Source organism: Camarhynchus parvulus, chromosome 4, assembly GCF_901933205.1.
Source record: "Camarhynchus parvulus chromosome 4, STF_HiC, whole genome shotgun sequence".
Classification (NCBI taxonomy): domain Eukaryota; kingdom Metazoa; phylum Chordata; class Aves; order Passeriformes; family Thraupidae; genus Camarhynchus; species Camarhynchus parvulus.
In genome coordinates, this window is record NC_044574.1 from 69966749 (window position 1) to 70110927 (window position 144179).

The following is a 144179-nucleotide window of genomic DNA, read 5'->3' on the forward strand; positions in this document are numbered from 1 at the left end:
TTCTCCCGGTACTGTTGGCCACAGAAGGCACTGTCCTGATCCATGCACTGCCAATGGGAAATGGGGAGTATTTGCCTCATATGAGAGGAAGATGTAAACCCTCAGGTGGGATAAGATCCTGTTTCTATTCCACACCTCCAGGAGCTATTTGTGTTTTCACAAGTGGAAGGCAGACCAAAAACCACTGGCAGATACACTGGAGAAAGGGGGATTTCTCACAGTCCTTCCTTCCCTATTCCCTTCAACTTATGGGCATTGCCTAAAAGACCTGAAAAAATCCTAGAATAGTTTCATTTGGAAGGGAACTTCAAAGATCATCTAGTCCAACTCCTCTACAATGAACAGGGACATCTTTAATTACATCAGATTGCAAAGAGCCCTGTCCATCAGGCCTTGAATGTTTCCAGGGTTGGGGCATCTTGCATCTCTCTGGAAACTTGTTTTACCACTCTTAGTGTAAAAGTTTTCTTCCTTATATCCAGTCTAAACAGAACATGTTTTAACTTAAAACCATTACTCCTTGCCCTGTTGCTATAGGCCCTACTAAAATGTATCATGATGTAAATCAAAAACATTGTTTTGAAAAATAAAAATTTCCTGTGACCAATCAACTAAATTGTGGCCATAGGTAATGCCCTTATTTATGGATAGAACTAATCAAACCTTCTTGAGAGCAGCAGTTCTCCTCATTCTGGAGAAAGTCTTCAAAGTCTGTCCCGTCTTTCTTACAAGTTCCTTGTAAATACTGAAATGCCACAATCAGGTTTCTCAAGAGCTTTCTCTTGTGCTGAACAATCTGATTTGGTTTATCCTCCCAGCAGAGATGCTACATCCCTCTGACTATTTTTTTGCAGAGAAGAGCAAAGAAACCTCCTCCCTGAGTTATTGCAGTTGATATTTATCCAGGGTCTAGACCTCACACCTGTCTCCTTCTTCAGCACCCTTGGTCTTCTTTTGGATAGAGAGCCTTTCCCTTGTACAGCACTTTCTGACTTGAAGATGGAACTTTGACTGCAGCTGAACTGAGAAAAGTCTCTGTTGCCCATCGAATTGCTCGAATACTGCAGTTCAGACACCAGAGTGTGACCCAAATGCACCATCAGGAACTGAGGAACCAAGAGGGTTCAATCCCAAAGCAGCACACAGGCACCTCTGCTACACAGATAGCACAGATACGCACATGTGAGAGAGTGCATGCATCCCCCGACTGCTGAGTTACACTTTTTTCATAACTTCAGTCTGAGACAAATGAAATTGCCCCCCAAAAAATGAGGAAAGTCAAAATGATGGTCTAAGTGGAGTAAAACAGGCTTAACTGAAATAGATAGGGGAGTTTATCAGAGCTGATGTAGTAAAACACTAATAAGATCACTTCCAATTCATACATATAAGACTAAATTTTCAGCACGGATTGATCATATTGCTAGGGATTAATGGGAATTTTGAGTAACAGGTTAGGGCTGCAAAGCTTTTTTTTCTAAGAAATAGTAGATTTTCCTCTTACTGCTAGCAAGTTCTTAATGCTGCCTTTTTTTTGATCAGAATACTAGATGCTCTCTGAAGTGCTTATTTGTTTCAGGAAATAAACCATCAGTTCATTTTCTGCAGCATTTTGAACTGAATGGGACCAGAGAGAAAGAGTATGGGAGCAGAAATCCCTTTCTAGCCATGACTGTTAAAGCATTCCTCTTGGACCTCTTTGTGCTCCCTCTGCCTGCATTTATCACATAATGGTTTGGATGAAGAAACGCAGCCTCAGGGGAAGGGATGGACAGACCCCAGCAGCACTGCAGGGGTGGGAGGTCTGAACTGAAGGCCCCCATCACTGGCACTGACCACTGTATATTGGGCACCTTCTGCTCCAAAATTTGTGTTTGAGTTTACTGGGAAAAAAAAAAAAAGAAAAAAAAACGGAAAAAAATTTAAAACCTCTTTTCCCTTAACTCCATAGCTATAAAACCAGCAAAAGGTAGGTCATTCCATCTGCCCCAGTGACAGACATCAACATACTCTTTGGAGAGGGACTGAGGCACCCTTTGTTCTGCATTCTCCCCAAATGTTTTCTTCCCTCTGCACATTATCCTGGCTTCTTACTCAGGCATTGCACTGCTAATTGGATGGATAGTCTTGGGTCGTGTTTCTCAGTACTGCTTCAAAGAGTAGGATTTATTTCTTCTAAATTCTCAGTTGCCTTGGCATCTGATGTGTGACTTAGGTTCTTCCATAGTCTAAGAGTGTTCTTCATGGTCAGTGGGGAAAAACCAGAGTGCTCCAGAGGGGGTGAAGAGAAAACCCACTGTTGGTGAGGATGGCACAAGGAAGCCTTGTAGACATGATTGCCTGGCGAAAGATTCTGAGAATATAGAAACTATAAGCAAGATTGAAATGAAGGCAACCTTTGAGATCCCTCAGTTACTGAACAATGAGAAAACAATGGTGTGGCCGAGCAGGTAATCCCCTTCTTGATGAAACAATACCCTCTCCAAGCAAGCAGGTCCAAGGGTCAGAAGAAGACCCTGACTGCTTGGCAGCAGAGGTCCAAAGAGTAGTTTTTAGGGTTTAAAGTGTAACACAATATGGTAATGTAGTGATTCTTATAGGCTGTATGTAAATGCTGTAGGATTTGTATCTTGTATTAGATTGGTTAGTGAGAATCAGAATATTCAACACAGAAGATGATTTACTGCATTGTAATGGGAACCTCGCCCTCTCACTTGCTCACTCTTCTATGCTCTAAGCTTCTCTTACTCTTGCTCTCTTTTTCCTGCTCTTCTTTCGCTCTCTCCCTCTCTCCTCTCAGCCCTGCTCTGAGCTGCAGCTGGCAGCTCCCAGCAGGGCCCTGCACCCGGGCCCTTGCAATAAACTCAAGTCCACAACCCAGCTTCAGGGATCTCTCGTCTCCATCCATCCCGACCGTGCAGGAGACCATCAACCGCTCCTACAACCCACCATTCCCAAAATGCTGTCAGCTGAGATGTGTCAAAGGGTGTCAAAAGCAGCCAAGTCCAACAGTGCTGGAGAGACAAGAAAGTACAACTCCGCTGCAGGCAGAAGGCAGACAGAAAAATTCATCCTTCATACACCAGAATAGCTCACATTGCCTCCTGGGAGGACCAGTTTGTCTCCAGTGACTACAGAGACCTTCAGTCTTGCACTAAGAACTGAGTTTTCAGGTGGTTAGAGGCAAGTGAAATGAATACATCTTCAAAGATCCAGCATCCACAGCTCTGAAGTTAGCTCTTAATCTACTGTTATTTTTTTCTGGAAGGCTGTTCATCCAGATGGAATATAACTTTTTTACTGCAGTTTGATCTACTTAACGGAGGGGGAAAAAAAGGAGCAAAGAAGACTATTCTCCTGGCCATTTACATATATATGTGTGTAAATAAATGTATCCAAAAGGAGACAGTCCTTGCAGACCTTTGCCTTTCTTTGTGTGACTCCTAAAATACAAAGAAAACAGAAGGAATTGCCAAGATAAATCTTGTCCTATAGGACATGAGGAGAAAAAAAAAAATAAGACTATAAAGTTATAACTATAACTTTTTATAGACTAAAAAGAAAACTATAAGGTTTATAGATGAAAAAAATCCATGTTTTGACTATGTAAAAATTTGGTAATGTGGGGAGGTACTTTGTGTACCATTACACAAAGGCTACAGAGTTTGTTGTAACTCAGACTGAAGCTGGTGCATAATCTTTGAAGTGATGCCTATTATTTTGATACAGAGACATTCAGTAAGGAGTTTAGTGTGTTCTGGGATTACAGTTACCAGAGTACTTTTGGCACCACAGTGAAGAGAGCTGAATATTCATATTCCAATCTATAACATTCAGAACAATGTTGCTCTGATTTTTTAAGATTTTCTAAGCCTTCTGATGTTTACATTCTTGTAACAAACTTTCTCGCACACTTTCTGTAAATATCTTATTGTTTTGCATTCTTTTAGAGAAGAAGAGAAAATTGATAGACTGTTGGTTTGTCCAGTGACATTGGAGAGGTGGCACTGTCACCCTCCAATCCACTGTCACTTTTGGAAAACTATAAATGTTGGAGTCAGAAAATAAACTTCCCTTTTCTTCACCTTGAGAGCAGCAGTGTGTGCACTTGTGTTGTTTCGTGTCCTATAGCGACAGAACAAGAAACAGAAAAACTTGAGATAAAATTGTAACACAGCACAATAACAGGTCTTTCCTAATGTTTTTTGTAAAGTGATATTTAACGGAGTTGCTTCTGCTTTTTAGTTGCAGAACCAGGCATAGATCATCAAGAAAATGCAATTCCTATGTACTTACATTTATAAAAGTATTCTGCTGAGGTATTTGTAGATTCATAGACTGATTTGGGCGGGAAGGGACCTCAAAGATCATAGATTTTCAACCATGTAAGGAAATACTGTGCCTTGAAAAAGTGTATAAAACCAGCTCATTTCCTTGAATAAATGATTCAGATTCCCTGCTGGTCTGGGTCCTTGCCTCAATCCTTCACAATGGGGCATCCCCAGCTTCTCTGGGCAACCTGTGCCAGGGCCTCACCACCCTCACAGGGAAGAATTTCTAACTAATATCTATTGCAAACCTACCCTCTTTCAGCTGTAATCCGTTCCCCTTTGTCCTATCAATAGTCTGTTTGTAAGGAAATCCTGTAGCTGTTTACAAGAGCAAGCACTGAGTACCAAGGAGAGCAGAATGACACTGAAGGTTTTGGTAGAAAAACAAAAAAAACCTGCAGACTGAAATGTAGGACTCTGAGGATTACCAATTATTAGAAATGAACTTAATGAAAATCAGAAAGAAATTATGAAAGATAAGATTTTCTGGACTAAAACTTCTGAACATAAATTGTTGTCTTAAAAAAAAAAGCATATTGAAAATGTCACATAATAGATAGGAAAACCAACTGGAGTCATAATCAATTTTTCTAAGAACAGAAGCATAAATAAAAAAGCAGCAGTATCATGATACTCATCCAACCTGTATTTTGGTCATGAAGAATAAAGGATTTCTGCAAAACAGGCTGTTAATGTAAAATCCACAAATCTGCCTAGACTTCAGATAGCTGCTTCTGGAATGATAGCTCCTGGTCTGCTCCTAGCATTGCCAAGAATGCAATAATATGAACTGTGCAAAAAAGAAAAGCAAAGTGCTTTTTTTTTTTAATCAAAAAAATCTTTTAGGAATGGACTTGAACTGCAAGCAAAAATTTCAAAGCTTTTGGAACCCCATGAGCAATATGAACACAGTTAAGAGGAAAAAAAACTATTACCTTTCCAAAAAGAGTCTACAAGCTCTAAATTATGGCTCTTTAAGTTCCTCTTAAATTTGAATACTCAGTTTAAAATACATCAAATTAGATGTATTTCCAAAAGAAACCCAAAATCTGTTGCTGTCTTTTAATTTATTATTTTATTACTTCAAAAGTGTAATTGTAACTGAAGCTCTTTATGCATGCTCTTCCTGTTACCCTTTGAACATAAGTGCTTGGAATTGAATCATAAAATAGTTTGGGTTGGCAAAGACCTTAAGGATCACCTTATTTCAACCCCCTTGCCATAAGCAGGGTCACCCTTCATCAGATCAGGTTGCTCAAAGCTCCAGCAAACCTGGCCTTGAACGTTTCCAGGTATGGGACATCCACAACATCTACAGGTGCCTTAGGAGAAAAGAGACAATATTATCTCCCTGTCTCAATCAATCAATCAATCAATCAATCAATCACATTTTTTTATGGATATAATTCCTCAATTGTAGACTAAAGATTTCTAAACAATATTTCTCAAATACTGTTGAATATGAGTTGACTGTCAAGAAACCACAGTTTGTTAATTAGTACAATGTCACCCACACTCCAAAGCATTTGTTGCCTGCATGTAAAATGGGGAAAAACATGGAAGGCAAATCAGATATTTTTAAATGTTTATATGAACATTCATTCTCTGTTCATATAAACAAATGCCACAACAGCTTGGGCCTCTTTTCAGCTAGTCCTGGTCTTGTCCCAGGCAGTTCTTACCTGCCCCCAGGTTTCATACAGCAGCCACTGGTTTCTTCTGGAAAAACACATGGGTCTGGCATCCCTGTTTAAGGGGAATTTAAGTCTGTAGTTTCCCCTTTAAGACACCAGGACTTGAAATTCATAGGGAGAAAACTCTGCCCATTCTCTCCTAGAGATGATGACTGTTGGCACCCTGTCCTGATCCTCTCAATTCAGCCTTGTCTCCCTACTGTTACCTTTCTCCTTTTCTCCAGCCTCTTAAAATAATCCAGCTTTCCCAACTGCCCTCATGAGCTGAGTCTTCCTTTTTTTATTTTGTATTTCCTGAGATGTGTTTAGCTCTCCAGGGAGCTGAATTACTTATCCCCCACAGAGACAGCAGCACAGTAGTGACAGCACCTCTATGTTCACTTTGGAGCTCAATTCCTTTTATACAGTCTATTGGAGCTCAATATAAAAGGCTTCCTGGTTTTAGAGCTTCCAGTAACTTACATTTGTCACAAACATGGGCTTCTGGGGTAAAGTCTCAAAAGCCACCCATTTTGTCCCAGACTTTGTTCTCACTATATTCCACAGTCCCACTGGGTATGGGGCCACCTCTCCATGGGGGCTGATGACTTTCCCAGGTGCATTGCACCTTTTCCACCACCCAGACAGGGAAAACCACTCCAGCCAAATTTCTTCACAGTGGCAGCACCTGAAAGACTGATGCTGGAAGTGCCTGGGAGAAGAGACAGGAATATCAGAGTCCCAAAATTTTGGCAGCACAACTCCCCTCCTGAAGCACTGACTCCTCCCCAGAGTTTCAGGATTAGTACACAGAGCATTGCTCTTATATGTTCTCTCACTGCAATGCTTTATTTCTTCTCTCATGCGCACATATTTGTCTGCTTTTATTTGAGAATAAAATGTTTTATATAACTGTGGAGAAATTGTTGGGTTTCTGTTTCTTAAATATTTGCAGTAGCACTTCTGAAGCATCCCATCATCTGACAAAAAAGGGGAATTTAATGCAAACCCATATTTCCATCTCTCTCCCAATACTGCTGCTTCCTCTACAGAAAGTGTTTTGCTGACTCTGATTTTTTTAAAAATAATTTGGTATGCATGAAAGAGCACAGATTGATAGACTAGAAAGTGATGGCCAGATTTCTGCACAGAACTCAGAAAAGCAAAACTATCTCAGTTTTTAAAAGCGTTCTGGTGGGATTTTAGTTCTAATCCACAGGGAAACGTTTCACCCCTGTGCACAACATGATGCAAGGCAGTGTCCCCACTTCTTCCCAGGTTCATTTTAAAGGCTTGTTGCCTGTTTGGAGTGCTGTAAGATAGCAGGCTCCCTACCTGGTGACTTTGGGAGGCAGCTTAATGAGATACAGAGGCCAATAATGCGGTCAAACAGTGATTTAAGTAGCTGATCTAACATTAAATAGATTATTTATTGCCTGAGAGATTGAATCTTCTCTTTCATCAGTTAAGTTAGAAAGAAAGGAAATTGTTGTATTTTAAGAGCAACATTGAAAAATATGGATTGGATGAAATACAAAATAAAAAACTTTTTAATTTTGAAAGAGTCAGTGAAGAATATCCAGTCTTCCAGTAGTGGTTACACCCTCTGAAGGACTTCAAAGTTTGCAGCAGCCTTTCTACCTATCCAAGGGCTATGTTCACATGATCTGGTATGCACAGTCACTTTGATACGAGTAAACACAGGTGCAGATTTGCATCAATCAAAAAAAAATCTGTTTAATGTTTCTCCAACAACTCCTTTTTATTATCTTTTCCCTTTTTATCTAACTTTGTCCCAAGATCAAAATAACAAGCCTTCATCCCATGAATGCACAGTTGCAGTGTTTGGCAAAATAGGGACTGGTATGACACCTTACCAGAAGGAAGTTCCATTCTTAAGGAAAAGAGGGTCCCTGTTCTTTTGTCTCATTGATATTGGAGAAAAACAGCGTGAAGTACTGCAGGTTTGCCACAAAGAGCTTGAAAGAACCTCTTGATTATCATTCACTGCTTTATAGATCCTTGTTAAAAGTGTTAATTTCAATTATCTAAATGTTTTTCTGGCTTGTGTGTCATTTGCAGTAAAATTACCAGGGCCAGATTTACTGGTGCACACCATTGGCTGTGTGCAATTCCAGCCTCAGCTTTAGGGCTGCTTTGTGTTGCTGGAGTGGTGCATTGAGCTTTTTAACGATTCTGGCTTATTGCATATTCCCCACACATTCTATATCAATTTATTATTCCATGGTAGATAGCTGTGTACTTGCTGCAATTTACTTTAGAAACAGTATTAAAAAAGAAGTTGGCGTGCATTAAATAATGCTTCATTGATTGGCTTAAACTTGCAACACAGGAGTGCAGCTCTGCATCACTAGCCCTAAAGAATACACACATACATGTATATGATAATACAGAAAATCATGTGTAGTATAAAAGAGAAAGCCAAATACAAGCCAAACATAAATGCATCTCAAGTAACATCTTGAAAAATTGTGAGAAATGAGTGAAAAATTGGGAGAAAACCCAACACAATGTGCTGCACCACTCTGTAGTTTGTATGCAGGCATATTCCTAACACGAATGAGCTGCAATTTCTCCATGAGAGCACCTTCCAGATGAGTTCTTTCTTATGACAGATGCACAAATCCTTCACCAGCAAGGCAGGACAGGGAGACGGTCACAGGCTGCTGCTCCTTGCTCCCTCTGCCCAGATAAATTTTTGGGTTTCAGGTCCAAATTCAGGGTTCAAAACCAGAGCCTTGGTGCAGACATCCATTGCCAAGAGCCAAACAGCAACCAAACTCAAATTTGTATGACCAGAGAGTTTCTGATACTTGAGTAAGCAGTTTTTTCTGAGGTAGGAAGAACATGAGTGTTTGGGTGACCACCTAAACTTTTGACTAACACATAATGATTTCATTTCTAAAAGCTGCACTCTTAATGAGTGCAGAGATGAGCTATGTTATTACCCACATGGGTCTGCTTTAGCTAAAGGCTGTATGGTTCCATTTTAGAAAGGTTTTTGAACAATTTTTGCTTAAAATATGGGTAAAGAAGTAAAAATGGGGAGGATGGATTCAACACAAGAGAGAGTTATTACCATGAGCTACAACCTGAAGCATTTTAGCAGACACATGCCACTAAATAAATGTGACAGTGGTGCAGAAGTGTATGCTGTCTTCTGAGCCAGCCTGCTTTCCATCATCCAGGTGCTTCTGTATGATCCAAAGCAGGGCTGCATGAGACCTGCAGCCAAATGCAGTGCTGTCAGAAAGGCAGGATCAATCATCTCTGCCAGCCTGACAGTACAGGATCTGATTTATTCTGCCTCTGACTCCTGTATTTATTACAAAATCAAAGGTAGGGCTTAGCATTAGTGCAAAGCACTGGAGCTTTGTTCAATAGTGAGCTGTTGCATGTGGAACAAGCATCAAATCCCCTGATGTTTAATGATTCATTTTAAATATACCTGGTACATGAATTAGCAAACAGAGGTGGGAAATACTAACAGCAGCCAAAAGTAATTTATGAATATTGAATTGCACTGTGCAGTACATGTAGAGAAAATACAGTGAGAATTCCCTTAAAAGCTTCTTCGTCTGCCCCAGCTTTCAAGCAGAACACCTGAGGGACCTGTCCTGAATATAATGCTTAAAAACAAAGGAAAGAAATAAGAAAAAGAAAAGGAAAAAAAAATAGAATTAAAAAAAAAGGAGAAAAAAAGAAAAGAAAAGAAAACAAAACAAAACAAAATTTTAAAAATCCAAACTCAGGAAACCTGAAATGTCCCTCTAGAACAGTAAACAGATATTTTTTAATGAAGGTATTGGTAGTTGAAAATATGCAAGTAATTAAGTATACATAGAAGGCTAATCATAAAATTCACTGCTGTGCATGTAGTCTTGTCCAAATCTCTCACTGTCCCCACAGAGTCTTCATAACCTTGAGTGGGTTTTACCACATGCCCAAATTTTCTGATGCCAAGTTGGCCAAGTCAGGACCTCTAATCAGGTGTTGGAGTGCAAGTGCAAGGATTCTATTAAAACACCACACCCTTGATACCTGAGAGGAGCTGAGTATTTGCTGTGATAAACTTTAAGGTCCTCTGGCTGCAATCTGCAAACAGAACTATATGAGCCTGTTAGGAGGGAGCAGCTTGGAACCCCTTTAGAGCTTTATGACCCTAATTTATGGCTGTGTTACTTTTCAAAGGTACTGTTACAGCCTGAAAAAACAGTTTTCTATGACATGACAGTTTTCAGGTGAGGAAAAATAGGAGGTTTAAAAAAAATCACAAGCAAATGGGCAAGAATAGGACCCAGTTTAAAATTAAATACAGATGTTTCAAAGAGCTGGCTTGCAGAAGAGACACTGAACAGAAATGCTCTCAGTGAAAATGTATTTGTAGCCTTCAGTCAGGGTGAATGCAGAAGAAAGCACTGGGGAAATCATCTGCCTAGGAGGTCACATTTATACCTCAGATTTTCCTCATTTTCTCCCAGAAATTTTGCCAAATGCGGAAGAATGCACACTTACATCGAATCTAAAACATCTCAGGCTTTGCACTCGTGGTGTGCTGGGCTGTGTCATAAGCCCTTCTGAAAGCCTGCATCCAGTTTAAGCCAGAGATCCTGCCTTGATGCTTTCAAACAGCTTGATAGCATGGAAACTCAAGTTCCCAAGAAGAGTTATTCATCTGCACCAGTCTGACTGCCTTGCTATGCATATTTATTGATGGGCATCGTTAGAAATCAGCGGGAAGTCATAATTAAGACAAGCCAGCATTGCTAGCAGCAAATTATAGACGTGCTTTAGATCCAATTACACTGTAGTGACTGAGTGGCAAAGAGATATTGGCAGCTGAAGCTGCATCAAACAGCTTTCTTCAGGCAGAGCCAAAGGTGCAGGGTAAAATTAGAAGATCCCATAATATTTAACTTCTCATAACTAACAGGGAGGGGGGAAAAATAAAAATCACATTCACACACATACACACACAAAACCACATTTAAAAAACAGCACTAAAATTCCTGTCTAACAGTTTTACAAAACATTTTAAGTCCAAATGAGAGAGGCGATTGCAAACGTCAGCTTCTTTTTAAAACGCAGGGTTCCAATTCCCCTTGAACAGAACAAGCTCTGGGCTCAGCAAAGGGCCTGTCTAGAGCTAAGGTCACCTGCTCACATCCAGGTCTAGGGGCAGAGGGGCACCACAAAGGAAGGGGTGGCATTTCCCTTTCAAAGGAGATGTAGGTGAACTCCTGGATCTGAAAAAGGCCTGTCAAAAATTTTAGCAGTGGGAACATTTTGTAGTCTGGGTTGGGAGCAGAGAATGAGCTAGAGGAGCATAAAACTGACTGTTGCCACAGCATTTTTAGAACCATGTTGGATCATCCCCAATAGCATATTTAGAAAATATCAAAGCTTTGGTATACATCACAACACCGTAGACATTCCTGTTATAGGGAATATGAAGAGGATCCAAACTCTTCTGATAAAGTTGGAAGAGGTGTTTTATCCACTTGGTTCTTTGCACTTCAAGGAAAAATTATTTCAAACGTTTCTTTGAATAAAAAAGAAATAGGAAAGCGAATGTAAACAGAAATGGTGTCCATTGCTGACATGTCCCCCAAGAGTTCCTTGGCAAAAATACCATAGAAAACAAATTAAACATGGACTAACACACAGGAGAAAATTCTGCAGGCTTCTGAAGGCAACGAAAAAATTCCATGAGTTTGCCAAGTCTCAACAAATCCCCAGAGGTGTTTAAGGTGTGGAGGCTTTCCTCAGTTACTGCAGACACCACCAGAGAGGAATGGTGCAAAGAATGCAGGGGGAGGTTCAAGGGGCAAAAGAAAAATCACAAGTGACGTCTTCTACAGAAAAGGCACGGGGATATCTCGGTCTGCCATCTCCCTTTGACAGTACCAGCCTTCCCTGAGACTTATCCTGCTGGGGGAGAGCCAGGCTAAAGGGACACCACAGCACCTCAGGCAGGACACAAACTGGCATGGGCACAAGTGTTAATTTTTAGGATGCTTGTCTAGCAGAAGAGTCTCCAGACTTAGGCAGCTGCCCAATAACCACTGGGGGTCATTACACATTGTCCTGCACTGCCCCCTGACCACCCCTGCCTGGGTTCAAATGCCAAACTTCATACTTTGCATACCTGGCAGACATAAATACAATTTTTGTATTGGATTTCAGTATATTCATTACCTGCTCCATGCTCTGCTCTCCAAGCTATCTGTGGTCTGCTGGTCATTAAACACAATATTTGGTAGGTACAATGAAAAAAAATGAAATATCTAATTCCTCCTAAGAAAGATCAACACCCGTTTCTCAAAGACTTATGCTAATTACATTGTGTTTGGATCCTGATATATGGCTAATTTTTAAGTCAGAAATTCTGGTGGCACTGAACATAATGGGAAATCCTCTTTATCTTGTTACATCAACACAATTATGCACCCTGTGGAAATAGGTAACTACTACTTTCTTCTGTAGAAAAATATTTAAATTGAAGCCTGATTTTCCTGTGAAAATCAGGAAAGCAGGAGCATACACATTGAGGCAAAGAGTTATATTTATATACATATAGTGAAAGGCACGTGAACCTTTGGCCAGCAAAGTTTTTTGGTTTTTTTTTTTCCATTCAGATTGAAAAATACGGAAGATGTAGTGTGGTCAAAAGAAGCCTCTGTTTCAATTTGAATTGAAAATAAATAATTCTTATGGGGGAATCGTGATGCTCCAGATTAGGAGAGGCAAAGGCATGTCAGCCCCTTCAGAGCTTCAGGTGCTGAAGCTTCTCTGTTCTATACTAAACCTGACCAGTATTTGCTACTCACATAAGATACACATTTCTCTTGCCTTCAGTGAAATTTTTACCTATACTCCAGAAAAGTGACAAATTCAAAGAAGAAAAAAAATCAGCAGCAACCACCCAAACAAAAAGGAAGATATCTTTTGGCACATCCAGTTGATATACAAGTGCAAAAGGCAAGAAAAATAAGAACTACTGAATATCTCTACAGAAATGGTCTTATTGGCTGACCGCCTCAGGGCCTAATAAGAAAAAATATATATAAAGTTTATCCTTTATTCTAGAAGAATTTCCTCTATGACTCTGAAAATAAATACTTAACAATCTTATAAGAGAACTTGATGCTTTAAGAAAACATGTTTTTCCTCAATTTCTGAAGATATGCCTCACTTTCAAGTGTAATAAAAATACTTAACACTGATTTTCACCATACAGTGGAAACCCAATTACATTATTTTGTATTGCTTTTGCGTGTGCTAAAGAAACTAAACCAGAAATTAAAATCCCTATACACCTTCAAAAACCCCAGATTTTTATTTTCCATGTAATTTTTTTCCTTTCTAAAGTATACAGCTTCACAATCAACAAGTCCTAGGATTTCCCTTGGGATGAATTAACCCTTTACATGAACTAAAGCTAGTAAAGATATGTTCACTGAATCAGGCTTCAGAAACATTTTTAAGCCTTAAAGACCACAATGGGAAAATAAAGCAACATTCAGTTATATTTATGGAGCCCATTTATTTCTACAAGTTAACACTGCCAACAATCCAATTTTCAAGTAATGTGGCACAACAGAAGTGAATACATGGGAACAAAACAGTGAAAAAGTCACATCCGCTGGGGCTCTGGAAGTGGTTTGCTCTGGATCCCATGCACTTTGCATTCATTAGGGGAGGAATGGGCTAGGTGCACTCCTGCAGGGTGCCAGACAGTTTATTTCTGTCAGAGAGAAGCAGAGTTTGTGTACTTTAAAGATGCTCCATGACGACAGAGGCCAAACCCCAATGAACAGGGGTGGCAGGGGATGGCCTCAAAGGCAGAATTGTGACCCAAAGGTAAGTACTAAATAAACACACCCACTGTCAGCACAAAAAACTCTCTCAAAATGTTTGCCTAAAAAAAAAAAAAATTCAAATAACACTAAATTACTGTAAACAGAAAACATTTAAAGAAAAACACTATTTGCAAAATGCTTTCTGTGTCTTAAATTACTGCTCTTCTCCATAAGCAGTTATCTGCATTTCCCTACTTTTGTGAAATTCCACCACAGAGATACAAAATGAAAAAACATGTATACATTTAAGACACATTACTGTACACCTTTAAAGCAGTAGATATTCTGGATATATACAACACATATACAATACACAGTCTCCCTTTGCTGTAGTGGTCTGGCTACTAGTTGTGCTTTTCTCCCAACTTAGGAAGGTCAGTGTTGCTTAGTTCCATAAGAATTTTCATGAAACGTGACTTACTGAAAGCAGACATCTCAAATAGTAGTGCATTCAATAGTTAGGTGTTATGTTCTTAACAGAGGGATAATAAACCTTAACCTTAAGGTTGGGTAGTCATTAAGAATATAAAATTCAATTTCTAAGTATTAAAAAACTTCTTCAGCTATACAATTATCTTTTAAAAAGGGCAAAATTTCAGCTCACATTTGAGCCAAGTTCAGCTCAAAAATAGTTCTGGAGATTAATTTCATTTCATCTGTTTTGAAGGCCTTTCTCTGTTTCTGCTGAGATAAAACCCACAAGAAGACAGGAAAAGCACCTGTTCCTCAGCGTTCCAAAGCTCTGTTAACTGGAGTGTGCTTGAGTGAAAAGCCCACAGATCAGGCACACATCCCACTCAAATCAGCAAATCTGCTGTAGCCTGCCTTATGCCTTATTCAGAAAAAGGTATTGCATTTATTGCCATGTCTTTACCATTTCCCACCAAGTGACATCTATTTCTGCCCACCAACACTGATATAAAACCTTAAAATCAGGTTTGCCTGACTGATAGCTGCAGGACCATATGCTCCTAGATAGGAAATATTCATACAGCAGTGGAGGTGATCTTCAAATATTTTGACTCATTTGAAGGTCAGTGCTCAACTTGCTGGATTTTGTGTGTGTAGGCACACAAACACTGGTAAAATCAGTGATCAATTCCAGCCTGGTAAAAAAGTTAGTGTGCATAAAATTACTGCTAAAATTCCCGTGCTAAAATCTTTCTGCCCCCCTGGCAGAAATATTGAGTCTCAGAAGATGTTTCTGTTGGCTGTGGTGTAAGAACTCTGGGATGAAGAAGCCTTGAGTTTGCCAGCACAAAGGTCTGAGGAGTGGTGCTTCTGCATCTGTGCACTGGGGCTTCCAGCAAGTCAAAAGAAGTCAAATCAGGCTGCCAGTCAGAGGGATGGGAAGAATGCAGAATGTGAAACTCAGCAGCTTTACCTCACCCTTGCTCTGGTGAGAGTTGAGATCTCCAGGGATAGAAAGCAAGATCCATTTTCACAGTAAACCCAGCTGTTACACATCACTTAAACCTATCTTCAGTGACAAAGCAAACGAAATCCCAGTATGATGAACTTACAGTCTGTTAAGATAAGACACTGTACCAAAAAAAAACAGTAAAGAGTTCCCTCGTAGCACAAGTACTTGCTTTCTACATAGAGACCAACCGTGTAAAAAAGAATCTTGCAACAGCATCACAAAAGACAATTCTGGTAAGGGATTTGTTCGGTATCCATTGCAACTGTGACTTGTTCCCCCAGTTTGCAGCATGTTAGGAAGGGGGATGAATCTCCCTACTCTTTTTTATTTCAGGTAGAAATGAAACACCAAGCCAAAAGCTGTGCATGATGATCATGACTTCTGGTTTTCCTCTGCTGGGATGACTTCCAAGAGGATTTGCAATGTTGTGGTTACTCTGCCTGCAAAGATAAAAGCATACACATGGTAAGATTTTGCAGGAGAGATGAAGAAGGAGAAACAGTCAGGAAAATAATCTTAGCTTCTATGCAGGCTGCTTGCACATAGACTTCACACAGGTCATATACATTTATCATTTAAACTCGACATTTTCTTATTAACTAACTGTTTTCCATGCCTCTGATCCAAGGCAATGCACATACAATAATAATAGAAGGGTATACATGTATAACTATATTAAATAAAAGTCTGCATGCTTTTAAAGGCTATCTTAAAAAATTACTACTCTGCATAACTGCTTAGCTTTATCAAGATTTTATGTTGAAATAAAAGTCTGGAAGAATTCAAATAATTTAATTTATCTGTGCCTAGACCTTCCTAAGCAAATAAAATAAAATGTCACCCATCCAAGTAACTTCATGTTTTCTTTTTTTGACTCTGAACATTTATTTCCTTCTGGTGCTTTTGCTGGTTTTCTTTCTAGGGTACTGATGCATAAATGGTGCAGTTAATTCACATACAGCACACAGAGAATAGTAAAAGAACATTTTCTTCCAATTTCTTTCACTTATCACTCTTTCTTAATAACCTATTTTAAATAAGCAGAAATTGTTGCAAAAGAAAGTTCTCATTTCCCTTGAAAGTCTGGCATGAATGTTGACGTTGACACAATGCCAGGAGGGTAAAATAGTGCAGCTCACAGAAGATATGAACTGAAAACATTTCTCTGATCTTCTGTCTAAGGCAGATTCTACCATCCTTTCCTCTTTTCTCTGGATGTCACCAGTTGAGTGCAAAGCCAGGCTGCCCTTAGACTATAAACTGATAGGGGCAGAGAGGCCAGGATTCTCCAGGAATTGCATTTTCCTCCCATCTGCCTTCCCTACCCATAGTGGGACATCAGAGCTGGGCTGAGTGCAGCAGGGAGCAAAGACAGGAGGAAAGCCAGCAGCAGGAATACAGCAGGGCTTCACCCCTGCCATCCCAGCCCTTCCAGCTTTGCAGAGAAGCAAAGGGAAAAAGAGAATTTTATGAAACTGAGCAGTGGCATGACAGCTCTTGGGAAAGGGCACAGCAGCAGAGGGAAATCCTGGGCATCTCTAGAGCTGGCTGTGATTTTGTTCACCTAAGTGGACAGACCCACCAGCAGCAAGACCTTGCCCAGCTCTCCATTTCCATGCAGCAGCTTTTGTCTCTCCTGGGATGAAGCCACAGCAGAGCAGAAAAGTTGGGGGAGCTGGCATTCTTTGCACTTTTTGGTTGCAATGGTCTCAGGATAAATCAGTGCAAGGAGCATTTTCCTCTATGAAAATGTTCCAATCTGTTTCCAGTCAGTACCTACCTCTATGCTGTCTGCTTGAAGCAGTACCCAGAGTTACAGGACCAGTTTCACATTTGTCACAAACCAGCTTAACGTGCCATGGCAGTGCAGATAACTTCCCCAGCCCACTTTAAATCCTAATTATCCCTTTTTGAGAAAATTCACTGCAAATGGGTCCCAGGGGACAACCTTTATAAAAAAAAACCCCAGACTTTGTATCCACACAAGCACCACATAAAGTTTAGGTGAAGAAAGAAAGCAGGAATTTTATCACATATATATGACTGGACATGAAATCTGTAACAACAAAATGTTGAGATAATCTGCCACAGATCCCACCACAAACTCAACAAAGAGAAGCAAATTGAGCATATAACACTTTGTCCTAAGTGAACAAGTGTTATCCTCTGGTGTTGCTAAATAACCCTGGCAGATACTTTGCTATATAAAGAGATCTCATTTCCATCAAGGGCTCAGCTATAAAAAAAAGTAGGATTCAACTTTTTGCCTCTTCACAATTCAACTCATTGTAAAGGAATAGATGTTTTTAAGTATGAGTCTAAGGTTGGGTTTTCAGCTGGGGAAGTATAGATAGAAGCATTCTCATGCTGGTGATGCATCCTTTTACACATTGATCAGCTGCTTAAGATTTGCTAGGCTCAACTTTTTTCATTTTCACATTAGTTTTACAAAAAGAAAGAATGCAGTTGTCAAATGAAGCCTGTACCAACTGAAAATTATTTGTCCCAGCACACCTAGTGCTACAGCAGAATTCCTTTGGAAGAGGAGAGAACAAAATGTTATTCTCATTGGAAAATACCATCCCACAATCTCCAAACCCTATGAGCTGTAAAGTTACCTTTTGTTCAATGCAGCAATTTCATAAGGAGAATGGGAAATTTAAATGCCCTAAGTACAGAACAAAGACTTTCAGCCTTGGGAGGGGATTCCTTGGGTAATCCATTCCAGGGCTCTGCTAGTGTAATAAGCCTGAAACTCCTTTCAGAAACGCATGTATCTTCAGGCTGGCTCTTTTATCCCACCGCTCATTCTGGCTGCTCAATATCCCTTTCCTCTGATCCTTACAAAGCCTATTCAGGATATTCCCTCTGAACTTATGTGGGACTGGTCTTGTACCCATGGGTGTTTGCACCTTGTGGGGTTTATGAGCACCAGCCATCTCTCTCTGCTGAAGCACAGCTGGGCAGCTGAACCAGTCAATGCCTCAAGGAGGTGACTTTTCAAAGCCCCACACCAGCTGCCCATGTGCTGATCTGGGCACGTGAAACAGCTTGGGAACAGTATTGGTAGCACAGCAGCGTGTCCAGACTATCAGGCTGCTACTTCTCCTCTGGTACCACAGGAAATGCTGTGGTCAAGTCTAAGTAGAGTGGATTCATCACATTTATAAAAAAAAAAAAAAAAAAAAAGTCATTTATCTTCTCATACAAAGTTACCCAGTTACTCTGGCAAAAATCTACCTCTTAAACGAAAATCCCGTTTTTTTATGCTGTCCTTTACCTTCTGTCAGGAATTACACTTTCATGCCTATGTAAGATGAAAATCCCGTTTTTTTATGCTGTCCTTTACCTTGTGTCAGGAATTACACTTTCATGCCTATGTAAGATGAAAATCCCATTTTTTCATGCTGTCCTTTACCTTGTGTCAGGAATTACACTTTCATGCCTATGTAAGACATATTGTTTCAAGGTTAGAATACCAAGCTTGCAGCTGCCCAATTTCTTTTCTATATCTCACAGAGGTACCTTAAGTGAATTTATCCTCAATCAATACCTTTTGTAAATGTTCTCAGGCTGTACAATGGGTCTCCCAAAACAATGCCAGCTTAATGACTCCACACAGAAGGTTTATTGCTTCTTCTTAGGGAAAAGAAAAATCTGTTTGTTTCACGAGTAAATCTCCACTCTGCCCCAGCTCAAAACTGTCAGCATCAGTTTTCTGTCATTACTGTTGTTATTTTGGGGATAATAATTGCAAAGCAAACAAGCTGTTTCCCTCACTGACTGGCTTCTGCTGCATTCCTCTCTGAGCCAGTACACCATGCCCATCCATAGATATGACACAGGCACACAGACTTCTTTCTAGGAGGAGAATTTTGTGTTATCTCAAAAGCTAGAAATTATTCACCTTCATTGTCACAGCTGGCAGAAAAATCTTCACATCTATCCAGTCTACCTTAAAGAGAATATTCTTTCTCTTGCCCAAGTAATGTAGTTCAACACTGTCATCCCGTGGCCAAAGATTCAAGTAGCTGTATCCCAAAACCTGAGACACGACGGAAAATGCCAAAAAACCTCCTGGATTTGATAAGAGAAAAATTCCTACACTCTAAATGTCAAGACTGAGAGATTATAAACAGACTAAACCCCGATCACTTAATAGAATGTCCTTCTGCATACAACTGCTTTTATTTGTACTTGTATTTAATTTGAAGATTTCTACCCATTCCCGGGACAATGCAAGTAATTTATAATATTTTGGCTATAAAATTAAGATTTTGCTAGCCTAAACTAACATCTTTTGCTGTAAATACTTCCTGCCCTGTTGCCTATGGACTTCCCAGCATGTATTGAGAGGGAAATTCACATATTCTACGGCAGATAGGATATAACTTTATAAATTATTTATATTGAGAAAATACATACAACTGGTTAAACTGTAATTACATATAAAAGCACTATTCTTTTCTTGTGAGCAGCTCATTTTAAATCATCAATTAAGACTGAAGCACAGAAGACAATATGCACTTTTAATTCAGCATCTATAGAAATCAATTACTTTTAGTTAAAGATTTCACAGGTTGAGTTTTAGTTTTTCAGCAAAAGAAATTATCTTTTTGTTTTCTTTAATAAATTATCCATCATTCCTGAAATACCTTGCCAATAGTCTTATTTCATGTTTTAAAAATTCCCTTTATTTTAGAAGCCTATCATCCTAGTAACAAAAAATGAGAATGAAGAGCTGTAATAAATGATACTGACTTCTACTTGAAATGTTTCAAATAATCCTTCTCTAACACATCAGAACTTCCACAAATCCTTTCAAAACCTTTCAGAAATGGTACAGAAAGCACTCTCGGTGTATTTCAGGCATGAAATACTACTAGCCAAGTCACACACAAGTCATTCTTCATGAAGCACAGAAATAATTACCATAGAGGCCATGGTATATTTGCTATCACCCTGTCAGGAGCCGCTGCTAAGGACAATATCCCCATGCCCAACCTGCCTGAATCTTCCAGACACTCCCAGTCCCATTCCAAACACTCCTCAGCGGTCCACAGGCACATGGGGTCAGTAGGGAGCACCGAGCTCATCCTGATATCACAGTTGTTTTGCTCAGGATTCCAAAGAGATTCTCCAAGGAGTGCAGTACTGTCTTCATTAGCGCAGAGGCAGGGTCAGGAGAAGGTGATGGTGACTTAAAAGGAATTGGGTGTTTGTAAGGGAGGGTGGGGAAGAAGCATTAGTTCTTTAAAGTCAATCGCTGCCTGAGGAACAGCCTTGCTGTGAATGTACCTCATTAGTTAGGGGGCATTGAGTGCCATTGGCCGAGCAATGCTGGAGCATGTGCCCAAAAGCAACTTGTGCTGTCACTCCCAGCTCATAGCAGCTGAGAGGGTCAATCCAAAGGATTTGACAACACAGGGAGAGCTCTGAGAAACTCCTGGAGCCAGCAAGAAGGAGAGAAATCCTACCCCAGGACTTACCTAGAAGCTTTCTGAACCACTTTGGCTTGTTGTCCCATACAATGAAGAGGTAGTAGGCAGGAATGCCAGTCAGGGTTATTGCAAATCCAATCCCTGTGTTCACTGGGTCAGAGTAAAGTGACAAAGCAACCATGAAGAGGCAAGTGAAGGAAAACAACGCTGGAATAAATAAAGGAACCTGAAAAATAACCGCACAGAGAACCATTAAATAATAAGATCATTGTAAAGTAATGACTAAGGCATTTAACCTTCCATAAGATGTAAATTGGATATGACCCAGCAGTACAGGACAGTTCTGGAAAAATAAGGGTATCTAGAACAGGCACACAAAATATCAGTGATGCAGAAGCCAGGCCCTGCCAAGTGCTATGCAGTGAGTACCACAGAAGTGTCTTAATTACACCCTAAAACACTCCAGTGTTTTACTTCCTCTAAAATGTAAGGACTGTAAATAAGTTACATTGTAAAAGTCCTTCCTCTAATCCCCCAGCGTATAAGCAAGCAGCTCTAACCACAGTAAAGATTTCCGTTTTGATAATTACCCATTAGAAAACATTTTAAAACACAGCCAGGAGCTCAAATCACCTTTTAAAACTATTAAGGACATATTGATTTTCTTCCTAAGGTAAAAATCAAAATCTAGCAGGAAGAGAGCAAATTAAACAGCAATTTGACTAGTGATAAAGATATTTGATAGTGTTATGCACCTGATAGCGACTGAAAAAGCACTTTCTGACTGTATGACTGATGGCATTGCCAGTGTCACTGCTGAAAGCACACAAAGTAACCATATCAAACTTATTTGCTCAATTTTCAAAAACACCAATACAATCACTCTCTTAGCAACTCTCTGAAGGAAATGCCTACAGGCATGGCTTATGAGACATTAAGTGTAATGGAAAATTGAGAATTCCTCGGAGATTGTTCTCTTCCTTTCATGCCTCGAAGCATTACTGTTCCTCTTTTGTGTACTGTCAAAGTTTTTTTTTTAATCAAAGCAAAACAGGTTGTACTTATTTAGTAATATACCTCCTTTTTTGCTAATATACCTACAAGAATGCAACAATACACATTCTTAGTTCTTCACAAAATAGTCATCTTGGCAGCATCTGAACAGGGATATATTTCCCAATTTTTTGATGATGGATATTATCTTTCTGGATACACAATGGGACAACTTACTTTGTATGATGCTACTTAAAACAAGCAAGAAAAATAGCAGAACCAAGGCCAAAATAGATACTACTCAAGGGGCTGGACTATTAGCATTTTCTTTCAGGGTTCACAATAACTCTGTCTGCCAATCCACTGCAAGTGCCAAATATTACAATGATCACACTAACCACTTATTTGCAGAGAAAATTGGCATACTTGGTATTGGATATGCAATGACATAAATGCCCTCTCTCATAAATTCTTGCGCTTAACATGACTTTTTTGATCATGTTTTTGTATATTTGGTCATAAAATTATCCAGGCCTTTATCAAAGGACACATTAAATAGAGGACTGGCTGAAAATCAGGTTGGCACAAGTAACCCCAATATTTGTAGTCTGAGCCCTCTGTGGCTGCAGAGGGCTCAAGGTATTTTCACACAGCTTGCATCACACAGCTCATATCACACAGCCTGAGCACAGCAGACAGGCAAAACTGAGCAAATGCCTTCATCTCAGCACAGCAGCTTCAGTCTCTGCCCCCCAAGCATAGGAAAGAGGCAAGAATTCTTTTCCAGGATGGAACACAGCTGGGGTAGCACTGGGGACCTCGCAGGAAAACTCTCACTCTTCACTGTAAAGAACTGTTGTCTCTTAAATCGGTTTTTCCTGAGAAAGAGGTTAGCTTGTTACATCAGAAAATGCTCCCTTGCTGTCTGACTGCAGGACAGAGAGGAGGGAGGATTCATGTAAAAGAGTAGAGAGCAGATGTTACCTTGAAAGGACGAGGCATATCAGGACGTTTATATCTGAGATAAATCAACCCAGCAACTACCAGTCCAATAAAAAGCCACCTGGCAAAGCTGAGGAAATTCAAGAGGCTGTAGAGATCCCCGTTGAATAACATTATCATTGTGAGAGGATGCTGCAAAAGAAATTCAGAGCATAAGAGGGGTTTAGTAGATCGATCTCTATTATTTTACAGCAGTGATGTCAAAGTTTTCCTCAGGGACAAGCAGCACAGCCTTATGCACACACCTGAGTGCCACAGACTTCAGGCTTGCCTTTGTCATAAAATCAGGTGTGTGATCAATGTCCAGCTGTCCCCTGAGACCGTTTTGGATCAATATATATCTGTCCTGTGTGGCCACACATAGTCAATACAAATCTGTCCCTTGCGACCCGGACAAAAATACACAGGCACACTGCACCACCAAAGTGCTGGAGCATCCTGGGCAGCATTCTCGTTGGATATAAGCTCACTGCAGGTTTACTTGCTCATTGCTGATGTAAATTATAAGAACAGTTAAATTTTGGTCACATCTAATCATATGAAAGCAGAAATTTCTAAGTGTTTTGTGGAAGGAAAAAGTCTTAGTGTCCCAGGCTTCATAGGGGAAGTGAGCAAAGAGGGCATGGCAAGGGGCAGTTCCACACCATGAGATGCCAGCGGGGCACACTGGGTTGCCACCAGCTTGAGTTTGCCTTTGCCCAGACTTGCAGAGTGTAGGCTTATTGCGCATTGTAAATGCAAATATTTATGAGAAGAAGGAAGAATTTAGCCGTCACTCAGGTAGCTATTTAAGAGCAAGAAGCAGAGGGGACACCAGAATAAATACAGTTCCTCATTAAAAAACTAGTCTGAGATACAAGGCTCCTGTGAGGCAGGCAGAAGGTTATGTACAAACCAGTGTTTTGTTGTGAGTTAGATGGTTAGGGAAGACTACATGGATCTATTTCAAGGGAGTATTTGGACAAAAAAAAAAAAAGTCCTTGCATTTGGGCATGAAGGAGTAAGTCAAATTCTCCATATCACTCATTCTTCAGCAGGAGGGAAGATCTTGGAAGTGAGAGGTTTATAAAAAGGCCACAGGTGAAATCAACTGCAGATGCAGTAAAACACTGGGCTAAATGTTTACACATAGAAAACTATCTTGTATTATTTATCCAGATTCACAGTCTCGCTCTCTTTTTTTTCAAAGGAGTGCAGACAACATGGATTTGAATCAGAAGGACCAATATTTCAAAGGTAGGTCTCTTGCCTCCAACCTCTAATGACTTACAGTACTTGGTTCCTTACATATAGATAGTAAGCAAACTCCTATGTAAATGTCAAGGGAAATTGTACCATGAATTGTATTGGGCAAGATTTCTTCTCTACAGACTCAACCTCCAAAAGCTTGAAATCTCAGTTATAACTAGAATGCAAGCTATATACAATAAAGCAAGTGAAGGAGAGCTATCAAGAAAACATACAAGAAAGCAGGATTACAATCAGGTAGCATGATTTCTATGAGTTAATACACACATGTATCAAATTCCTCGTGTTGGTGAGGAATACTTCTGGTCCAGGTAGCTCAGCTTGCAGACTGAGATGCAGATTGAAATGCAGGCTGCGTGGAAGCCTGAGACCCACAACAAAGAGCATGAAAGATTGGTGACTCCAGGCAGATGAGCAGATACTGGGTGACACAGCAGGAGCTGGGAATTGCTGACCCTTTGGATACCAAAGCAAATGAAGACCAGTGAAGCCAGCAAAGTGGATGGACATGGAGATGGATTAGGAACCAAAGACTTGGGAGGAAGAGCAAGACTTTTGGGGAGAATGTGGGATATAAAAGGCAGTAGGATTCCTTTGTCAGGGGTCCTTCCTCAGGGGCACCAGCTCAGCTGTTTCTGCGTTCCTGTGCCTGGACTAAGTGGCTTTATGGAACGAGACATCAGATATTCTGCCATGGGAAACCTGGGTTCAAAGCAGTGGGGAAGCCTGGCCTGTGAGTGGGATGTGCAGGAGTCCAGCAGTGACCCCCTGAGTCACCAGAGTCACCACTGGGAAGGGGCTGGAAAATTTCTCTAAACATACACACATAAACAGATTTCTTAATTTAAAAAAAAAGGTGTTGGTTTATTTTTTTTTAATTTAACAAGCCTCAAACGCATGCTTGTTTTCTCAGTTTATCCTCAAAAGCTCTTTCTTTTCTTACAGCATGTAGAACTTGGAAGGAGAAATAAAATAGGGAAATGCTAAAATTACTGTTGATGTAGAATATATCCTGCCACTGCTCTATTTGCAGTAAGGTGAGCTAAAAATTTGCAATCTTTGAAGGAAAGCCATCTTCATACTAGAATCTGACTTTTTCAAAGGAAATCAATGCACTGGTGTAACAGGACCATATGCAATAGCAGAAAATGTCTGTCAGGAAAAAATAATATATTAATACATTTTGTGCATTTCATTCCACAAAAAACAGTCAATGCAATTTACCCACAAGGTATGACTACACCCAAAGAAATAAAATGCAAGCTAAATGTTTATGGAAAATTAATTTCATTAAAACTTTTCACCATAATCACACTGCCTAATTTTCAAAACTTCAAAACCTATGGTTATATGTGCGCATATAAAATTCAACAATTCAGCAGTGAGCTTATAGGCTTCAAGAGCAAAAACCAATTTAAATTCCACAAGCTTTTGCTCTTAGTAACATAGACTCATAGGTGCATCTTCTGCTTTGGCTGTGAGTCCCTAAATATGGCAGAGGCCTTTCCAGATATGCTGCAGTCATTGATCCTGAAAGTGGGGCTGAATGCCCAGGATTATGAAGACTGCATGTTGAGTGAAAATCTTCCTGCCACTATGAAAACTGAACTTTGAAGTTTAGTCCTAACATTTTACCGTAAAAATTAGTTTGCAAAGCTAACACATGACCAACATTTACCTTTGCTGCTTATTTTAGAAGTCTGTAATAGGATTTCCACTGAAGCACCAGTGGTTTTCCTTAGCAAATCCACAGACTATTTCACAGGCACATGTTCTCTCGTTTTGTAATCACTGCTATGCTGGACAGCTGAGGGCTCTTCCTCCTTTATCTTAGTTGCAAAACTGCTTGCATTTTTTACTGTAAGGTAGTATAATGAGCCCTTAGGGTACTCCCAGATGCTGGTGTTTAGTTCAACTTTCAGTTAACTGAATCCCTTTCTTGTTTGTTTAACTAGGATTTGTTTCTCTGAAAGGCAACTAGCTCACCACTATCAGGTCCTTAGAAATTCAGGGCAATAAGATATGAATTAGGTTGCAGCGAGAGGCAAGAAAGCAAGGAGGAGATGATAGAATAAGAACAACTCACAAATCTCATTCCTCTTTCTCCTGTCCTCCACCCTGCCCAAAGCCCACGTTCACATTAATAAATGAGACTCAAGCAGCGCCCAAATTCTGTTTGAATCCTCTAGAGCAAGCCTGTAATATGAATTCTAGTGCAGGAACATTTGTTTGTATGATTTACCAAAACAATGACAGCTGGCAGAGGAGTGTGCTTGCGGACATGAATCATGGAGAGAATTTCTGGAAGGTGACCCTCACGGGATGCAACGAAGAACATCCTGGTGGGAAATAAATGTGGACAGATTTTAAATGTGCTCATTACTGTGAGTATGCCAAGTGGCTCATGAAAGTCAGCAGAGCAGAACTTCTTAGTCTTGTTTGAGGTGTTCTAAATGAAAGCACTGGAAGGAGAAACCCCCACACAGAAAGCAAAACCATCTCTGAAGGTGTCCCTTGACTGGTGTTGGGAAGGAGTTAATATTTTCCCTCCAGTTTTCCTCCTTTACGCGAAAAAAAGCAGCCATTGATTGAGGGCTAGCCTCAGAGACATTCATTTCCAAACCATTCGAAGGGTTTTAAAAATAGTACCCCACACAAAGTGAGAAAAAGCCCTACACCTGCTAAACAGCGTAGTCATTTATCATATCCCACTAAAGGAATAAACCCTACTCTCCCTTCCCCTTGCTTCCACACTTTCAGTGTGTCTCCCAAGCCCTGACCCCCAGGAACATCAGCAGTGCTCACCTGGATACTGCAAAAACGCCACCATTCATAGATCCAAAGCAGGAGAGAGCAACAAACACAGGCACAGCTAAAGAGAAGTTTCCCATCAGTCGTTCGGCAAAGGTCTGTTAGAAAAGAGAGAGAAACACACAATGATTTTTCATAAAGCGGGAAAATCATTTCCTTCTATTAACCAATTATCAAGGTGTTAGTTATCCCCCTTCTCTGCATCCCTCACTGAAAATCGTGCAGTGCATTTGTTGCTTCTTTTGTGAGGGTTCAGCTACTACAGCTGAGCTGTCCTACCCCTACCCCTGAGGGCATGTGGAAGGGCACGGCTCCAGTTGAAGCCATGATGAGGAGGTGGAATTAGGCCCAGACTCATGTCAATTTAAACCATTATGGCTCCAAAGAAGAAGATCAAGACCTGAATGTATTAAGGTTTGATCTGCACACCTAATACCTTTTTTCTACAGCCTTCCTTGCACTCAGCTGGTACTACCCAGTGGTATCATCTATCCATTCAGGCTTTAGTGTTTTAGGCTAGCAGAAGAGCCTTAATTGGAGTCTGGGGCACCACAGGCAACATGCATAATTTTTGTCGTGTTTATAAAAGGTTTTCTTTCTAGATCTCCCATTAGCTACAGAATTTGGTCATTTTTCAAAACTCACGTCAATTGAAATAGCCACAGGCAGTATCACTACTGGAAAAGAAATGGAATTATTTATTTCCTCATTGTGCCTCAGATACCAGAAATATAAAAATCAGTGTCATCACCACAATTTAGCAAGGACAACCAAAGCAGTGTTTCCTGGCCAGGTTGCCTTGCAACTCCTTCCCAAATGAGCTCCAGTATTCACAGCAACCCCCTTCCCAAGTACTCAGGACACACATTGTGCAGAGACAAAGTTACTGTATTCTGCCACTTAAGATAGTTCAGAGTTCTCTCTTCCATAAATATCTGTAATTCCTGCTTCCCAGGAGCTGAGTTTACAATTTAGCTCTGAATTTTTCAAGCATGTACTTGGCTATGAAATGTAAGTCCTATTGACATTGTTATAAGAGGTAAATAAATACAGTCCGATGTTACAATATAAATGCTACCGATGACCTGAACTGCAATCCCACTCATCAGTCAAAAATCAAATTTCACTGGGATGCTAATAAGTGCTGCCATACTAAAACCTGACTGGATGTGTCAACCCAATCTTTGTCCCCCCTGAAAATAAGAATAATATCAACAAACATAACTGCAGCAGGAACATATCTTTGTATTTTTCTTCTGTAACTTACCACTGCTACAGCTTTTGAAAGCAGCAATTCCCCAGCACTGATTGTAGTGAAATAAGCCACGTTTGTTAACACATAGCCAACTGTGACGATAATCATTGAAATGCATATTGCGAGGGGTATGTTTCTGAAATACACAAGGCAGCTCATTATTTTGCAATCTGGTTGCTAATCCCTGAACATGAAACAAATAACATGGGGAAAAAGCCACTAATGATGGTGAATGCGCATTTAGTGATCTCAAAATATCATCACTAGAAACTACCAGTAAAAAAAAAGAATAAACAAAACCCTCTGGACAAAGGAAATAGGTTTATCATGAAGAGGTGAGAAACCATTTGAGGGAGGAGTCCTTTGGGGACACCAAGGGGCTTATGGCCCCCATGCTTCCCATTGGTCCCCCACTTCCCATTTAAGTTGCCTACTCAGATTATTGACCTGCAAGCTGAACCCAAACACCTGGAGGTGTTTGACATCTTCCCCTGGATACCAAAATATCCATCCAGCATGCAAAATTCTGCCCTTTCCTCCTGGGTGTTTTTCTTCTTTTCCACACCTTACCACATCCCAGTGAACTCTCTCACTATTCAGGGGAACATGAGAGCAGAATATGACACAGAAAGGGAAATAGTACAAATTTGTAAATTTAGTACAGCACAAATGATGCTGAAAAGCACAACCCCCCTGCCATCCTAGCTAAAATACAGAACAACAAACAAAAAAATAATAACACCAAACTTTTATGTAGCATGTCGTTCTAGTCAGAAAAGTGGAATTATTTCTGTTTTTAAAAGGAGGAACAGAGGCACAGTGAATCTGTCCAAAGCCACACTGCAAGCAAATGTTTGAGTCAGGAGAAAAACCCAGGTGCCCCAAGTGTTAAGCTAGTCTCTTTCCACCTAATATGATTGATATCTACGTCACACCAAGAAAAAACTCAGATCTGAAACCAATCCTTTAGTTCCAAGGCTGGCATGTACAGTCGCTCTGAGGACAGCTGAGAGCTCCTCTTTCAGGGCTGGTTCCTTCCAGCTTTCTATATTAAGGCTGCTTTTGGAGGGATGGTGTGGTTGCCATATTTAAAGAAGGTCACCCCAGCAGGTGGCTAAAGGAAAGACAGGACTAGGAATTTTGGTATTCCAGAAGAGATCACAAGCACATTTCTCAAGAACTATTGTAATCACCTCAAAGGAAAAGGTATTTTGAAAACCAACACAAAGATCTTTCTTTTCTGATATTTTTTTCTCGAAGAAACATAGCCAGGTAAGAATTTAAGGATCTTCTTCACTTTATTTCCCAAATAGATCCTTCACGTCATTATGGCTGTATAGAGCTGAAAACAAGCTCTAACCTGAGACTGAATAAATAAATGTATTTATAAATAAGTAAAACAGGATGGTATCATTGTTGCACATCTTGCCCACCTCAGAAACCATGGTGTCAAATGCTCCCATTAACCCAGACACACAGGTGGGTAAGAGGATCGTGCTGGGAATGTAACACCAAATCTGAGTAGACATCATGATACTGTATTAAGCCACAGTTACCTCATGCACACATCTCAGGTGAAGAAACTGGAAGAAGGAAAGCCAGTCAACTTGTAGGGTGTGTTTGTTGACGGAGAAGATGACAGCAAGGACTAGAGCAAAGAGCCCAGAATACAGGTGCTGTATTGCTGGAAAACCCACAGTTACAGACACAAGAAATAACTGCAGCTCTGTGTGGTGATAATTTATGCCAAAATGAGGTTTGTAAGTCAGACAGATAATAGAAGGCAAAATGGGGTCTGTAAGTTGCTAGATATATTGCAATCAGTTGGGTTAAGCTTCTTACCTGACCTGGGTGTATAAATTGAATTCAATCCTCTTAGCATCTGATTCAAGGTAGGGATACATGGATTTAAAGCCTCTCAGAGCAGGTATTTTATCTATATTTTCTGCATCGCAGGTGAAAGCTTCAACCACCAAGCTTTTGGAAAAATCAGCCCTGACTCCAACCTTAAAAAGAGTGTTTTCAGCCAAATATAGCAAATTTGGACTTTTTTCACAAATACCATTTAAATGACTGAAAGCATAGTGCTAAACTTAATAGATTATCTTTGTTTGTTCTAACTCTTACTAAACACCTTATATCCACATCTAATTTAAATCCCAGTTTAACTTGTGATATAACAAAATGGCAATTCAAAATGGGGAGGAGGTGGTGGGGCTAAGAATCAAGCTTCCAAATGTGTGAAGAATGCGTACTTTATGATTGGCTTTTCACAAATATTAAAATGAATATTATATGTGTTATCTTAGAAAGTGATGCTGTATTCATTTTCTTAAGTAGCGTGTTAAATATAGTTTTAGGTTAAAATATAATGTTAAAATAGAAACTGTGCTATGTAGGATACTTTTTTTTCTAAAGAAAGGACTCGCACTGAGATAGCAGCCACAGGACACCTAAATCTTTCAGAGAAAAAGAATTTATTGCTCTCTTATCAGAAGAAACTGACTTCTCGCCTCACTCAGCCCTGAAGACACCGTTAGGATTGAGAGGAAGAAATTGACGATGACCAGACAAAATCCTTTGTTTGAATGGAATTTATGCATCATGTATGAAGTGTATTAATATGGAACAGGCTATCATTTTTAAGGGTTAATCCTCTGTTAATGTGGGTCCTTTTTCAGGCTTATTTTGCCCAGAAAAAGGTACCTGGACATCCATAACTCTTTGTTTCTATTCTCTCATATTGTCCTAATCCAAATTGTCCAAATAATTATTACTCTAATTATATTACTATTGTTATAACCATTTTATTACTATTAAACTTTTAAAATTTTAAAAAACAAGTGATTGGAATTTTTCACAAAACATGACCATTATCTGAGCACTTCAAGTCCTGCTTTGTTATGCTGAAGAGTGCTAACGCCCTTGGATAGTAATACCAACAAACACACTCAGAAGAATAAAACCCCTGAACAAGCCAGAACTAGTCAGGAAGCACTATTCATTAAAAAGCCTGCAAATCATAACCCAGCGCCTGGAGCAGCACAAGGGATGCTGTGACTTCTCAGCTCTCAAGTCCCTGTTCCTGGAGGAAACGAGTGCTCAGGCTGCACCACCTTTTGTCTCCTGGCAGGAGTGAGCTTTCAGAGGGCTGTGGTATCCCTGCACAGCCCTTCCAAGCGCTGCTTATTACCCACTGCTTCCAGTGGCAGATTCAGACAGAAATAAAAGTCCAGTTTTGAGATTTCCGGGATAAGCGGTACGGTATGGTTCACTTCTCACTGACACCTCCATTCAGATTCGCGTTAGTCCTCAAAACACCTGAAAACACAGGCAGACAGGCAGGAACCATATGCAAAACCACTGAGTGAGAGCTTAAATTGTGTCTTTTCTATTCATCCAGTTTAGGAGACAGTTCCCAATTTGAAACAGAATCCCATTATCAGATTCTCTGCTGTGAACTACAGTCTCCATGCTAGAATAAAAGCTATAATGCCATTAGCAATAAAGACTACCTCCTTTCCTTAGAGGATCACTGTACCAATTTTCTTGGAATATTTTAGATACTCTCCAGACTTCCAGATCTTGTCTCTAAATAAGAAAAATCATACCTAGGCTCTAGTCTCAATTAAACTGCCTCTACTGATGCAGTTTCCACCTTTTCACTGCTGCATTCTATGAATCACACAGAACACAGGGTGCCCACAATACTGATAAGCCATGTTTCTGGTGTAAAACAAATTCACAGCTGCCTCACAACTAGCTGAGACTTTTGGACTACAGAGAGAAAATTCAATAATTGGTTAGAAGGGGAAGCTGCTGCCAGGAAAGCCTTTTTGCAATACTCATGTCTTCTCCCAAATCTTTGAAGAAAATCAGTATCAAAGGGAATCTGAGGAAATCTGAATGAGGACAATGTTGACCATATAATTAAACAGCCTTTTAAAAAGTGGGTGACAGACAATTAGGATAGCTTCTATGTAGCTGAATGTTGACTACAATTGAATTGAATCTTCATACATTTAAGACTTACCCATCCCTAGCTGCTATTCAAAGCTAAATCTTCCCCTTCTGCCCTATATACAGAGTAACTGTAATGAAGAATCACGCTTGAACAAAGAGTGCATTTACCTTGTGATTCCCAGAAAAAGAGTCACCAAGGAGCCTACCATCACACACAAGTTCAGGGCTGGGAATACAGCTAGCCCATCCTTTGCCATACAGGGCTGAAATGGTTGCCAAGCAATGCTGTATATCGCTTGGAAGCAAATTTCCTTCCTCTAGAGCCTGTAAAAGGCACCAGGGCATATGGTTCAGCTAATCAGGATAACCACTGGGTTTTGCATTTAACCTTTAGTGCTGCAGAATCATAGATCTTCTGATAATCTGCTCTAGTACATCTCTACTCCTACAAATATTTTTGCAAGAAAAAGCAGAGCAAGCAAGGGAAAGGAGAAAAAAAACAATATAAAAGGAAAAAAGAGAGAAAGTCAGAGGAAGAACCCTAGGGTGACAAAAACCATGTCAACAAATCAGCTGAGGAACATTCCTAGAAATGTACAGCACATATTCCAGGTTAATGGCAACTTTTATAACAGCAAACAGAGCACTAAGAGCCGTGTCCACTGAGGGCTGTTTTCCCTATGAAATGACAACCACGCAGTCAAAGACACCCCTCGAAGGCAGCTGAGTTCACAACGATGAAGCGCCTTCCTGCCACATTCTTTGTCACTTAGAGGTCATACCAAAACCTCTTCCTTGCATCCATATCAAAGCCAGGGTTTTACAAATACTCAACATAGTCAGCTGTCCTGGACAAAGCTGCGCTAGCAGGACCCAGCCAGGAAACATAAATAAAAAGGTTGAAATAAATAACTTAATTACTGATACAGTTACATGAAATTACATCTTTACTGTAGTAAAAAAAATTGTGGAAGATAATTTTGCATATAAATTTAGAATGACAATAACAAAGAAGGAAAGAAATCCTAATTCCCTCATATGATTTATGGGCAAGGATTTACTTAGTTTTCATGAGCATGATGCTGTATATTCTATATTTCCTTAGTTGAAAATTTACCACCAGAGGAGTTTCAAAAGTTCCCTTGTCCAATAATTTATTCACCATTTGCAATCTGCTAAGCAATTTTTCAAATGAACTCTTTCCAGATTTTGGTACTCTTAAAAAAAAATCTAACCATCCACTGCACTGCCCATAGCACCAAAACTTAGCAGAAAAAGAGCAAATTTATCACAAGAGTAAATTTATCCAAATAACCTGACACTGAGGGAAAAAACCAACAAAAAACAAACAAACAAACAACAACAACAACAACAAAAAAAACACACAAAAAAACCCCACCAAAACAAATACATAAAGTGGCAAGAGAAATTTAATATTTCCAGGACTTCAGTGCAAGACTAGAAGACACTCAGGCTTGCCTTAGTAAGCACTGTGTTCCAGAGTCCAAACTATGTCTCTCACCATTCCCAGGCGGTCATTCCATGAGCTGTGGCAATCCTAAATCCTGGACAGCAAGCAGCACATTTCAATATAAATTCACTTATCCCTGACATGTTTTTCATGTAAAAAGCAGCCTATAAGACAAGACTTTACACTGAAGGGATCAAATCATCCTCACCATATCAACAGGTGAAAAGACTACAATCTCATCCATCTGCTAGGAGAAAACGCAGATGTAAACCCTCAAAGGAGGTCACCTCCCAGGACTGAATCAAAGCCAGGAATAGAGAGACAGAAGGGATGGGCATCATCACTGCACCTCTCAGCTCCACATATTTCTACATGCTAACCAGTGTCTCAGCAACTGCTGACTTCAGTGACAAGCTATTGTTTTGTTTAATGAAGATTCCCATCAGCAAAACATCTCTTCACTGCCTTCCAATATGTCCCATCCTTATGTTCCAGATCAGAGGAACTTGCAGTCTGTGGGCTTGCAGCTTAGACAATATCCAATTATATAACTGCCCTCTGTCATCTTGTGATCTTTTTTTGATTTTGAGAGGAGGAATGAAAGAAAGGAAAGCCCAGTCATTAAGATGCACTCTCATTTACACCACCACCTGCTCCATGGAAGCTACTGCTGGAGTGAAGTTTTAAAGGGCTCCCCTTATTCATTTCCATGCTTTGGTTCCATATCTCTTACTTCAGAGACACAGCAGCATGACACCGGGATTAAAGAGTGAAGAATCAGGCTGCAGTCTGCATTTCAAAGCCTTCTTGCCTTCTACCACCTAGAAAGAGAAGAAAAGAGCTTCTGCTGTGCTAATTACTTATTGTCTTCTCAGTGTTTGGCTTCACTGGTTCAGATTATAATTGCTTACAGTTTGCAAATAGGGTCTTCCATGACCAACTGACTTTAAAGGGTCATACTGTGTATTCAGTGTGCTGCAAAAGGCAGGAAATTTTATTAACTTCTCAGGTGTTTTCAGCACTCTTTCCAACAGATTTTCCTCAAAAACTAATCAGCATAAATACTGCCTCAAGAGTTAGGTATTAATTGCACAGGGTAACACTCCTCCATAAAATATCTCCTTTCAGGCAAACTCTCCCAACTCAAGTCTCAAGAGGCAAATCTGTCCAGAGCCCTGGAGAAACTGAGAATAGTTGTTATGCTCACAAGGGGATTGGCTTTATTTTAACAGATGTTTAAAGTTGGCTGTGATGTCTTTGTGTACACTCAGGTTGCCAAGCCAGATATCTGACCACAGTGCTCATTTATGTCAAGCCCCACCCTGTCAAGTCAATACCTTTTACGAAACATCTTTCTTGGAAGAGCAGAATGAACTCTGAAACTTGGACTACCAGCCAGAGACACTCCTCATGGTCAAGCAGGATCCTGAATCGTTTTGCATGGAGTGCATAGCACTACTGGCATTCCCAAAGAAAACTATGCCAACACAGCAGATGTCAAAGATGACAGCTAAATACACAAAGAACTTTTGAGATTACAGCACTAAATATTAGTCCCTCTGTCTCTGCTCAGCCTTTTCTTCTATAGCAGGCATGGGAGTGCTCCTAGGAGCCAGAAATGAAGCATAAGGTGCAGCACACAGAGCTACTATGGGGACTAATTTTTAAAATCTCTTTAAAAGAAGCAATGGAATACAGACTTGAAACATAAAGTATCAACCACCCCCTGCGATTTCTCAGTCAACTCTATTTCTGTAAGTACATCAAGTGCTAGTGTTCAACATCTTCATGTTGCAAACTTACTGTACTAAGTTTACAGCTGTGTCCAAAAGACATGTGAATAACCAAATGTGGCTTTTATTTTGCACTGTAACTTGACCCCAAGTTCAAGTGCAAAATAAAAGCCACATTTGGTTATTACAAATGGCATTACTACATCCCTCCTGACAACCTGGAAGTCCCAAGGAGCTTGCTCTTCTTTCCTACTGCTACAGTCATACCTGCAGGGAACTAGGCCTACCCTAGGAAATCAAGTGTACTTATTTTTGAGTCTAGGAGGCTTAACCAGAGAACAGCCAGGTGCCTGGAAAATGCAGGATCTCTAGCAAAGGCTCTGCATTTTGCATTTCAGAACCTGAAATGGTAGTGAAGATGGCCAGAAGACAGTGGTTATTTATCTAGTGTATTGCAATAAAAGTGAGGTTTAGGTTCGACCTAGTTAAAAGATTGTCTGCCACTCTCACAAAAGCTTGCCATTTAAAGAGCAGCAGAGTCTAAATTCAGAGGATTCAAATACAAATATACTGTCACTCCTGGGTTTGATGAATGACTTCTATGTTTCTATCTTACATCATCATTTAACATCACCCTCCTTTTATTTCATTTGTGGGGAGCATTAATGTCCTCGAGGAAGTTTGTGACCTTTTCCACCAGAGAGACAAAACCTCAGATTTTACTTTTATTGCCCAGCTCTTTCCCAGACAGAAGATGAAAGGAGAACCTCTGCTCTCTCAAAGAAAGTTCCAGCATTTTATTTTCTCCTGAGGTCTATTTGTGGAAGTGCTCCCAGTACTGCCAATAGTGTAGATCATGGTGAGAAGCACTAGCAAATCATGGTGCTTGCTTGGAGGCAAGGAAGCCATAAAAACAAACCTGACACAGGGCTGTAAAAAATAAACATCTGCCTGCACCCAGCTCCTGCATGGAAATGAAGGGGAAAGGGGGCAGAGGCACAATCCAAAGCACTTCCTCCAAGCTGCTTTACTTAGTGGGTCTAGTGGGTCTAACTTCCTCTTAACTACTCCATATCATCGCATATCTCATTGCCAGACTTAAATAAATGCAAAAGGGAAGAACTGAAGTGATTGTGTATCAAAAATAGTTCAATTTATTACAGCGGTGTGACCGTGTTCACAGGGGTCTGAGGACGAGGGAAGAGATGAGGATTTGACTCCATGTTTCAGAAGGCTTGATTTATTATTTTATGGTATATATTACATTAAAACTATACTAAAAGAATAGAAGAAAGGATTTCATCAGAAGGCTAAGAATAAGAAGGAATGATAACAAAATTTGCATCTCAGACTCTCTGAGCCAGCTGGGCTGTGATTGGCCATTAATTAGAAACAATCAACATGTGCCAATCAAAGATCCACCTGTCGCATTCCACAGCAGCAGATAATCAATGTTTGCATTTTGTTCCTGACACCTCTCAGTTTCTCGGAGGAAAAATCCTAAGGAAAGGATTTTTCATAAAAGATGTCTGTGACACAGCGGGCTCTCCTGGGAATTTGAAATTATTAATTCCCTGAGCACCTGATTTACGAACAGTGTCTACTTTCTCCAGACAGGATCACTTTTCTTAGGAAAGATGGACCACTGGCAGCAGTTGGCAGTGGGGGAGTGAGGGATATTTAGAATTATAAACAAGGGAACCTGATCTGGGCAATGTGCCGGTCAGGGCACGTAACTGAGAAACCTAACCCATCATCTCCTGCATAACAATATCATGGCCAGGGAAAGAGATCACAGTGGCTGTGAAAGGAATCCCACTAAAAACAGTGCTGCCTGTCACAGTACCCTCCCCACACTGCCACAAGTACCTCAGGGTTTGCAGGGAGTGGGGCTGGGGTGGAAGCAGAGCCCTGCCTTGATCCGTGTGTATTTCTATTGTCTACGTTTGTAATTTGGGTGAGGGCAAATGACAGAGCAGCACTCTGAGGAATGCAAGGGAGCAGGCAAGGCTGCTATCATCCCCAAAATGATCTACTCACACTCACAGCCTGGCAACAAGTAGCCTGAATACCAAACTCCTCATTCAGTTCCAGTGGAAGGTACAGGAGGGAATGCTATCCCCTTAACCCCTCTAAAAGCTGGACTTTTTGGGAAGCATCACTGGTAGCATATTAATGGCTCCCTACAGGAATAAAGGAAGGTAAATGCTTAGATCTACAGAGGGAAGAGCATACACCTCTGCGTGTATGTGCATAAAAGGAGTCAGATTTTTCATACTTGCTAAATTCCTTGACATTTAATTTTGAGCAGGAGGGTTTCCACAATGCCAAGGATCATAAAGGAACAATTTGCTGCTGTATGTTACCATTGATATTTCAGCATGAATGAAAATTGCACCATTTGGTGATGAAAAGAGCCGCTATTTGTAATAAGGAGCACCATGGAAACCGAAATGTCACTTACCAAGACAGGGTCTTCTTCTGAAGAAATTCAAAATGAGAAAAATGGTAAATGCAGGTGCCTTAAAGCATTAGCATTTTTAAAGATACAAAAAAGGTGTAAATGAAATTAAAAGGAGATGTCTTAACAATACTGCACTGCCATGAAGGTGGCTGTCTGGCAGATAAATTGTTTTCTCTGCAGAAAGCAGGGAAATTCTGGTCTTGCTAAGGACAGCCCAGCAAAGCACCTAGAGATGTGGGACAGCCCTATACAGCCACTGAAATAACTCTGTAGGAGTTCTGACATAGAACAGAAGTCCAGAAAACTTCAAATGTGAGCTTAAATATGCCTTTGCAGCACACTGTAACTGGAAGCACTTGAATGGAGTTCAAATGGGAATATCAACTTTTTCTATTTTATTACCTTCTGTGCTTTGAGTAGGGAAACAGTAAGCTGAAATCCTCTCTCACTAAAACTTCATAATGCTGAAACTACAATCACAAGCATAGGAGAAAAGCTTATCCTTGTCTTTTTTGATGAAGTGATATCATGAATCAAAATATGCACAATTTTCAGAATGGCCAGTAAGGTTGAAGTTTCCTTTTTCTGTGTTCAAACTGAGAAATCTTAAACATAACCTTAAACATAACCTTAGAGAGTTAATCCTGAAACTCTGCTGCAGATCAAGTTCCCTGCAGTTGATAGTGACATGAAATAGCCAGACTTAGTAGCCTATTTCAATTATCTTGGACAGTATAATCAACGAGACTCAGGATTTTAAGGCTGACTCATCTTTGCAATTGCACATTGTTCGGTGTACCCTCTGCAAAAATGCCCTATTCTTCCATGCTAAAATCTTAAAATGAAAGTGATAATGAGGGTTCATACAGAATTTACCACATTATCTCTTATCCTGACCCATAACATCAGCCTAAAAGGACCGTGTACCGGCCATCAGAAATCCCTACATCCTGGCACTCCACAGCAGCCTGTCCAGCACCAGCCCCCCTGACTTCTGCATTTGAAAGCAAACCTAGATTATCATAGAAAGATTTAGGTTGAAAGGGACCATTAAACGTTATATAGTCCTACTTCCCTGGGAAGAGGACAGACCCCTTCCCTGGATCAGACAGCTCAGAACCCCAACCAGCCTGGCCCTGAATGTTCCCAGGATGGGGCATCCACCACTGCCCCAGGCAACCCATTCCACTGCTTTACAATTGTAAACCCCTTCTTCCACATAGCTAATCTAAACCTATTCTCCTTTGGTTTAAAATCATTACCCCTTTTTCTGTACATTGCAACAGATCCTGATAAAAATTCTGTCTTCGTTTTTCTTGCAGGACCCCATTTAAAAACACCAGCTCCGGGGAACAGGACAAGTTTATGTGTTAGTTTAGCAATAATGCTTGCAAGACATTTTTTCAGTAACCAAAATAAGCACAAAGCAAATGGCAGCTTTTGGGCCTTTGTGGGCAAAAATATATTCTTAAAAGCAGAGAAAATATGTAATTCACTGCACTCCAGGGTCTTTCCAGTACAGCATCGTGACTCTGTCAACACTTAACACCGAGCCGAGGTGGCCTAAAGCTTGGATCTGTTCATGTCTGGGATAGCCTGCAACTAAGAAAAAGCCTCTGCTCATGACTTTTACAATCACCAAGCAAGAATCTTAAAGGATTGCTGCTTTTTTTTCACGACCATTGAAATATTTCTTCCTCAGACTCACAAGCAGCTTATCCTCTAATGGGAGTTTTGCCCAAGGAAAATTAATTTCATGGTCTTCTACATTCGTTGTGGATAAATCTTTACTTTTATCTGGTTTTGCTTAGCAACTGGTTTTTTTCCTGTAATAAACAGATATGATAAACTAGAAGTGCCTGTCATTCCTTTACAGTGCTAGATGAATGTAAATTTTCTTTCCTTTAAAACACCCCCACATAGAAGTTAAACCTCTTGCCATATCAGAGTGCTCCTATTCATTATCCATTCTTATTATCTATGGAGGAGGTCTCTAAATTGCTGTCAGATCTTTCCAAATGATGGTATCAAAACTATTCTTGTAAGGGATTTTCCATTCCATCATACTTCAAAAAATTAAATACTGTTATTGTATAGTCCACTTTTTGACAATAAACAAAACATAATGTCAAGGTGAAGCTGGAAATAACAGCACTTGTTCAACAGCAAGTGCTGCAAGTGAATGAGGATTGACATAATAAACCACAGCACCACTATTTGTGAAATGCAGATTATTCACTTCACAGCACCTCTGGAGCATTAACAATCTTATATAAATCCTCTTAGTTTACATTTCATGGATATAGGCTGTACTGTAATTTAAATGACTAAAAACCCTAATGGTCACCTAGTTAACAATAGTCGTTCCATAAATAAAATATCACTGTCACTTTGTGTTTAAAATTCCAAGATATTCACAGCCAACTATCAACATGTAAGTGACCAGAACCTGCTCCCAAGAATATCTGCACACCCATAAGCACCCATAAAACAGCCACCATGCTGTGAAGGGGTGTGCAGGGGAATAACAATCTTAGCATTCACTAGGTAAAGATCAATTCTCCCTGATGGAAATTCTGCTGTAACACGGGAAATTATGTACTCATCTACAGGAAAGATATACAAAGCCAAATTGTCTGATTTTGATATGACTATTACATATCTTAAATACAAGCCAGCAATCTCACTACCTATTAAAAATGAACAATCAGATAAGAGAATCCCATTTAATGTCTCATACAAAAAGACTGTGTCAGAGTAAGTCATTGTGCTGGCTGAAGTAAGTGGAACATATTCCTTCTCTTGTGTGTGTAATACCATTGCTATTGGAATTGTGACCATGCCAACTACTCATGGTGGCATGGCACGTCTTATTAACTCTTTGTGCATTATAAAACTCCAATCTGATGTGCATGACTGCAATAAAGAGCATATGGCCCTTGCAATTTTTGTTGCCCATTGCTTTGTTTGTATTTTATTCTCCGATTTTGTATCTTATCCCAGCAAAAAATGCTGTCTTACTTTCTCTGACAGTCATATCACCACCTCTGTCAGATGGTGCCAGCCAGCATCAGCCTAATGGTATACTCCAGTAAAAGATTTACTGTTAATGGCAAGCAAGATGCTCCTACATGTGCTGGTGTAACACCCTGCTTACCTAACACTGCCTTAGCACTCTGCTCTTCCTCATTTTTGAGGCTCAGCATTAAAGAGAAAATGAAATAAAAAGTGGCAGAAGAGGGTCATCCCCTTCTGGCTCCAGGAGAGGATGCACCACATACAGATCACAACACTGCACTATGAATTAAAGTAGCTGTTGCTGCCCTATATAAACAACCACAGGTAGTGGGGGTCATTTGCTTTCACAAATACCAGGATAAATGGCTGTGAGACCTCTTTTTCTATACCCAGGCTATAAACCAACACTGGCAGTACCCATGAGAAAAGGCTGACATGTAATTTCATAAGGAATTTCAGGGTTTTGGCTGGGGTTTACAGCTAGATTTCAGTGCTATTTGAAACACAGATTTAATTCTCAGACCAAAACATTAGGGTGAGTGCTCTGAGTCACCTCCACAAGAGCTAATGCTGTTGGTAAACACAGAAATAAGAGCTCAAGCATCAGACAAAGCCCGCTTCCAGTTTTAAAGTGGGAAGGAGAAAATCTGAGAGAGGTTTACCCACAACACAGAGCAGCACCCACACTAGAAATTCTATAAAACACACTTGCTGTCACAAAGAGTGCAACACCCCTGGGACCTAGGACAGGAGATGTGAGGTGCAGCTTCAGTGACTGCTCTGAATCACCTCAGCTGGACTTGTCACCCTCGTGAATTTACCCATGTTTCTATCTACCCCTAATACACTATTGCCCATCACTTTTACAGTAATTTCAGCCAGGGCCCCTGCTTATGAACCACCAAAAGAGAATGAAAATGTCTAATGGAACCTTCACTGTGGCCAAGAGAAGAGCTGCTCAGCCCTGAGAAACCCTTCATCTCTCCAGTAAAATACACTCTGTTCTGCAGCAGAGCATCAGTCTTGCAAGGGATTTTTATTCCCACCATGAATATTTTGCTGAGCAGCTCAGGTTTCCCATGAAGAGGAAACTCTTCAGGTACTGCTACGTAACTCAGTGAAATAGAAATAGATGTTAGAATAGTTTTGCATGTGTTTCAGCTGGTGAAAATGAAGGAAAATCCAGGGCAATGGAAACTTCGAAGGTTACAATATTTTGTGTTACATTACCCTGCTAGTAAAGCAGATTACGATTTTTCCAGCTACCCAGAGAGACTGTAGATAAACATTTGTTTTACTTCCTTAGGAGAGCTGATTCATAGTAACCATGATTCACATAAACAAACAGAAGTGATTTAAAAAAACCAAAAAGTAAAACCAGCAACAGGAAAGCAAACAAACCTTACACTCAGCAGGTTATCACATTGGCAAACAAAATGAGCCACGAGGGCTAGAAAGGAGCAATATGTTGTGCACTGGCACAACACCACGCACCAAATAGCCACTGTGGGGACAGACAGGGCCAGCACACAGGCTTGTCACATCCTCACACCTTGGAGACACCAAAGCTCCATGAAACAGAGTGGCTGCAGGACCCTCTGCAGCAGCCAGCCACAGTCTTGGCACCCAGCACACACCTTCTCCACTCCGGAGCAGGAGGGAGGGCAGGAAGCTCCTCCACCTGAGCTCCCTGGACTTTGTTTCCTCAGAAGAGGTGCCACAGGCTTGGCAGAGGAAAGCCTGTTTGAGGGCTTGTATCCTAAGTGTGCACTTCCATGTAGATGTTTGCCCCTTCTGTGTACACTGCAAGCAGAACCTCACCCATACCTTCCATTGTCACCTATGAACTGACGAAAACAGTCACTTGTAAAAACCAAAAGATTGAAATCATGCAATAGTTTTGGTTGAAAGGGACCTTAAAGACCATCTAGTTCCACCCTCTGCCATGGACAGGGACACTTTCCCCTTGACCAGTCTGCTCAATCATCATCCCCTCAGAAGAGATTAGTCCAGACCCCCTTTCTCCACTGGCCCTGGATTAAAAAAAAGAGATAAGGACAGGCATCACAGCAGCCCAGGCATTCACATGTCCATTCATCTGGTGGGTTTGCAGGAACCTCTCCCACCCTCCCAGGATCCTGCCCCAACGATGCATTTTTAGAACTGTCAAATAGTTCTAACAAATGATCTTCAAAAAGTTTCAGTTGTCTCCAGGATTCTGAAGGAATTCATCCAGTCATTTTCATTTCAAGTTGGTTCTTTTATCTTAAGCCACAGAGTCTACATAAACAGAAACAAACATATCAAAGCAATGGCTTCTGAAGTATTGCCCTAATGTAGATCTGCCTTAGAGGAGGAGGACAATCCCTCAGGCAGCATGCACTCCCACCCTGCCTTACCATCCTCCCTCCCAACAGCACACACAGAACAGAACCACTACTGCCCCTGTGTCCTGGGATATAACAGTATGGTATTCCACTCTCTGCCCTTGCAACTTATCTTTTTCCTTTCATCCTCCACCTATGTTTGCTGCATAGATTTGATTTTTTAGGTAGCTGACTACTGTCACAGACATCTTTTATGAAAAATCCTTTCCTTAGGATTTTTTCCTCCTGACAAGCTGAGAGGCCTCAGGAACAAAATGTAAACATTGATTATCTGCTGCTGTGGAATGCAACAGGTGGATCTGTGATTGGCCCATGTTGGTTGTTTCTAATTAATGGCCAATCACAGCCCAGCTGGCTCGGACAGAGTCTGAGCCACAAGCCTTTGTTATCATTCTTTCTTTTCTATTCTCAGCCAGCCTTCTGATGAAATCCTTTCTTCTATTCTTTTAGTATAGTTTTAATATAATATATATCATAAAATAACAAATCAAGCCTTCTGAAACATGGAGTCAGATCCTCATCTCTTCCTTCATCCTAAGACCCCTGTGAACACCGTCACAGACTACCTTCCTGATTTCTGACTGATGTCTTGGCAGTATCCTTATTACATTTTTGAGACATAAAATGAGCTAGAATCAGATTCTCTATCAGACAATTAGAGGAAAAAGTGCAGAGGTAGCACTATTAATTCAACTCACATATCCACAGATAAAACCCAGCACAGCAATACTGTATCGACCCATGCATCTATAGCACTCATTTTTATTCTGCCATTTTCCCACTCAGTCTTCTCCAACACCCATGCCAGGTGTCTCCTATAAGTTAACTCTGTATGAAATAATAATTCAGTCTATAAAAATCAAACAAATACATAGAAAAAGACAACTACTGTGTTTCTTTAGCGTGCACAAAACTTTAGGTATGAAAACTGCATTGTCTCATCCTGAATATTTCCACGGCCTTCAGCTTGACTTTTATGTGAGTAGGAGTATTTTATACAAGGAATATAAATGTTAGAGCAGGCAATAATACAAGTGACCTTGCCCTGCTTCATTCAATAGTGAATTATTAGTCTTCTCAACTGCAGTTTTATAAGACATCCTTATTGTCTTAATTAATGATCAAGGTATATCTTTGAAATCTTTACAGACACTGCAGATTACATCACTCTCTTTTCTAATTTACTCATATTGGCTCATATATCAGTTTAAAGCCTGCCGCAGGTAGCTCTTCACTGCAGTCAATTTCTAAACAGAACATCGTGTTTCTTTTTTTCTTTTTCTTTTTTTTTTTTACTTAAAGAGAAAGATAATAAAGAGGAAGTGGGAGTTAGAAAGATCTGAAGACAGCTGAACCAATTCAAATGCTAAACTGGGGTTTAGAAAGCAGCTGCCAATGACAAAGATACAGCACCCCAGGGTCATCTCTCCCGCGGTGTGGAATTTCACCACAGGACTCAACAGTGATATAAGCACCCAAAAAAATGGGGTGGGGGAAAAAAAGCAAGTAACTGCATATGGGAAAAGAAAAAATAAATAAAAATATCTGATAATATGTATTGAATGTGTGTCACGTACACATCCCTGAACATCATAGACTGTAACAGCATCCCTAACTAAATGTCTTAAGAAAACATGCAGCCTCTGGAAAGCAGCAGGCACACACAGTGGCTGCCTCTGCCTGTCTCAGAGGAAAGGAAGAGGAATAGTGCCCGATGAAATCTGCAGCCCTTTTGTTATCCCTGTTGCTGAAGCCTTTGCTCCCTGTGACCACCTGGATGACAGGTGAATTAATGCAGTGAGTCATCTTCCCAGACCCTCTGCTGCCCGCATCTCCTGCTCTGTGAATTCAGAGCACTGCTCAGACACAAGGTGCATCTGTCAAAGACAAGGCAGGGAATTTGCAGTGTTTTCTGCATACATCTGGGTCCCTCCAGACTCGGGCTGCACTGTGCTCTCCAGCTGTGCTCTCCATTCCCTCTCTCTTCTGACACAGCACTGCTGTGAAGTAGGACCTCATGCACCTGTGGGGCAGGGGACACTCAGGCAGGAGGAATTTGCATTCAACAGCCAAGAATGAGGAAAACAAGAACAGAAGGACCGAATCTGCATCCTCAGTTAATTATATATGGTAGCTACTATGTTGAAAGTCTCAAAAATTACAGGGCCAAAGAAATGTCTTCACTACAAGACTACAGGATAATCCACACTATCAAATCCAAAAATCCAGTCCAACGTAATTGAAGTTAACAAAAAAAAGAAAGAAACCAATTATTTGGATTTTAGTTTGGGTTACCATCCAATTCTATTCTGACTCTTTCCCCATTTTTACCTCAAGCTAAACACAGTTAAAAATCACGGTTTTACTTCTTACTCTGGTTGGAATATTTCGTGGATTCCGTCACCCCCAACAAATCCTATCACAGACAGAATCCAATTAGGGCTCACGAGCAAGTTGCAACCCTAGAATCATTTGGATGTATCACATGAAACGCAATCATATTTTGTGAGCAGAACCAACAGATTGTCAAGGTTAGGGCATTTATGGCACATCTCCTAAGGGGTGGGATGGAGAGTAGTCTTAGGTTACAATGTGAGATGTAACCAAAAGTATGTATTCTATGGCCACCTGTTAAAACCAGGCGGGGCACTGTTCTTTATCTCTTCCATGACTCATCCCTGATAACTCCAGGGGATATCTTCTGTTAATGGGCCATCAAGCCTCACCGAATGACTCTTAAAATTACACCATCCCATAGTGAGAGGCTCCACCCAGGGGGAGGAGCCAAGCATTCCTACCTGGATATGATCTGAGACTTGGAACATCACAAGCAGCCTTATCCACTGAATTCCCACAGGATGAGAGCTACAGAACCACCACTTGACATTCAGAGGAAGAACAGGCCTTTCTACAGGATCCCTGCTCCAACAGAACCACACCTGTCACTGCAGGAGGGCTGCAGCCACCATTGAATGGGACTGCTGCCAACACCCTGACCCACAGGGTGTCAGGTTGTATCCTCACTCTGTCAGGTTAAGTCTTTTTTTTTTTTTTTTTGCATTTATTTTAATTTTCCTATTAAATTGTAGATCTGACATGGAGTCTCTTACTAATTTGCTTTCAAACTAGTGCAAGAGGGAAGAAAGGAAAGGCTGGAGCCAGAACTCAGGGGTATTCAAGGCCAGGTTGGAGGGGGCCCTGAGAAGCCTGGTCTAAAATCTCCCAAACTAAGAGTGAAGAAGGAATATAAATAAAAGGCAAGGCAACTCAGGATAGCTGAGTCCCGCTCATAAGAGAATTTCCAACTTCCAGCAAGAGCGCCATCCTCCAACTAAAAAGAATAAAATAAATTTATGAAGGGAGAAAAGTTTGTTCCCATACTAAGATGTCAGAAACCATGCATCCAAGACTGAAATACTTAGTTTCAGAAATGAATTATTAGTAATTTCTGAAAGCAACAATAATTAATGAGCTGAAGATGTGAGTCATAGTAAGGAGCTAATAAGATTAGTGAGAAAGCAAAAGTAAAGGAAAGATCATTTTATTAAGAACAGCTGGTGACACAACTCCCGTGAGAGCTAGTAATTGTCTATTTGTCCTTCTCAAACACACACGAATCCTACTGAATTACATTCTTAATTAAATGTTTTTCGTACATTTTACAAATAGCAAAACCCATGCTGGGTTTCCTGAAAGTAGATTTGAGCTAGTAAATTAATTTGTTTTCTGTATCTGGCAGATTCAGTTCCTCATTAAAGGATTTTCTAGATCTGAAAACACGATTTTATCACTTACAGAGGGCAAAAATAAACTGTAGAAATTGTTGTTGAATTCGCCAGGTTTGGACACGTCATCTGAGATGCCTCCCAGATAACTGAAAGAATTTAAGCAGACTGCAATGCTGTTAGATACAGTCAAATTTAGAAGTATAAAACTTCTATTAAAGAGACATAAAAATAGCTGGGGGAGGATAATTAGAACATCCTCGTTCTATGATGAAGAATAAGTATTCAAAAAAAGTGTGCAAAAAATCTACCAAGACACAAATAATATATAGAGGAAAAATGCAAATGCTCACTTAATTGACCTGGTTTTCCCTTTAAGGTAATCTGATGGATTCACATGAGCAAATGGGCTTTACAAAATACTGGAAAGATTAGCATTTGTCTCTTTTCATTATCTTCAGGTCAAATATCACAATGTAATCCTATAACTTCTGCACTGAACATTTGGCACTGTAGCTTGACATGAAGAAAATTACTTGGAGTCAAATGTATCTTTTAGGAATAAGCAGAATAAAATGATACAAGAAAGATTTCAAACTCCAAGCAGATAAACCTTTCAAGTGTCTAAGAGTGCTGATATTAATATTCCTCTTCAGAGTAAATCTTGTCATTAAATTATAAAATAACAACCAAAAAATGTAAGAAGCACAGAGGCAGAAATATCAAAGGCTTGCATCCTCTCAATTAACACTGAAAAGATTTTTTACTCTTTTGCTTACTGGGAATCTGATCCCTAATCAGTGGCTAGATTGACAATGAGCAACAGTGCAATTCAAGTTTCTGACTGGGTTTGGTAGAGGGCTGCATTTTAATGAGAAGTGCCAAAAATCAGATGGCCACAAATAACAAGGGAGCTGGAAGAGCTGTGGCATCTCAGCCATCATTCCCCTCCCATCCATCTGCATCTCTATAATTCTCAGACAGATTGAAGAAAACACCCCTAATATTTTATTTCTCTCACTCAGTCCTCATAGATGCAAAGTTGACTATATAATTAGAATGAATGGGCAGCACATATTAGCTAGACATGACTTTCACATTATTTAAAAACAGTATAAAAATAAATTTCATGAAACATTTTGATATCCTGATTTTATAAAATGTCTGATAATATCAAGCTCTGGTGGCTTGCTATACAGCTACTGTGCCTTGGTGTTTTGGAAAAGAAGGAACAAATGAAGTGAGAAGAACACTGGAAAAATCTAATAGACAAACTGACTGATCTCAGACCCCAAGGTCATAGCAAAGCAATTCATTTCTTGGTTTTTCAACAGCACAAGACATAATTTATCAATCTGAGACCACACTTATAAACACTATACATCTCAATAATATGTTCTTTGCACTGTGTAATTTTTTAAACAATGATAGATTGCCTGGGCTGGACCAAAGTTATTTTACAAACAAAAATGAAATATTTGCAAATGAAATGGTTCAATAAGGCAGGGAAGGGGGGTTGGGGAGAGAAATGATAAAAAAAAAAAAAGAAGAGATAGAGAGACAAAAAAAGAAAGGATTATGCCAAATAGCAGCTGTACTTAACTGCAACTGCAAAGTAATCTATGCTGTAAAATGTTTTCAGAATCCACATCCTTTGAAATTCTATAATTTTTGTCCACTAAATGAAAAATATTTCCTAAGTTTAACAACAGCAACAAAAACCTACACTGCCAAAGAAATTAAATTATTTAGTAAAACAAGAGCTATAAATTAACATCTCTCTCAAGTTGCCCATTTGATGACAAACAGCCTTGAAGTCAGTAAGGAATTTGAGTCTAAGTTCCCCTCCCCTTAAAGTGAAATAATATTTTCTCTCTCTTCCAATACAAGCCTAATCTTCACAACTTGAAGCATTCAGGCCAATCATCTACTCATAGTGAAGGTGGAGCACAATTTTGTTAAAGTGGGATTCTCTTTGGCCAGCATCTGACACAACCTGGCTCTGACTTTGACAGGGCTCTGAGGGTGTTGCTGTGATGTGAAAACAATTCTGTGTTAATTTTCTCATCTGGAGGCTGCCAAAATTCTTGATGAACTATAGCACTGATCCTGCACTGCTCAGCCTAGGAAGGGAAGAGGGAAGTGCTCTTCAGGCATGAGCTGCTTTCAGGGTCTTGATTGAGAAAACTCAGCCTGTTTCTTGAGAGTCCATAGTGGGTGTGACCGTGTTCACAGGGGTCTGAGGTTGAGGGAAGAGATGAGGATCTGACTCCATGTTTCAGAAGGCTTGATTTATTATTTTATTATATAGATTATATTAAAACTATACTAAAAGAATAGAAGAAAGGATTTCATCAGAAGGCTAGCTAAGAATAGAAAAAGAAAGAATGATAACAAAGTCTTGTGTCTCGGACTCTCTGTCTGAGCCAGCTGACTGTGATTGATCATTAATTAGAAACAACCAGCATGGGCCAATCACAGATCCACCTGTTGCATTCCACAGCAGCAGATAATCAATGTTTCCATTTTGTTCCTGAGGCCTCTCAGCTTCTCAGGAGGAAAAATCCTAAGGAAAGGATTTTTCATAAAAGATGTCTGTGACAAATGGGTGCTCAAGAACAGGGATGAGATCAAAGACTATGTACAAGAAATGAGTCTGGAAGTTCAACATGCATGATTTCTAGTCCTAACAATTTCCTGCTCCAGACAACATGGCTCCTGTCAACTTTCAGGTGACAAACTCTTTCAGAGACCTGGCTGTTCCTTCATTCACCTATTATTTAACAATAAGACCTCTGTTTGAGACTGCTCCTTATAGTGCAAGGAAATCAAAAAGATCAAAGCTGCAGGTAATGTGGCTGCAGAAGTTTGTTTTGGTGAAGTTCTGCTTCAAGGATTATTTAGGTATTTTATTTGAAACAATAATTGCTATTCACCTAGCCTGTACATGCAAAGCATAATTTTCAAAAAAAAAGGAAAAGAAATTTATTGTCACACTTTAAAGTTGTTCCACATATTCTTGATACTAAAATTATTTCAGGCCATTTTAAAAAATTGTATATGAAGACTGCAACCACAGCTCCTTCTAAAATAAACATTAACTTTGTGTTTCTTTGGATGCTACTAATAGCTGCATGAGAGAAGGAGAGAAGCATTTGAACAAAGAGGAATAAAAAAAAGGAGTTCAGGCTTAAAAATGAGACATCAAAAGGGGATTTAGCGAGAGACAGAAACAGCTACTTTTACATCTTATGATAATTGGGGTTATAATAATGTCCTTACACAAAAGAAGGAACAGGGGCATTTCCAAAGTGAGAATTCAACGCTACTTCCAAAACTCTGTTCAAAAAGTAATGACAATCACTTTGAGATTTTTTTTAAAGTCTTTCTGTTCTCCCTTCTGTACTGTAAAGGGCGCTTGCTCCCCTTGCTCCTGCTTTGCTCATTCCCTCTGATTCTGCTCTCCCTCTGTAGGGTTTTGTATTGCCTCAGCACCCCAGTGTCTCAGACCCAGAGTATTTATCCTACTTACAGACTTAAGTGTGGAATTTATTGCACCTGGGCAGGCAGCTGCACCTCCACAGATTCCCACAGCCTCCAGAGCCCTTTCTGCCTCCACAAACAGCTGCTTGGAGCACAAAGGGGACTGGGCAAGGGCACAAGCATCCCCCTTTCCCTGCCTCTCTCCTGCATTCCCAACAACACATGCCATATTCCATAAGGTCTCCCTGGTGCCATATACCACAGAAAGAAATGCAATCCCTATCTGGAAAACCTAAAGTCTAATAGCAGGCGCTTCCACCTTCCAAAACATCTCAGGATATATTCTAGGGCCCACCTCCACAGAATGTTTTGGGTTGGAAGGGACCTTAAAGATCATCTTGTTCCAATCTTGTTGTCATAGGTGGGGACACCTTCCACTGGACCAGGCTGCTCAAAGCCCCATCCCCACTCTCTGCTAGAGCATTCCTGCCATCCCTCTGCTGTAAACCTGGCACATCCCCTTGGTACATCCACTGGGGGTTTGCAGCCTGCTGGTTCTCATGGGGATGGAGCTGATCATCCGCCTCAGTTACTTCCAAAGCTGTTGCACATCTGGAAATGCACAACAGTGACTGATTCTCAGGCAAACATCTACTTCGACAGGTGCAGGGCAGAAGACCTCACTGTGCTCACCTCCTTTTTTGTAAGTAATTTGCATCCATCCTAACCATTGAAAAACATTACAAATTGCACATCTGGAGATGTTACAAGCTCTAAGTGGTTCAAGCCTGTACTTTCCTCTTCCTTTTTAAAATCAGCAACATCATACCAACAGAAGTACCATACAGTAGAATCACAGAATAGTTTGGGTTGGGAGGGAACTTGAAGTTGTATCTCCAAGCCCCCTGCCCATGGGCAGGGATACCTTCCACTAGACCAGGTTGCTCAGTGCAACCTTTAACATAAGGCTCACAGCGAGAATGAAAGACAGCATTTTAGGTAAAAAAAAAAAAAAAGGCAGTTTAGTCTTAATAAATGCGTACAACAGCAGAACAATTACTGGCTCATCTAACATTTGCATTGGGTTTAGTAGGAGCTGAGACAGTTGCCACTGAGATTAATCCACACTATTCTCTTGCCCTGTAGCTTTGGGAACCATGGTGGAACAGCCCTTGGTTCAGGACATTTCTTCAACAGAACCATTCACAGGTGACAACCAAATAAAAAATATGTTCCAAATGTTTCATTTAATTGCTTATTTCAGCTCAAGGGAGTCCAGAATCCCCACTTACAGGTGGTACAGAGGTCTCTGTCAGCACAGACAGTAACAATCCATTTGCCCCACCATCACCTGCCACTTATTTAGCAATTTTTAATGTCCTACTCTCTTCTAGTCCATATTATACCTTAGCATGGAGATTGTAATAACTGGGCATCTACTCATCCTCTCAAAGTGCAGCCTCAAGAGGAAGAGCAATGAAGGGAAGTTTTAAGAGCCTTGTGACAACATTGCACATGTAATATTGAGCTGGTTTTTTTCCAGTGCCATCCTGGAATACACTAAACCAGCCACGTTATGTGCTTTGCCCTCCAGTCCTACATCCTTACTAGCAGCACACATAACTTCAGCAGCTCTCCAAGCTGATAGATAACCTGGAGTACAGAGAAGTTATCCCAAGATGGGAAAAGACAGCGTTCTTCCCTCACATCCTAGCTGCAATGGAAAAAAATCATCCGAATTGAACCAGCATCACTTCTCTTAGCTGAGGTATATCATGCTTCGAGGGGTGCTTAGCTTTTAAAAGAGAGAGGAGCTATGCTTTTCTGTCCTATGCAGCAGAGAGCAAAATGTTCAAAAATAGACATTCCTCTGACTTAAGTCACAAAAAACTCAACAGATATAAAAATAGCTATAATGAAAATTACCAAGAATTCCAGTCAAAAGAACTGCAGAGACACAGAAGCATTTGAAAAGTCACAAAGGGTGTAGACATCTGCATGTTTAAAAAGATCACACAGTATTGGTGGTAACCACATGATAATTTCCAAATTATATTGCTTCTAGCTGAATTTAATCATACCACCAAGACTCTGGCTCCTAACCTATCCCCCCAGAATTTCCTGAAGAGCTAGATGGCCTGGACCAGAATCCCTTCACAGTTACATTTAGTTTCACATTTAAAATCAGTCTGTGACACAACACTTTTTCAAAAGTAAAAACATCTGTAGGTTGTCTTTTGGTTTTAGTGTCTGCCTCTCATGATTTTATGAAGAGAACAGATCCTTGGTAGTTAAACCCTAGATCATCCAGCTTGAGTTCATGTGTGTCTTAAGCCTGGGAATCTTTAGCCAGCTGCTTTCTGTGACGGTGTTCACAGGGGTCTGAGGATGAGGGAAGAGATGAGGATCTGGCTCCATGTTTCAGAAGGCTTGATTTATTATTTTATGATATATATTACATTAAAACTATACTAAAAGACTAGAAGAAAGGATTTCATCAGAAGGCTGGCTAAGAATAGAAAAAGAAAGAATGATAACAAAGGTTTGTGGCTTGGACACACTGTACGAGCCAGCTGGGCTGTGATTGGTCATTAATTACAAACATCCAACTTGGGCCAATCACAGATCCACCTGTTGCATTCCACAGCAGCAGATAATCAATTGTTACATTTTGTTCCTGAGGCCTCTCAGCTTCTCAGGACGAAAAATCCTAAGGAAAGGATTTTTCATAAAAGATGTCTGTGACAGCTCTCCAGTGATATAAATGCTTAAAAGCGCAGAGGACTTCAGGTTTGAAAAGAACTCTAAGACCACTGAGTCCAATCATTAAACCAGCACTGCCAAGCCCACCACTAAACCATGTCCCCAAGTGCCACATCTACCCATTTTAAATACATCCAGAGTCATGTTTACTAAACCACAGCTCCTAAAACGGCATTTTATCAGAACTGAAGATTAACAGGGAAAAACTCATTTTACACAGATATCTGTCATAATGATTACTCACAAATATTAATGCAGTATTTTCTACCTGGTCTCAGATTCTGGTCACACAATTCTCACTCTACATATCCAGATAACATCAAAGCGTCTGCTAACACTCAACATATCCCAAAGTCACCAAAACAATGGAAATCTACCAGTGTTTCTACCAGCCTCATGTTTTATCATCCATTTTCTTATAATTTCAGGCCTCTGAAATAGCCAGGTTTGGTTCAGACTTTGAGGAAACCAACAAAAATCTTCTGGATGCTCCCAGTCAATGGCTTGGAGTTTTCTTTCCCTATATGTCTCAGATTAATATCATCTGAGTGTACGGTGCTGGGGGTCCTTTTAAAACAATAAGCAATTTGGTACCCAGCCAGCTATCTTATTTTAAAAATCTAAGAAAATTTAGCTATTAATTTCTTTGTCAAGTAAATAGTTTCTTTTCCTCAAAGAAAACAAATTGATCTGGAAAGGCACATTTTCTTTAACTTCTAGAAAAAGTTAGTAGCCTTTTATTACTGGCTTCATGTACCAAAACACATCTACCAAAATAGATGGGACAAATCAAACTCTCCCTAACAAGACAACTTTCCATGTTTTACAGGCAGGTGATGTGGGAGTATGCAGCTCTGATTTGAAACAGGCTCCAACCCATATCCCCTGTTCAGTTTAATTAGATTGGATGCTTTGTGACATGTATTTAAGATCCTGCATTTCTGAGACATTTAGAACAAGTAGAACTAAGTATTTCATTAATATTTAAACACAGCAAAACTGACAAATATTGCAGCAGATAAGTTTCTTGGGCAAGATTTCCCTGACAGGATATCAGTAGCTTCCACTGAAAGGAGCCACTGATAGTTACTTGTATCCTGAGGGGGAGAACCAGAGCCCTAGAGATCTACTTAATCCTGGAATACACTAAACCAGCCACTCTTTCAGTGCAGATAAAAGCAGAATACATAATAATGTCACAACAGACCAAAAATAACAAATTTTTGAGCAGTTGCAATTCAAATAGATACCAGATCTGCTGGAAGGCAAGCAGCTTGGTCAGCATACAGAACTTCTGAAGATCACTACTTTTACAACATTTTAAATTTCATTACCATTTCTCAAAAGTCAAGCAAAACATTAAGTACGTACTTTTCAGGGTTTTCCACTTCTTCGGTGACAAAATTGAGGTAAAACCTAGAAAATAGTTATAAAATGTATTATAAGATTTATTCTTATATTTTTATTCTGTATTTCTTTCACTAAGAATCAAGAAGATGATTTTAGTTAAGCCCTGCTGTTAATTACAGTAGGCTTTGCAGGCCCATGTTTGGATTAAGGAGAGAGGGATATTTAACCTTCCCTTATCCTCACACGCAGGAAGGGAATCCTCAGAAAAGACAGCAAAGCAGGAAAAGGAAAAGACAGTGACTATGTAAAGTCAGTGTGTAATTAATTTTTTCTCCTCCTGACATACTACAAAGTATTCCATACACACACACACACATATGCACATTTCAAGCTTTATATTCCATTTGTGCTTGCTGCCTTTTACAGTTTCAGGTTAGAGTGGCAAAAAGTCTCATCAGAGTACTCAGCGAAGGCTCCTTAACAATACAAATAACTGAAGCCTTAAAAAAAACCCCTCCTAAACCAAGAATTTTCACACCAGTTTGTTGTGCAGAAGCTCAAACACTAGGCTGCTAGCCCTGCATGCTCTTGCACAACCTCCAGTACAGGTTGCACTCTGCTCACATTCCAGCGGCGCTCAAGGGAGAGCTCTGTATGGGAATTCATAGGAACAGCAGGCACAGCCCTGCATACAAAGCAACCATAAGCCTCAAGGCCATGGAACCCTCTGTTCTACATTTATTAGCATTCAGTCTGTGCCTGCCGGGAACACAATTGTGCCTGGCTCAGAGACAGCCCCAAAGTCAGATCTTGTCTAATCAAACAGAGCACTCCATACAGCACCTATGCTGGTCTTCTGATCTTGTGCAAAAGGCAAATGGCACCTGAGCCAGCAGCGCTGCAGCGAATAAACCACTGGTAACCAAGCTGGCAGGAAGTCTGGGAGCTTTACCCCATCACAAGTCTTGGAGCAGAACTGGGTTAGCAGAACAAGTTAATGCTGGCTCATGGCTTTTTAAAAATAGTGATTTTGTGACTGCGCAAGAAATTCTTTGTCGCCTTATGCAAAACCATCAGTACTTGTTTTTAAACTTTCTAGTGCATAGAGCACAGAAGAAGATTTAGGTTAGATATATGGAGGAAAGTCTTTCCAGTGAGGCTGCTGGAGCACTGGAACTGGTTGCCCAAGGAAGCTGTGGATGCCCCATCCCTGGAAGTGTTCAAGGTCAGGTTGCATGGGGCTTTTAGCATCCTGGTCTAGTGGGAAGTATCCCTATCCTTGGCAGGAGGATTGGAACAAAATTATCTTTAAGGTCCCTTTCAACCCAAACCATTCTGCGATAGCCCAGCATCAGTCCTTTTACTGATGCAAAGGCAGGTTTCCTTGCATTCTTTTCTCCGCTTTTTCAGCCAACATTTTACATACCCCACAGTCTACACTTGCTCTTGGCAGGATGAACTCACACACAGAAGAGATACTGCTTTTATTTTCTTAAGTTAACAGTTAAAATTTAACAGTCTTGTGAGCTATGCATTAAATTCTGCCTGCATCCCAGGACACATCACCAACACTTCCAACACTCCTTCGTATTCAGCTAATTGCATTGATTTAGCCCCATGAAACTGATAGTGCAAGGATATTGCCACTCCACTTAATGATCTGCTCCTCCGTGATGAGGTGATGAATTTTAGCTGATAACAAAGGAAAATAGACAGCTGGGAAGAACCACTAGCCAAATTAGGTCTTTTTCCTGCTAATTTCTTTTATAAGTAGCAAATAAGGACCTTGAAATAAAAGTCAGCAGGTGTAAAGAGGAAATAAGGTATTTTTATTGCAAGGCTTTGAACCGTTATGTGAAAAATGGGAAAGAAGCAACAGAATAACAGTGGTTTTGATGAAGGATTTTGCAGGAAAGAAACTGAATAATAATAATAATGAGCTTTTAAAATTGCTTCCATACAAAAACTTAGGTTATTATTAAAAAAGTGAGAAACCATCACATGCATGGATATGAGAGATAGAGTCAGTTATAGGAGAGAGGGGGAAGAAAGTAGAGATTCTCCACATAATCAATTCCATTTCTTTGAGGATTCAAAATGCTGGGCTCTTTTCTTACATATCTATGTCAGATAAAGGCTTTGGATTCTCTTGGGTTTCTTCCCCTGCTGCCATTTAGTATATAAAGTTCTGTTCATACTTCAGTGTGCGCATTTATAATGCTCCTGCAACCGGGGAGTTACAGATGGGCAGAGAACTCCAATGCCCAGCCCATTGTCCTTTCATATTAAATAAATAAACCCCTTATCTTGCAGCCCTCGCCTTTTGTGCAAGGTAAAGGACTCGGCTGCCTGTGAGGCTATGGAGAGCAAAGGGAAGACCTGCAGACAAAGCTATCTCAAAATAAGCCCACTCTGTGCACTGTAGTCTGCTTCCTTCCCCTCAGGCTGCTGCTGCTAAAGCCCTTTGGCACTGCACAATGCAGAGCCCTGAGGAGCATGAATAAATTGTAAAGGCAGATTCCAGAAGGGGCAGCACCTTTCAAACCAGCTGCTGTGTACTTTGGAGGGAAAAGAGAGAAAGGACTTGAAAGTTCTAAGCAGGATACCTGAAGGTAGATTCTCATTCCTTTGCTCACAGTCAATCACACCTGACTTTTGTGGAAGCCAGCTGCACTTCTTTTAAGTATGGTCAAAATCTCTCAGACCAAGAAGTGCAAAAACCTAGAGATTTTTATTCTGCTTTGTGGTCCATATCAATCTCATTGTTTCTTACTTGTCAAATACTGCTTTTACAAAGAAAGGCTAAGGGCCACTTTGTAACAGAACCATAGGTTTGTTTTTTATATAATTACTGACTTCTTAAAAAAATTAAAGCTTCATTTGTACATTTATCCTTTTATTGAAATATTTAATGAAAAAATGAAGACTATTCCTTTCTTGTGGTGTGATTATTTTGGTGGTTAGTGCACGTTTACATACTGTGCACTGAAAAAGAAAAATCTTGCACAAGGACCACTGAGCATACGGAACAGTGGTGACAACTACCCTAGCTGTATGATGTAGCTTTGCAAAAGATGTAGAATGTGCTATTCATTGCTTCATATAAATAAATAGCTTTGTTAAAGCACATTAGTGTTTGTTTTCAGGACAAATATGTATAAGTTTCATCCACTTACCAGCCTGAATAGGCATACATTCCTGAATAGAAAGCAAGGGGTAATCCCATAACACTGGCATCATTCCCTGCAAAGGCATTTTTAAAGTGCTGTGTTTCTCCTGCAAAATCAAAAAAAAAAAAGTTGAAAAATAAGCTCTTTGGTCATAACTAGTTTATATATGTATATATATATATATATATATATATATATATATATATATATCTCATCATGGAACATTTAATCACCCAACAGTTCACTGACATGAAGTTCTGCCACTGCACCTTAAATTCTGACCCAACCCTCGCAGCCATAATCTGCCAGCAATTGTAAAAGGCTTTGTGGAATCTGTATTCATGCAATAGGAGAATTTGACCTATTAGCTTATTTCAAAGCATGCTGAGCTTGATGACACTCACTGCTCTGTCATTTGCAGCAGTGACTTACATCAACATGAAAAAGTGGAATGAGTTCAGTAGTTTTTGGTGTGGAAAATTTCACTTGTTCAACATTTTAATCAGAAGGAACTTTGCTGACATTTCATTTAGAAGAAATATTTATAAGATAAATAAACCCAAAATCCTAAACATTTCTACCATTGAAAAATTAGTTTGGTAACCCCCTACCATGATACTCAATACTGTATTGATATTACATTGAGTAAGAATTATCTATATATCTATAAATGCAAATATGCAACACTTTTGTTATGCTCTCATTCATTTACAAAGTGCTTTATGGTTTGTAAAATGTCCCTACCACATCCCAAATTTCCCAAAATTCCTGAGAATTCCAAATTTCCTGAGAAGCAACGATCCTCCACAAATATGGAGCAGGAAGAAAATTAATTCAGATTTAAATGAGCAATGAGTCAAATCCTCTACCCTTTGCTCTGGTTTTAGTAAGCCCTCAGTCAAAATCCCCATTGAAGCAGAGGCTTTTTGGTTAAGGGAGAAATTGTGGCCAGAAAAAGGTCCCAGTGGAGAATCAGGGACGCCAGCTGAGCTACTTCAGGGCAACAAGCCCCAAGCAAACCTGGGTTTGACCTGCTCCAAAGGTCTAGAAAAAGTGGGTGGATGGGAACAGAGAGAAATTTTGCACATTTCATATGACACATGCAAGAGGAAACGACATTGCAAGTGCCAGAAAGAAAGTGAAAAACAAGAAAACAAAAATAGTGAATCAGCAGAGTGCTGCACAGGAAAACTTTTATTTCAGAGCCTATATGAACCACAGAGAGCCTCCTGTCCCTGAGAAACTGAGCTCACTGCACAGACTAACACTGTGTCCTTCACTTGGGTGGGACATAGCCCAAAACTGTGACAGTTTTTGTTCGATAAAATCTGCCCCCAATGCACTCAAGAGGGCTCCCTGCTCTGCCCCTGTGTGCTGCATGGCTGCTTGTGCTCTCTGTAGCTGTTGTAGGGAGGGTGACCTGGGGCTTGTCACCATCACACACCTGCTGCTCAGAGGGCTGGGATGGGGAAGTCTCTACAGGTAGCTGAGCACCTGTCAGTGAAAAGAGGGCCTTTACAAGGGCATGTAGTGACAGGACAAGGGGAAATAGCTGTAAACTGACAAAGAGCGTGTTTAGATTACGTGTTAGGAAAAAATCTGCCCTGTGACAGTGATGGGGCACTGGAACAGATTGTCCAGAGAAGCAGCCCAGGATGCTCTGGAAGTGTTCAAGGCTTTGGATGGGCCTTTGAAAAACATGGCCTAGTGGAAAACATCTCTGCCCGTGGCAGAGGGTTTGAGCTAGATGATGTTTAAGGTCCCTTCCAAGCCAAACCACCATGTGATTTTGTGGTTCTGTGAATTGGGAGCCCCCTCTAGTACCACACACAGGTACCATGACTAGGGACTAGCACAGTCAGAGCAGCCATCCTGCCTGGGCTAGCCATGTGCTCTGGGGAGGTGCATGCGCATCTGTCTGCCTTTAAATCTCCCCCTGCCCCTCTCACAAAGTTCAGGCCAAAGACAGATTCCAGAGAAGAGCAGTCCATCTGCTCCTTGGAAAAGCAAGTCTGATTGGAATAGTCTCATTGGCATGCTGAAGGAAATACCATTTCATCCCAGGGTAGTTCCACTTCTTATCAATGACATGACAGTACAGAGCCTCAGTTAAGCAAGCACAGACTAATTAAGAGATTTTGCTGCTGTAAGCATTATGTGGTGGAGGCAAGTGGGGAAAGACTGCTGAGGTTAAAGATAAAAGCTCTTTAAAAGCATTTACTTTTCATTTCATACCTTTAATTAGCTGGATAACTCCAGGGACTATAATTATCAGAATTGCTACAAGCTTACAGAAGGTAAGGAACATCTGAATGCGGGCGCTCCAGCTGACACTTGTGCTATTCAGGACCATCACCAGTGCTGTGAGGGGGGAAAAAGAAAAGTCAGAAAGAAATAATTGTCACAAAATTCTTTGCCAGCAGAGGGGTTACACAAACAACAGATCCTGATGCATTAAAGGAAATACACCCCAATAATCTTCTCCAGCTCTTGTCCTCCCACTTCTCCCATCCCCCTTCGAGGTACCACACCAAAGGCTTGAGCTGAGCCCCTGTGCCTCACCCACTGCACTGACCATCCGTCTGTCCCTTCTCTGCACACCAAATTGCAGCTTCATTGACCCAGAATTGTCAGCTGCTGGTAGACAGCTGGCTGCCAGGGCACTTGTTCAGATGAAAGAAATTAATTGCCCCACTCTTGCCACCCCAGATTTCTTTGTCAGCGCTGCTTTGGGTAGAGATCTGTATTTTTCATAAACAGTAACAATTAATAACCATATTGAACTTTCTCACCCTCATTTAGGCCCCACATAAATTTGTAACTGCTTTACCTCTGTCCTCTTTTCCATGTTCTCCCCCCTTTTTGCTGTACCACCAGAGATGCAGGAGGACCAGAGTGCAAGTACTGTGCCCACCCTTGCTAGGAATCAGTGAAGAAACAGAGACCTTTTACTTCTTGAAAGCAAAGCTCAGGTCTGCAGCTCACCAGCATGTGGAGAGATCAGTGAGAAGGATATTTACATCCTGCCTGGTCAGCTTGCATCTCCTTCTGGGTCAGGGACAGCATCCTCTAGCATTTCCTACAGCACTGACTGACAGGAGGAGGGCAGGTCTTGTCATTTTAGTGCCACTTATTCTAGTTTACTTAAACAGAAGGAGTTTAGATATTAAAAATAAAAAATTTCCCTAAAGAATGGAAGATGGGAGCCATTTTACCAGATAAAAAAATCTTTCCCCTGCTGCTCCAAGTAATCATGGTCAAGCATGTTCCTCCCTTTCTTGCCATCATGTGGAGCTAATGAAGTAGCTCCATCTCAATCCTCCCGTAATTCAAGCTCTCTCAAGAGCACCAGTTTGTGTAAATCATCAGCCACATCACGCATCTCAAGACACACAAAAGCACAATTTGCTAGTTTGTAGGAGCTAGCATTGTAAATCTGGCATGGCACAGGCTTTCTGGAAAAAAACCCCACTGATTTCTCTCAAGTCTTTTATACAGTTTCTCTTCACCAGCGAGGTTAAAAAATATTTTAAAATCTTCTAATATCAACTGAAAGTAGCTTCAGTTTAATTGAACCGTGAGAAAATTCCATGTAATCTGGATCCCAATGTATTTTTCATATATTTTTAATAAAATAAAAATTCTAGGGGAAAAAAAATATTTTTCTAGAATTTTTATTTGGGAGAGAGACAGTCCCACTCTCCAATGAGAAATTTACAAGTCAATATATACTCACAACACCACCTAACACAATTTTTTCACCAGAAAAGGATCTTGGAGATCAAAATCTTTACTCAGTTCTGTATCCCACCATATTTCAGAGCTGAAGTGTTGTGAAGTCACAAAAAAATTGCTTGGACTTCTGCAACTGTTCACTTGAGACCCAAACATGCAACGTTTCACCTGAGACCCAAACACTTTTTTGTTTTGGTTTGTTTTTTTTGCTTTTTCACTTCCTTGTATACCTATATTTGACAGGCAACAGAAAACCCCAGGGCCTGATTCATTATTCTGTTGTTCCAATATTACATTGACATATCTTGACTCATTTAAATTTTGAAAGATCCCTTTAAGTTGCTGACTAATATTAGCGCTCTTTGAGTTTCCCCTTCTTTCCCTGAGGCTTGATTACCAACAAGACTAACAACTGTTATTGAAGCAAAATATATTTAAAATATTCATTTGACCAAAAGTGCTTAAGTTAGAAAAATCAAGTGCCATAGCCAAGCACTAGCTTATTTTAATTTTCCTAGAAGACTCAGGATACAATACTTTTCTTCTGTAGAAAGTGAAGCCCAGGCATGGACCAGAGCACAAGAAAATGCCAAGGAGGAGATTTTTGTGTAAGAGAATCTGCAATTTGATACCCAGTTTACTCGGAGTTCAAGTTGACTGCAGCAGTCAGTCTGTCAGCCTTACACAGGTCAGAGTAGGTAACATGAGTGGGGAGAGCTTCTCCAGGTTTTCTAATGCCCTGGTTTCACCCTCCTGATACACATATGAGAATGTTACTGGATGGTATGGCCTCAAACACTTCAGGAATGGGTCAGCCACAACTTCTCTGGACAACCTGTGCCAGCATCTTACCAGCCACATCAGAAAAATTTCTTCCATATGTATAAGCTAAACCAGCCCTTTTCCAGTATGAAGCCATTTCCCCTCATCCTGTTGTCACAGTTTAAGCCCAAATGGAAATTAAACCTGGCAGCTGCTTGTTCAATTCCCCCCTTTCTCCCTGCACCCACCACTGGAATGAGGAGGAGAATCAAAGTAAAACTTACCTCAACTTGTGGGTTGAGATAAGAACAGTTTAATAATTGAAAACAAAGTAAAATACAGAAATAATATAAAGGATAATAATAACAGTTATGATAACAAAAAGGAAAAAAACAAGTGCTGCACAATACAATTGCTCACCACCCACTGAACAGAGCCAGAACCCCCATTCCCAAACCCAGCTCAGATGCCTTTCCATTTAAATCCTCCCAGTTTATATACCAGGCATGATGCTCTATGGTGTGGAATATCCTTTTGGTAATCACCTGTCCTGGCTATGCTCCCTCCCACTTTCTTTTGTGAACCTCCTCACTGGCAGAACATGGAGGCAGGGAAAAATGTCCTTGACTATGGGTAAACTGGACTTAGCAAAAAACCAAAACATCAGTGTGTTACCAACACAATTCTCATTCCAAATCCAAAACACAGCCCTGTAATAGCTACTGAGAAGAAATTAACACTAAGCTGGCTAAAACCAGGACACCTATCACTGTGTCCTTATTTGTAAATAAGTCCCTTGTAAAAGTCCCTTGAAAAAAGTCTCTTGATAAAAATGTCCTTTGATAGTCCTTCACAAGAGTAAGTGCAGAGTTGGAGGACTGCAATAATAGTAATTCAGGTTGGAGAGCTGAGACTTAAGTGCTTACAAATGCTTAGAAAATTTGAGGCCATTTTTATTCTTTTAAATTTTATTTTATTGCTCTTCTTAGGCTGTAGGAGTTTACAGTCTTCTTTATCATATAATACCACATAATATAAATGCATTGTTGTTTATTGTAGACTAATAATAATAGTAGTAGTATTTTATAATAAAAAAATCAGTGTTAATTGTTCTGTGTGCATGACACTTGTCTAGAAATGTGGGGCTTACACCAGTACCATGTGCCAGCACCATAGGACTGGTTGTGTTAGCAGCTGTGTAGTGAAAGGCAATGAGGAAGTGAAGTCGTGAAGAAAGCTGCCAAAAAGCAAGAAAAGATGATGACAGCTGTGCCAGGGCTCAGGAAGGACATCATATTCTGGGACTATGGCCATTAGTCAACACCTCTCTTCAGAATAGGGCCCACTGGAGATATTTAGAGAAGCTGATTGCAGACACTTTGATAAGGGATCACAGCAAATATCAGAAGGCGCAGCAGTTTCTCAGAAAAGGGGAAGTGAAAGGAGGACTCAGATCTAACTTTTCTAACTAGAAGTCAGGCATTGAGTGTGGCTGCAATCTCAATGAAGAGACAGTTAGCTCCAGAGGATGGATAACAATACCTCTGTGAGATGCCTGTCTCTGTGAGATAGTTTACCTTCAGGACGTTCCTCTTTCTCCACTGTATGGGGAGCACAGATTACCTAAACTAAACACCTTGCTAAGATGAATCCTAACCAAGCGTAGTGTGGAGGGAGAACAAAATGGGGTACATGAACAATCAAACACAATGGAAACACGAAGCATGTTTTTCACAATCCCTTCCCTTCCACAGACACAGACAAAATCTAATGGGAGAAGCAGCAGTGAGCATTACATCCTGGCCTACTTTTCAGAATGTATGTACCATTGCCTCAGCAGGAGACCAAGAAAACTGCTCTCCCATAACTTGTCAGACTTTTAGGGTCAAGGCATTCAAAAAAAAAGCCAAAAAATGCCTTCAATTTGCAGACTCTAATGAGCCAATTAAAAGTCACAGGAAGCCCAAGAGCACCTATCAGAGCATATCAGCAAGAGCATATCAGAGCAGATCCCTGCAAGCCAAGAGATATTTTAATGTAAACTGCTTGTCTGAAGACTGTCAGCAGTAGAGAGTGGCATCTGCAACATCTGCCATGATGAGGGAAAAAAGGCGTCTAATTATAGACTCACCTAGACACCAGTAACACTTGGGACTGGAGCATTTGCCAGCAAGCACTGATAGACCTACAGCTAACCACAGTTTTCAAGCATAACTTTAGCTCTAACAGCCAAAGTTTGGGGTATTTGAGTTTGCTAGCAGACTTCTCAAAAAAAAAAAAATAAAAGAGGGGAAATTATATATTATTGCAGTGTAAAATGCCCAAAATACACGTATGAATTGGTGCAAGAACTCATGTGAGTTGGTGGAGTTAGTAAGGGGCTTTTCAGCCTCACAGTTTTTAATGGCTGAAACCTGTTTATCTGCTTTCTGACATGGAGGCCATGTGAAAAGTTTGGAAAAGGCTCAGTTCCTATTCAGGCTACATATTGATAGAGGAGATTGATACCTTTGCACAGTCCAATTTATCCCTTCCTGTTACTATTATATTTACGTTTACCATTAGGAAAAGAATTAATAGATACAAATAAAGCAATATATGAATATAGGGCCTTTTTTGCAATGATAGGCATGGTGACAGGATGTTGCTTCGTGTCAAGAAACAACAAATATGGAGGAGCTTATCAGCTTTCACTTCAAGAAGTAAATGAGTTTTAAACTCTTTCTCCTAAAAAGACTACCTTCAGCATCAGAACCAAGGTTGACAACATCCCTTTGCTTTGTGTCCTGGAGCTATTTTGACCTGCTGGAACAAAGCAGGGAGCTAAAAGGGCTAATCTCCTCCTTGCATTTTCTTCAGCTGTTCTTCCCTGTGCAGGAGCACATCCAGCTTCTCTCTCCTCTAGCTGACCATTTATTTTCATAAAATTGTAGCAAGTAGATCCTGTCTCTGGAAGAGTTCAAGGCCAGGTTGGATGGGGCTTTGAGCAACCTGATCTAGTAGAAAATGTCCCTTCCCATGACAGGGTGATCTTTAACATCCTTTCCAACCTAAACTATTCTATGAGTCTATGAAATGTATAGTGTAATAAAAATCTTTGAGACATCTGCTCCTCTTTCACATACAGTTAATTAACCGAGTTGAGAAAAAGTTTATGGCAGACTGACAAATTGAGATCTGCATATCCAGTATTTGATCTAGGTTTTTCTCCTTGTGAAGTTTTGCTTAAGAAACACCAAGTGAATTTAAGTGATTTATAAGTTTGAAAAGAACAGGAAGGTTTTGCTCAAAGGTTCAGAAAACTGTGGCATCTGAATAGAGACTCCACACAAGCATCCTTCTCTCTACAGAGACATTGAAATGTTTGGACATTGTGGTTGGTTGGTCATAGTAAAAAGAGAAAAACCATAATAAAGGCAACTAAAAATGAAAGCAGCATATTGTGGAACAGAAAATTTGTTTTTATAGATTGTTCAAGATTGCTCTGAACAGGTGATTTTGAGGGGAATTTTGTGCCCAGCATATGTCTTTTTCCTATAAATAATAACAGAGATGTTTTAAATGTCACCGGGACCAGTAGTTGCATTTTAACCTTCATCTGATCTACATCTCCTCTGCACTGTCTTTCCTTTTTCACTGAAGAGGCACAGAGGTGGGGAGCAGAATGCCTGTAGCCCCTCTACTTTTTGGCAGCTGATAGAGAAGCAAGAGTATTTGCTACTGCCCAGCAGAATCCTGGTTGCATCCACCTCAGTCAACCTTTTGATAATAGGCTTCAGAAGCATCAGTGGGGAGAAAAACAAAAAAGAAAAGAGAAAAGCTGTATTGTGACAAGGACAGAAAAAACTGGGCTACAATGCCAGTGAGGGTTAAAAAACTCCCATGCTGGATATTTTAAGGCCAGTTTTGACAAACATCGGTAAGAAATTGTTTAGATAACACTGATTGTGCTTGGGATCAGGGGATCACCTGAAGATTTTTCAAAATTTCTCCCTCTCCTTTCTAGTACAATGAGAAATGACAAGGTAAAACTGTCAGCCAAGGACAGAGCTCAGTGGTGCATCCCATTGCCTTTCCCCATGCAATAAAGACATATACACAATCTGTGCTCTCTCATCAGGCAAGGAAGGAAAAGGGACCAGGCACAGGTACGAAAAAGGCATGTCATTTCACCTTCTGATTAACTCAAAATTTGAAGTGGAAACAAACAGTACTTTTTGCACCGTTATATTGGATTCCAAGATCTCCAGGGCTCCAAAGTGTTCAGCTCAGCACCTTAATCTTACCTGTCACTCTGCCTACATGCCCAATACCAAACATTTGCAGTAATTACCACCACAGCATGATTCTTACCACACAAGGATAACATTCAGACTCTCTGGTTCTAGTTCTAAAAACTACTATAAATGAAACTCCACTGTAGAGAATACTGCAAAGAATGAAGGCCCAGTCTGACATATCACTGTTTTTCTCAGCATCATCCCAGTCACCACTACAAGCTTGCTACAAGAATCCCTTCTTTCAGTGAAATACCAGTTCACTCTAACTATGCTGTACAGACCCACTCTGAACAGGAGAATCTGACCTCCCCTCTCCCTTTAGGCTGTGATTATTTCAGCCTAACTCCACTTTCCCTGCAATGCTACTTATTTGTTCAATTATTTTGCCAAGACCTGGCTTGTCATACAGATTTTCACTTAAATTAAAAGTAATAAAAACATAATTCAAATTGCTCACCTATTGTGCTTGAATCACATGCAATTAACCAAATGCTTTGATGGAGTCCTCACTTAATATTCCTTTTGTCTCAGTGACCTTAATGTTACTGAACATCTGTTTCACTCCTATCTGGCACTGAAATATTTTAGACAGATGTAGCTGAAAAAAGTCATTGACCTCAAAATTCAAGCCCCTAATTCAATTATTCCTATGAAACCTATAGTTTGTGCATAATTAAGTTAGAAAGGAATGCAGTCACATACTGATTTTTTAACACTCCCGGCAGAAAGGAAATCTTACAGAGAGAGCTCCCACAAAAAGCCACAGTAACCTGGAGACTGGAAATTTAAATGTCAATTGAACTCCTTGCCCCGAAGAAAAAAAGTCATCTGAACCTATTATTGTGCAAAACTGAAGGGGTCTCCTGTGGACCTTTGATCATTTTGCATGTCTTAATTCCTTTTTCCAGTCTTTTTGTTTCTGATACGTGCACTGAGCAAATTTAAAGGAACAATCTGTTACTAATTACTCCGGTCTACCCTGCACTCCCTCCCAGCACAGCTGAATTCCACGGTGTGCCCACAAGGAGCATTCTCACCTGTGACCAGGCAGACCTGGAAACAAGCCTCTAATGCTACAAGCTCCAGAGTCCCAGTCCCATCATTTTTTGCGCCCTCCCATTGCATGCATCCTCCACACCAGCCCAGGTACACCATAAAGCCTCTGCTCTCAGGGTAGTGTCCCTCTTTCCACTGCAAATATTGGCTTTCTGTAACCCTAAACGATCCCTTTTACACTAACTACAGAGTTAGCAAGTGTAGGACAACAAGCCAGCAACAACCATGCACCAGGCTGTATGTTCTGCTCCCAAAATTCAGTTCCCGCTTTCTGAACCACAAGTGCCTCAATAACGATTATTGCCAGGATGGAAAGAGTGGGACTGGGGAAGATGACCTCATGTTGCTGTCTGCACTCAAGAGAACTACATTTCTTCATGACATCATATTTGGCATTCAATTGCCTCCTAAAACCAAGGTAAAGCAAAGCACTTAAAGAAGGTAATCATTCTTCCATATCTCTGGCACTGCCTCACCGTCTCTTCGGGACTGAAATTGCTTCTACAAAAATAATGAAAATTTGGCCATAAATTCAAGTGGTAACACAATCAGCCTTGACAATAGATTTTCCCTGCCATTGATAAAGTGTGCTGTTCTTTTTGCTCCTGCATTTGTTCACAAACACACACACCCAGGCAAAATGTCACACAGGTGCCCCTGGCATTGGATGCACAGTAATTAATGATTTACACCAAGCAACAACCTGCTCAGTGTGCTACATTTTTTTTTCAATTTATATAATCTTTACCCTCCCCTGAAACCTAAAATGGGACACTTACTGATGCCAACTGCTGTGATAAGTTTAATGGCAAGTTCTGGGATTTCACACTGCATAAAGAAAGGCTCCAAGATGTAGCGTCCAAATGCCAATGATATCACTGCTGTGGCAGCAGGGCTGGAGGGAAAGAAAAACAAAGTCACAAAATTAATCTGTGATAGTACATAGTTATTATTCTTACTGGATCATGCTGTAACTTCACTATCAGGGAACTGTGAACCTTAATTTTGGTGCTTCCTTGTAGCTTTGCTGGCATGCAAAACCACAGTTTCTGAACATAGCACTGCTCAGTGATTCTGATATTGACTTCAACACTTCTTAACAGGGTGGCTCTTACAACTTCCATATTGCAAAGCAGTCATAATCGAAAAGGAAAAGTATCAATGGAAATCTTCATTCTCTCACTTGAAGTGAACATAGCCAGTGAGAGGAATGGCAGATTTGTCTTTACAAACAAGCTGTGGGTCTGCTGGTAGACAAAACTAGCACTGGGAGATAAAAGAAACAATGGGATGGATTCTACTGATTGATGAATGGAAAAAGATATTTGCTTTTGCAAATGAACTTTAGGTTTGCTGATAAATGAAATCAGGCATTGAAAGATGAAAGAAACAATGGGGAAGAAAAACCCCTAAATTCCACAAGAATTAAAAATTAAAAGGGAGGGTTGCACATTAGAGGGGAATCTTCGGTATCAGGCGTATGGGGAAGTCTGTACCTCTCAAGCACCTCAGCCAATGGAGAAAGAAAGAAGGAAAATGTGGCTGGAAAATTAGGATAAAAAGGAGGCTGTGTCCTCCAAAAAATTTGAGAGACCCCAGGGCAATGCCTCATGGCTTCTCCCTTTTTCGAACAAAGTAAAAGGATTCCTCTGTCTCCTTCTTGGACATAAACCTCTGGTGTTTGTGGATTAATTTTCCTAACACCAGTATCAGATTACATGGGCAACACCCCGCTCAAAAGTCAGTGAATTTTAGTGGCCAGTTATATCTCACCCCTCAGAGGCACAAGCAAATGAATTTCATTCACGGTGAGAATTCTGGTTTACTAAAATAAGCATCCAAAATCTACCCAGATCTTTTATTAAATTCTGGGACAGTCCAAATGGGATTTTCTAAAATATAAACAGAATTTTTTCCTCTTATTGACTAACAATTTCCTAGCATTGCAGGTAAAAGCAAAAATCCCTATAGTGTACCATAAAATATCATAAAACAATGGAATATGAAGAAAGACATAATGTTTCTTTATTTGGTCAGTTAGTGCTTTTCATGGTAAGAGTTAAGCTCTGCAATACCCTACAAAGTTGTTGCATTTACAAATTTGAAATGCTCATAATATTCATACAGCCTTTCCCTTTGAGGGAAGCCAATTGTTTGACAGAAGCCTTAGCACTGACACATATTAGTAGCAAATTAGCCTGTGCCTGCATGTTACTGTTCATGTTCCTTTTGGAAGGACATTTTCACTCTTTTTAGGACAGCTGGTGGCATCTGTGTTTTATCACATACACACTGTAGGACAAAAGGACACATGATTCTCAAAGGATTTCTGAGTTGAGCAAGAGTCCATGCAGATTTTTTGTGAAAAAATCTGCAACACCTCACTTCACAGAATTTCGATAAAAATTCTATGGAACAGGGTAAAAATTCTGCAGAGACGTTGTTTTCCATCAAACAGTAAAAGCATTTCCCACAAGGGAGTTGCACCCTGGAAACAAAACCCACTTTCTTTGTGCTATTACTTAACCCAGAAGTCACACACTGTGTTGGACCAAGCTGCAGAGCAGCACAGAACAGAACAATCTGCCTCAGGAAGTTTCTGCATGGATGAGCAAGGGCTGCTGCATGAGCATCTCCCACGCATGGGGATGTTCTTCTCACTGGCCAAAAAATGGCTTTACAAATTTTGTCTGGATTTTCACAGACATTTATTGACTTTACCTATTTCTAATTCGTATCAGAAGATCATCAGGCTTCTGGCTTTCAAGTACTGCAGGCAGCCTGCCATAAGTGGTTTTGGAGTACCCTAGATCAGATGAAAGATCAGATCTTTGGAGCTGTCCCAGACTTTTTTCCTTGGCCCCAGCTCCTTTCCCCAGAACTTGGATTTTGCCCTCCCATTTCAAGGAAAAGCCTTTTTAAAGAAGCACTCACTGCTATCTATACCACCACTATGTTTCTAAAAGCATAGCTGCTAAATTGCACCTCTAATAAATAACTCTGACATTCCCATGTCTTGGGGGAGATGCTGCTGGCAGTGCAGTCAATCAGTGGAGGGGGAAGTTCAAAGAATGGAGCACTATTAAAAAAACACACAGCTGGGTGTTTAGGGACATAGCTGAGTGGTAGACTCAGCAGTGCTGAGTTAATGGTTGGACTCAATGATCTTGGAGGCCTTTTCCAACCTTACTGATTCTATGCTTTTCCTTTTGCTACAGTGCTCAATAGCTGTGTGTTCAGGAGCAGGTAGAAAGTGCATGCCCAGCTTTCACTGAAGGGCAAGGATTCAGGAAGACAACAGATGAGGACCAAGACAGGGTCCCAGCGCATACTGCAGGTGAGTCAGGCACCTGGCAGCACACTCTGATCCAGCCTTTGTTTAGGAACCACCAGAGTGAAGCTCTACAGACAATGCATTCACACTGCTGTCTTCCCTTGTTTGAAAAGTAGTTGTTGAGGGGTTTTTAAAGGTATATAAATATGCATAAAATACACACAACCTGGCTTTGGGAGAGAAAAAGGTTCACACTGAGTGCACTGAGTGAGAAGCAGTGCAGCGCAAGGCAGAACTAATTGGTATGTGGGCAGAGTAGTTAAGTGTGTCTTCCACTGTCAAATAGCAGCTTTAAAGAGATATATGAGAGCAGGAAATGTCTATTTTGGTTGTGACTCCTCTGTCAGCCTATGAGTGTGATAATCCTGCAATTTTTCAGAAGAAAAATCAGTCTAGCTGAGACGTGCAACATCAACTCCTGAAAACAAAAAATAAACATATAAGCGGTCTCAAGTTCTTTGATGGTAGCAGTCAATTAGTTTCCTGATGCAGGAGTCAGATATAAAACTCTACACAGAGTTTCAGCAGTGCTCCTCTGGTCATTGCAAGTTATAACACGTGTGGCTTCCTCACAGCCTCTCAGACTGGGTGATTAAAGAATCCACTGATGTTCTCTCCCATGCAACACGATTATTTTCTGGGTGTGGGGCAGATCACGATGACTAAGAGCATTTATACAACACTCCTGGGACACTGTTGTACGTAAAAAAGTAATTATTCTGTGAGGAAAGGAATTTATGATGCCTGGTTTCTCGTGAGTGCTGTGCCTAGGTTAATAAGTTCCCTCTGCTGAACCAGGTGCAGATTAAGAGGGAGATTTGTATTACTGTTCCCTTTTGTTGATTCTCTGATGTGAAATGATATAGCTGTTCACAGAGACCTGTGAAAACATAGTTCTCATTCCACTGCCTGATCTTCCTTCTTGGCAAAAAGTTCATACAGTTGAGACATCTGCCCTTTCATCACATTTGATGGAAATGATGCAGTTAATTCAAAGGTTACATTTTGGTGGGGAGGTAGTGTTGGACCATCTGACGTACAAAATTATTTCCTCTGGAAACAACACAAGGATTTATAGATTCATAGATTCATAATGACTCAGCACCGTCAGCACTTTTAAACTCAACAATCTATGCTAGGACTTGTCAGTGTTATGTAAACGTGGCTGTGGTTTGAAATCATGCTTGTGCCTCATTTGTGACTAATCTGCTGATTGCGGAAGAGGGGGAAGAAGCGCTAACCAGCCTGAGGCGGGGGATGGAGCATTCCCAAAGTCATTTTGTATGAGTTGCCCTGCTCTACATGTATCAAGATCTCCAAACCCAGCACAACTGTAAAAACAAAAGGAGAGGCTACACGTGAGTTTGAGACGTTGATCCATTTACATTATGAAAGCTTATTTTATACAATTCAACACTTTCATATTGTAATTCTTCTGCACAAAGGCTGCATGAGTCACAGGTTTACACGCCAAGGCAATATACTGGACATTTTATGTATGTGAAGACAATGTTTCTTTATTTGGTCAGTTAGTGTTTTTCAAAGTATGAGTCAAGTTCTCGAACACCTCACGAAAAACAAAAAAATCAGGGCCCAAACTGATAAATAAAACATACATGGTGCCCCTAACTCTGAAAACTACTGGACAATAGTCTCACCGGGAGTTATTCCTGTATCCATAGACAACACTAATTGCTCCAGAAGGTAGTGCCAAGACTGAGAAAAGGTAAAGGTGACTTCTCTCTTTCACTGTACCATATCTAGGTATGGCTAACAACATTATTAGTGACATCAATGGACATAGTAAGCTTACCAAAATGAAGGCAATTTATTGAATTTTTGTGGCAGGGAGTTTTCTTATTTCCCCCATATATACACACGTGTCTCCTTAAACATTTCAAAGCTGATGAGCAGAATAGCATTTTTAAACTCTCTAAAGCAATCACAGTGAAAGAACACAGTTAACTGACCAAAATATATTTGATTTTTTTTTGGTTTTTTTTGCCCAGCATATATCAGAGATTTTTCTTTACGACTGACAAGTGCAGTGCCATCAGAAAAGAAACAGAGTCATGATGTACTTACCGAATGATGAGGAGTTCAACCCAGACCCTCACAAATGCAGGTAACGGGCCAAAGGCCTCCAGGATATAGGTGTAGTGACCACCAGATTTCTTAATGCATGTTCCTAGTTCAGCATAGCAGAGGGCACCTGTGAGAATTCAACAGTGCCAACATGAGAGATATCCAGAAATACCTATCAAAACATTTATAGCCTAAACAACAAAGCTTCCATGGCATCACAACTACTTTTTATACTTTTTAATTTTTTCCAATTAATTTTGAAAGTTTTAATTCACTCAATTAGACACGCAGTAAACCAAACCATTTATCCAGTTATATTTAAAGCCTCTGGACAAGCTATTTGCAATTACTACTGTGCTACTCAATATCTTGTGAAGAAGGACAAAAAATTGGGGTGTCACACCAGCCACCCTACTTCTCAGGCAGCCAGATTGCACTACTAAATGAAAGATTTCTGACACAATTGCTTGTTATCAAAGGCTGATCTACTCCTTTCAGCCTTAGAGGTGCCTGGCTCCAGCTCTGAAGGTCTGAAAACTGCATTGCCTCTCCTCAGCCATGGGCAAAAGCAACCAAATGACCAAAATTTGGAAGCAGGATCTGCAGAACAAGAATTTTCCTCAACACTACTCCTAACATCCTCCATACAAAACTCAGGGGATGGCTTAGTCACAGCTTTTTAACGCTGATGGATTGTTTTTTGCAGTGCAAATGCAATGGGAGGTCAGGAACCATCAGCCAGTTACAAAGCCGGGGCTCACGGCTCCACACGCGGACCACATCAACTGCGTTCCACAACCAATAAACACAGGCAGCCCTCTTGGAAGACTCTGAGAGGCCAGTAATGAACAGTAATAAAGTTTGTTAGCACTGCATCACACAGAGTTAAGATCAGCAACATACAGGGGCTCATTTCAGCTCTCTTCCCTACACGCCTTTACGTCACAACACTCTCAGGTAAGAACTACAGTTGTCAAAACCACATCACATGTACAAGCCCATCAAAGCTGTACCACATGATGACAAATTCTCCAGCCCTGTTCATTTGTTTTGTTTGGGACTTTGCAAAAATGTGGCAACTTTTTATCTGCTATTCTCTATCTTACCTGAAGATGTGTTTAAAGGAATCCTTACAGCCACATTAAAAAAAGGAGTTTCTGAATTTTCTTTTGCTAGCCTCTTCTGTTGAGATTCAGGATGAAATGAAATTGTGTTTTAATATAAGTTATAAACACAGCCTCAGCAAGACCTTAGGTGACCTCTACGTGTGATTTAACTATAACTAAGTCACGCAAGGAACAAAAACCCAAAATATTAAAAAAATTAAAAGCAACAACCAAAAAACAAACAATCAATCTGTAACAGGTCCATTCTAAGAACAAGATACTATGTTTTGCTGTGCCAATTTACACAGTTCTTCATATCTAGAGGTCTGGAAAATGACCAAAAAAATCTATTTGATAAAAGAGAGGGGTTTTTTGTTGTTGTTTTGATTTGGGGTTTTTGTGGGGTTTTTGTGGTTTTCTGTTTGGGTTTTGGTGGTTTTTTTTTTTTTTGGTACAGACTTTATCTCACAGCCAGAAGACTACTGCTGCTAAAGTTATAGCCATAAATGCAGTGCTTAAGCAAATTCTGGGTTAAGTAACTCAAAATACCAAGGTCTTTTGACAGGGTTACAAATGGGATCTGAGGTTTTTCTTGATAGCAGAATTCTGTTGCAGGCAAATCTTCCATATTTGTACAAGAGATTATGCTGCACATTGTACCCATACATTTATCATTTGACCCAAATGGGTCCTAACTTACTTGACTGTTTGGCCTGGGTGGGTTTAGCCTGTGAAGAATATTTCTTTTAAGTTCAGAGCCAATTTACAAGGTGGCATTTGCATGTTCCGCCTATTAAGTAGACACTTAGTCCCTCTTTGTCCTCTTCACCTCCTGCCAGTAAACAAGCAGTTTCCCTTTTAAATAAAGCCAATATTCATGTTACTTCTTCAGTTTCTTTGAGATTAACTCATTAAATAGGTCAATGAACCCTCTGTCCCACGGAGGCCAGGGTGGGGTTTTCCACTCTGAATGAGGGTTTTGTTTTGTACAGAACAACTTAACTGGACTTCTTCACAATTCAACCCTCTTCAAGAATACAAAGAATCAAACAGAAAACTCCCACAATATGCAGGCCAGCAATCAAACTCCCAGGGCAGATTTGCTTCCATCACGCTGGTTTTTGTAGCCGAATCTTTCAAAGCAGCATCATGAGTGAGGAAGGAAGAGCTGGGAAGAGGGGTTATTAATATTATTGTTTTACTCCCCTTCATGCCAATACAGCTTACCTATAGTAGGAATTATTCCTCTCAGACCTTGCTCTAGCCTCTGGGGAACTAGGTTGAGCTGTCTAAACATTTCAGTGGTGTTCAAGTAGCGTGTTCATCCAGCTGCCAGGCTTTACAAGCAAATCATAAATACATCTTACAGACAGGAGAAAAACATACAGCACATTCTATAGGGAAAAATGCTCATTTAGTTTTCCTGTTCCTTTAGGGACCCATTAAAAAAATATATAAAATTTATGCTTCCAGCTTTCACCAGCTGGTGCCAGGAGTGGGGGGACAGGGGTTGCAATCTTTGCACCCTCCGCAAACCCATCGTGAAGCACAGACCTTCTGTAGTCCCATTGGTGCTCAAGCTCTGCACTCTGACTTCCTATCCAATAGTAAAATCAGAGAAATAATCACAACAATTCTCCAGCTGCCCCTCTAGACCAATTAGAAACTTTTCAGGGACTTACCAAAAAGTGAGAGGATACCACACACTGTCCAGACAGTCAAGGACATGCCCACGCTGCCTGTGTTCTTCAGGATGCCTTTGGGAGAGATGAAGATGCCAGCTCCAATGATAGTGCCAATTATGATGGATATCCCCCTCAAAAGCGTCACTTTCTTCTTCAGCACAACTTTTCCCTCCTGGGCTGGCTGTCCACTGTCCAGAGAGGACAACTTGCCATTAGCTTGTCCCTGCAAGTAGCTTCCATTAGAGACCGTGGGCACAGCAGCTTTCCTAAACATGCTACAGTGCCACCAGCACTCTGCTGGCAAGCACAGGCAGAAAAGTTTTCAGCAGAAACTGAAGGGTTTTTTTCCCCTCTCTATGTAGCCAACTACTTTGTCTCTTCCTGTTTTATCTTTCCAGCTGCTCCTACACACAGGTAACAAGCTCTTAAAGAGTATGTGAGCCCTTCCTGTGATCCAAGCCCAGCTCAGGAACACCTGCGTTTTCACACTGTGGTACTGCCCTATCATTGGAAACCAGCTCAGCTTCCGCATGGACTTGTATTTAAGCTCTTGTCATACCAAGTTACTCTGGCTGAATGATGATGCAAATTCTCCAGGTTTGCATCAGCCATTTGAGAAACCGCTGGCATTACTCAGCATTTCTTTTTTTTTTTTTTTCCTTCTTTTTTTGGTTGTTGTTTTTCCTTCCCCCCCACCTCTTTTTTTTTTTTCTTTTTAAACTGTAGGGGCATGTTGTGCAACTGACCTGGGGGTGGTGAGAAGAACAAAGCACTCGCAAGCAACTCGAGCCAAACCTCACCAATCAATGCGAGCATATCACCCTCGACACCCCGAGACACACTCCCAATTTTTTAAAGCAGCTCAAAGCCAGAAACAAAAGCCTGCCTAAACATAAAGCTCGTCAGAGCACAAGGGGAAAAGAAATCAAACAGGATACGTCATCCCTGGGTCTAATCCAATTTCATTCTCGAAAAACTCTCAACAAAAGTTCAGTTTGCGGGGGCTGAACTTCTAGCGTCGCAGTTGATCCGCCCCTCCCACGTCCGTGTTTCTAATTTGGAAATCTCTGCAGGGACCAGGACCCGCTGTAAAGGATCCATAGAGCCCCGGTGTTACCCCCAGTTACTTAGCAGCACCCCCCAGTCAGCCTAAGGAGCACACAGGTGTTACTTCCACAGAACAGGCATTTTGGTAGGTGCAGCTGTTTTCCGGGATGTCAGGAAACAGCACCGTGACACCACTTTGTTAAAATGCGCTGCAAAGGTTCACAGCCACCTCTCATGTGTGAGCAGGCAGGAGCAGGGCAACACCCCAGAGCCCAGGATCTCCAGCAGCTCAGGAATCAGAATGGCATTTCTGTGTTATCCCTGATGACACAAAAAATCCGCAGCGCTCCCCATACCAGATAAACGGGTAATCAGATGCATAAATACATTTGCTTCACCTGATCATTCAAAATTCAAATGGAGCATTTAAAGCGTTAAAAAGAGGTGCCTTCTCCTAAAACAGAGCAAAAATCGATAGCCTTCAAGCATTTTTGACCTAATCAAGGGACAGCCTTTATAACATATGCCAAAGGGGAAAAATTCTTCGTGGTATAACTATTGCAGCTGCTAATAGCTTCAGATTAGATCAGTGTAGTGAGAGGTTATTGCTACAGTTACTGCTCTTACAGGTATTGCTTAATTAGTACCTTGGTTTGGGAGTAAAAATAAGATCAGTTAAACCATTTTATCCTTCAAAAAGAAGGCACTCAGAGCACAACTGTGCTTTCAAATTTATGTGAGAAAGAGATACTGGACTACCAACATACTGCAGCTGTAAAACTTGAGTGTTTTTAAAGCCTCATATTTTCAGTTATAACTCACCTGTAATAGTTGGCACTGAGATAAAAGAAGGCATAAAAAAAGCTTATCTGGTTTAAATGTACGCAGGTGAAAAGCAAAGTGATTGTAGCTTTTGACTGCAGAGCAGTCAAGTAGCGCTTGTCCGGTTTTGTGAACATATCCTACTTCTGCCTCCCCCTAGTGATGTTCTCAGTAGCTGATCCCTCAGCTGTCAGCTGATCCCTGTACAGCAGCCCACATGTGACTGCACAGACTGGTTGCAGACAGAACCTTCCCTGTCAGCCCACAGTCCAAACCAAGCCAATTTCCATGGCACCAGTTACAAGCAAGGCCAGGATTAGGTGGCATGCTGTGCCAAGAGGTTTTCTCTTGGTGCACCTTCCACAGGCTGCCCCCCAATCAGATCAGGCAACTGGATCAAATAAAACCAGCAAAAAGCATTAACCAGAGAACTGAGTTGGGCTGGTGACCTTTATTTTCATTTTCAAGGGCTTTTTAATGAAGAAGCACACGACACCTTCAAACATCTGATACTTTAACGGAGACATTCTTAACTAATGTTTACCCTTTATTTACACAGGAAGTTGGTTCCAAGATCAAACCAAAAGCTCAACAACCAGACGACCCGAGGCAGCTCCCAGCAAGCCAGTTGTCTACAACAACCATCCAGTACCAATCCTGGGCAGTATAATGGCTTTCAAATAACATTTGATTACTAGCCAGGAGAATACATGTTTCCCCTTTGGGCATAGCAATTAACACTCTCCCACGCAGGGAAAAGGGTGTTTCAGTGGTATAGGGATAGCATGCATGCAAAGCTTAGGACTTTGTGAAGTTCCCAGGGAAATTTATAAGGTAGGACCAGAGAAAAGCTAGATGCAGAAAACTCCTTTTCCTAACTCCTGGCAGCTTGCTAGTGATCTCATTATTTGTAGCTTTCCCAGGGAGTATGTTTGTGTACTTCTTCTTCATAGCTTCTCAATGCTATCCACTAAAAATAAGAAAAAAAGGAGCTTTTCTCCTTTGAGTTCCAGCCTTACTTCCAATTATTAGTTCCACTCAGGCTAAGGAATACTTATTTGGTGTTGGGGGATTATTTGTTATATTCTGGGAATTTCATGAGAATTATCCATCAACTGAGCCCAGTCCTGAGGAGGTCACAAAGCTGGAAGAGGGTCATCACTGTCTGCTGACCCCACTTACCGTACACTCACAAAATCTCTTCTGATTATTTGTATCTCACAGGCCACTTTTACTTCAATTACTCATCACAGAGCAAGGACCGCTATGCAAACACAACAAACAATGCTCAGTGTCTTTTCAAAGAGCTTTTCTGAAAGCACAGGGCTTAACCTGTCCAACATTCAGAACAGGCCCATTCTTCCATAAAACTCACTCTAAAAGCAGAAGAAAAAGGTATAAGGTATAGTTTTCTTTAGAGTGATGAAATTTTTTGAAGCAGTGTTTCTAAAAAACATGTTCTGAAAGGAAACCTTCAGCCTCTAACAGCATCTGGCATTGTGCATAGCCTTTTTATTTTTTTCTCTCTGGTTGTTTTTTTTTTTCCAATTCATAGACATTTTCTCCTGAACAAACATTTTAAAGCATAACTGAGATCATCTCTGTGAAACAGTTTCCTTTTGAATCTCACTGCCAGCCCTGATCAATCTATCCACTGTCTGTTCCAAACAAAAATCCTTACCAGAAAAGCCTACAAGTCCTACACCTATACCCTGCAAAGATCTAAAACATCAGCCAGAAGATTCAGCAACCCAGACTGGTTGCCTGAATGCCATCAGTGGCATCTCACAGTGTGAATAACCTTGCTGGCCAGCTGCACCTCTCTTCTCAGTGCTCGAGCATCACAGGGAATAACAACAGCTCAGGCTGAACACACCTGACACAGTGTTAGCCCTGCTTATCACAGCAACAGAGTTTTTGCCAGCATCTGGACACAGCTGTATCATTCCAAAGAAGCTACAGTTTTGGTATTTCCCCTGGGGAATGCTACAGAACACACACAAAGCATTCACCTTTATGGTAACGCTACAACAAATGCAGCAAAGTGAAGAACCTAAAGTTCAATCCTGAACTTTAGTTCCCAATTCTCAAGCCCACAAAAACTCTATAATTTCTAGATGTAGAGAGCATACCTTGACAACGTTTCCAGGCATTTGTCTATCAGCTTATTGCATCAAACAAATCCAAAGAGTCACAAGTCAAGCCTCCAGCCACACATTGCCATGCTGACTGGAAACACAGGAATAAAAGAGGAAGTTCAGCCAGACTGAAAAGGCGAGGAAAGCCCCAAACTATTACATGTGGGTGGCATGGCATGAAAAATGTTGTTTAGAAAACTGATCTGAGTCTTCTGTGTATAATGCCAAGTTGTTTGTGAGCTTCAGAAAGCAGCCCTGCAGAAAGGCAGCAGTCTGGTTTCAAATGTCAAAGGATGGCAAAATACCTAAAAGTATTTGTTTCATGTAGATAATCTAGCATTGAGAAGTTTTGACTGGGGATTTCAGCTCCTATTGTAGTGTTGAGAAGGAGTTTAACCAGCACTGGGGGGAGAAAATCTATAAGCATTTAAAAACTAAGGTGTCACTGAGAATAAATCATCATGAAGTAACAAATATCTCAGCAGACTGGGAAAGATTTTTAAAGCTTTAATGCAAATATAGAACTGAGAATATCAAAATACTTTGTTATCTCCACTACAGCTCAAATCTTCAGTTAAAATGGAACTGCTGAGAATGTTGGGGGGTTTGTTATTTTCTAGTCAGAGTCTTACAAATTACTCAATTATTTTGCATTCCACTCTGTGCTGGATACAAACTTATTTAGCAGCAAAAGTGAGAAGGAATGAAATACACATTGAGCTCACAGATTTTAAACATAAGATAAAACCTCTATAAGAAATCCAAAAGCAATTCAAATATTTTTTCTTGCATTCTCAGTCAAAAGCTTCCTACAAAATGCAGGAAGCAAATAAAAATCTGATATCCAGAAGACTGCAGGCAACAGCAGTTTAGAAGGCAAATGCTTCTGAAAGTTTCCCTGTGTTCAATTTACTGATAGCTGCCAGTCAATTTTCAGCTCGAAAAGAAGGAAAGAAAAAAGGATTTTAGAAATCCTTCCTATTTTTCTCACTATTAAAGCTCTGTTTCAAAAGACATGATGAATTTGGCTGGATGGTTTGACAGTTTAATGGGTCTTTTTTAAGCAGACAGGAATCATTAGCACCTTGTATCAAGCATGAAAGCTCCACATGAGAGAAAGCCAATTCTCACTGAAGCCCTGTGGATGTGAAAATACGAGTGTGTTTTATACTATCCCATTTTTCATATTCGGGATATATGTAATCATAATCTAAGCAATGCTGTACATAAATATTATTCTTGAGTTTTCTGTGTTTGCATTTCTCATTAGCAGAATGAAACAACAATTTTCAGAGTCCCCATGTTATTTTTCCTCAGCTTTTGAATGCAAACACTGAGATACCTCATGGCACTCAAGAAATCAAGACCTCAGGGTAAATTTCCATTAAAACTGCATGTGCCAGATACCTAGCACGATGGCAAGATTGCTGGCAGCTTCAGGGAGTCAGGATTTTATTTCAGATGACTCAGGCTAGGCTGGGCATGTGAAGGGAATTAATTGGCACTTCAGAAAAAAAATCTTTGAAAAACTCAAATAGAGACAGAATTAGCAATGAGAATGTTTTCTAACCCATTTCCCCATTTTTTGTGAGAGAATCCTTCACAGCAGATAGAAGCTTGTAATGTGAAGAAAACAGAAAACAACCACATAGATTGTCAAATTTTACCTTGGCTCTTTAGCAACTCCACATTCACTTTTATGGTATTTTTCATACAATTCATACAGTATCATTTTCCATTTGCATTACTCTTCTATTTGATCAGGTGCTGAACTTTCTGTGAATTATGGTTTTCCACTATAAATCACATTTTTCTTTTTTTAAAAAGGGTTAATGATACTTATCCCAGTTCACAGGTGTGACAGGTAGATTCAGCTGCTGAATTCTGTTATAAAAAAGAATCTATGCAAAATCTTGGAGAGGAGAATTCAAGACCTTAAACAAAGTTTTAACTTACAGACCATTAAGTGGAGAAATCTTTCAGATCCCTTGTTGTGATCTGAAACCCAGTTCCTTACCTCCACCCTCAACAGAAGGTCACCTGTCTGTCCCACCAGATTAGGTGAGCTCCTTCCCCTTCTGCTGCATACAATTTAGACTAGATAGAGAATATCTACAAAGTTATTTGATTTTTCTTAAGCAGTAAACTACACTCTTACCCAAGAATAATTGTGATGGGAATTGTAGGTCCCATTTTGTTCTCATTCCTGTCTCAATTGCCATATGCAGCAATACTCACACTTTTTCCCTTTTAATATAGATTTTTCCACTTTCTCATTTAATGTAGATTTTTTTTTGTCTGGAGACCAAACAAATCTTGGCTGGGGCATTGTGTAGGTCATGAATGCAGCAAGGTCAGGCTTCAGTCAGTGAGCTCTGGGGTGGTCAGGGCTTCTTTAGCAGCAATGGCACAACATCTCCATCAATAGAGATGGACAGAAGCATCTCAGTTAAGGATTGAAGCAGTGACAGAGTTTGCCACAAAAAGAGATTTAACCTGCAGATAAGCAAAAGCACATATATGTCCAGAAATGACTGGCAGTCAATCATTCACACAGTCATAGCAGTTTAGTGTTGAAATGCAGCCTGTGGATCATACAGGGAATCATTTTATTGGCATCTAAATACACATACTTTGTCTTCTTGAAGTATTAAAAACTCCATCAGAAAAAGCACTTGCTTGGAGCACTGCCAAGGTGCTTCAGCAGTTCGTACTAGTGCAGCTCCATATATTATCCCCACCCTTCAAAAGAGAGCAGCATTTTAGTGCTGAGGTCAGCCTCTGTTTTTCCTTTGAAAGCGAAGTTCCTATTTTCCACATTCACAATCTATTCTTCAGAGACATTGCCTACTCAACCATAGTAATTTTACCAACTTTTGTGACATTTAGTAAGGTTAAGAAGCCGATGTATGACAGATGGACACAGTGTGTGGGCTTGATGAAGGTACTTCTGACTTGCCACTTCTAGACTTTAAAATTTTGTGCAAAAGAGCTACCATGACAGAAATATGCCCTCTTCCCCCTCCCCACATTTGTGAGGAGGTACAGTTTACCCAGATCCTGAGAAATTCAGTCTCCAGGACAACAAAAAGTACTGACATGGATTTCTAAGCACATTTCAAGCTCATGCTTCACATATGAACTTAGAAACAGCCAACAGCTCAACCCTCTCTGTGTATAATGCACCACTTCCAGCATTTCTCCACCCCTTCCACCTTTAATCTAGTTCAAAGATTAAGAGAGGAGGCTTTCCTATCAAATGTTTCTACTCTTATCATAGGCTCTTTTATAACAAAATGGACACTAACCTCAGAGTTTATTCTTCTTTGTTGCACTTCAAAGAGGAGAGTTGAGAGGACTCTGTAAGAGAGCACAATTCGAGGGCTCTTGCCTTAAAATAAATGAATATAATCAGTATTGTTCACACTTTTCTAGAGGCTTCAGGGCCCTAACAGTCCCCTCACAGGAGATGGAGGCAGAGAGGGATTCAACAGGATAAAAGACTCTCACTCCTCTTTACACACACACACACACACACACACACACACACACACACACACACACACACACACAGAGTGCTGAAATTTGGAGCTGATACACACAATTGAAAACTCATCTAGTCACTCTCTCTATAGCTAAAGCAAATCCTTCCCACTGCACAACCTCCCCCACACTGAAGCAGCCCTCCCCTTGAGTATGCAACCCTGCATATACAGATATCTCCTTTACTGAGTATCCATCTGCTGAATCAAAATACAAATTGTACTTGAGTTAAAACAGCACACCAAGTAACTGTGGTCATTTTTGAGTAGCACAACACATCCCTGTAAAAGATATTCTGCAGTAGACAGAAGGGCTGCAGAGAGGGAGTACAGAAAGATGGTGCACTGTAAATCACATGAACACTTCCTGCAGAATAGGTCAAAATGCCACAGAAATTTAGGCTGGGGAATATTTGAACTGCTCCTGTATCAATTTCTCTTCAGGTTACACAATGTAGGCTTTTATTTATTCTGAATTTAAACAAGAAATAAAGGGACAGGAGTATAGGTTAAGTGGAGAGATTTCGTTAATCATCTGCATACAGCTTTTGTTAATAATTATCTTCAATTTATAAAACCCTTCAGAGAAACTGAGGAAAATAGCCCAATTCAGCTTTCTGAAAACAACATATATTTAAAGGTCTCTCCTCAGGCATGACAGCAATGAATCTGCTACATAAGAGTATCCTGCCATTAATTGTTGCTTTATTTTAGTTTTTGATCTTTATTTCTTCCATTTTTTTTTTCCACCTGAAGGCACATACTCAGTAAAGTCTGAACTAAAGTAGGAGCCACTCCCATTTGAATGTCTTCTTACTTTCCATATTTTTTCATGCCCCTTTCCAGGGGGCAGTGAATGCCCAAACCTTAGTGAATATTCATGCATAACGTAGAATTCACTCTACAGATACCATCATTATCCCAGATAGCTCAACCAAGCAAAGCAGCACAATCCAGAGCTTTTCACTGTCCTTCCTGCCCCCCGGGCTATGCCAGTTCTGCACATTGGAGGAGGAGGACACGACCAGCCAGCTGAGCCAGCTTTGTGTTTCCACACCAGGGCACAGCCAAGCAGAAATCTTGGTGAGGAGACAGCAGTTCCCAGATTGCCTTTTGGCATTGGTGCCATTCCTGCTTCCACCAGAGCAGAGCCAAGAGCCCAGAGACTGCAATTCCTATTGTTCTCGAAGCAGAGCAAGAATGAGCAATATCATTAAAATAAGAACTACTCTATTAGAGGTAATTAGGGAGTAATTTCTCTGATTCTCCTCTTCCACTGGTCCTCCCCTTCCAAATGGGAAAGGCTTTGTTGCTTCTTTATCATGAAGGGAGAATTGAAGAGGCACTAATCCAGAAGTTCCAACAAATCCCATAACCAGAGTAGGGAGCTTTTTGAAGTGCTCTCCTCTTTGTATGGACAGCCTTGATATTCCTCACAAAATGAAGGATATCACCATGGAGCACGATGTGAAGGACTGAAGGGTCAAAGTAGTAAAGAATTTTATTTTCTAAAATGTATTTCTCATTATATTTCCAATACTACTTCTCCTGACAAGAGCTATTCTGAAAACACTGGGCAACAAAATAGAAATTCTACATCCTGACAATTATTCTGTCAAAAAGCTGGAAATGAGAAACAATGCTCTGAGTCACAGTCCATCTTCGTAACTCTCCCTTCATCTCCCCATGAAGGGTACAAAGACCAGTTTTTCTGTAAGTGCTCCCTGTCCTCTTGGCTTCTGCATGGCAGCCATGTATTTGGGAACCTATGCAAATTTCAGAGATCCTTTTACATACACTGTTTTATTTTTATCTTCTGAGCTTATTCTACCTTATCTATCCAGATATGCAAAATCCAGTGCTATAAACTTCAGAATCTCCTACTAAGTGAATTCATCTTGGTGTAAAAGACTCATGCATTTTTATTTCTACTTGCATGATCTTGCATTTAATTTCTCTTCTTCCCTTCTGATAATTAATTACTTGGGAGTGTGGAGAGCAGAGGGAAAGGTGAGGAGAAAAGCCAGGGATTGTGCCAACCTCAGGTTTGAAAAAGTACTTTTCTTCTCTATTTTGGCAGCAAAGTTTTGCTTTAGTTGTTTTACATTCCTTAACCGTAGATGTTACTACATTTTGTTTAGAAGGAGAAATTGTCAGAGTATGCAAAAGTAATTCCAAAGATAAAAAGCAGGAATTGTTTAACCTCTGTGTTCTGAATTTTCATGTCTGTTGGCAGTTTCTGTAATCGAAGCAGCAGATTCATAGCTCAGCACCACGAAGTACAGAATGAGCTGCAACTACTAAAGTTTGCTGGGTTAAAAGGAAATCTGCCATTATTTTGTTCAGCAAATAAGTTCCAAAAGTGAAGGAAAAAAAATAATCTGGGAACAAAATCAAACATGCACTGGTTTGTTTCTCCCCCAAAAATAAATGTCCAGGTGCTCAGCTATCACCCAGAGAGTGAAATTTTGGCACACCAGGGATTGCGCAACTGTAAATGAAGGAAATTCTTCTTCCTTCCTCCTGCAACTTGCTGACAGGCTTCTCTGTATATTTTAACAGAGTATGGATGATGTGCCCTTGTGCCTGTTCAGGAATGGAAAAATCCAGCCATATCGATATGGCAAAATCCATCACATTGAGAAAAGGATGTTTTTTTTTTTTTTTCCTTGGTTCAGGACAGATGTGCAGTTTAAACCTCTCAGTTGCTACAACATCCCTCTTACCTAGGTGGCAGATGAACCAGTCACATTTTCACTGTAGCCTGATAACATGAAGTGGAGCACAACTCTGGTATTTTAAATTAAGTCATGTCTTTACAGTCATGCTCAGTACTTTCTCTGCATGGCTTTTCGGCTTCCATGCTCCCCTTCTGATCTCAAACTGCAGAAATTTATTTGCATTCAGGGCTTCTCAACATACACTTGGTTCTTTTTTCTGCTCATCAGAAGGATAATTTCCTCTTCTAGAGTCTGATGCCATCCTGAAGAGCAAACGTTAGAAATAGATTACAAGCAGTGTGCATTCAAATAAATTACATACTTAAGTGTGTCAGTTAAACTATAATGCTCAATTAGACAGCTAATTATGTTGAAAATGCAGTTGTGTGCATAAATTGATGGCCACGCCCCCAGCCTGCCTGGCTGCTCCCATTCACACATTGTCCCTTTGTAAATTTTATCTTTCATATATCACCCACTTTAAGGTTTATCTCAGTGCAGTCAGACACTGCTTTACTGTTATTTCATTTTAAAATATAATTTCAAGTACAATTCAACCTTTGTGCTGAGTTTTACTACTTGCCATCAAAAATTTAGTGGCAGTAGGAATTGTGGACCAGGTCCCCAGACTTCTCAAGGTCATATTCCCAAAATGCTTTTCCTCATTTATGATTACTCACTTTCTAGGATGCTTTTTAATCATTCTCACTGCAGCATTTTACAAGGAAAAACTAAATTTCTTTTAAATTTATATGCACATGTAAACTTTAGAGATCAACCTCATAGAGAAGCAGTTCATGAAATTAGACACGCTTACATTTAAAAAACACAGTCTCAAAATTGTCACATGAGTACTAGTTACAACCTGGAAATCAGTTAGGGAGAAGAAAGAGTCTGTCAGCATGAACAAAAAGGTTTCATTTAAGAGTGATATCTTGGTATGACAAAATACATCCTTGTACTTAATTCCTGACATATCATCTCACAACCATCAGATAAAATAAATCTTTTCATATATATTTTCTGTGTTTTACCACTCATTCAGTTTCTATAGGTTTACCAGTTGTATTGGCAACCAATCTGACTGAAGCATTTATACACAGAAAACCCCAAGCTGTCATAATTGATGAGATCTGAGAAAAGATAAATTATTTGTTTGGTGTTTCCAGACAGCTACACATTTCATTTCTCACAATATGAAAGGAATCGTACAACATCAAATTTCATCACTATTAATGCATTAAAAATTTAGGCAAAATAAAGACAACAGGATAGCACCAAAGGGATAAAAATAAACTTCACTTGAGCTCAGCATAAAATACCATTTCAAGCAGACAGCTGTTCTCTTCAGTTCTTAAGCACAGATAATGCAGAAAAATGAATGGTTAAATAAAAACTCCAAACCTACCATTTCCTTTATTTTCTAGGTTGTTTTTTTCTCTGAATTATGGAAGGTGTAAGTTTCATTTTAAGGTCTAAAACCATTGTCATACAGTTAATCCCTACAGTTAGACCATATGAGCCATATTATGAGTGTTCTCAGTCAGCCCACATTTCCTGGTAATATATTTAAGATCCCACACAGTAAAGAAAAACTGAAATAACCCCATGTCTGTAGTTATGGTAGTAAAATCCAGCTCCTTGAAACAACCAAAATTAATCTGGATAAGCCCTGAAAATAACAATGTATGATCCTGCTTCAGCTTTGACAGTGTAAGGGACAAAATGATCCGTTGTATTACACCTTCTTTCATTTTTTAAAATTTATTACCTCTACAGTCACTTAAGAGGGAAAGCTTTCAGCACTATGTTCTGCTTTGTCCTTTCAGACTTTCAGTAACTCCTCTGAACTACCTTAACAACTGAAATCCAGGGCATGTTTTTTTTTTTTTGGCACACACTACAAATTATTAAATTCAATTTCGAAAATAAAAATTCTGTTCAAGTCTCTTCTCAAAAATGGCATTAAAATCCACACATCCATTTCTGACATGTCATTTTGAGCCAGTAGTCCTGGAACAGACTAACTGATATATACATAGAAGCGGGCTTAGTATTTATCATTTGGTCCAAGTCACTGAGCAGTGCTGGTATGCCAGCCTAGAGAGTCAGAGAGTGACACTGAGAGGGGCTAGAAACTGCTCAGAGATTTTTAAAGGTTCTTATGACTGTCACTAAGCTCGCTGCTTCACAACAGATTGAAAAATGTGAGAGGTTTTCCAGCTGAGGTCACATGTGTCTTAAAGAGGATTAACATGAACAGCCAACTAACAAATGCCAGGGTTTTTTCTTTCCATTTTCAAAATCCTTCCTTCTTTTGTATCCTGTAATAAAACTTTTTTTTCAACTTTTTTTTCTGCCTCTATTCTATATATCTCCCCCCTTTGGGCATAGCACATAAGGAAACTGCAAGTCATTTAATAGATGCACTTAGCCCAACAAAACCCTGTGCTACAGACTCTGAGGATACAGACTGCAAAGTCTTTGACTGAATCTCACTCAAAACAGGGAGTATTAAATCACATAACCAGTGAAAGAGCTCAGGATCTCAACTGCTCTTTTACACATTTCAGTTGTGGCACTCTTATCTTTCCATTCTCTACTATCCCCACTCTGTATATCAATAAAACCTGTTCAGACTTAAAACACTTTTGGCTTAGCTATCCAAAGTCTTTGCAGAAATAAAATAGAAATGCTTTGGATGAATCACACTAAAAGGCAGCCTTCAAAGTGACACATCCATCAAGGCAGAACGCAGCACCCTTGCACAGCCTCATCCCATCAGCTGGCCAGCTTTCAGCTGCATGTCCAAAACATTAAAGGCATCATGGTTTGGCCCAGTCCTACAATTACTGTTCACACACAGTAGGTTGGCTGAGTATGGCAAAAAAATCAGAGAAACAAACACTGTAACTAGCAGATGTCACCATTTTTGCAGATCTGAGTAGTTTAATCAATAGTGTCCTACTTATTCATATTGAAGTCTTTCCACAGTAACCCGATGTTCTCTTGGTGCACTCTCAACTGAAAGCTAAGAGAAAGAAAAAATACCAAGCTTTATTTTTTGGTGGAGAAAAGTGAGACGAGGCTAATACTGAGTTGGTACTGTTCACCTTTCTCTTCTAGGATCATCTCTTTCCACAACAAAGAAGTAATTTCTTGTTCCCTTATTAACTGCTGTACACTAGCTTAATGTCACCATAGCATTTTTTCACAGCAGTTCTTCAAAGCCTGCCAAATTGGATTCCCCAGCAAACACTATCCACCTATAGGACATAGGCTTGACTCCAGCTGCAGTCCCAAGAGCTCGTGGCACAAAAAATTGCATCTGAATTACCCCTATTTTAATTGCCAGAACACTACTCCGCCATGAATTTGCGTAAGTCCCTTTGAGACATATTTATCTCTGGTGAAAACAAAACAAAAAAATGTTTTCCATATTTCTGCTTAAAATATGTTTTATTTTAGACCATCCACTCACATTAAAACTCCACACTATCCTGCTCTTTAGTTCATTTCCTTTTAATCTAGAGGAAGTTTTCTTAGATGTATTTTTCAACCACTTTAAGGAATAAGATATGAAGAAAGAAAGAAGAAAAAAGAAAACCAAATCTTGATCTTCACCAATATCTATCATAGGACGTTTTCCCCTCATTAACACTCTTGAATATCATTCACAAAGCAATTTGACATCTGTATGCATTTAAACTATGAACATCTCAATTTCCTTTTAAATTCCTCAGGAAGTAATGGTCAGGCTTAAATCCTATAGAAGAGGAAGATAAATTTCTGAATGGGACCTCTGAGTGACAGATTATAGCACATTTCACTATTAAATTAAGTTTTCTCCTGGCAAAAAAAAAAAAGCCAAAGTTAAAGGAGACCTCTGAGTCTCCCACACTGTTCATTTAGGTCAGAAAACTTTGTAGTGCTTAAGTATTTCAAACCAATTCTTCCAGAAAAACCTCAAACAAGTAATATTTCTATCTTTTTTGGTAGAACTCTCTCCAAGTTTGGATAAGCCAATCTGAGCTGTAGGCAGGAAGAAGTCGTACATTAGTACAGTGAGAGACTGATCTCATTATAGTTGTAAATCAACAGATTAATGCTTTAGTGCAATACCTTCCTCTCTTGCCCTTCTCTGTACAAGTGAACTATACATGAACCAATTCTGCTCTTGGATCAGGCTCCAAAAATTTGGATGCCATAATAAAATAAACAGTATTTTTCTCTACTGTAGTTGTTTCATTTCTTATAATTAAGGAATTCTTCATTAATTGCTTACACCAGAGAATCTATCAATTCGGACCTCAATGAGCACAAAATACCCTTCAAGAAATACTTGTTGGGTGTGCTTAAAGCTTGAACTATTTTAATTCGGTTCTCACAGACATCTTCAGCTCTTTATTCAGGTAGTATTCTACACATAAGAAGCACCATTTCATCAGAACATCAGCCGTGAACTTTTTCAGTATCTATCCAATAGCAAACTAAACAAAAACAACAAAAATCAGACAGATTTTTATGGATGAAAATAAATTTAGCAGTTGCTCATTTTGAAGCTAATGATTGTGTACATGTAAATAGCTACATCTACTATTACTCCTAATATGTGGGTAAGAAAAATTCAGCTTTACGTTCTCTTGGAAGTTCCATAAGCAGCTGCTTTCATCCAATTGTTCATAGGAATGTGCACAGGCTACGTGACAATCTCTGTCATGAACCATCAATAAAATGCTAAACCTGGTGATATAAACCACCCCTTCTGCAAAAGTGACTCCACCAGCTGGCAGCAGTAACCAGGAACACCACACATTTATTTATCATACCACCAAGCTGCATGGAAGGAAAGAGAAGTAATCACTATATTTACATTCAGCACAGCAGTGCAGAAAGAAATACTGGTACAAGACTGTGTGATTTAACTATACTTACTGCAAAAGCTCATCCAGTGAAACAATCATTGACTAATCCCAGCATGTAGCTGCAAAGACAATGATGGCACTGGACATTGATTTTACATGACTATCAAATAATTGATTTTGGTTTGGATAGAAAGCAGTCCACCCCCATTTGTCTGTTGGCTTCAATTATGCCCATTACCAGTAAGTAAGTTACTTATATTGCTTTTCTCATGAATTTCATCATAATCTTGTGCTTGTGACATCATTTTTGTTGTGAACATCATTACATCTTGGTGAATTACAAATGGCAAAAGAAGCTTCTTTTAGAGTATGTGTCAGGTTTTCTAATGCAAAATTGTTGTAATTTTCTCAAAACCTCCCTAAAGTGAGTAACAAGCAAAAGGGAATTTTTCACTCTGCTTTTAAAATGAGGAAAACACTTATTTCCCTCCAAAAGACAGTGGACCATAGGTGGAGAATCCTTCAACAACTTCTCTTTCCATCACCTGCCACATCAGCTTTCTTGTATTTGCAGCCAACATCTCCAGTCCCACTGCCTGCCCAGGGACTCCTATACTTTACTTTATTCCACTAGGTATTTTTTTTAAGTATTCCACTAGGTATATTTCAGTAGTATTAAGAATCATCAAATTATTTAGGTTGGAAAAGGCCTCTAAGGTCACCAGTCCAACAACTCATCACTGCCATCTTCATCTTTAAACCAGATCACTAAGTGCCACACCTAGATGTTTTTTGAACACTTCCAGGGAGGGTGACTTCACAGTTTCCCTGGGCAATACTTGACAATTCTTGACAATATTTCCTGTGAAGAAATCTCTCTTAATATCCAATCTAAACCTCCCTGGTGCAATTTGAGGCCATTTCTTGTTGTCCCATCATTTGTTACCCAGGAGAAAAGACCAAATTCCACATGGCTACAAATTTCTATTCCTCTCCCCCAAGCCTCCTTTTCCCCCCACCTCCCTCAGCCGCTCCTCATCCATCATGTGCTCCAGACCTTTCCCCAGCTCCATTGCCCTTCCCTGGGCATGTTCTAGCACCTCAATGTCTTTCTTGAGGCAAAGGGCCCAAAACTCAACACACAATTTGAGGTTGCAAAGCCTTTAAGGCAGGGATTGGCTCTTCAATTTACAAATATAAACCAATCAACACAACAGAAATTCCTCAGACTGCTTTGTACTCAGGCACACACAGGCATTCTCTCATCCTGGTATACACATTCCTGTGGCTGCTCCAGTGCAAGTGTTCATTCCAGCTGTTCACTGATTTGGCAGACATCTCTCCCATCTATCACATAAACACACCAACAAGACTTGGTCAGTTCTCAAAACCCAGATTCAAAGCTATGGAAAACAAAGCCACAGAGTTTCTTGTCCAGCTCCACTGATGGGCCCTAACCAAAGGCTTCCTCACAACACGGGAGGCTGAGCAAGACCACTTCACTAAAATTGGTGCAAATCTACAGAGTGGTTACCACTAAAAGCCTGCACTACCTTCTGTCTCTTCCCTCAAATATTTTGCAAAAGGGGCTCTTTAGGCCACTGTAATTCCTGTACTTTTGAGAGGAATTATTGTTCTCTTGAGAGGATGCTAACTAAGCATAACAACTAAGTTTTCAATTACAACCACATCCATTGGCAGTGGAGAGAACATATCAGCCCAAGCATGGATGGCAAAATCCCCAGTGTAGAAAGAGACTCGCTAAGAGACAAATACTTTTGCAGGCTTAGGGTCTGTCATTTGTCATTTTTTGTACCATGGAAATATTATGCACCTCTGCTGGAACACATCTCCACCTCCACCATGTTAGCATCATGACATGTTCCAATGCAGGGTACCTCAGCCATTCCAGAGCTGGCAAGATCACCAGCTCAGCAACTCTGGCTTTTTATTTTCTCATTTTCATCTTTTTTTTTTACAAGGACTAGAAATCCTGCCTGGAGAAAGTTGATTCATTACGATATTTCTCCTTTTCTTCTTTCATGTATGGGTCATTGGAGGCAGACAGAGGTTAGACTGGGTTTATAAAAAGATGCAGAATATGTAGAGTATGCTCTAAGAGCTGTCTTGTTTTCAACTTTATCCCTGTTCTGAGTTAATATGAAAGCTATGAGTGAGTAATTTTTTAAAACTTAGAAAAGATGATGCCTAAGGCATCTCTAATCAACTCACTGGTGAGGCACATATAATTCTGCTGAGTCCTACATGGCAAATAAGTTATGTAGAATTTTAATACAGCAATTACCATCTGCCAATTCAAGATAATGATTAGCTAATGACTCATTTAAGATGCATGTGTAAGTTGCAAGCTACAGGAGAAGAGGCAGCAGAATGAGGTGTTTGCCAGATGAACTACCCCTCAATGCTTCAAGGAGGGTAAAAATAGAGTGTATCCACTTCAAAGCTTCAGCATCAGGTACTAGTGACACAAAAAAAAAAAAAAAAAAAGAAAAAGAACCACCAACAGATATAAGAACTCCTAGCCTTAAACTGAATCCCGTAGTCTGACAAACAGACTGGCATAGGCATATCTTTGGGCAGAGAAAACATTAATAACCTAAGAAACAAACACAGGGAAAAGTGGAAAGGAGATTTTTGGAGGGCATGAATAATTCAGGAAAAAGAGGAACTGTCACAGTAGAGACAGACAAAACACTTTTCCTTCATGCAGCAATAGCCAAACTTTATTGCTCGCAGCTCATATTTATATGGTTTTCTAAAAGCATAATGTTTAATTTTAATCAGTTAGTAACTTGTTGCTACCCAGTTCATTGGTTAGCAGTTGCTAGTGTGCGTGCTCACCAAAGACTTTCTTCCCAAAGATGTTTACATTCTTTTTCATGGGTACAAAATAATTCTTATGGGTACAGAATCTTTTTCTCATGGGTACTTATAAGGTTTTACCTATATGCAACAAGGAACTTGAAAACATGGCATCATTTTCCTTTCCTCTACTTGTCTTTCTGACCTGTCCCTTAGCTCCTCAGGTTTTAAGGCATATCCCTATAATCTTGGACCATAAAAGGCTCTCACAACAAAAGGTGATGCAGTTAGTCTGCTTATCTAGCATTACACAGCCCAGCTTTAAACCCAAGTCAGAAGTCACTGGCTATCTTTAAGCTCCATCTCTCCAGGAAAAGCTTCTCCCAAGGAAGCAATTGTGTGTACTCTAGTATATGTCAAGACATTGTTATGCTAGATAAATCTATGGCAAGCTTCTCTCTAGCTACACAAAAGTATCACTATGTATTATTATGACAGAGTGATGGACAAAATTTGGCAGAAAAACTTCTTTAAGGAAAAAAATGCAAGCTACCCTTGGTGGCGAAGGAAAGCCCAAAACAAAATTACCCACAATAGCATGGCAAGGCATAATTTGCTCATACTTGGTACTAGTGGACCATGGGAACATAAAAGGAATCACAGAAGAAACAATTGATTTCTGCATGCCTTTGCCCCAGCCAAGGGAGCAGCTTTGAAAAACAGTCCAGCTTTCTAATGAGTTTCACAACAGCATACAGAGGTATTCAGAAAAACAAGAGGTGGCAGTGAAAACCATTGTGATGTATGAGAAAACTGCAGGGTTTTCACCTAGGGGTAGATGCTACAATTAATTTGTTGCCATGAATCCTCTCTGTTTTTGTCTTAGAGTATGAATCAAATATGTCCACAAAATTCCATCCAAACTTTCAATCTCTAGTATTTTACATAGGATATGTAAGTATATATAAAAACTCAACTCCACACTACTTAAGAAAAGTAGGATGACAACCACTGAACTGGTAGACAGCATGGAGATTTCTACATAAAAATTCTCACTAGAAATTTCTGAACAATTAGTGGTTAAGTGAGAAATAGTATAAAACAGGAAAATTGAACAGAAGTAGTACAAATTATAAGAAAAAAATCCAAAGTCAAAGTAGTACTAAAGTATGAGGCAATCACCCACTAACAGAAGCTGAGACAACTTAGCACCTTACTCCTCAGATTTTTACCAAATGACTTTGCAGAACAGATCTTCTCCTTAAAGCTTGGTTTGTCCAGTGTTTAGGGTCTACTTTAAAGCCAACACACAAAACAGATCAGGGGTGGAACTCTACAATCCAATGCATACCTTCTGCATATGTACTGCTCCTCTGTTGAGAACTCTCTAAATGAGTAAGCATGGGAGATGGACATTTTAGAAGGTTGGAGAATAACATGATACATTCCTCACTTTCCCATGACAAATGACTCATGGTCCTTTTTCTGGAAATTGCCTATCACTGCATGACAGGTCCAGAAGATTTGTGGTCCAAGATGAAGCACTTCTACGTCTTCCAGCTTTGTTGTTACCAGTCCTTTCTCCATCACACATTTAAACATACTTAAAATGAAAGGTGTTACAGGATTCCTCCTCATATTTACGGATAACTAAATAATATTGTAAGTGCAATTTTTAAGTTTCACTTCCACATCATCTAAACATTAATATTTTCATTTTTACATAAATTTCTTTGCTAGTTTAAAGAATAGCTGAAGAAGAATCTAAAGCACTGTCACATACCCATTTCTGGATCTTTTGGTACTTAAAATACTCTCCCCAAGCCCGGTAGTATACCAAAAGAAGAGTAAGTATTACCAGAATAAAATGTAAAGAAAGAGGATCAGCTGAGGCTGCAACCGAGGTCAGAACATTCAGTAACTTCTACAAGTGTAATAATTGCAGTAAGAAAAGATACAGAAAAATCTATTGTACAAGGGAATCTTTAGCTCCATGTGAACGACCAGAGCCAAAGGCTAAACTGACCAGTAACTTTGCTGCTCTGGCAGGTGATTCCAGGGCTAGGTTTTTTGGAACAAAAAACTGTTAAAGCAGTTTTTTGTTGCCTCACAGGGCAATGAGGCCATGGCAATAAGGACTTGTAATCTTGTGTCCTGTGGATAGCTTTTGATAGTGAAGTCCTAAGACATTTGGCCTATTTTTCTTTTGTAACTATTTTTATTTTTGTTATATCAGCCAGTAATTTTTTGTGCTAAGAGTAATATCAGGCAATAATGGCATCACTATTTCAAGCTGTAGAAAAAGGAAAAATAGTAAAGCTATCTACATTCTGCTTCAATGCAGTGTTAAGATCAGTGCTAGACAGTTGACACTAGCAGCAGTTTTATCAAAGCCAAATAATTATACAGTTAGCTTTCCTTCAAAACACATTTCATAGCTGCTGTAACCTGCTAATATTCTTCTGCAATGTGTGGAGTTCCTTTGGAAGTCACACACTAGGTAAAATAGGTTTGGTCTCCCTTTAATCCCACTGATAAGTTTTCAAAATTAAATTCTAGTTCAATTACATTATTCTTCTGGTAATTTACCAGGACATGAGAGTGGATAGGAAATCATTACTCAAGCTTGCAGTTACACCTCAGGTATAACTTATTTTTTCATCACTGATTCAAGGAAAAGATGGCATCACTTTTCAAACCCAAGAAAGAAAGACGGAAAATTTCCACCCTGTACAGCTAGCTGCTTTGGCAAGATGTGACTCACCAGATAGCCAGCTCTAAGTGTACTCTTGGGTTCAGGGCTCTGGCAACAGCTGCCAGCCCTTAACCTGTCTGCTGTTCTACCTCCCTCACCCAGGCAAGGCACTTCTTTGGAAGAGACACGTACAGCCCTGTCAGCTATAGAGACATCTAAATTCCAGTCCTTGAACAGCTACTGGGACATCTTGCCCTTTTCCAGTCTTCAGAGGAACAGACTAGATATCCTGCTTTGTTTGCTCTGCATCACTCATCCATAAGCAAAAAAGTAAGAGAAGTTGTGATGGGTGGCATCCCTCCACACACACATATCTCCTGATAAATTTGTTTCTCTTCCTGACCTACATGCCCCTATAGCTCCATCCCATGCCATCCCAGCTGTCATTTTGCTGCAGAATCAGAGCTGAAGCTCTCCTGAAGTCACAGACTCACAGAATGCGTCAAGAAGGGACCACAGTGGGTCATCTGGTCCCACCTCCCTGCTCAAGCAGGGTCATCCCACACCACACAGCACAGGATTGTGTCCAGACAGGTTTTTAATATCTCCAGTGAGGGAGACTCCACAGACCACACAGCACAGGATTGTGTCCAGACAGTTTTTTAATATCTCCCATGAGGGAGACTCCACACCCTCTCTGAACAACATGCTACAGTGCTTGGTCACCACATAATAAAGAAGTTCTCCTTCATGTTCAGGTGGAACTTCCTGCACATCAATTTCTGCCCATTGCTTCTTGTCCAGTTGCTCAGCACCAACAAGCAGAGCCTGGTCCATCCTCTGACATCTCCTGCAGACACACATAGACATTGATGAGGGCCCCACTCAGCCGTCTCTTCTTAAGGCTGAATAGAACCAATTCTAAACCTTCCCTCATAACGGAGATGCTCCAGTCCCTCATCATCTTCATAGCCTTATGCTGGACATGCTCCAGGAGCTCCATGTCCCTCTTGTACTGGAGGAGCCCAGAACTGGGCACAGCACTCCAGATGTGCCTCACTGAGGCTGAGGAGAGGGGCAGGATCACCTCCCTCAACCAACTGGCATTGCTCATTCTAATGCACTCCAGGACACCATCAGCCTTCTTGGCCACAAGGGCACTGCCGAGTCATGGACAACTTGTTTTCCACCACATCCCTGAGGTCCTTCTCTGCAGACCTGCTTTCCATCAGGTCACTTCCAGCCTGTGCTGGTGCAGGGGTTTATTCTTCCCCAGATGCAGGACCCTGCACTTGCCTCTGTTGAATTTCAGATAATTCTTCTCTGTCCACTTCTCCAATCTATCAAGGTCCTTCTGAAGGGCTAACAGCCCTCTGGAGTATTGCTCAATCCTCACAGATTTGCGCCATCAGTGAGCTCACTGAGGAGGCACCTGCCCCTTCATCCAAGCCATTTGATGACGAAAACCACTACAGATGGTTAATACAGAGCCCAGGCTCTGTTCCCTACTGCTCTCCTTCCTCCTTCTTCTCAGGATATTGAACCCCACTGCTTTGGACCTCACTGTAGCAGCCTGGGTGGATGGTAAATTGCCACTACCCTCCCAGAAGTGTCTCCAGGCAAGGGTGTTTGGGCAGGTGCTCTGACAATCATGCAGTCACACACGCCACAGATAGCTGTCAATGAATGAAAACAGGAATGGCCTTCTATATGGAGTTCTGTCGGAGGTTTATGGATTCCACACACCAAAGGGGCCAGGGATGGAAGCCAGGGAGCAAAGGAGGGACCAGGGTAAGAGGGGGTGCAGCAGACAGGGATCATGATGTGAGGGCACAGGGATGGTACACAGGCAGGTCAAACAGTAACAGCCAATAGGGTGGACAGGCAGGGATACAAGGGCCAACGGGGAAACAGGGCACAAAGAACTTTCTAGAACTGCGGTACAAACATGGTAAAAGGGGTAGGTAAGGCCAACAGGCCAATGGGGAGAACAGAACTGGGGATAATTAACATTGTGCTGCAGAGCACCATGGGAAAAGCCCCTTTCCTCATCATAACTTGTGGGGAATATCCAGAGCCTACGACCTACCCTTCCAGGGCATTGCCATTGCCTTTTCCCTGGTAGGCTCATGGGCCTCCACACCCCACAGCCATTGTCCAGAGAAACTGTGCATGCCTTATCACTGGAAGTGTTCAAGATCAGGTTGTATGGGGTTTCAAGCAACCTGGTCTAATGAAAAGTGTCCCTGCCCATGGTAGGTACATTAGAACAATATGATGTTCAAGGTCCCTTTGATTCCAAACCTGACTGCTTACCACAACCCAAAGCCATGTCTTCCCAGGTTAACAACGAGCAGACCTGTCTGTGCATCACCCTAGCTGCTCATTCCAGTGCTTGAAGCAAGAAGTTATTCCTAATGCCCTCTAGAAATCTCCTTGACTGTTTGTGTGCTGCCATCAAGAAAGAAAGTCTCAGGGTGGGTTAATAAGCTTGCTGGTAAAACTGTGTGGTTTAATAGTGAAGACAGCAGTGTTAGGTTAATGGTTGAACTCTATGATCCTAAAGTCCTTTCCAACCTAAATGATTCTATGGTTCTTCCAAAGAAACAATAAATTCATAGTCCAGTTGGGATCAATAAAGATCAGGTAGCAACTTTATAAAATTAACTGTGTAAGTGACAGTGCCACAATTAATTTTCTATTCAGATTATTATCAGCAGCTCCTGCAGGCCCCCTGCCCCCCTACATCCCTGCCTCCCTCCTTCTCTCCCTTCCTCCCTCCCTTCTTCCCTCCTGTCTCCATTTCCTCTATGAAACTTGTCAATGCAGCCACACACTCCTAAGAGGCTACTGCATTTCAGGGGTGGCCAAAGTTGAGAGCTCAGTCTTTCCATGTGCTGTGGAGACTCCGTAAGTTACAAAAGTTACACCAATAGGACATGTTTCTCTCTGAAGGCATCATAAGCACTTAAAGGAATGACTTTATTATCTTCAGACTGTCCTGTGCACAACTGTCCTCTTTCTACATTCGAAGTTTCCAATATAAGGAGCAGAATTCCCAATAAGACAACTTGCATCAATTTTTACTGTATATTTTTCCTATTATTGCCTGACTTATACTACAAGCAGCCTTTCTTGGGCTCCAGGCAGAAGAGCTCATGAATTCTAACACATCCCAGATCCAGTGGGCTTCACTAATTATTCATATCTACACACCTCCTCCTCTCAACCAACTAAACATCGCCGTATACATGCTAAAGAAAGACACATTAAAGTGAAAAAGTTTAACTGTAGCACATAAAATCCAGGCTCACTGATACTCTGTTGCTCTGCAGCTGCTTTCTTTTACGGCTGGTTTCTTTGTGTTATATCTATTTTGGTCCACACAAGAAACAAAAGTCCTTTCCTACTTCTGAATAATCCCTAGAAATCCGTGTGGACATAGCAGCTCCCAGACTGCAATCAGACTTGGGCAAGAAGTCAGGATTTATAAAACTGGTGGCAAAATTTATGGCAGCACATAAAAATAATAGAGTTTAATTAACATGAGATATGCTAGGGTGGATTTTCTTTTCCCCTTATAGTTTCATGGCCAGGCTGCTGTGGTAATTCAGGATTCATCATCATGTTATGACCTTCATCGTAATTATTTTTCTTTGTTTATTGTTCAAACTGAGTTTTGTTTCTATCCTCTGGTTCATTTTACAGATTTTGATCTTATTAGCAGCCTGGACAGCCTTGTTTAATTCTTCTACATGTTAGGACCAAAGAGAACTACTTAAAAAGAAAAACTGTGAGTACAAAGAAGGTTCAGGATGGCTGGGTTAGAAGGGGTGGAAGTAGCACAACAACAATAATCACCATTAAACACCAACTTCATCAGCAAGCAGAGTTATTGAGATATTACTCCAAGGAGGATTATCTTATCCCAGTAGTTCTGCCTTTCTTTACTCAGTCTGGAAGAGAGTTTCTAATTGTATTTTCAGGAGGCACTTGCAGATCTAAATTTCCTGTGTAATAACTTTAGGTCACATTGTGCTTCACAGGAATCCTCACATTACTAATTTGCCTAAAACCAGAAATTACTTATGCCACAGACTCCCCTCCTTCCCCCATTTTCACTGCAAAATTTCACCTAGTTTACAGAGTGTTATGAGACTAAATGGTTATGTGCAAAGACAGAAAGTTATGTTGTAACCAGGGAAGCAGGTTTTATTTGACTATGATACAATTAATTTGAAAACCAGCATAAAGTTACACATGATTTCACTGAAAATTAAATGAAGTTGTTTGCTTTGACTGCAGAAAGGTGCAAATGATCATGTTGGCCATGCATTTAAACTCAGCGGCAGACAGTTGTTCTTGGCCAGTACTTAGCTATTGTATAGGTATAACTATTGTATAGGTATAATGTGACTTATGTCCTTTTTTCTGTACCATAGCTTTTGCATTTTTATCAGCTGTAACAGCTGTCATTTTTATGAAAATACTGGTTAAAAGACCTCACATGTAAAGACTTCAGTAAAGAATAAAAAAAATCTACCAAAAAACAACACAGCTCCAAACTTTCCTGCTATAAAGGTCCCTATAAACAAATACTGAAAAGTAACAAATCAGCCTCTAACAGTATGTAATTAAAATCTTTCAAATGATAAAAGGTTACTTAACCATTTGAGAGAGGAACCGCTGTTATGTTTGGTTGTGATTTCAAAGGAAAATATTTACAATCTGTGGCTTCTACAGCAAATGTTTTGCTGATGTTCTCTCTCTGACATTTATGAGGTTCATTTCTATCTCCTGTAGGCACTAGTGCATGTAGGATCAATAGTTATTAAGAAATATTTACTTGAGGCTTGTTATTGAAGGTTTTTATTTTTTTCTTTTTTCAAAAAGTACCTGACATTTGAGGTTAAAATTTAATTGGTGAGCAATAAACAGTACTCTGCATTTGTTTCCACTGCTTAAGGGTGTATCCATTTTCCAAGAATATATTTTGGATGTAACTTCATGTGAAATCAAACTGCATGTACTTTGGGGGTGTCTCCAAACTGTAACAAATTCATTGGCAATTAAAATCCCTTTAGAAGTTCATGGTTCTTGCAGTTATGTCAAGACTTTCCACAGAAAATTAACTTCATGTCCGTAGTTTGCAAAGCAAGTCTTGATCACTTTGCAAAAAGCATTGAATCTATAGCAGCTGTCAGTCCTGCAAGCTTATCCTTGGGCATCACAACACAAACACACAAGTCATGTATTTTGTTCCCAGAACATCACCAAAAAAGACAAGGATTGAACATGCTTGTTGTGTCCTGAGGAAGGACACAGTCCTCCTCATCAGGGTCTGACATCACACATCATATAATGCCTGGTCCTTCAGATGTCCCTAGGATTGACTACTCCTATGTGTAAAGATTAAATTTCAAGAAGTAATGAGAAATGGGGGAGAATAATGGGATTAATTGGAGAACAGGAAAATGCATTAAACTTCCTGCCTTTAGCCTATATGCTCAGGTGGGACTGGCTGGCTTCTTCACTTTGCTTAGTTTGTTTTGCTCTCACAGAAGAGCTGAGGGTGACCACACTTAAAGACTTGCACAGTTCCTTCTGGAAGCTTCCCTCCTTTAGCTATTAAATACCATAGCTAAGAATAACATTTGTTCTGGAAAAAATCCCCACCTGGCAGGAGCAGTAATTTTACTTCTTTATAGATCTCATGACCTTATAATTATCAGAGTTATAGCAAACTAACTCCTGCCCCACAACACAAGGCACCCAACATGTCAGTGCTCAGAAAAACACTCTGGGTTAGGAACATTGTAAACAAATAAATGCATAGTCCTGTAACAGCTTTATCTCATCTAATTTAGAATTAATCAGATATTACTCATTTGGTTTGTTTCTGCAAGCATCACAGGGGGAGGAATTTAAAGAATGTCTTCTATAAAAAATTAAGGTCATTAAAAACCTGAAAATTCTTTTAGACAAGAAATTTCATTTCATTGCAGCTGTTTCACACTTGGGATTTTCTTTCTTACATTAACAATACATGAGAGAATAGTTTTCTTAAAATTAAGTAAATAAATTACTCGTATCCATATTCATATGCTCTTCTCCATTTCTTTAAAATATGGATGATCAGCCTATGATGTAGTTCAATATGTGCAACTTTTGGACCATATTTTATAAAAGGATCTATTCAAACCCAGGAAACTTATATTTATCTCTTTCAGTTCCTTCTATCTTAATTTCCTGACCTTATCCCGTCTATAAAAGGTGAGTGACTAGAAAATGCAGCAGGTGACAATTGGAATTTTTTTATAATTATAATAGGAAATATGCCATAGCAAGTCAAGCATTAAGCACTTTATGGATTTTTCTTTTCCTTAGGTAAATTCCCTTGCTCTGGAGTACACTGAGGATTTTGGTTTTATTAACAAGAACAATTAATTTTGCTGTTTGGGTCACTGATTACATATTCTCAAATTTGATGATTTTGTTATTATTTAAGTTTCTTTTATTGCCCATCAATACCTTCAAGCAAACAGAGTTCAAAAAATGTAACATTTTCTTTTAATAGAGAGGAACAAAGTCATTGCCTAATCAGGACTACCCAGATACAAACATCTGAGTGAAAAAATTCCAAACTTCCAAAACAGGGTTAATTTAGTTGAAGGATGATCCGAGTTTTGACATAATTCTCCTTTTACCAATGTGTCCTTGATAAGGCACATATCAAGGCTGCCACCTGGCCAGCACATTTTTGAGTTGGGCATGATATCTGCATGCAGAGAAAGCTCCCAGTCACTGAGTGACAGCAGATATTGCAGCCACTCATCCTTAAAGAAAACACATTTTCAGTTGATACCCACAAGTGCTCAGCTAACAGGAATTTCCAAAATCTGTATTATAATGACTTCAACATGCCTTATTGATCTATTTTATTTCTTTATGGGAACATGGCTAGATGAAGCTGGTATGTTTTATATAATGCCCTGACCTTCCCCTAAGCTTGGCGAAATCTCAGGCACAGCTGAAAAGCTGGATGTCATGTTAAAATAGAGTTTGAAAAGGCTTTTGAAAAATCATTCTCTGGTTAAAGGTCACTGAATACTGTTTAAATTAGATAAAGGGACTGGGAACTAAGATTATTCACCTTTGGCTGTTTTCCTCTTCACAGAATGTGAGGGCAATGAATAATGCCAAGACCTTATAGTATTTATTGATGCAAAGTGCTTAGCAGAAAGAAATGCATACCCATTTTATTTTCAAGACGCCACAGCAGACTGAACAGGTTTGCTGTTCTGCCTGCACAGGATATCATCTTGTTCCTTCATGATTTTTGAAAGCACTACATTCACAACTTTCCTGAAGAAAACAAGCACAATCCAAATTCCTCCTGCTTAATTATCTTGGAATCAGAGAATAGTTTGGGTTAGAAGGGGGTTTCAAAGGTCACCTAGCCCAGCTTCTCAGCAATGAGCTGGGACACCTGTCACTAGACCAGGTTGCTCAAAGCCCCATCCAACCTGGCCTTGAACACTTCCAGGGATGGGTCATCCACAACTTCCCTGGGCAGCCTGTGCCAGTGTTTTACAACCCTCACCATAAAAATATTTTCCAAATACCTCATCTAAACCTGTACTCTTTCAGTTTATAGCCCAAAGCTGGATGGCTCCATGTTCACTGCCTGGGTCTCACACTCATGTATGTGCTTGTTGGAGCAAGAGAGGCAGGAGCTGCAGAATTCAGTGTTACTGTAATGCTTCCCTGAGGCACACACTCAGAATAAGAGATTAGAATGAGAAAAAGGATGGAGCACAAGAAATAACAAAGCTTCAAAGGTGATAATGAAAGCATTTGGTTGTCAAATTTACTTACAGCCCCTCAATAACAACTCTTATGGAAGAAGCTGAAAAGCTATAAAGCTGAATGTATGAAAACAGTAGTTGGGGAAGACTGGCTGGAAGAAAAGGGGTCAGAATAGCCAGACACTTCAGGACTTTGGAGTAGCAATGCCTTCCCTTTTCCCCACTCTCCTTCCAAGGTAAGTAATTGTTGTGGATTTTAATCCCCTGGAATGAGGTAATTAGACACATTGGGACACGCTGTGTGGCAAAGGTTATGTGGGAAAGAGTCTTGTAGCAGTCTGCTAGGAGTCCACTCCAAGTCGGTCTGTGGCTCTTTTCCTCTTCCAGCCTAGACTCCATGCAAGCCCACAGGAGACACCAGATGTTTTCTATCATCATCAAATAATCTGAAACTGAACAATTTAATTGGAAGGATGTGGGTGAGGATAGCAGTGGAAGTAAGAACACGCCCAGCACCACACCTGACTAATTCACTGTCTAACATTCACTTCAGAGAGACAGAAACAGACTGAATATCTGATGAGCTTTATTCACAACTTTTCTACTAAATAAAAACTAGAACTAAATAATAAATATTAATAACGAATAATAACTAAAATAAAATTTGGCACAAACCAAAAAATTAAATTGACATTTTCCTGTGCTACATTAACCTCATCAAATCTTTCTTACACTGGAAGCCAAGTGATTCAATAAATTTGGGATAAAGAAATAATCTAGTTGATAGTTTCAATTAACTGACAACAAACAATCCCTTATTCATTTAGGGGTTCTGCAAAAGAAAGTGAGCAAATGAAATGAGAAGTGGAACATTTATTTCAGAGAATTAGCACAGATTATTCCTATCATGCAAGTGTACTTAATATACAACTAATTTGAATCTAGTCCTGAACTTCTACTTGTCTCATCCTGAGCAGACTAAAAATGAGTGAAGGTATGCGTCAGGTATACTTCTGCTGAAGTATATCTCTGATTTGGCATCTTAAAAGAATAATAATCTTGTAACTTTAAAATATCAGGATATGAATTACCTGTAAGGAAAGCAAGGGGCTTTTGACAGAATAAGGTTTTACAGTATAAGGATGTTCTTCACTGGGACTATTACTATTTCAGACACTCCCCTCTTGCCTCCACATTCTGGCCATCTGCATCTTCATGCTCAGACTGTGCTCAGAATGACTGGGAATTGAGAGGAGATCCTCTCCAGATTTGACATTCTGGCAGGGGTTGAGCACCAGCAGTATTTCTTTGGTGTTTCTCACTAACTAATAATAATAATAATAATAATAATAATATTATTATTATTATATATATATATATACATATATATATATAAAAGAGGCAATGAGTGGAAAATTATTTTAAAAATATTAAGAGAACCAGGAAGAAAAATTTCAGTTTCTGATCAAACATTTCACAATATTGCTTGTCCCATTTACCCTATCTCCTCTATTTTCTGATGTTCTTCCTCATTATTTATGTTTGCTGAGCATGTTCTTCCATAACATCCTACAGCTAGATTCTTTCAGTTCCACTTCCAATACAAGTAGCTTCTTCAGCATAACAGAAAAGAACAAGTGTCTGTCTTTTTCATGGATTTCATACCAGGAAGAAAGGCAATACTATTTACTATTTATTTTGTCATCATAAGCAGAAACAGAAGAAGCCTGAGCTGCATCTGTATTACCAGGCTTGGCAGGAGTGCATACCCTCTTCCAGTTCTGCATTCTGCATCCCAAGTGACCCTTTACTCCTGAAATTCCATTTCTGTGCATAAAACACCTGCACACCCCATAGCTGAACCCAGTATGTAGTCTAGATGTATCTTAGATAAAATCCTGAATTATGCAAACAGATAAATTACATTAAGCAAATCAATTTCTATCTTACTTGAACTTGAGAAGTTGATCAAGAAAAATACAAGCATAATTAACAAATGTTAGCAACTTCTTCTTTACCAATGAAGACCTTGGCTGTGACTGAAATTTCTCAGATGCTGGCAAGACTTTTCAGATGATCAGGATTCCTCAGCCTGTAATCTGCAAGACATCAGGAAATCATTCATTTTTCATCTTTAATAAAGCAACATAGAGACTCCTACAGATAAAAGTAAGCCACCAAACAAACTCAAATTACAACTAAATTTTTTAAGTTAACTATTTTGCAGACAGTGTCCAGGACTGACTGCAAATTTTTGTCCATGACAGCTGAACCTTAGATGGGAACAACTGGGATACCCTAAAACTGGATGACCAGGCCAACCTTGTAGCATTTGGAAGGCTCACTGGTGCCTGCAGCTGAATGAGCGTTGTCTGTAAGATATGAACAGGGAAAAGATTTCCTGAAACAAATTAGAAAACTGCAGTGCCAACCCAGTAAGGTGGGGAAGATGTCAGAAAAACTGAAAAAGCAGGAAGGGAGTTTCAAACTGCAACCCTCACTGTCCATATGCTGAGGGCTGGAGAAAGCATTGCACATCTCAGGCTCATCTGGTAGGAAGAGTTTGCTTTTGCAGTAAGCAAATATAGCCCGTGGCCATATGTCAGGCAAAGCTAGAACCTTTGATCCTGTAAACCTCAGTCTCACCGAGAACAACGAGCAGCAACTCTCAGTCCAGGAAGGACATTTTAATGAGGGGGAACCTGTGACCACAGGGCTCTGGCAGACATGCAGGAGCAGAGGAAAATCAGGCGGCTGAAGCTGCTGCCACTCCCTGCCTTCCTCCCCCGCATGCCTAACAGATGTTGCCACCCCCAAGGCAGGGATGTCTGATCCACTCATGAATCAACCCCTAACTCATCCTATTTTAGCATATTAAGGTAACCTGACATCAAAGTTAGTTGACCAAGTTGGTGTGCAGCCCCTATAGGCAGTAACAGCTCTGGCTGTGTGATGCTAATTCACCTCTGCATTCCTTACAAAGCCTGGGCTGACAGCTGAAGAGCAGAGCGGCAGTGGTTCATCCTGGAAGCAAGCCCCAGCGGGGGGGTGGTTTGGCTCTCTCTATCTACCTGCAGATTTCCTCCAGGTTTCCACTAGGTCAGCAGCTTGGGGGAGAATTCACAAGTGCAGGGACATTTAAGCTCTAGAAAGATGCTGAGTCCTTCCTTTAAGCATAAACTCAGCCCTAAACATGTGTCCTTTTATGCTGTAATTCAGTGTTTTGGTGGATTTCTAAAGCTAATCAGAAATAATAAATGTAATGATTACTAATCGATATCCACATATCACCTAGAGGTCCAATAAGCATCTTGTAGACAAGCTATTTTTGCATAATATTTCAACTAAAAATTCAGAGATTATTTAAATTGTTATGAGGCTATTTAAAATAACTGCTCCAGTAAGGGATTTGTTTTTGAATCTGCATTTGTGAGTATGTGCATGAGGTCTTCTTTAGGCATGCAAGATCTTGGGCAAAATTTGCATGATAATATGCAAAGTTTCCTCTACCTGTATTGACTACTAACTCTTCCTTCAGCACAGACTCTTCTTTAAATCTTTCCTTTCTAATCATTGCCCTAGGGACTATATTTTTATAAGTAGCTCCCTTCAGAAGCCAGTCTGGACAGTCAGAGACAAGATACTGCCAGAAAACTAGCCAGTAATACAATGTAATTAAATTGGCACTCAGGATGCTTTATATTTAAATCTAATGACAAACTAAAAACACAAAGGTTAGGGGATGTGGATCTAACAGTGTCCTTATAAATCCTAAATAGATCCAACATCAATGTGAAAATATAGCAAATTAACAGTAATGTACAGAAAACAGCTAAAGAAGCTGCGCTTCAACTCTGAAAAAGTTTTCCAGAGTTTTGCAACTTCTTCTCGGAGCCCCTGTGTTGGGTTTTGGCCAGGTTTTGGTAGCAGGGGAGCTACAGGGGTGGCTTTCTGTGAGAAGCTGCAGAGGCTTTCCCCATGTCTGACAGAACCCGTGCCAGCTGACTCCAGCATGAACCCACCGCTGGACAAAGCAAAGCCCATCACAGATGGTGGTAGTGCCTCTGGAATAACATTTGTAAGAAGGAGGTAAAAAAATTATTGCACAGAGGAGAGAGGAGTAAGAAGACATGAGATGAACAGCTTTGCAGACACCAAGGTCAGTGCAGAAGGAGGGGCAGGAGTTTCTCCAGGCACCAGAGCTGATTCTCCCCTGTGGTGCAGCCATGGTGGAGCAGCTGTGCCCCTGCAGCCCATGGAGGTCCATGGGGATGCAGAGATCCACCTGCAGCCTGTGGAGGAGACCAGGCTGAGGCAGGTGGATGACCGAAGGATGCTGGTGACCCCATGGGTAGTGAAGCCTGTGTTGGAGCAGGTTTCTGGCAGGGGCCTATGGGCCCATGGAGACAGAAGCCCACATTAGAGCAGATTTCCTGGTGGAACTTGTGACTCTGAGGGAGGAACTCACGCTGAGTTCCTGAAGGACGTCACCCCATGGAAGAGTGACCCACATTGGAGCAGTTAACGAAGAGCTTTAGCCCATGGGAAGAACTCACTTTGGAGAAGTTCATGAAGAACATTTATTGATGGGAGAGACCCAGGGCAAGGACTCCACTCCCTGAGCAGCAGCAGGAAGAATGTGTGATGAACAGACCATAACCCCCACTCCTTGTCTCCCTGCCCAGCTTGTATGGCAGGAGGTAGAGTGTGGGCAGAAAGGAGGGCTGGGTGGAGGATGCTAGAAGACTTTATTTCTTATTATCCTGCTCTGATTTGCTTGGTAATAAATGCAACTAATTTCCCCAAGTCAAGTCTGTGTTGCCTGTCACAGTAATCAGTGATTGATTTCTCCTTGTCCTTATCTCAGCTCATTAATCCTTTATCATATTTTCTCTCCTCTCTCGAGTCATGGAGGGGACCTGGTGTCTAGCCAAAGTCAACCCACTACAGTCCTTTGACACTGGTAGATCTTGGGAAACCACACTGAGTTAGACTGTCTTGTGAAACTTTTCCACACCTGAAACAGGTTGATATGGAACAAACAACAACTTCTTCACTTCCTTCCTGCCTGAAAACTCCCTGTGCTTTTAAATGGGTGAGCTGGAGACGTTTGGCCAGAATTTCTACTCCCAGGCACAAGGAAGTGGCAAGAGTTCTGGTCTTGGTGGCTATAAAAGAACTCAAGACCTACCTCTGTCTCAGTATGAATCAAACTGAAAAACTAGTTTTGTAGCTATCCCAGACACTGTATCCCTGCTGGGCTCTAAAAGGAACATTCTGAGGGCAAGATGATGTTCTTTACTGGTGTCTATCTGAACAACAGCCAAAAAAGTAACCCTAGAAAACACAGCCATCCCCCCTCCAAAAAAGGAGGAAAATTGTTTTAGTGGGGAAAAACCAAACACCATTAGGATATTGAAGTATGTGGAACTGATACACAGATAACAAAAACCTGAGCACATTGAACTCAAATTCTGCTCCTTAAAGAGTTCCTGTTCTGTTCCTATGTGAGCCCAATACTAAGGACAAAATTATTTATAATATATAATAAAAGCAACTCAGATCCTTCTAAAAAGTTAGTGATATTGATCTTAGGTTCCCTATACAACACAGTTTCTGTTGTTTTTCTGCAAAGTTATTCTTTTCCTTCTCTACCAGATCTATTGTCAAATAGCTCAGTTCCTCTTTTAATTCTCACTTTCCAAACACTCTTGGCATTTCCATTACACTGAGATCATCAGATTTCATCAGAAAGATGAGCAGACATCAAAAGTCTGAGACCACTTACTAGAGTCAACAAGAAACACTGTCTTCCTTTAGACCAGCTCAATATTAAGTTCCAAATATTTATTGCCACTTCTAGTGATCACATGTCAGAGCTTTCAATAAGTCATTATAATGAAGTGTTTACTGGAAAGTGGCAACAGTAAGTGAGTGAAAATATGCCCAAAGAGAACATTCAATATCCATAACCCTTCTCCTATCTAGGGATTGCTAGAAGAGGAAAACAAATACTTCTTTCCCGTTTTCCATCTAAGAAAAAGACTCACAAAAGGCTTCAAACAAAGCTCAGGGGAAGCATTAGGGAAGGAATATCATCCAGCCGAGCTAGGATAATCCTGCAATTATTATTCTGATCTGGAATTCCCAGCAGGTTAACAGCTACCTTTCAAAAAACCCTGTTGAATCAGGGAGCCATCCGCTTCCTACGGAAAATAAAAGCAAACCTCAACAAGCTACGCTTAGATGCAACGGCACAAGAAAATTTCTGGCTGTCATCCCCAAACATTTCTCCAGAGAAAGCTTTTGTGTTTACATTTCTCTGATCCCTTCTTGGATCAAGCAGGGGTTTGTGCTGGTTAGTTGATTGGTTGTGGAATCCTGCTCCCACTGTTTCTCTTATATTGTGGACTAGCCTTGTTTGTAATTCTGATGCAAACCACAGCACAATGCCAAAGCTCAACATTCCAGGGATCTGCCTGCAGCCATTATTATATGCTCACCTTTGTGCTCTCCACTTTCAAGGGCAGCAGCTGCTACAAATTACCACAGATAGAAAAAAAAACAAGTCCCAAAACAACAGCAGCATTCTTGAAGGGGCACCAAACAAGATACAAGTTTGCCCACTGACATTTTCTTCCTGTATAACCCAGACCAGGAGGTAAAAACAATGGCTGGCTAACAAGATAGCATAGAGGGAAAAGGTTTCCATGAATAATGCAAGAGAAGAGCAGTGTGGGCACAAGTATTATAGGAAAAACACACCAAGATGACCAGTAGGTTATAGGGGTCACGCAAGAAATGACCAGATGATAGTCAGAGAAATTATTTTCTAAAAAAAACCCACATAATTTTGTTAACTGAGCATCCTTCCAAGTCGTCAGTAACTCCTGCTCCCTATTTATTTCTTTCAGAGGTAGAAAATACAAATCTACTGATGTTCTTACTTTGTTATTAACATAAGTAAGTGCTTTGATAATCTTGCCAAGTGACTTTCCTTAAGGACCCCCAGCAAAACAGACAACTAGAGAAAAAGGAAAAGAGAAAAGAAAGGGGAGCACCTGATCCATGTTGCTCTGGCAGATCTGGAGTAGAGGATTCCCTGTCTGTGGCAACAGCACAAGCAGTGGCAGGTCAGCATATGGTGCCACCCATCTCATGCAGTATTCCCAAGCCCTTTTTCCAGCCTGATTCAGTCTTTGGTCTAACAGATAGATACTGCATGAGATACATGTATGTTTACTACCAAAAATATTCATGCAGGAAAATATTCATTCCTGAAGGAAGCTCATGTGCACTGACAAGATCAACTTCAGTGGTAGCTGAGAAAAGTCTACATCCCACCATTTCCAGACCTACAAAGAATTGAGTCCTGTACAAAACAAGTACAATCTCATTCTCATAAGCAATTTTGGCACATAACAACTTTGTGTCTAGTTTAGCCGTTAGCTGTAGCGCTTGGTTTCTTTTCTTTGAACACTGATGTGGAAGCCTTGGTAGTGGAAATCCAAAAGCTCCTAAAGCAAGCAGTGCAGGCTAAAAGAAAAAATGTAATCTCCAGGCAGAACTGCACTTCAGCAGAGACTTGGAAGTTTACCATTTGAATGGTGTGGATTCCTGATTTCTAATACTAATTCCACCAGCAGCATTCTGACCAAGAAAATGCCTTCCTACAAAACACACATAAATTTAAGGTTCTAGGAATGCCAGGTATTAGGAAATTGCAAACCTGTTCCATTTTCTTAAAGCTCACTATTCTCTGACCCTTCCCTTACAGTACTGTAAATCAGGAATAACTCCAGTGAATTCCCGTGAGTTACAGCCATCTAAGACAGAGACAGTGTGCAGGTAATCTTTATTGCTAAACAACCCCATCTCCTACCCTTGCAAAATAAAAAGCAGTTTCTGGTGTCTTTTGCCTGCTTAACAAAAATATACTCACAAAGAGGCTTTAAATCACTGTCTTCAGGTACAAAAACAATTAAAGTTATTTCAGAACTGCCTTTGGTGAGGTAGGTAGGTAAGAAAAGCAGCCTCAGCAGTGTATCCTTCCCTGTGAGCTCTGTAGTACTGAGGGAGATAACAAAAGTTTCCATTTCCTAATATTCTGTCTAATTCTGACCCAAATCTTTTGATTTTGGTTTTTCTACATTGTAGGCTACTGAAATAAAGACTTAATGGGACTTTAAGTGCAGCTTACCAAAACTAGCTGCTATCTACTTCATTAAGAGCTATCATAAAAGATGCATTAGGTCAGAAGCCCATTCTGCTGTAACTGATGATGAATTGTTGATAATTGAAGAACAAACCAAGTTTCTTCCTTGCAATGTGTCTGAGGTACAAGCATGATAGGTAAAGGGAGAAATAGAACATTTTTTTAAAAATTAAACATATCAGAAGTAATTATACTTACTTTAAGGATATAACCACTTTAAAACTGATAAAAAATTAACACAAATATGACAATATGCACAAATCAATTGTGTTGCTTTGTCTGCCATGTCAACATGCTGAAGAAGCTTTCCTGCATTTTGTATTACATCTTTCTTTGAAATGTCAAACATTTTCCTCAAAAGCACGAGGACTATAGAACAGAGGCAGGTGAGATGCTCATACTCAGACCAATTAATTTCTAGCAATGTTTCTAGCAATATCGCAAGACCTTTGGAACCTCATTGGTTTTATACATAGACAAATCCACTGTATAGTAAGGCACAAACCCAAAATTTTCTGGACTAAGCATTCTCTATCAGTGATGTTCCTACTGCACCCCCTCTTCTGACAGTGCAATATCTGAGGAGAAAAGCTGAAGGAAGAGATGGTTCCAGCCAAGGAGCCAATGGACATTAATCCATCACCCTTTAAGAACAATGAAGAGTTTTATATAAAGCTGAGCTTCTTTTTAACCATACAGATATTTAATCTCTATATCAGAGCCATGACATTTAGAACAAACAAGGGTACAAAGACAATGAATTTTGCTAGACTTGGTGTGTATGAGCTCCAACTACCTTGGGTTTACAAATCCACAGCAATGGGGAAGCCAAGCTGAGGGCAGGTAAAAGTGGTTTTCCTGTGACCTGAAGACTCCTTGAAAAGCATACAGAGAAACAGGCAATAGAGCACCAAAGGTTCTACAAAAATGTTGCAATGACCTGGTTTAAACCAGAGCAAAGAAGAGCAAGGAAAATTAGGTCTCTGGATAAAATTGAAAGAACTTTGAAGGTTCAAAATATACCTAAAAATGTGGTTAAAACCAAACAAGGTTAGATGCTGGTGCCAAAAAATATATTGATGTATTTTATTTAATAGCAAAAGAGGTAGAGAGAAATGTCTTGGGGATGTTTTATTATCCCATCTATTGTAAATTAAAGGCAACTCTGACGAAGGGGAGAGAATGATGCATTTGATTCTATAGATATTAGAAGGCTAATTAATTACTTTATTATACTATATTATTTTATACATCTAAAACTGAATCTGCTAAGCACTTAACTTTGTGCACAACTTTAAGCACTTTGCACTGAATCTTGTGACTGTCACTTGACAGTCCACGCGCACACACACTCTTGGCCTTGATAGGCTAAGGAAACAAAATATCTTTGGATAAACAATTTCTATATTGCATTCTACTTTGGTACAACACAGGCACAGCAAGTGATAAGAATTGTGTTTTCTCTTTCTCTGAGAAAGTGAGAAATCCCCTGCCATACCTCTGCCCCTTGCTCCGGGTTTGTAGCTTTTCACTGGACGTCCTGCCCTTACATTTGCTTCTCCTAATGTTCCTGCTACAGCTCCTTTTGTCAGAAATGAAACCCCAGAGATGAGAGCTCTTTTTCAGAGCAGTAATTGCTAGTTGATGTTAGTGAAGTCGATAAGGTCTTAATTTGAAGTGTTGGCCTGTTGTTAAACATTGAATGTTAGAGTTCTAGGACTTGCCTTTAGTTGCCATTGTTAAGTGTTTACTATTTTACCCTATATTTGTATCTCTCTCCGTCATACTCTGTATTTGTGCCCCTTTTTGTCTCACCCCTGATTTGTATCCAGTCCCTTCAGGAGCCACTTCCCCTACTTCCCTGCTCTCAGGAGGACTTGCACCTGGACTGAATTTAAATGAGAGGCTGTGGGAACTATATGAACCCTCTCAAAACAACAAACCAGCACATAAACTATGACTTTAACCCAGCAGAACCACACTAAATCACCCACCCTTGACCAGAGCTGGATTGTGTCCTGCCACCATAATTTTAATAGTACCCAACTTGGAGGATCCCCCTAAGCTATGAGCCAACATTGTCTTCCTAAGGACTCTCGTGGGGATGGAAGCCCCAGCTCTGCCAAAAGACAAAGCTGCACTCCTCCTCCTCCTCAGCGTTGTCCTGTGGGAGCAGCAGCGGTGTGCGCGACCCCTCAGGTTCCCCACCCAGAGCTGTCTTTAATAAAGGACTTTCTCAAGGAGCTGGTCTCCTGGCCCTATTTATCTCACTTTTGCAATCTAGAGGGGACACTGGGATTGGCTGCCCTTGGGGGTTTTTAAAGGAACCGCCTCCTCCATCTCTTTCCCCTGGCTGTGCCCACCATCATCCATGTGGAGGGGCGGCCGAGCTGGCACCACAGCGCCCCTGCCAAGGTGTGGGGAGGGGTTCAGCTGTCTGCAGTCTCTTAGTTGTGGGGATTTCTCTTGGGAAAGGCAGAAACACCACAAGACTTTGGCTGGGGAGTGAGGGCTGGGCTCATCCCCCACTCAACAAGAAGACCCTCAGCAACTGCTCAGATGCCTCAGGGGAAACCCCAGCACCTCAACTCTCTCCCCATTCCCAGAGGGAGAATCTCCATGCTGCGTGCAGGAGCAGTCTATGGCAGCCCATCTGAACTGCCCAGTCCTGCTGTTTTCTGGTGCTGCTTTGGGCTTTTTGCTGCACTTTAACCCAACATCCCATGCCCGACTGGACACCTCGCAGATTCTGCCAACTCCAGAGTTCCTTGCTACTCTTTATTTGCCACCCTGGGTGTGCTCGCCTCTGCTGTTCCAGCCTGCTGCTCCGAGGTTCCTGCTGCAGTCCATGACAGACCCGGAGGGGCACTGAGAGCGGCTCCTTCCCGCGGCTTTGCAAAGGAAAGCCCCTTCTCTCTTCTCCCCGCCGCCGCCCGAGCCGCCATGGCCGTGCGGAAAGGCGGCCGAGCCGGCGCCACAGCGCCCCCTGCAGGCGCGGGGGAATCATCGCACCCGCCCTGCCCGGCCGGGAGCCAGCAGCGCCCCTGCTGGCCGTGCCCGGAACTGCACCTGAGGGGAAAGCGCCTAAGGAGCGGGAAGCGACTGTTCCCGGGGTTTCTGTTCTTGTTACCTTTGTGGTTGTTTGTTGCCTTGTTATGCATACATACACGCACTTGTAAACAACTGTTATTCCTTTTCTCATACGTTTGCCCGAAAGCCTCTTAATTTCAAAGTTATAATAATTCAGAGGGAAGGGGCTCATATTCTTCATTCCAAGGAGGTCTCCCGCCTTCCTTAGCAGAGGAGCGGGAAAGAAAAGAGGGAAGGGAAGGGAAGGGAAGGGAAGGGAAGGGAAGGGAAGGGAAGGGAAGGGAAGGGAAGGGAAGGGAAGGGAAGGGAAGGGAAGGGAAGGGAAGGGAAGGGAAGGGAAGGGAAGGGAAGGGAAGGGAAGGGAAGGGAAGGGAAGGGAAGGGAAGGGAAGGGAAGGGAAGGGAAGGGAAGGGAAGGGAAGATGCATGGGGGCTGGGGGGACAGGGAGAGAGTGACACGGCTTAGGTGGAAGCATATCACCCTTCCAGATGTCCTAACAAAGTTCGTTGCTCCCCTCCATCTAGTCTTCTTGGTGATGAGGGTCCCCCATCACAATGCCATGCTGCACCACGAAGAAGAGTAGAATCCAGTGGATTCATATATTTTTTGGGGCAGGTGCTTCCCTTGAAGGGGACCAGTTTGACACTGTCCCTTGCAACACTGTGGATGCATTGCAGCATGTGCAATGCTCTGCTCCAGGGTCTGGGGATCCCTTAGGGGGGCCTTTGATGGGCCCATGACACCCCCTCTGCTGTGGATAAGCTATTCCCCAGGTGAAGGGCTCCACAGCTGAGCTGCTGTGCACAGCAGAGGATGGGAGTTCACTGCACCTCTGACCAGAGGCTTTTCCAACACACTGCCAAAGCCTCTCTCTCCCGCACCCACCCTTTGGTATGAGGGTCTGTGCAAACCTGACAGCTGATAGCCTGTGGTCTCTACCCTGAAGATGCTAAGCTTGATCCCTGTGTAAATGCAAGCAGTCCAGGGCCTCAGTTAGAAAGCCTATTCAGGGTGTGGTGGTCTTCTCTGCAGCTTTTGTAATACAGTCTTTGCTAGGCAAAAGTCCTTCATGAAAATGTTTAAATCATAAACTATAATGTTTCAGTCTCTGACACATCAATTTAATTATGGACTGGCATGCATTTTTGATTGCTTATTTAATGAATGAGTGAATTCAGGCAGGTGTTAAAGGACACGGCTTGAGTCTTGAATGTTCTGTTACATTGTCAGATTTTATTCACACAACTTGAGTAATAAAAATGACAGAAATCAAAGTTTAGCTGAGCACAAACAAGAAAACAATACAGTGCCAATTTATGCAGTGATTCTAATGGGGCCAGTTGTCCATTTCTCTTCTCACACAAACTTAAAAAAGCTTACAATATACCCTTAAAAAAGCAAACAAAAGGGATGCAGAAAGGGCAGGCCAGTGAATGAATATTGATGGACCTACCTTTAAAGCACCTAACCCAGCAAAGAGGGTGGCAGGGTACAAAGGAGGCCTGCACTCCTTCACAAGCCCATACCAGTGCAAGTCAGTGTCAGCAGCTGTTCTGCACTGGGAACCAGGGAGTAGTGAGGGCAGCTGGGGAAGGGTATGACAGCAGTCCTTCAGGCTCTTTGCAAAGGAAACAGAGACCAAGAACAGCCTCGGCTACCACACCAGCACACATCTGTTACTATTAAGCCAACATCTGGACTACAGTGAAACACACCATAGAATCCTAGAATGGTCCAAGTTGGAAAAGGACCTTGAAGACCATCTCTTTCCAAGATCTTCAACTAGACCAGCATTGTATTTGCAGGGGGCCCCGATGAAGGCAGGAATGATGAATCTGACTCCTCCATGTTATCAGAAGGCTAATTTATCGTTTTATGATACTAAATTATATTAAAGAATACTAAAGTAAACTATACTAAAGAATACAGAAAGGATACTTACAGAATGCTAAAAAGATAATAATGAAAACTCATTACTCTCTCCAGAGTCCCAACACAGCTTGGCACTGATTGGCCAAAGAGTCAAAACAACTCACAGCAGAAACTAATGAATCACCTGTTGCATAAACAATCTCCAAACACATTCCACATGAGCAAACCAGAGGAGAAGCAAATCAGATAATTATTATTTTCATTTTTCTCTGAGACTTCTCGGCTTTCCAGGAGGAAAATCCTGGGTGAAGGGATTTTTCCAGAAAATGTGAATGTGACAGACCAGGTTGCTCAGACCCCCATCCAACCTGGCCTTAAACATACAGATCCCATCTCTTCCAGTCTCATGCACATCTGCCCAAGATTTACACACTGATATAAAAGATAAAAGAATCAGAAGAGGCCATGGTTTTGCTCAAGACTGTTTTACACAATAGTCACCCTGAATCAGCTGGGATTCCTGCCAACCTCACATCCTGAATTTTCTTCGAAAAGCAAATAAAGAAACTTTGCATAAGTGAATGATTAAAGAGCAACACCAGACTATTGTTTGTATGACACCTTCTTCTCTTAAGGTGATCTCCAAATGAAAGGTGGACTCATAACTGAGTGATCGGAAGAGCACACTACTGAGCACCAAGTTATTCAGAATCTAGTTAATATCTGAAAGATTTTCTCAATTTACAACACACAAACAGCGGGAAGATGAGAGTAATTGTCTCGAAAGCACAGGAGCTTTCTGTTCCTGTAATCCAGTGACCAAGAAAAGCATCTGACCTAAGCAGCAAACAGAGAAGATCAAACTGTTAGCTGGCACAGGCAAGATAAAAGGGAGAACTCATTTCTTGTGCCTCCAGTTGTACAAGTTCAGTTCCAGACACAGTCTTGTCAATTCCTGGCCTTATAAATTCATTAGTCAGCCTTTACCCCTCCTGAAACAATCCCTTTCCTCAAATTCCTTTTAAAAACAAATTTTTCTTCTGATAGATCCCTTTTTAATGTATTGTCAAGGCACTAGGGAGGAATAAAGCTTATACTTTCAGGCTTTTTCCATGCAAAAGAGATGAACCAAAAGATCTAAAACACATTCTTCTCTTTTTCTAATAAGAAATTAGGGTCTTCCCTCCAGAAGTCAGGGCTTCCAGAAAACTGCAAAAGTTTCTGATGAAATGTTGGCCCTAGTTCACAACTCATACTATTCTCTGACATGATAGAGAGAAACCAGTGGTGGAAGCTGCTTTTGACACAATATGTCATTATGAATGGCATTCACAATAACCATTAGTTAACTTCTATTTTTTTAAAGTTTTTTCATGAATCTATGTTTAAAACACAATAAATTGCTTATTCTGTATGACAGAGAAAAATGTGGTGAGCTGAAGAGAATTGCAGCCTTACGGGCATTTGGCATAAGCCAATCAGAACCAGCCACAACAAATTTTAGTACCATTCAAAACCTCTCAAGTCAAGCATGAACTATTGGGCTCATGGCTGGCACAAAGAGTAAATCTCCGTGGCCTGAAATACTTGTTTTATAAATACAAAAATATTGATTAGTATTCATCATTTAGATTAGCTCAAGAAGTTTCAGAGCTGAGACAGTTTTTTTCAGTGTTATCTGATTTACCAGACAACACTGGTAAACTTAAACATTTTTAAAGACTTCTTTAAAAAAAGGCAATTATATATCTCGCAAATTAACAGGAAAGGAAGCTTTGATTGTCCTTAATTAAAACTAAAAAGTACAGAGCAGCCCTGTTCATCTGCATTCACTAGAAAATTTCAGCCATCCTAACCCAGTTCCATTTTGTGGCTACCGTTCATATCTGTAGGGTACCCTGAACTTCTGAAATCTTCAGAACCTGTACTTTGTAGCTGAGAAAACACAAAATAATGAAGAAAATCTAGCCAACAGAAACACATAAAAATTGAGCTTGTAGGATTTTACTTTTTATGCTATTTTTGCATGCAATTATGTGTTTGTACACATGCCCAGAAGCAGCACTTCATCAAGAAACAGCATAAGCCAAGGTGGTTGTGTTTGAAAACTTTGTTTTCAAATTAAATTCTAAGGGACATTTTTGCTTTACTTATGTATTTAGATTATCTCGTTTCCTCTAAAATCAGCGTTATAAGTTCACTTCTCTACTCTGCTTTCCTGTATTAGTGAAAGAAAGCAGTTTGTGAAATATGCAAGGACAACACTCTTTAAAAATGTCAATTACTATACAGCAATGCATCGTTCCTCTGACAAGATGGATATAACTGTATCTGGTATCCCATATGTTCCTGGACTTTAAAGTTAGAATCATTGGATAGAAACAGAACAGAGAATTGAAGGGGCTGTAAAACAGATCAGGATAATCACATAATTGTAGCAGAGAAGTCCCAGATTCCAGCAATCATAAAGGTATACACAGAGAAGATAAAACAAAGGGAAAAGATCAGAATAACCAGATGGAAAACTGTTGCTGAGGGCTCCCAGCTTTGTCAGCTAGGAGCTTGTCATTTGACTTAAAATAATTTATTTTTTTTTACAAGTGCTGTATTATATCTACAATATATTCCGATTTTAGAGGGACAGACTCCCTCCAAAATTTAATCAAGTTTGTTTCACTTGTTCTCCTGCAGGAAAGATGCCTTCCCTCCATAACTCTGTTTATTATTTTCCTCCATTTTTCAATTCAAAGTCGTCTAAGCATGTCATTGAAATTCCATACCCTTATTTTTAAATGAAGGATGTGTGCTATAATTTTTAATCTTTGTACTAAACTGTGTCCTATGGAATAATCTTATATGACTAGATATCTCACCAGCAATCTAAAAGATATCTTAAATTGCCTTTCTAAAAATGCACTTCAAACCGAGAAGGGTATATAGTTCATAAATTTTGAGCAGCTACTAAACTGTTATGCAAATGTCTTTGCAGAATAGGGAGTTTAAACTATAAAGAAAGAGAGCATTAATTTTATTCTCCTAGGAATTTGTTTATAAAAACCCCAGCACATAATTAGATAATATTCAAGAACTGCATGTTATTCTAAGCTATTCAGAAACCAGGTTTCTCAGGGAATACAAAAAACTTCACATTTGTTTTAATCTCCACTACAGATTCTACACCCTAATACCATGAAGAAATGGAAATTAATTAAAGACAACCTTTAGTACTGGGAGAGAAGAAAATTTAACAAAAGGTAAGCATTCTGAAAGAACACTGAAAGGAGAAGAACAAACTTTTTTTCAATTTTAATTTAATTAAAACGTTCTTATCTTTTTCCTTAAAAAAACCAAACAACTAAAAGTGGAAAAAATGCTTTGAAAAATTATAATATAGCTCATTATAATTAAACAGCCATCCAAAACCCCAATGTAATACTTAGTAAATTGCATTTCAGGTAGTGACTGTTTATCTGGGCATTTATCATACCCTCCATTAACTCACCTAAAATTAACAGTAGAACACATTTTACTGATTTGCCTAAAGTGAAAAGTTAGTTCCAGACCAGTCTTTGCTGTCATCATATTACAATTCCTGAAAGAAAAACATATAACCCCTTTATTTCTGTGAAGGTGTTCTACCCTGTCCTAGGACATTCATCTCCCATTGCTGGTACTGCTGTTCCCTACTGGAATGTTTTGCTCACAGGTGGTGACTACATCACCACGCACAGATCTGGCAGCAGTTTTCAATGTAAGGTAAGTGTTTCTTATACCTCTCCTTCATTATGAAAGATCTGTAATAATATTTGCCCCATACTGTAAATTATGTGATCTAGAAAGCCAAAAGTTTGAATGTAGGTTTGGGATGAAGTAACAAACCAGCCTAAATCACTCTTTTGAAGAAAATCTCTATTTTAAAAAGCTACTCATGGGGCTGTCTAGCTTACTGTTTCAGTCTCATGAAATTCCCATTTCAATATCAGGCTCCAGTCTGTATCTGCTCATTGCAACACATCCCCCCAGTTCCTCACTTCTGAAATGGGAGGACATATAAACCCAATTTGAGCATATGAAATAGTCCAGCTATTTTATCTTTAGCAGGAGCCGAGTCTGTTTTCCACCATTCAAAGCCCAATCCTAATGAAGACCCAGTTCTCTGGGAAATGAGGCCCAGATGTGCCCATGACAGCTGTCATTCACCCAGGTACTCGGCACTACCATCCCCCAGGACAGGCCCAGGTCATGAAGGAGCAGTACAGAGATCAGCCTACAGGTGCCAATTAGTGTTCAGATTCAGGCTGATTCAGTGTCAGCAAACAGACATAATCCTAATTTTCTGTGTACCAGCAATTTTCTGCTTTCTTGTGCCTAACCTGTAGATATTATCATGCTTCACAATTAAGACCATTTTTTCTCCCCACCTCAACTCCAAATATAATTACTGCTTCCTTAGGCTCCTGTCTTTTCCTGCTTTTTGTCTTACAGGGTAATGATCTGTCAACTAATGTTAAATTATTTGCTCTCCTAATTGCCTATTTTCAAATAATAGATTGTGGAGGAAGGTGGCTACCTTTAGCACTTTCTCAGTACATTTCAAAAGAAGAAAGAATTGATACATTAGAAATGAAAGGCTCAAATCCCAACATAGCTCTAGTCCTACTTACAACTCACATATATATGTCATCCACAATATTAAAATATTTAACAAAATTTCTGCAATATTTGTTTTTCCTTTCCCTTCCAGTATCAGTTACTTTCATTCCAAAGCCTATGAGTTTTTCTCACTTTCAGATCAAACATTCAAAGAATCCTGAAAATTTAATATTGCCATAATGCTGCATTTAAAAATATATAAAAAAAGAAAAAAAGTATTATTGAATCCACTGATATTTTTTCCACCTTGTAAGAATTCTTCCTGTACGCCAATACAAAAGAGGAAACCACAACCACAGACAGCTCACTAGGTTACCAGTTTGAGATGAGTTCAACTGTGTGACACAGGGGCCACGCAGATTATAAACTTCAGAACATAAACTTTCCAAAAGTTAAAGTGACTCTACTGATGAGATCCTCCCTGGAGAGTCTTTTGTGGAGTTAGACATTAAACATGTAAATGTATTATGCACAGCATATTCATTTATGCCTAACATTTATTTATCAAGATAGGCAGAAAAATAAAGCACAAAATAACTGGTAAGACCTTAAGACAACATGAAATCTTTAATAACAGATTTAAAAAATCTTAAAATAACTCATGTTTTAAAAATAGAGAACTTCAAACATGTAACTTTGAATTTCCTTTAATATGACAGTAAATTTCTAACAAAAATATCTTCATCTGTCAGCAATTAGCAGTAAGTGAATGTAACTTCCCACAAACTTAATTACAAGATGCTTCATCTCTACCCTAATGACCTAATCAAAAGGTGACAGAGAAACACTTGCATTGCTTCCACCAGCCCCTTTGTCCTTAAATCCATCAGCGTGACAAATGATCACTGAATAACCATCTTCATGTGCCTGCATTCCCACCAGCATATAAAGCTTTCCCAACCAAGGGAAGTGCCCTGTAATCATGTTTCATGATCAGTCTGAATCACAGACTTAATACTCTTCCACAGTACTTACTGTGAGGCAAACTCATAGTAAAAAATAAGCACATTTTTAGCAATGCCTTGCTCACATACTTAGACTCACATTTTCCAAGTGGCTAACAATAAAACCAAATAACATTAATATTTCACACATTACCTACTAAACTCAGAAAAGCACATCCCATTCTCTTAGAAACTCCAAATTTGCTGTAGTTACCGGGGCGGGGGGGGTGTGTCACAAAATCAGAGGCACTAATGAAAAATACGTTCCTTGTCCATCTGCTCATGCTCCCTTGATTTAGGTTTTCAAGGGGTTTTTAATGGATTCTTTTCCTCCACGCAAGAATTCTAGTCCCTGTTCTACAATTTTTATGGACTGCCACTTTAGAGCACATTTCCTTCAAAGAAGGAAAGAGCTTGAAGATATAGTTCTTCCAAACAGAGGCAGGTACTGCACAAAGACAGTGGATAATAATTATTTTAAAAATTTATTCCACTCCAGCCTCAGCGAATGAGATAAAATTTCACTAAGAGTTAAGTGATTCCAGTATGAATTCGAGTTTGGGCAGAGCATCAGGTAACCACTAAAAGCAGGAGGTCATCATGCTCTGCCCTTATATTTCTGTAACAAGTTTTCAAGTCTTCAAGTCTCATCATCCCCTCCCTTGGAGCCAAAGCCAGATGTAATTCTGTTTTTACTGCTGTGGCAAATAATAAAAGAGAGGCCGTTTCTCTTTAATTTAAGGCTTATGACAGAGAAAATTTTAATGGGAGTTAAATTAACTATTGACATTTATCACAATAATTTGTTCCATAGCCTCTGACCTGCAAGACAATAGCAGGATAATAAAGACTTCAGGACGTGACTGAGCTGGGAGAAGAATCCAACTAAGCAGCCCGTCAAATATGAGACTTCTTCTTTTACAGACACAGAAAATCTAGTGGTGACTGGATTTTTTTATTTTATCCTTGAGATATATTCACACACAAGCAATCCAAACAACATTTATATCTGTTCATTTTGTCAGTATAAGCAAAATGAGATCCTGAGAAGTCTTTTTAAAGGAAGAAAGCTGAATTGCTACTGACCATTGCAGCATACAAAACAGCCAGCATGATCTTTGTGAGAAAATGCTTAAAAACTTTCAAGTTCTAAGCTTAATTTCAAAATACTCTACCATATGAAGGATTTATGTTTTAAACATTAGGCAGGATATTATAAAGGATATCTGAGATAATAAGAGATTTAATGGTTTGTTCCAGTTATATTGAGAAAAACTGGAATTTTGCAGCTTTCCTTTCAAAATCCTTTTTTAACACTAGCTATTAATAACACATTGCAGGCTGGCAGGTCTATATTCATCCAATGTAATTTCACTGTATTTTGCATCAGATAATTGTAAATGCATTTTTATATTAATAAAAGGATAATACCAGAGCATATAATTGCTAAAAGTCTCCACTCCAGAATTTTTTAATTAAAATGCTGGTACCATATCAACATGACAGAGCTTGTGCAGCCCAGGAGCAAAAACATGCTAATAAATACTCGGTCTACCATACAAATCCTGTGGCTTGAATTCCTGCAGGAAACCTCATCTAGTAGCAGGAATCAACTCTAGATTTTATAACCAGATCCTTGCCCAAAACTGCTCTGAAGCTATGAGTGTAAATTGGCTTCAACATCACAGGGCAGGATAACTCCAGCAAGTCAAGCCGAATATTAGCTGACTTTTTCACAAAAATATTTTCCTAAGTAAAGGAAGCAGAAGAGGCAGATTAAAACCAAATCCTGTGTTTAGGCAACGAGCAGCATTTATTTAAATATACCCTTTTTTGCAATTATGCCATCCTGTGGAGAGGGTGGGACAATGAAGACAATCATACAGGCTTTAATTGGAGGAAATTCTACTGAAATTAAGAGAAGTTTTGCCTCTTTAAAACTCAAACCTCGGTTGGTTCCAACATCCAGCAGATGATCACTGTTTCTCCCTTGAAGCCTCATTAATTGCTCATATAATGTAACTTTTTTCCTGACTTGTGTAACAACTCCTTTTCATGTGTGTCTCATCCTTTTTATTACCTAATCAGGCTATTGGCAACAGCATTGTCCTGCCTTGGCAACCTCTATAGATTAAATAAATGCTGCATGAAAGTGTGTTTCTCTTCATCTATTTTAAATTTGTTGCCTTTAATTTCAATATCCCTTTGTATTTTTACGATGAGAAAGAGCAAAAAGCAAAGCATCTGACTGAGGTCCTCCACACCAGTTCATCTTTCATACAGCACTAACATCTTTTACCTCATCCATCTTCCTAAAGTAGGTCAGGCAAGCCTTAGAAATATCTCTGTGTTTGGTGGCCCCTCAGTCTGTCATAATTTCCATCTGTGAGGGTCATATTTATTTCTTTTCCACAATTTTGAACTATCTGTTCCTATGCTTTGGTCTTTTTGAATCACTTCCTAAGGCATTGGTCATGTCTCTTGTATGGGTGTCCGTTTCTCTTTTAGATAGGTTATCTTTTTTACACCAATAAAGCAAAAATGTAGCCAATGATTACAGCTTCTCTGCCAAAAGTTATTTATCAATCTCAAGAGCCTGTTGGCTTTGGGGTTATTAAAAAAGTGTTGTTTACCTAATGAAGGAGTAACTTATGTCTTGTCAGTAGTTTTCAACACAGTTTTAATTTAAAAAAATCCAATACTTTAACAGTATTTGCTGTTCTCTGTTAAAGACAATATGGCATCGGATTTACATTTAGTACACCACTGCCCCTAAACCTGCTCCAGAGTTCAAGGCCTAAAAGATCAGTAAGGTGGGTCTAGCAGCAAGCCCAGCACTGAATTTCAGGGTGGAAATAATGTCAGCAGTTGCAGCTGGTCCTTGGCCTGACCACTGGTGTCATGGCTGCTCATGGCTGGTCTGTGTGGATCTGAAGTTCCTTGGCATTGGCCGATTTTCAAAATGCCAGAAGACTTTCTAAGCAATATTACAATAAAATTATTAAATACTTTTTTTTTTTAAACCCCCTTTTTTTTTTTTTATTCCTCTCCTCAAGAGGGGATTTGGAAGAGGAGGTTACTCTGGTATTTTTGAATCAGCCAATCCAGACACACAATCACACATCTTAGAGATCCCACAGCTGGAGAAGATCAGATGTTCATCATCTGATGACAGGTCATTTGTAAAAACAGAACCTTAGCTATGGAACAATCTGCCAAGATCTCACTGGGCTCTATGACTCTTCATTCTCAGAGACCAAACTCCACATAACAAGCAAAATATAGTATTTTATAAAAAGGAAGTGAAAGATGTTGACCTCATTGTACTGTTAGTATTCATGGCCCTTCCTCACTCCTAGTTGCGTAACATATTTCAAATACTTCGGTGAGAAATTCTTCTGAAATATCATGGACTGAATTAGATTTGCTATCGGTGATGATGAGAGGTAGATATCTAAAGAGAAAAAAAAAAAAAAAGAAATTGGAGACAGGTGCCCAGCGCCTGCCTGAGAACTGAGGGCATATATTACTGGGGCAGCAGACAGCAAGGCAGCATCCAAACACCTCCAATAGGATGAGATGTGTGTGACTTACTGTACCGAAACCACTTTTCTTCTCTCCTACATCCTCACTTTGTTCAGGTTTCAGGGGCAGAAAATCAGGACTCTTGGACTAGAAATAAGCAGTGGCACCCCCTGGCCAGTTTGACTGCGCACATCATGAGGAAAGAGATTGCAGAGTGCAGCAGGGATGTTTTAAAGTATTTTTAGATACACTTTTTGAACTCATAGAATATTTTTTTCTTTGTGGAAAAATAAAAAAAAGTATGTTGGCCAGCTAGGAATGAAACAGAAGTTGTTTTGTGATTTCCTACCTGCTGACAGTTTCTTTTTCTTTTTTTTCATAAATATTCATAAACCTTCAAGATCTCTTTGTAAATCCAAGAGAGGAATTCTGGGATTTGTATATGAAAAACAGATTTGGACTCTACAGAAAACAGAGAAGACCTATCAGAGTGCTGTCTACGGCAGCTGTCATCTTCATTTCATTCTAGAAAAGAAAAAAGACATCTGCCTTCTGTGGAAATAAATTGCCATTCAGAAACAAAGAGGTATCAAAGTAATGAAACTTGGCTTTCTGGGGCAAGTCCACACTGACAGAGGTGTGTGTAGAGGTTTCCTCAAAATCATATAGGCACAGTGAAATGGTGGTGATGAGCTGAACTAATTAGCTCTAGTTAAGCAATAGGCATCTACACACATGGTGTGTTGCACGAGGCAGTCACTTCCCAGAAAAATGTTCAGGGGAGAAACTGCACTGGGAGGATTTACCAGACAGTTTAACTATTTCTGTCAGTGCCACTGTGGGAGCTCAATCAGAGGTTTGGTGGGAGCCAGTTTATGCCAATATCTGAAACTTCTAATCAGCAGGACCTAAAAATATATCCACTAAACATTGAAAACTCAAAGAGAACATTAATGATCTAGTAATCACTTCTGCACAAACACCACCATAACAAAATGGATAAATCTATATTATTTGTTTGGACTGCTGAAAATGAAGAATATCTTACAATCTTTCCTTGCCTTGCAATGAATCACTATGTTTTGCTTTATTTTTTTCTGAACAGGCTGGAAAATGACTTCGTGGCAACAATCTTTCATTTACACCTCACCTCTTTAGAAACTCTCCATTGACCAGATTTTATCTGTAAACATTGATTTAAGATGGCAGAAAAAAAAAAAAAAAATAAAAACAACAAAACAACACAATAACCATGGTCAGTAAAGCCATCCTGAGGAGGAGAAACTGGCTTCTTTAGAAAGAGTTACTTTCATGAAGAAGGGTGTGACAGGGGAAAAAATATTTTGTAGAGTTAAAGCATGCTTGCTGCTAAATAAACTCTTTGTACAATTAGGACTTGCAAAGTGGCAAAATGCAATCCAATTAAGAAAGTTAGGTTCATGTGATTAACACCAGCCTGGCAGCATTGCTCTCATAGCTCATCAGCAGCTTTACTAATTAGGACTTTGCTGAGCAGAGACATCTGACCTTGCTGTAGCCAGTTCAGATTGTTGTTTACCCTTCTGAACTCTCACTGCTTGCTTCTTTCCTTCCTTTTCTTTCTGTTGGACCCCTTCCTGTGACATTCTGCTCCATCTGAAATTATTTCTAGCAACCATCAACATCAAATTGTTAGCGCCTCTCTGCTCACTTACTGATGAGCACAAAAAGAAAAAAGATTAAAGTGCTTTCGACAGATATATTTTTCTCCTCATACTTTAAATTCTCTACAATACCAAAAGCAGCCAGGAAGTAAATATAGGTTCCAAGTAGAAAAAATTGAAATTATCTTTGCTCACCAAATACTAACAAGGGAGAACAGTGTTGAGCAGAAACAGCGTCACAAATGATGCTTAGAAAAACAGAAGATTTTCTAGATACTATCTTGTCCCTTATAGCTCTGTGGTTAAGTGTCCTTAAAATGATGACTAACAGACTAAAAGAGTTTGGCACGTACACACGACTTTGTGATGGTGATGAAGCAGCAACTAATAAGCATAATATAGGAGTTCTAAGTATCAAGAGAAAATATTGTAAATTTAAATTTTTTCCAAAGCAATTCATCAAACAGAATTGCTTCATAATATGTAGAACTAACAGAGCACAAAAACTCCTATATTAATAATTTTTTCCATTTGACACCAGAATTCTTCTCTTTACATCTCCTAGAAATAACTGCCATGCTACAAAAATAAAAATTATGAATAAAAATTAATTGTAGATCTCTGAGGATCTCCCATCAGCCTGATGCCAGTTACAGCAAAAACATATCTATGATATTAAAATGACATTAGGAATATATTAGGGACAGGGATAGACAGTGAATTAAGCAAATTAGTGGGAAAAGGAAATTTCTAAATACAAAAGAATGCTAATTATAGTATTAGAAATAACTAAGTGACAGAGCCTTCCCTGACAGGGAACTTTACTTCATAGTCCTTGAAATCCCCTTTTGTCCTGCATTTCTAATCTTTCTAGGAAATCAAATTTCACTGCTGTATAAATTGCTCAGTGATCTGTTTAGTTTCTAATCTAACCAAACTGGTTTACAGCTGATGTAAATAATTTTCAAAAGAAAGTACAAGCACTACACTTTTCTCACCACTCCATTCCTTCCTCTGCTTTATCTTGTTGTTTCCTCTGCTCCTTGATCTATGTCACTTTAGCTACTAGAAATGCAAATGCCAAGGATTCTTTCTAAACCTTTCATGGACCTTGTAGCTTAGTTCCCAACCAGCTTGATGTCAATGAGTTAATCTTCACTTGTTCCCTAGACCAAGGCCTATTTTCAGATACTACACCCATGTCTGAGAATATTGTTGCAGTACTGAAGCTTGGTGTGGATATCTGCAGGAAAAACAGATTTTTTAAAAACCATTCCCTCTGCTCTCCAATAATATCCAAAAAGCACAACAAACACCAATTCTAATTCTAGTTCACAACTGAATACAGAACTCAAGCGCAACAAGCTGTATTTCATTCACATTTCAGCGATAAAGAAATCACTTAATCTAAAATGCTTCACTTGCACTCTATCAGTTCCTCTAATAAATAACTCAGAACAAATCACTCTGCTTTTCAGATGCTTGACTATACGTTTTAAGAGTATTCCGTAGATTAATTTCGTGTGGGGGAAAGGTTTCCTAAACTGTATACCCACAAACAAATATCTGCAAAATGTATCTTGTAATGATGATGAAAAGAAAATTAAACGCAGGCTGGAGATAGAATGGTTTGGGTTGGAAGGAACCTTAAAAATGATCTAGTTCCAATCCCCCTGCCTAGGCAGGGGACACCTTCCTCTAGACCAGTTTGCTCAGAGCCCCATCCAATCTCCAGGGATGCATGAAGAGATGGGCATAGGTAAATATGGTATACAAAACTACTTACCATTCAGAGTGGACATTTTAAAAACATGATCAGTACTCTATATACCAGTTCATACTTATTGTCCTGAATGCTGTCAGATGATGCTGTTGGGTGGGTGAACTGATCCAGAAGCTTCCCTTTCCACAGAGACCCAGGCACAAGTGTTACTGGGCAATTGTTTTACTCTGCTCCTTTGATTGCAAGTTCTTTAAAGGATCACAGCACTTGCTGTATGACAAGCATATTTTGGCTACTCAATTTGCCATTAAAGAGCAGAATTAAGGTTATGGGGCTGCATTTGTTGTACCTTTCAAGCTCAGAGTTCATTTCAGTTATACCTGAAGTCGCGTCATTTAAACTCACATCTATATAATTCATAATGGATTTTGTTTAGAATACGTAAACCTAGACATACAACTTTGTTTTAAATCTTAGAGTTAGATTTAGGACATAAGCCAAACTAAGAGGTTTTGAACTGGTATTTCTAGGACATTGATTGTAAGCCTATTGACCCACCTCATTTGCAAGAGGCTTCAGGTCAGGCTTACAGCCGTCAGTATTTCAATAACTTCACCATAGATAGCTCAGGAAATAAGGGATTTGAAGGCTGCCAGGGATCTAGCTTTGGCTGAGGAAACTGTACACACAAATTCAGCCAGCTCAGGTGGGCCTTCATAAAAGAGAAGATGGAAAATAAAAGTAGGAAAATAGGGACTACCTTTCAAGAAACATCCTTACAACCAACTGAATCCAAGAAGGATGAAAGACCTCTTGCTTGCATCTGAAAATACAGATGTAATTCAATTAGACATAATACAACCAAGTTGTTTTAGATTATCAAGACAATTTAACTGCTTAGTTGGGATCCAGATAAATCAGCCTTTCCTGTACTTTCTCTCTGGGATTTTTCTGTTTCTGCTCTTCTGAGCACAGTGGTGACTCCTCACCTTGTGCTTTTCTCCTTTATGCTCACATTATTCATTATTTTCTTGCTGTAACTTTTTCTCCTTCTATAGAAAGCAGGATTTTGAAAGTTTGGTGGAAAGAATCTAGTCCCTCTTTGGCCCCTAGCATCCCACTGCCATGTGTGACCAGGTGTAACCACATGCCATCATGACTGATCACTTAACAGGCCATGGAAGTGTACTTGGCACGGACTGGGAGCACTGGTCAGAATTACAGTTTCCAGGAGACCAGTTGCACCAAATCTCCCATAACCCTTCTTGAAAAGAGCTCCAGAAAAAGAGGGCATTGCCAGAAAGACAAAAGGGAAAAAAAAAAAAAAAAAAGAGAAAAAGAGAACTGCTAGTAACCCTAGCCACATGCAGTTTCCAATCATGGGTGACACAAATAAGGATTTGCATCTGAAAATGAACTGTTCAGTTAATTTTCACAAAATACAGTGCCTAGTGCAGACACCCCTGAGTTTTCACCCGGATATTAACTTCACAGAGAAATAGTTCTTTGATACCATATCTTGATATAACAGAGAAAATCTCTTATTTCTCTTGTCATATTGTCTGTTGAAATTTTTTGCCCACAAATGCAACTCATATCTATAGATTTTATGGGAAATAAGTGAATGTGTCTTTATTGTATTGCCAGAAAACATCCATTTCAAGGTGTGTTAAGTGGTTTATGTGGATTACAAGAAATTATTTATTGTATTCCTCAAATTCAGATGACCTAGATAAAAAAAAGTCTTACTTAAATGAAAAACCAACTCACTGAGTATGTTGTAAGTGAAGATGCCTAAACTAAATCTTTACCTTAATTTTATCCAGCGACACTACATTACTTCATGCATGCAAATTTAATCTATGCTTCTTTACAGTGTGTGCATGTGACACACTTCAGATTTGTCTCAAGGCACTTCATCTATTATTATGGAATAGATATTCCTTTGTAGTTTATTGTATACAAGTCATTAATTATGGGGTAAGAATTACAATTTTTGGATGGATATTTATTTTACTATTTTCCCAATGAAAATTATGAAGAGATCATTTTCATAACAAACATTTAGTAATAGAAATCTTCAGCATTTTACAAGCTGAAAATACTCTTCCTTGGAGAAATATGAATCTGTAGTGTTGTCACATTCCATTGAGAGAAAATGTGAGGAGTTCTTTTGGAATTAGATGGTCAGGAACAAAATTAAGTTGAACAAAGAAAACCTTGTCCGTAGGGTGGAGGCAGATTCATGACTCGAGTCACCAGGACAGAGCGACAACAGTGTGTTTTATTATTCAGAGCCTTCTCATATAGAGAGTTACAAAACTCCTGGGTATAGATTTGTTGAGGTCTCAGCACCACCCAGCTCCTTGAGCAGTGATATCTCTGCATTCTGGATTGAACATGATTGGCTGAGGCCTCTGTTTAAGTTTAAACCTATCCTATGATTTCTCACTCAGAGACTTGTGTATTTCTGAACTAGGTGAGCCAAATTGGATTTATGTCATGGCTACATTTATGTTGTCCAGCTACAGACTAGCTGTACTGCGACATCTGAAAACCACTTATCAATAACAAAAAAAGAGAAAGGAGTTGCCCAAAGGAAAGAGGACTGGAAAAGACAAAAAAGACGGAAGGAAAATGGAAAAGGAACACAGGATCAGGGAGCACCATCAACATCCACACAACAGGGGGTGTGCATGCAGCTCTCAGAGAGGTCAGGTCTCCCCCAGTGCGGGTGATTGGACGCGCAGTGAGTGCGTGGGCGCTCGAGCAGGAGCAGGTCCAGGACCCTGGGCACAGCCATGGCAAGGATTGCAGCAGTGGGCTGGATCAGAGGGGGGCAGGGTTGGACACAGGTGACTCGGGCAGAAGGTCCAGAACCCTGGACAGGGTCAAGATGAGGATTCCAGCACTGGGCTGGCTCAGAGGAGGGTGGGGTTAGATGCAGGGACATAGAGAGACAGGACAGGCACAAGGGCGAACAAGAGCTGGCAAGGGTTCGTGGGACAGTGTTCACAGGGGTTTTTGGATGAGGGAAGAGACGAGGATCTGACTCCATGTTTCAGAAGGCGCTTTATTATTTTATGATATATATTACATTAAAACTATACTAAAAGAATAGAAGAAAGGGTTTCATCAGAAGACTAGCTAAGAATAGAATAGGAAGGAATGATAACAAAGGCTCTGTCTCAGACTCTCTGCCGAAGCCATCTGGGCTGTGATTGGCCATTAATTAGAAACATCCAACATGGGCCAATCACAGATCCACCTGTTGCATTCCACAGCAGCAAATAATCAATGTATACATTTCATTCCTGAGGCCTCTCAGCTTCTCAGGAGGAAAAATCCTAAGGAAAGGGTTTTTCATAAAGGATGTCTGCGACAGGTAGGAGAGCCAAAAGACAGGCTGGGATCACGGCAAAGGAATGAGGGAGCCAGAGAGCAAGCAGCAGTTAGTTTTTATACCCCCTAGCCCCTCCCAAATTCTGCCTGCTGACAGAAGGAAACCATTGGCCCAGTCCAACCTTTCAGTGCAGTCCATTGGTGGAGACCTTTCACTGTCTGACTGGAGAAGCCCCTCTGAGGAGTACAGTGCCTTCTTCTGACAGCCTGTCCTATGTGAGGTGTTGTCGAGGTGAACTCTCCCAGAGACAAGGCTTTCTCCCATCTTCTGATTGACTCCTGTACGTGGCGGATGTGCGCTCCCTCCCCATATGCCTCTGACAATCAGCATTGAGACAAACCAAAACTAAATTGGCTCCTCACAAGCATTTAGAAAAAGATACAACCACCAGTGTATCTGATTCAGTATCATCTCAAATCACAAAAAGAAGCAAAACCAAAAAAACAGAACAAAATACACTCCTCCTTGGTTTTGCCCAAATGGATGCAAACTCTTTACCTTTATCTATTTAAAAGTTAAAAATATATAGCAGCAGAAAGAAGATGAAAATGTCATTTTTTTTCTCTCTCCTGCTTTCCCTTCCCCTTTCTAAGACCATTTTATACACAGTTCTGATGAAAAAAGTCAAGGCTCATCTAAAATATTTTTTTATGAAGCTCAGGAGAAAATACATTTATGTTTTCAGGTCTGTGAGAAGTATTTCACACAATAATTTCATAATTAGTTTAACATACTTTTAACTTATATTTATCTTTCTGGAGAAACCACAACTTGCTTTTTGTTGTTGCTGTTGTTAAATATTCATTCCACAGCAGCAGATCCCACTCATCAAGGAGTTTAGATAAGATCATTAAGGTCCCTTGGAGTAGGGGAATTTCACATTATGTTAGTATAACACCCAGAAGAATGCCTTCCTAATCTTTATTAGAGGCTCTGTTGAGGAAATAAAAGTGATATACAGAGAGAACCATAAGCTAGAAGCAGCTTTAAAAGTCATCTAGTTCCAGTTGCCATTCCATGGTCAGGGATGCCACTCACTAGATCAGGTTGCTCAGGATCCCAAACAACCTGGCCTTGAGCACTGCCACAGATTGGGCATAATATGTATCTCCCACTAGTGGCAGAAATATTTTTTTTTTGTTATTATTACAGATATCTTCCACTATATTTTTCTATGTATCCATAGATATATAGACCTTGATAATATATTTTAACATCTATAAAACTCATTTGAGTTAAACTCCCTGTATTTAAATGAATGCAATGTAAAGCGCATCATGTGCTTTAGTCTTCCACTTGAAGAATAACACAACATAAGCGAGTGCAGTGTCATGGATTAGTGAACCAAATCCCTGCATTGTGCCAGAGGTAGATCACATCTGCTATTAATAGCAGCAATCTGGCTTTTATAGTGCCTTTCATAGAGAAGAAACCTAAATGCTGTCAGTTTTAGAGCGATAACAGCGGCCAAGCCCAGTGTGTTGGGCTTGCTCTGTTCAGGGCTGAAATGTGAGGAGGCAAAGGCATCAGCCATGCCTAACAACCTCACACAACCAGAGAATTCTTTATGCAACTGGAGTATTGTGCACAGTACTGGGCAAGGAGTGAGAACAAACAATTCTTTTGCCTCTGGACAATTTTTTCCCTGCAACAGAAGGATCCTGTAATCAAGCAGAATTTGCTTACAATGCACTTGAAAAGACATTAGGAGCTAAAGCAGGGACCAGCACATGGAAATAAATTCCAGAACCATCATCCTGAGCTGATGTTAGCCCCTCTACCTATAAGTAGGTTTGCTCTCCATAAAAAAAATCCACCCAAGGGAAAGAATGGGACAGATACCTCATTCTGAAAACCTTTTGGTAAATAATCATTTTTGGAAAATGTACATGCTACAGAACTCTGTCCTGTCTGTGAGCAAGAACAAAACCTCAAGGTAGTTCATCGGGAAAGGAAAAATATTAGCTAGACAGTTACCATTATTAAAGGCACAATCTGGTACTAAGGTTATCCAGTGACTCTCAGGAGAATGTGTCAGACAAGAAATTTTTTTCCACTCTTGCTTGCTCTCATCCCTCTAGAAAAAGTATGTCTGTAATTCTTTATCTCCCCCCCTTTCTATGAATATCTGCCCATGGTACTAAAAGAGTTTCTATGTATTTTTCATACAATTTCAGGTTTCTGACTTCTCTTTAGCACACAGACTGGGGACCTTTCCTGAATCAGAAGAAAAGTAATGCAAGGAAAAGTTCAAAAGCAGGTATGCACATTACAGGACTAACTGGGAGAACTCAAGACAATGTGAATTGCTATTCTGAAATTTTCCCTAAATCCAGTGATGACCAGAGCATCTTCAGCCATCATATCATCGTGCTGCTAGCCTTGCCAAGACTGAGCTCAACCACTCAAAAAGTGCCGTAAGATTTCCAAGGGCATTTATCACTTATGTTAAGTCATCAGGGATAGAATACTAATCCCCAGAAAATAATAAACTGAGGTGTCCTGTCAAATCTTTGTATCAGCAGCCAGTAGTGCTGTGCAATAAGATCCCAAGAGGATTTGAAACTGTCCTCTCAGCAGGCTGCCATGAATGTTTTGCTTCACTTTGAGAGAGATGACTGGTAAAGTTCATATGAGGTAAGTCAAACCAGCACACTCAGGGACAATTGTTCTGTGGACTAGATGCCGGAGAGGAGTATACGCTCTGGAACTGAAGCTTTGCCTATTTGAATAATATTTAAAAAAAAAAAACAAACCAAAAACACAAGAAAACAAAAGAAAAACCCAACACTTTACCTTCTTCTTTCAAGTGTTGATTTCAATCTTTTGATCAGTGATCCAAAACATACACTAAAAACAAAGTGGTAGCAAGGACAGTAAAGAGACGGTGGCCTTGGAGATACTAGACAATTATGTTTTCAAGGAAAACATATTTTTCTATAGAGGTTAAGGGAGGTGGTCTGAAGAGAGATACTAGTCAGCCCAACACATTCGTCTCTTTGCTAAGTCTCAAAGAACACCATCAGTCCAGCTCAAAAAAAGTAAAATGAAAACAACCTCATCCAGTTCTACAGAGAAAGATTGGGGTGGGGGGGAGATACAATGTCTTTCAAAAATAACCAAAAATATTAACAGCCATCTCCAGCTTTTGAAGCTACGCAGATTCTAAGAGCAAACATTAGAAAGACAAATATTTTTCTGCTTAATTGCTGTGTAACTTAAAAAAATGAAGTAATTGGAATTCTTTTTTCCTTATTAGCAACAAGAATAGAAGTTGTTGTAAGGCAGCATTAACCTCTTGATATATATGACAAAACAAAAGTCACATTTGTGTTCAGAAATTGGGAAATGTGAAAATTTTACAATGGGCATAGAAGAATGAGACTGTCATGCGCTGAAGCTTCTTTGGGAAAGTTTTAACAAGAACAACAACAAGCATTTCCTTGTGTGATCTTCCAGTAGTCTAATTTTCACAGCTTGTCTCGGAGCAAACTCCAGTCTCCAAGCACACCCAATGCAGGAGGAGATCTTCATTGGAGAAAGATAGGACACTCTCCTCTTTGTGCCGAGGGACACAGTACCTTTGAATAATGTGAGGGCCATATTCCTGAACTTCTTTGGGTTGGCTTCTAGGCTGGAACCTATATGACTTGTGGGGAAGAATCAGTCAAGCACAAGCTCAGTAGTGGGGATGTCAGTGTGCCAAAGTGGTCAATATCATCTTAAAGACACAAATTAAGGAATAGTAAGACTGGATTACAAAGGAACAATGTTATATTTGCATTAGGAACTGGAACAATTATTACTGAGTCGGCATGCATGTTGGTAACGTCAATCTGCTGAGAGCTTGCAGACTGAAAATGGATAATAATTTTATCCTGTCATAATAAAAACAAATTGGGATTTTCTTTCTCTATCAATAGTAAAAGCTTGAGATTTTACCACTTTACATGAATTTGACAGTATGGTTTAAAAAAAAATACCCATGTTTTGCTATAGAACTAGTGTTAGAGATTGAAATGAGATGGACGAGGCGCTAGTTTTCTCATGCAGAATAGCCCCTTCCTGTACCTTATACAACCACCTGACCCTTCCTCCTCGCAGCATAGCCTGCAGACTCCAACTGCAGGCTCCAACTGTACTCACTGCAGACCCTTCTCTCAACTAGCTAACCCACTCTTTTATAACACCCATCCTTACTGGACATGGCTGTGACCCATTTAGGGCAAGGCTGTTCCTCCTCTTTGGTAATTAATACAGCTGCAACTCATTAGGGGTGAAGTTGCTTGCAATCCATTCTCCTACACCCCTGATTTATAAGATAGGAAAGAGGTCAGGTTTGCTTGTGTTTTAAAAAAACTCAAGTTTTAACAGGAACACCTTTTAGTACACCAGGTTGCTGAGAGTCCCATCCAAGCTGGCACTGAACACTTTCAGAGGTGGGGTGGCAGGATGGGAAGGCAGGACTGAGAATTGAAGGGACTGAAAGGACCTGGATAAAAAACTAGCCCCTGCCCTTCCCAAGCTACTTACTTTATGTGATGATGCATGCACGAGCATTTAACCTTTTAACTTCCACTAATGGAATTTACTATCATTAATGGCTTTCTAAACACATCTTGTTATATTTCTTTTAGTGTTCAGTCATTATTCAGACTGGTTTATTACTTGGTTGGGGGGAGGAGGTGTTCAGCATGAAAAAATGAAAGATCCTAGCAGTGATAGGAGTGACAATCACTTAAATTAATATTTTATTTTTTAACTTCCACAGTGCTTATACCCTTCAATTTGGTACTCCTTTAAAAACCCATTAAGGCTATTCTGTATTATTTTCCATTTATTTTGAGGAGAATAAAGAAGTTGTGAAGCTTCCAGCAAGCTCATAATTTTGAAAATCTCTACAACTGTACTTCTTTAAGCAACTTCCCCCCTTGAAGTCTGCTCTTTAAAGACAGAAAGACCATATAGCCTAATAGAATATAAAGTAGGATATAAACTGAATAGAGTAACTGCCAGATAAAGCACTCCAGGAATTAAATAAGATGAGCATGTTTATTTCTGAATTCCTTTCAAATTAATTCTCTGGAGCAGAAAGAATTCTAAACAGAATCATTTGTTGAAAATTCTGTTAGCTGCCATCTATCAAGTTTGTAAATCTTTATAAATTTGCCAGTTAAAAGGAATGTGTGGTTTATATTTGACACTGGCAGAGTTCCAGGTACTATTAACCAGGCAATCCATTAACACTTGGGAGAAAAAAAAAACCAAAACAAACACCCAGAAAAATATTATGCCCAGGCTTGCATTGTTTAAAAGAACATTTAACTAGGGTTTATATGCACAAATGTATTCTGATCTGTTTCTCCTAGTGTAATATGATATTTGTATAAAATACCTTTTAAGTAACCATTCCAATAGCTACTAAATCCTTCACCTAAATATCAGCCTCTGCATGGGGGAAAGGTTTAAGACATGCAGCTCCAAAAATGCACCAAAAGTTCAAAATAGGAAATTTCAAGAACTTCTGCCATCAGACTTAATCTACCCATTGAAGATTGACCCTTGTACAAGAACAGTAGAACACATTTATGGCAAGTTCCTTCTTCTTCAGCTTTCCTTCTCCTTCTAAAAAACATCCATGACTGTGAACCTCCATGACTCTGTAAGGTCCTAATGATTCCACACTACCACTGTAACAGCCAAGTGAACTACCAGACATGTTTGTGCCTACTTCAGGCAGAACCCTGAGTAATTACACCACATTAAAGAGAACCAGAAAGCAAAAACAATTTGGCAGGAGGCACAAGTGGGAAGGCGGCAAATGTTTCCTCTCACTGCCCTCCGCTGCTTATTGACTGCATCAGTTCCTATGGGGTACACAAAAATATGACATCTCCTCTTTGTACTAATGACTGAGGCACAGACTCAGACCAGCAGGGAATCTCAATAGTTTATTCAAAGATAGGAGCTGCTTTTATAGACCTCTTTAGGACACGGTATTTCCTAATATGGTAATTCTCACTGAGTGACCTGTCACACGCTGCCACGTCAGCGATGTGCTGGCTCAATGTCCCCACATGGGGTGATCACACACTGTCCACCTGTCAGCTCCAGCAGGCTCCTCTCTGCAGGGCTCTGCCCTGTGGCACCTCCTCCCCTCAAGGTCAGGCTGCTCTGTGCTCCCATGTGCTTCACAGCTGTAACTCAATTCTATCCTCTTCTCTTCCCAAACCTCCCAAAATGACTTTTTCATAATGCTTTACTATATCTGGTCTGGTATTATCTTCTGTAAAACATTACTGTCGTCTTCAAAATGTCAAAAACGTTTAAAATATTTGTGGGTGTTGGGGGTAGTCTCAGTAAAAGGTATCTAAACTTTCAGGGGAAATACTTAAAATTGTCTGTGTACCACCAGCCACAGCTATTAAAGCTGTTAATTTTAATAATCATTTTCCTGGGGCACTGTGAAGGTGCCTGTGCATATGTGTATGTCTGTGTTCATAATTCTTCATTAAGAAGTCACAGTGCTAATAGCCTAGAAACACTTTATCTTTTTTTTCCATCATTAATTGATTGTCAGCAAGGCAAGTTTCCAACACTGTTCCCCTTCAGAATACTGCAATTACAACAGTTCTTAAGTATTTTTGGAGTTTGAAAGTAAACAGATTATTCAAATCCACCTCAGCTTTTTTTTATTTCTATTGTTGAATAATAGTTTGGGGACCATGCAGTCCTTTATTATGTGCTCCCAACAATGAAAAAGATAGAAATACATGTGTGTTACTTGCCCTGGACAAGCTGTGTTTCTTGAAAGCCATGCAAAGCTCAGAGAGCTGGAAGCGCACTACAGGAGTCAGTGGCACTCTCAAGTGATGGATCTCAAGGTCACATGTGGCCGTGTGCCTAGAAGACTAACCAAGAAAGGCTGAGAAGATTACCTTGAAAGTATGTATTTAAGTGATAATATCATTGTGCCTGTGCTTTGCAGAGCAATTCACTTGTGATGAACATTTTCTTCTCCAGCCTCATAACTGAGTCACTGAACATTCATTTGTTCTATCAAAGAACAAATGGGCAACAATGTTATTGTTGTTGGAATTCCTAGACCAAAAAAAAAACCAAAAAACTTGCCAAATGGAAACAAGCAACTGCCTCCCCCCACCCCCCGCATCTCATGCTGAAATTGTAGCAGGTAAGAAGATTAATGAAGTTGTTTCAGTCTTACACTTCTATACAATCTTGCGCAAATTACAGAAAATAGTAAAATCAATGACTTTTCAAAGCTTTCTTGACCTTTCTTCCAACAGAAGTTGGGCCACTCAGCAGACGTTTCTCCCAGATCAGCTTTTCTGCACCCCTAGGAGCGCCTCATTTAACCAGGTCTGAGCAAAACCAGAGAACTGGTGCTCAAGACTGTGGCTATATTGCCTCAACTTTGCCCTTCAAAATAAAGTACAACATATTCTTACCCAGCTTACACAGGGTCAGAACAACAAGATTTTAATTGAAACACAGGAAAAAGGCAAAGCTCCTTCAAGACAGCATCACCTTATTTTTGTCTCTATGTTGCCTTTCTAAAGGACTCTTTTGTAAGAAGGACATGCATGTTCCCACACATATATAGGATGTCACTTTACTATTTCTAGATATTTATCTGCCAGTCTGGTGGTGCTGAAATTCTCATTCTATAGGACATAAAATGATGCATAAATTACCAAAACTGAGGATACCATCACCTCAGCAGTCTTGTCTTGCCAACACAAGTTCTGTGAAATATATTTGTTCTGTGTGTTCTGAGAGCAGTAATTTTATTGGGGTAGTCTGCTATGAGGGCTAAGAAAAAAGCTGGCAGTCTTTGATGCAGCATGGTCCAGTAAAGAATTAAATTTTTGTAAGTTTCATTTGCCATGCCTACTTGCAAGATTAGTTTATTTGTGGAATAAGAAGCTAAGAAAAAGTTCCAATCCCACCTTAAACAGTATAATGAATATTATTGCTAAAACATTTATACCCTCATTATGCTACTTGCTAGTACCATAACTTGCTTTCTGTATGAGTATCATGAAAAAACACTCCTAGAGTCCTGAAAAAACCAATCTCATCTTCTTGAGTTCAACATGTGGGCAAACCTAAGTTATACCAGATCCAAAATGATACCCAAATACTCTCATAAGTCTAAAATTGCTCTAATCAATGGCAATGAGAGGATGGGGTATGAAATTTTCTATACTTGAGCAAATGTAGTTTGTAGGCTACAAAATGCCATGAGAATCTTAATAACAAAACTTGGCATTAGATACTGGCTTTCAAGCACAACTCTGATCTCATCAGAACTGAGACAATCTCAGCAAAACCAAAGTAAATGCTTAGCACAGATCTAGTCAAGGTCTAAACATTTAAAACAAAGGTTTAAATTTAGAGTCTTGATCTTTGGCAAAGTGGAAGCACAAAATGTTTGCAAAGTTGCGTAAGAGGTTATGGAACAGAATCTGACAACAAAAAGCAGCTACTGGCCCTTTGTAGTGGTATTTGTTCTAAAATTTAAGTGAACAATTATTTCAGTGAGAAAATCCCACCAAGATGAGAAAACTGTAGCTTCCTCCTGGTATTTTGGACATTTGGCATTGTTTTGAAGTCTGAATGCAAAGCAGTAACACAGAGAGGGAAACAAAACTCCCCACATCTCAGTGTGTAACATCACACTGACTTGGTGGAACAATACCAACACCAAGCTGACCTCACATTCTTGTTGGAGGGAGAGATCTAAAAATATCTCCATGCTTTTATAAACCAGGAAATATTTATGTGACAGATAGGCAGTGAAAGAAGAAGAAATAAGAACATATTTTAAAAAAACATTCTGCACAAATTTTAATTTTATTGATAGCTGAAAATACAAGAAATGCTGTATGCACATCATGAACACATGTAGAAAAACCTACCAAGTGCCTAGGATCAACCCTTTATTGGATGATATTTAAAAATCATTGATTCTTATGATTGATAAAGTTCTAACACTTCAACCTTCAGTCTGTGTAGCTTTGTCAACATAACACACAGGTTTTATCACTAGAGATTTATATATAGATCCTTACAATTTCAGATCAAGCCAGAAAAACCACATTTTTGAATTTTTTAATGTTATCTCCTTAAAAGACACATGCCCTCAGCTAACAGGAAACAATCACCAACACCCCACAGCAGTCACAGCTGTTTGTCTGCAGAGGGTAGTGGATGAATTCTGCCTTGCCTGTCATCAGAGCAACTGGAGTCACTGTATATGATTCAGGTGTGCCATGACTCCTTGCCCATCCACTGTCTGGCACTTCATTCCCAAGGGAACCACAGCACAGAGAGGGGGACACATCAGGTGTAGGTGTTTGGAAACAGTTCTCTGGCCCGAAATGGCAGCTAAAGGCTCTATCTTTTTTTGTTGAAGGCCAGTTGCACCCCAGGTTTAACCCCACAGCACCTACACTTTCACAGTGTCATGACTTCAAACTCCTCTGACAAGGTCTTCTGCGCTGGGGGTGAGGTAGGAGAGAGATGCCACAGGGCTCCTTTTTAGCAAGGTCTTAGCAAGAAAGTCTAACAACTAGTGGCTTAGTGAAATAGCTAGTTTGAAAAGACTGAACAGAAAAAAAACCAGCTAACAAGAAGTTGTCATGACCCTTGCCACACTGGAACCCCACATTCATGAGGCATCAGACACACGCTGGATGGATGATGATGCACAGTGTCGTCTGTGGAGAGGTTCCTCCTTTCTGGTCCTTTGAGGTTTCCTCCTCTGGTCCTGCTACTATACAATTTTCTCACAAGAAAACAGCCCTCTTCAACACTTCTGCTGTGAAACAGAAAGGATGTTGGCTTGAGAACTCACTCTTGCACAGTTACAAAAAGGCCAGGCCTGACAGGTAGCTGCAAGTTGAAGATGCCCACAGGCTCCTGTGCTGCCATGAGCGGGCTGAGGCGACGCCGAAGCAAATTGGCTGTAAAATCACTGAATCATTTAGCTTGGAGAAGATCCTTAAAACATTGAATCCAGCTGTAAACCTAGCACTTCCAAGTTCACTGACGCTCCATCTGAAAGTATCCCCTACATATTATCCTCCTAGCTGGAGAAGGGAAAGAAAAGAAATCCAGGGGTGTCTCAATCATGATGGGGGGGGAATAGAGGCAGGCAAGGACAGCTTCACCTCAGCATCACCCATCATGGGGACACTGCTGAAGGCATCTCAGGGAAGGCTGAGAGGCATGGGCTTTGACAGAGACAATCAGTACCTTTCAAGAAGAGGGCTCTGAAGCTGGGTTGCCACAAGAGAAGGTCATACAACAAAACACCAGGAGCCAAAACCCAGGAATTTTCCCTTTCACACTTGGGGAGCAAACCACCCACACCTTGCCCCACACACAGTGTTCCATATGAACTGGGCCACATGTACTTTCAAGTACACAGCAGGGGAGAGAGGAAGGCCAGTGCCAAGGGTAATGTCAACCCACCTGAGAGAGCCTGGAGCTCTCAGAAACACCACAGGTCTGCAGCCATCCAAATAACAAAGAGCAGTCAGAAAAGACGAATGTCAGAGATGTTAATTTCTCTTCACTTTCATGCTCATTCTTAATTGGAAGTTGCAATTCTCACTAATTTCTGATGTTTTTTCATTTCACAAATGTGGGACTACTAATATTAGGTAAATGCAGAGGCACTAGGCATTATTTTAATTCTAAGCTCTTGGAAAGTAATTTTTTCATGCAAAGCATGAAAAAGAATACAAAGGAAAGTTACAAAGAATAGAAAGGAAAAGTAACTTACTCTTCTAAAAATACTGAGAAAGGCAGGAAAAAAAAATATATCTTTGCAAGGGTTTGGATTCCTGCTGATAGAAAAAAAAATGAAGCATAAAAGGAGCTGTAAGATTTATCCTTTGCAAAAAATCTGGCTGCACTGCAAAAACACTGAGAAGGGGGAAAAGCAAATATATGACCTGTTTTTCCTTAGTATTACAAATACTTTCATGCTA

At 40.1% G+C, this 144179-nt stretch overlaps 1 protein-coding gene across 2 annotated transcripts; it reads right to left on the reverse strand.

The window, feature by feature from the left end:
• Positions 1-15595: 15595 nt before the first annotated feature.
• SLC7A11 (solute carrier family 7 member 11) lies at positions 15596-75904 on the reverse strand. Of its 2 annotated transcripts, none has more exons than XM_030947431.1 (12): positions 75628-75904; positions 72840-72966; positions 68200-68315; positions 59823-59948; positions 57594-57693; positions 54439-54483; positions 28073-28196; positions 26800-26903; positions 26237-26333; positions 22729-22878; positions 20800-20977; positions 15596-15750 (listed from the first exon to the last, which is right to left on the reverse strand). In XM_030947431.1, the coding sequence occupies exons 1-12, from the start codon at positions 75902-75904 to the stop codon at positions 15683-15685; spliced, it is 1512 nt and encodes a 503-aa protein (XP_030803291.1). In that variant the 3' UTR covers positions 15596-15682. The 2 variants fall into 2 exon arrangements, with proteins under 2 accessions (XP_030803291.1, XP_030803292.1); XM_030947432.1 differs by having other exon boundaries at positions 15596-15746; positions 20796-20977.
• Positions 75905-144179: the final 68275 nt, after the last annotated feature.

Excerpts from the sequence above, each read along its gene's own strand:
- SLC7A11 (XM_030947431.1), bottom strand. The coding sequence starts at position 75,904 with ATGTTTAGGAAAGCTGCTGTGCCCACGGTCTCTAATGGAAGCTACTTG. Across the intron at positions 54,484-57,593 it reads ATGTATGCCTATTCAGGCTG|GTTTTACCTCAATTTTGTCA; the intron begins GTAAGTGGATGA and ends ACTATTTTCTAG. Across the intron at positions 26,904-28,072 it reads TTTCAAAAGCTGTAGCAGTG|ACCTTTGCCGAACGACTGAT; the intron begins GTAAGTTACAGA and ends CTTTTCTAACAG.